The following is a 115,376-nucleotide window of genomic DNA, read 5'->3' on the forward strand; positions in this document are numbered from 1 at the left end:
AAAACCATTTGTAAGAAATGAAAGATGTAAAATAGAGTTGCTGAAGTGTGATTAACTTATTATATTATAAACTGAAATACATTTGCGTTTTTTAATATATATTTCTTTCAAGAAAATCAGGTGACGATGTATTCAACGAGACGAAATACTTACCCTTGACCTCGGCGAATGACACATCCGAGATGAATTTAATCGTTACGAGCGGGGACTTTAAATGTAGCCATTTATAAAACTTATCTCACAAAACTCTTTTTAGAACCAGACATCTAGATTTGAATATATACCTAAAAGAAATGTGATTCATATATACAATGTTGAAAATTATTATTAGATCTTTTTACATTAATTATTTACTCTAACAACACAGTACATGCATATAAAGCATCAATATTATACATAAGTCTCATTATTCCTAAATCACATAGAGATAGATTGCCATGAGTACGAACTCCTGACACACAAGTTAATTTTTTTACGTGAACGCTAACTTTAGGAACATCTTTTTCCCAAACCTTAATCCCGACCCAAGTCTTTTCTCTTGGGAATTCTCGGTCACTACGTAATTCAAAATGGAGACATGTGTAATTTTTTTACACTATAAATTAGACAGGCTTAAAAAATGAAAAGAAAACATTTTTCTTTTACAATTAAATATAATTTTTTTTGTCAATAGTTTCATAAAACTGATAAGCTAAAACATGTGTATTTAAAATATCATCAATCAATACATATTATAAAACAAACGGTCACTACATCGCGATAAACGGAAAAACTACTGCACCGATTATCAAACAGTTATCACCGCTCGATAGTTTGATCCTCAAGGAGGTTTTAGTATATAATTTGTTGTTTTTGTATTTACTTGTGTACATTAACAATATTTGTTGAAGATGTCGGGGAAACATGAGCCATCTGAGAGCTTTTAACGAAAACGCTACCTAAAGTCTTTGAAATATTACAAAATAATATACGTTGGAATTTTGTATCTTATTTATATACTTATAGGACTACAGAAAGTCCGCAGTGGCATATGTCTATACCTTAAGGATAACATACTATGTCCAATTTATGACTTTTAAAAATTGGCATTTCTAAAGCGTTTATTGGAGAGCTATGTATATATTTATATATTATTAAGTCTTATCAAAATAAATTTGATACTTCGTTTTCAAGCCTACATCAGTATCAGTAAATTACTTTTTAAATCTTTTAAATCGGGCGTACCATTTGAAAGCTATCATAATATAAGTTTAATAATTCTCAAAATTATTAAAAGGCTATGTAATATTTTTTGTAAAGGGTCCGTGCGATGCTGGGGCTTGTACCTAGTGTATTATAAATCTGTGGTAAACTTTGATAAAATATTTTATCTAAATCTCTGTTAATCATTAAAAATTTAAAAAGTTGACAAAAGATAATGGAAGCTTTTCCAAACACTGACGTTTTTTCTTCTATTTTAAATAATTAGTAGCTTTCTTCGTATACATCGTTTTATTTATAAAAAGGTATAAAAGATAAAATATGCTTATTCAGCAATAGCAACATTACGATGGTGTTGAATTTTATGATATTTAAGGTTTTATAAGTAATCATATGTGTCACGAAATTATCATTAACAAGTCACAAGGAAAACCACTACTTCTGGATAATTAAAATTACGCAATAATTGAAATTAATATAATATATAGACAAAAGTATATGAAACATAAACCTGATAAATATAATTCTTTTTGGTTTAAAGATTCACACTGATGCAACTTACATACTATTCAGAAAATGTATGTACCTGTATATATGTACCTGTATATACTGGTCTCGTTCATGAGATCTCTGTATTCTTACATAAAATAAGCTTACTTCTCAAGAATGAAACAAAGTAAAAATTGCTTAGCAGGATGCTTGCACAGCAAATTCATATTTAAAAAAATACCTAATACCTTCTTCAAAGAGCTTGAGCTTATACGAAGAAATGTCGACTTAATGATATCTAAGCTTTTCATTTAAACATTGACTTTACTCGACTAACTAAATTGACTCAGCGTTTAGAAAATTCTATTACACTTGTAAAGAATACCATTCCGAAGTTTTTTTGTTAGTAAGAAAATTTAGGGTATGGGTATTGAAATCTAAGATTTTCGCCAGTTTTATTCGTTTAAATGAAACTAATATATTTCGGATATTCTGGCGTACCAATGATAACCACTAGAGAAGATGGCTGGAATCTATCCAACACCTGGGACCACCTCTTTAAAAATATAAAATCCCATGTCCGTGACCACACCGCAGGACCTCGCGACACCGTAAGCGCATTCTGCCGGCATCCAGAGCGGTATGCCTGAAAATTAAGAAATCGATGACGGTAGATCATAAATAACAAGGACCGACTGACAGACATTCTCATCTCGTCTGCTCGTGATCACGGTTGTGAAAAGTAACCGAAACGTCGGGATTATGTAGTTTTAAAATAATAAAATCCGCGTAGTATATCCGAAATATATAAGTTTCATTTAAATATGGGTATTGACGCAAACAAAAATATTGGTTTTGCTGTCATGCTAAATCTATATGCCAATATTTGTATGTGTGTGTGTATAAAGCGTTTTAATTGCCACTTCCTTAGATTCCCATAAAATCGAGAGGGAAGCCCCTATAAAGAGGAATTTATAAAAAAACCGGAAAAAAATAAATTGTCATATTAAATACAATAATACCATATTTTTTTTACCTTGTGCAATTTATTAAAATAAGAACTCTCTACCACTTTAATATATAAATAAATAATACCGATATATATTCAGATTATTTGTTAAGACCTTAATTTATAAAACAAATTCAATTTACAAGTTACGGGAACTGTTCCAGCTGTGTCACATTTGATTCTGTTCTGATTAATGGATACCCTCAAGTTTTCCTAAAAGGTTAATGACAAATGGTATACATACTTCTCCCGCTCTTTTTAAATAAAGTAACCCTCTGGAAGTAATAAAAAGACAAGGAAAAAACGACTCAAATGTGTAAAGTAAAAAAATTGATATAAAATATTACATTTTATTTTTTGTGTTCGAAAACTCGGTTAAGTAAATATATTGAACAAAATAACACAACTTAATTAAAAACAATAGGGTTCGGACACAAGATCGATGGGTATACTTTTAACAATAACTGACAAAAGGAACAAAGAATGAGCCATTAAGAATTCCTTCTAAAGGAAACAGCGAATGTAGTTTGCAATGTTGCGCTTCAATATAAGACATTTAAAATGATTTGAAGGCATCTACATACATACGTACGTAGTAAACAAATTCAAACAATTTTTGTAAAGCAAATCAAATTTATTGGTAAATAAAATTTAATGTTTCTCAAAAACCTATTAAATGTATATATGAAACCTAAGAAGAATGAGTTAAAAATATATATAGGTTTGGTCAGACACCGTACCTATGTCAGGGATTCGGCAAATAATGAGGTCAGAACACTAAACATATATTGGGCAACCGGATATTTAACCCAAAATCAATCAAATTGCTTAAAAGATTAGATTTTTTAGATACCGTGAATCTCAACCAATCATACTGGTAAATTAATTTAAATCGATACCCGCAGTTGTCAAGTAAATTTTTCATTACCTGTCAGTATATAGGCTAGTTTTAGTCACTGGTCTAGTACGAAACAAAACGAAGTGGTCTCTTACAAACTGCTTCGGAAAATAAAATTAAACACAATTTGTTACCCGTTGTTTTTGGCTACAAAAAAAAAATAAAACACAAATATTTTTGGTCTTAATCGAATATCCTTTCATGTCTATTAAACGGACTATATTTTTACATTTATGAAGCTCTTTTGTTATGGGCCCATTAATATTTAGTAACTAAATTTGTTCGTAAAACCAATTACAGCATTAAAAGTTAACAACAACAATTTCTCTGTCACTAGTGAAAATATTTTATTTACATGAAATGTCCCTTTGTGAGTAAGTTATAAAATAGAATATAAACCATTAGCAAATTGGTATTTGTTTTTTTGCCGTTTTGGTTAACTGTTCTAAATCAAGGGAGTATTAATTATTAGATAATTGTACTTAAATTCAATTTCAGTTACAGGAAAGAATGGTATTTACAGAACGTACTTGAGGGTTGTTTTTGTCAACAACTTACAAAGAGTGGCCTCCACTAAGTTCGCTTAAATATACGCGCTGGCGCTGGCACTGGAAAGACAGCCGAGGGCAACGGCCTAGCAAGCCCGGCCCGGTATTTATAAAGCTAAAATTCCAATAAAGAAAAATACCCCTCGGACAGTCTGGGAGGGGAAGCGAAAGATCTGACAACCGGTCGATGTAAACGGCGAAAACGGCGCGAACACAGATTTGAAATGCCCTACGTGCAAGAAAAAATACAAGAGACGAGCCTGGTAATGAAACACCTAAAACACATAATAGTGTTGAAGCACGACAATCGTCGGTAATTTCTTCAACTTTCACTTCGGATAGAGTTGACCCTCATGTATCCCATTTTGAACCATTAACTGGAAACTACCAGGAGTCCATTGACATCCGGACACGTCTTAGCATTCCAAACTTGAAATAATCGAATTGGAAAGTTCACGACGACAATTTAGCGGTCCTGTTGGAGCATCCGGGCTCGAAGCAGGAATTGAACTCGCGAGTAGAAACTTTTCAAAATACTATTTACCACTACTTTAACGAACAATATCCATCTCGAAATCGTTACGTTCACAAAAACAAAGACAATTCTTTCAAGATAATAATAAGGAGGAAAAAATTTTAATTAATAAAAAATCTACGTATAGCCCAAAGCCTTAGGCGACAATCACCTTAGTCATCAACTAGCTAGGGCGTTAAGGTCAATCCTAAAATTAATTCAATTAATATCAGCGCAAACCGCAGAATATCACAATAATTTTGATCGGACAAAACAGGAAGTAGATTTTGATAAAAACCCTTTTGAGTATTCGAAAACCATTTTTAAGAAAGAAAGCAGACAACTTCTCTTGACAACTAACAAATTTAAGATAATTTTTAGTGCACATACGAAGTGCCTAAAATTGTAGGATTCTATACACATCACAACGAACCTGTAATTTTCCGTAATGATTTCCACGGCAATCCACCAAAGCTAGAGGAAATAAATAGTCAGGTACAGAAAAAATCATCTAAATCTGCACGGGGACCCGATTGTATTCCATATATAGTCTTTGAAAAATGACCTTCGGTTCGTAAACATCACATAAATATATACGATAAAATCTAGTCAAGGAAGAAAATCCCGAAGTGCTTCAAGAAAGCAATTTTTGTCCTCATTCCCAGAAAAGATCGAGTTACTAGCCTTAACAAATACTATATCGAAAATCTTTTTCTCAGTTCTACAAATGAGAATGACGCGATTCAATCTTAGCAACTTTCCACCCCTAGTTAGTGATATGATCGCGTCATATTACTCAAAATTAAAGTTTTCTATAACAACTAAAAAAGGCCCTTCAAGTGCTTTGAGTTACAATGTAGGACTATTTCAAGGTTGTTCTTTATCTCCAATAATATTTAATATTGTTATTAATATTTTAATAGATAAACTAATCAGCAATGAGAAAAAATGGGGGTATCGGTTCAAGTTCAATAATACACAGAATCCATTTTAGCCTTCGCTGACGATCTCGCAATACTGACACGTAACCTCAAACACTGTCAGGTACTTTGAGATGAAGTGAATAAATTCTGTAAGTGGACGGATGGATTGAGGACAAAACCAATTAAATGTCACTGTCTGCGTCTCGGTAGGTGGAATACAAGATATACCTCATACGATCCGAGATTATCGTTAGGCGGTCAATGCGTTTCTACGGTTACGGAAAATGCACCATTTAAATTTCTCGGTTGTAAGATTGATAATATAGGTCGTACTCTATCTTAAGAAGAAATAGTATTAAGCTTTTTAAACTATTTTAACAAGGTAGATAGGCAACAGATCAGTAACATCAAAAAAGCTTGGATCTATGACAATTACCTAAATTCACGTTTAAATTGCTCTTTCCTCGTCTATGATTTTAATAAAATACTTTTGTCAAAATTAGATGCAAGCGCCATAAAGATGTTGAAGTAGTGGCTCGGGCTCGCGCTGTCAGCTGATTTATCAGGTTCATTCAGGGATCACAATAGTTTTGGGATGAGTCTAAAAAGGCAATCGGAGCTCTATAAGCAAATTAGAGTTTCAAGAGATATATCCTGGGGAAATCCCATAACGACGTCGTTACATCGCTCCCAAAAGACAAAGATACCCCAGAGCTAGAGTCAAGACTTCAATTCCATAAGCAATTTATGATAGGAGCACAAAGTAACAGAGTAAGGTTAGGATTAAGTAAGAAGACCCAAGATATGGATATATTGAAGTGTTTTATTCGGCAAGACGAGAATGATAAATATAAGATTCATGCAATGAGTTTAGAGATGCAGAACAATTGGTTAGACATAGGAGATTTTTGCATGCCATGAGTACTAAAATGGCGCACCTTAATTCATGGTTGGTCGCCAGCATTGCTAAAATTTTATCTCAATGCTTTCCAAATCACTCTCCCGGATCAGAGTAATTTAGTAAGATGGGGTAAAGGTACCGAAAAAACTTGCTATATCTGTGGGAAGACAGTTGGAACTGCTGCAAACTGCATTTGCTGGTGGGATGTAGGGTACTCGTGGATAGCGGTCAATTCTCGCGTTATCACGATACGGTTCTGGAAATCATACTTGAAGCAGTTAGTCTTTCGGTAGCCAGAGTGCAAAGGGAAATAACCACAAACGAGCGATCAATAGGTTTTGTGTGAGAAGGCACTAGGGATACAAAATAAACGTCAAGCCTTACTCTATCCTTAAAGCGGCTTCGAATTGGACTATAATGATGGATACGTATGAGAAACAATACAAAATCCCAGAAAATATTTGTGCGTCGTCCTCCAGACCAGACATATTTATATATACGCGAATTTTAAAGCGCGTTGTGATAACAGAGCTTACAGTTCCTTGGGAAACCAATATCCCCAAAGACCATGCCATCAAAGTGAATAGATTACGAGCTTACAAACGAACTCACTCGAAATAATTTCGTCGTGGTTTTTATACGCGGTAGAAGTGGGAGCGAAAGGTATAACGGCAAAATCTGTTTACAACCTACTAAAAGACTTGAGCCTCTCCAGAAATAATATCAATTCATTCTTGGAACGTACTTTCAAGGCAGTCCTAATAGGTTCTTTTCAAATTTGATTAGGTAAAGAAAGAGCTTGGACGGCGTGGGTGAGCGCTTAACGCGAGTTAGATAAGCCCCTAAAACCTACACCTGAGTCGCAAGTCCTAGGCACTGTTGAAGCTCCTCTCCCTACAACGCGATGGACCCGGCACCCGCATGATGATACCATTGAATGCTAAGAGGTTTCGTCGTCAATAATATATAATATACAATATACATAAATAAATTTTTAGCCACGGCTTACAGTGACTTTTATTGTCTGTGGTATTTTACGGTCGTGTGTGTCACGTCGTACTTGAACTTGAACGAATATGTCCATCTCCTGGTTCTAAAAACACACAAGACAACACAAGACACAACCTCCCCACAGATTTACAACCAAATCGGTATAGGTGACTAACACGACATTATTATATATATATATATATATATATATATATATATATATATATATAGTAAAACCTCGTTAAGTTGGATCTGATTTTGTATCATTTATAGAGTTTTTTCATTTATTCAGTTTTCCAATTAGGTTTAATTTATAGTTCTCTCATTTTATAGAGGTTCTCTTTTAAACAGGTTTAAACAGGTCGATTTGTAATGTTATTGTTGTGATGTTAATTCAATTATAGAGGTGGAAATATCAATAAAAATGCATATTTTTGGTGGGTATTTGTTATGGTTCAAAAATAAATAATAATGTAAAGTTTAGGACTTAAAGTAATCCGTTATGTTCGTTTATATTTGATAGCTAGTTGCTGAAACCTGTTTTTCGATCGAAAAATTTTGATCAAAATTACTAGAATCCTGAATATTTGACATCTCAAAATACTTGTGTATAGTTTATAAAGCTTCCATTGCCACACCCTTTGAAATTTTTACAGAAGTCTCACAATTAACTCTCTTGTTTGTAAGTCAAAACTTGAGATAGTACTGAAAAATAAAACACGTGCGAAAGAAATTCAAATGTTTGCAAACAAACGAATCGAAATCTGATAAAATGTACCACTTAAACAGGTGATTGAGCTACACGTCCGAATTATAGAGGTAAAATTCGAAAAAATCCTAGAAATCACATCTCATTTGTCAAGAATCGAAAAGTCCTATTAACAGCAGTAACTCGATGAAAGAGTGCCGGGACCTCATCGGCCAATTCAATAATAAAGGTTCCCCACTTATCCAGGTCCACTTAACGAGGTTTCACTGTATATGGTGTTTGTTACAAATTCAAACAAACAAAAAAAAAAACGTGGACATAAAATTTCAATGCGAACCATTTAAATAGATTAGTCATGCAATGAGTAACTAAAATGTCACAACCACAATATTTTCATTATAATTTTAAATCGTAACTCTTCACATTTAACTCCTTCATTGACTCTACATCATCATTCCCATTTTGTATGGATTAATTTTTTAATCTCTTGAAAAGAATAATAGACCAAAAAATTTAAGTTAAATGTTTCATAGGAATCATAATAATAAGTATGACAGGAGTTAGAAAAAAAAACGCTGTACCGTATCACAATTTAATGGACAAAACTTATATAGTGTACATAATTTATTGAGACAAATTGATAGAGATATCGCTTTAGTAAGAATATAATTATTTAATAAATCTTGACATTCATAATGAAATCTTACACTCTAAAAGAGATATTGTGATCAAATTCAAAGAGTAAAGGCTAATTTCTAAGGTGAACGATTTAATTCATCCACCAATACACATTGGAATGATTAATATATTGAAATAGAAAGATATGTAAATCGTACCTACACACGTAGAAATGACTAGAAACTTTAAGTTTTATATAATAGGAAAATATTTATCTATAGATATAATTTCTACTAAATATTATGATAATTTTAATTTGTAAATTTATAAATTAAGCGTTCTTAAGGTTATATCATATTTCTCTTGTATTATTTGATAAAAATTATTTTTTATATTTCATATAGTGATATAAAATAGAAAGTGTTATTTGGCATTTGCTCCCATAACTTACATAGTAAATTTTATTATGTTTGAAAATATTTTTGGTGCTATTAAGTAATACATGTGGTTATTAAATTGGCACCAATTAATAATTTGACTTAAGTTGCAAAAACCTTTTTTTTTGCTTTTTTCATTGAATAGGCAAAATTAAAATAGCACAACTTTAAATGTACATATTTTACGCATACATCTTAGGCTCGATTCAAAATGCAATACAAAATATTTACATTTTAATTTTAATAGGAATTAAGACACATTTTAAATGGCGTGATATTGCGCTAAAGGGGGCTCGTTATATCTCTTGAGCCGCAAATAATGCTTAATTTAAAAATCTATCAGATAACAAAGTTTTGACAAACAGTTAACTTTTACAAGTATAGAATTGAAAAGCCCAATAAGAACATTAAAATTTTAGTTTAAATATCGCTCTCAAGCAAACCGGGTCGTTTTGGACGCTCATAATCCAACAATTCAATTTCCTCTACATCTCGAGATGAACCAGCCCCTTTAAAGCCATTATGTCTTTGGACTTTACGTCTTGTTTGTTGATCGTCAAGTCCATCCTTTCTTTGATCGTCGCGACGTGAATTCCTATCATCATCTAGTTTCAAGAGTTCTATATCAACACCAGTCTCATCAGCATCGACCGCTGTCTTGCTAGGACAGCGGTCTAGCTCATGTCAGGAGGCTTTCATTTCGGCCAATACATGCTCGTCCTCGTGTAAACTTTTCTCAGCCAAGCGGAAGCTCTCTAGGAACTCGTTAAGATCAACTAGGCCGTCTTTATTAATATCCATTAAACGACATATGTCGACCAGTTGTTCCTGGGTCATCGGATTTGGCATATATTTCCCAAGTAATTGACATGCCTCAGAAAATTCTTCCAATGTTATAAAGCCTGCAAAATATATTAAAAAAATATAGAAAGGAATTTAAAAACAAAATGTGCAATACTGATGTGTTCTGAAGTGTGACTAGCAATAAATATAACGATATCATATTTCTGGCAATAACATTTTTCCGTAATTTTATAAATATGCAACATACGCGACGGGGACTACGCAAAAAAACATTTTACGTTTTAACAAGATATACATGTTCAGAATTTAAAACTCGAGTGATAAAAATCGTGGATGTGTATTTGAATTGTTTTTATTATATTTATCCACGCCTTTTATTCAGATTTATGTTCTGAATATTTGTCAAGCAATCCACTATTTTCCAACGAAGCTATCACGATAAATGTAATATAAGTAAATAACCTCGCAATAATATTTATTAAATGAAAAAGGAATTAAATTTATGGACATTGCACCTGAGTTATCCTTGTCGAGTATTTTAAATATTGCTTCCAAGCTTCTTTTGTTCTTGTATAATGTTTCAACTACGGTCTGCGCGTCCGATTTCCTGCCAATTTTCTAAAAAAAAAAAATACTTGCACCAAAAGTTCATTGTTCTCCGCTTGTCAGACATGAAAATTGTAAAAATACCATAGGCAATATTGTGAATTGGGTATACACAACAAAAACAAATATAGGATGCGAACAGTTGCTTAATTTTTTGAGTACTATATAACAATTGTGCAAACAACTTTCGGATAATGACAAATAAGGTTTTTTCCTTTTAAATATAATTTTGTTTTCAATGAAACTCACATTAGCCAGTAACTCGAAGGTATCCATATAACGAACGCGGCGTGTGTCAGGGTCGGTGCGAACCAGCTTGTCTTTTAACATACGCCATGGCAAACCCAAGTGAGTAGTCTCCTCCATAGCGTAGCACCAGTCACTTATAGTAATAAATCCTAACACAAATGAGTCAGGTAAATATTAAATCGAAACATTTATTTTCGACGACCATTAATCAAACCAAGTTTCAAACAAATGTTTGCGGTTCTGTTATCTCTGATTCATAAACCGCATCCCTGACAGAAACCCTTGATTAATAGATGCACAAAAGTTTGTCTAAACCTAACGACAAATCAGAAATGGCTTGTAAACAATAAAATAATTCATCCTAATTTTATATGACATTACAGAATTAAAAGGAACTTTTTGCTTGGTTCTTATTGCATTCATATTTATTTAACACTTCATAATAAACTGAAAAAATAAGATAAAAATAAATATTTAAAGCTCTCTAAAAATGAAAAGGTGTTCAAACCGCTCTGATCCAAATCCATGCTTCTGAATGTAGCTTCCAAGGTTCTCCGAGCCGTCATGATGTGACTGTGCAGTTCCCTCATTGCTGATGACTCAACCAGTCCAACTCGCTGACGGAAGGTCAAACGGCGTGTGCGAGATACCGCTGCTGTGTACTGTACAAACTGACGGTCCAACGCATTACCGCAGAGTTTCAGATACGCGCCTTTATTGGAGCCGAGCTCGTAATAATTAGAAGCAGAAAATATTGTTATAACCTGAAATAAATACATCACGATTATATCGATATAAGCGTCTTAAAAAGAGGTATATGTTTTTGCTCACATTGCCGTTATGGAGTATCTCGTAACCACCGGGTTTGCATTCATGACTTCTGATTATGAAGCTGAGTTTGTTCTTATTTAGGAAAGAGCTAGTGACATCGGGGCCGAAATATGTGCCTGCACCTCGCAGCGCGTTTGCCACACATCCACCTGTACTTTGCGGATCGGACCAGAGGATGTCGAAAACCTACAGACAGAAATTGAAAGTATAAATTTTCAACTTAATAACTTTGTTCAAATAATTTAGTGCAACTTTATTTTAGTTAAAGTGATATACAAAAATTAGCATTTTATATTTCGTTCCCAAAAAATGATATATTCATACAATACAATAGTAATAAAAAGCGCCACATTCATTGTATGTGCGAAATGCGTTAAAAAAGTTCCCCTACACCGCCTAAAAGATTCCATACATTTGAGCCTGTCATTTCCATCACATACAATTCACGAGCACGTGATAAATGAAAATAATAAAAATATTTCTATTGTTGTTGTTGTTAAATTAATGTTGTGAATTTCGTTTTAAGTACATACATTGTTGTTGTATAAACCTGTTATTGTTGTCAAAACTTCAAGCACGATTTTTTGTAACTTAAATTAGAAATAACTTTTTTGTGACGCCTTAAATACTAAATTTGAATTATTGGGAGATTAGTATTATTTTAGTATTTTGATGGTTTGTGTTTATAAGAACTTAGTTGTTATTATTAATTTTATTTAAAAAGAACAGATGCTTAAAGAAAATTGTTTAAGCATTTATTAATATTAAATTGTAGGGTGAGGTACCTTTTATACATTAATTAACCTTTACAAATTGTATGATGCTGAATCTTCTTTATTTTCCACTTATATAGAATAATTGAAATAATCATCATAAAGAATGTACTTATTTTTAGAGAACAATGAAAGGAGCTGTTCAATATTTAATCATTCTCTTAGGAACAAAGTGTACATAACAATTAACGTTCCCTCACTTAAGAGACTTCCTTAGACGGTACAAGTTTAACTCTTTTTTATACATGTCATGAATTAAAACTCTTGGTTTTCATACGAACGACTGGATCAAGTCAGTAAAATACAGTTAAAATAATTGATTTCCATTTTTGAACTAAAAAATATGCAATAATTTTCAAAATTTTGTTAACAATTAATGAAAAGTTTACAAAAGATATAACATTTACATACCCATAGTAAAATCAAAATTACTTGTCTGATAAAACTTGAACGTTCTTAAAATGTATTGAATATTATGTTTACCTTATTTGAGCTAGAGGGTAGCATAAACTTAATATCTTCCTAATCACTTGATCCTTTTAGGTATAAAATAATAATAGGATTAATAACGAAGCTTATAGATAATTGTAAAAATAAGATATAAGAGGTTTAGTATAACAAAATATTATTTACAAACTCCTACCAATATTATATTTATGAAATTGAATTCATTTATCTATTTTTTTATGAACGAACGGTTGAACTTATTTTAATCATACTTATTAGAGAAGTTATAAGAATCTCGAGCAAAGACAAATCCTTCTTATTTAAGATAAAACTGACATCCACGCAAGCAAATCCCGGCGTAAAAACTAGAATGGTAAAAAGTGTTAGTATTAATTGTATTTTATTTATTAAATCTTCTCGCTTTCGCTACTCAAAAATTTTCCTTAGAATTTGATGAATAAATTACAAAAAGGAAAGTCATTTCATATATAAGAGAGAATGGTCCGCATAGTAGACATACATTTCTCACTAGCTTCTGCAAACCTAGCAATTTAATACCATACTAGAACTATTAAATATACCTAAATCAATAGAAAATTGATATCTATGGAAACTTTTATCTGTTTTATCACCAGAATGTCTTTTTAAATTATAATGCAGACTTAAATGTTCAAGTAAATACAATAATAAAATTGCGAGAGGAAATTAATAAACAGCCAAACTTTAAGGATTCCTTTAAAAACTCAACTTAATTTTAGTTGGATATAAATCAAATTCACGATATTAAGATATCTACCTATTAGGACCAGGTCATGTTTATAGATTATTGTCATATATGTATATAAGTGAGCTCGGAGAGCTCGTCTTGTTTCTCAAAATTTCATGGGTCTAGAGAGAAAATTAGATTTACTTCATCGTGTTCACGAGAGAAAGCTCTTATGCCTAACAATCAAGCATCAGAGTCAACCTAAGGGTAAGGATGTTTATTACATTCGCAGCGAACGTAATTATATGGCTACTGATTTATATAGAGTAAAAGGCTCTGTAGGCGTCTTCACTTGAGTGAGTTTATGTAACCATGTTTAATTTATCTTATCTACTCAACACAAAGTTTGATATATTAGAAACATTAATTATCGTTCCTGTCCCTTTCTTTTAAAACGTTCTCAATTTTACTATCTTAATTTCACTCTCAGTTGACTTATAGGGGTATATAAAGGTTAAAAAAATCCAATGGAATTATAGATAAGTATAAGTAACAATTATAACTTGTAAAAATAGATTGTATTATACTGCTTCAATAAGTTTTACATTTGATAATACAACTTCTACTAAGTTACCCAAATTTCCTGGACTCAGATGACGTATTTCCGAAGTTTACGCATAAAATATATTACAGAACCCAAATATGATGAATTCAGACTGAAGGCCGGCCAGTATGAATTTAAACTTAAACTCCTAACTGCATTTACGAGTTTCGTCGGCTTAGATAGTATTATCACAGAAACTATTAGAAAAGTTTGATCCCATCGCTTTGAAGAGCAAATAGTGTTTTTGAATGCAATAAGAAATTGTTTTAGATTATATTGAGTGATATTTTGAACAAATATAAAACCCTCTTCTACTACGTGACTTTTGTGAATTACTGGTTCTAGTCCAAAGTTCAGTTCCAATCTCGTGATCTCGTAGAATTCTTTATACAACAAATTGACTATTTTATTCCGGCAGTGAAGCCACGTCTACAAAAAACTACATAAAACGAGTTCTGCAGTGGTCGGCTGATTGAAAAAAGAATTATATACAAACTTTGACATACATAATTGAGTTCACAAACAACACGTACTATAGACTTGTTGAATATTTATGATGCAACCTCATTTCACGCTGCTTCAATGTAATGAAGCCTTTGTCACTGGGGCAATTAATTTAGTAGAGGCCATTCACACCACAACCACACCGCTCCATACAGAATCGACACCTAATACCAATATGTGTCCGCCCTTTGCAATGTTTATCAGGATCGATACCATCCCAACACCAACGCCAGAGTATACATATAATAATAAAAAAACTTGTTAAAACCCTTAATAACGTAACGTCATTTAAATATTATACACATATAATAATTAATTCTCTTTCACAAGAAATCTAACCATAACTAATGCATTTGTTTTGTACAATGTTTGATAACGATGTACGATAAAATCTTATCGTGAAATATAAATATTCTAATATAACTAATCGCATCGAAACTCAGTGACGTTTGAAACATTAATAAGGGCATCAATATGAATACTTGAATGCATTCATCTAAATTAAATAAAACAATAAACTTTGTATTGTAAGTATCGTAATTTATTCAACTATTTTAAATAAATAATTAAAATATAAATATATTTTAACAAGCATAAATTTTTAAAGATAAATCTATTATAAAGTAATCTACTAAATGTTATAAGCTTTTAAAATAATATAATTTCAACATTTTTTTTTTAAATTTTAATTAATGAATGTCGCTTAGCCTTAATATATTTTTCAGTAACCAGTAAGTAATAACAACTAAGTACGAGCAAAATATCGCTCCTTATTATAAACCAGTAACTGATATTCCACACGGTTTCTGGTAGAACAAATAAATCATAGCCAAGAACGATTGTTGCGTGATGTGAAGCAATCGCGATGTGGTAGTTACTACACGTACATGTAACTAGGTTTAGAATTCAAGACAGCAAATACATATTTATTGGGAGCATGCATTGGAGCAATTACTGGATCCTTATTATTTGTTGATTAAAGTTGACCTCTTTTCCGACCAAAGTTTTCATCAGCGCTAACACAGAAATATACAAAATCCGTTTTGAATGGAAATTTAATTGCCTAATTATGAAATTGGCAGTTACTTTAGAGATGCTTTCCGGGATAAGGTCTTTATTTCCAAGCTGAATATAAATAAGGTGACATTAAATTCTTAGCATCATGTAATTGACTGAACGAAATTTGATATATGATGTGAATAAAATGGAACGATAGTTTTAAAATAGTAACAATTTTTTTTTTTCTCATACAATAGAAACTATTACAATTAACGAATATATAGAGAGTGAAAATAATGAAGTGATAAATAATTTTTAAAATAAAATCCATATAATCATATGGCAAAGTAGTACCTAAAAAATCTTTAAAGTTCCGCACCTGGGTAACTAGACAAATGAACTTAACACAAACACAGGCCCATGTAAGATTATATTAATAATTGAAAAATTTACTTAAGTCAACTTTTATTTTTCTGAGTAACCAAAATCTATACCGCTAATGTCGTTAGCATCTCCATTGCATTTGCATATTTTAACCTTTGTAAGTGAATCAAAGCCCAAGGGGAGTTCACGTTACTCAAAGGTCATAAAATTTTGTAAAAAGCAATACTACGTGACAAGTAAAAAACCGAAGTTGGTAAATTTGTAGCTAATGAAATAAATAGAGCTATACTGATTAAAATCTATGGTTTCGGTTTTATTTAGAATAATTTTATTTACTCTTCATTTTACTCGGCGTTAAGATAAATTCGCGGTAACCGTGAACACAGCGAGACCTCCGTCTCGGAGTAAAAGTCCGTCAATTGGAGTTTTTTTTTTTATTACGTTCAGCCGACGATTGTATATTCTCGCGTGCTATTGTACTCGAAATACTATAATACTGTACTGGATGCACTCAGAACACACTAATTGCGTCTTGAGAACCATTAGTGTGCTCAAGGACATTTTATTTTATATTTTTGCTCGGGAATCCAGATGTTAGATAGGTATCGCGATATATAACAAAAATAAGACTAATCGAAAAACACTTTCATCTCGTGTGTTCGTCATCATGAATACTTTAAAAAAACAACTCAAGGTCGAGTAAAAAGTAGAACAAAAAAAGCATAAAGTAAACTCGAAAAACATATTATTTATATATAAGAGCAGTTTGATTTTATAAAGTCATTTTCAGTTATAAAACTAATGACGACATATGTACATCGATGTATAAAGCAAGGGTAGCAAGGGATCGACAAACTTAACTTTGTTCATGAGGAACATACAACTTATCTTCTTTTTGGCACATGTTTGATATCTTCTCTGACACGTTTTAATTTATTAAAATACAATTATTTTTAGATCGGCTTATAGATTGATTACATCTTAATTTTTTCTTTCTCTGAGAAACGTTATATTTACAAGTCAAGCTTATAAAATGAAGGGAAACAACGACGCGGTCTATCCGAATAACGAATAACATATACAGAACATATTCGATTTTTCATTCGTAAGTCTTGTTTTATCATCAACAATTGTATGAAGACGGCCATCTGGGAAAGATAATATTTGTGTCCATTTTGTTGGGAAGTTTATAATTGTCTCCGTTTGTCAAAACACATTAAGGAACTCAGCCGCAGACAGTATCCATAACGATAATATATTGAGTTATTTAGACGCTGCCTAACTTCTAGGCAGCTAGTATATTACAACATAGTTATTGGTTTTGCATGCCACGGTGGAATAATAATAGGACATTTTTGGTAATAAATAATATAAAATATTTTAATTTAAAAACTTAAATCTCATTAAGCAAATTTAAAAATGAAAGAACTTACCCTTAATACATAACTCGTTACGACTAATCATACGACCAATCATCCTTGCAAGTTGTATAAGTATGTTAGAAGATGATGGAAACGTAAACCGTCCTAATCGAATTATGCAAGGAGGGAGCCGCCGCGTATAAAAACAGCAAATAAAATCAATTTGACCAATTTCAGTCTCTTAGAATTTTAAATTATACGATGAATAATACATGACCGACATTTTAGATATTTCCAATTTTATTCTCTTCACTTACCTACTTATTGTCGGTCAACATTTCGAAAACAATTAATAATTTTATGTCTAACATTTATGTGCATATCATATATTTTTTGTTTTTTAAGATGATTTGAATACTTTAGGTGTTTTATTTCGCCTAGTTTCATAAATAATAATATTGTAAGACAAAGACAAATATAACTTCTAATACAAGTATCAACTCAGTTTGAAGAAGTTTATTTCAAAGGAATATGAAGTGACTTCGTGCTATAAATCTACATATTTCAACTAAGTTCAAGCAATTGTTAATGTCGAGTTCCATCGATTTTCGCCAATTGTTTTTCGATAAATAACTTAATATTAAAACAAAGAGGCTATACGCGGTCATATTGTCATATATAAAAAAAATAAGGTACTACTTTCAAGTAAAGCAAATGAAAATTTGAATTGCCATATAAAGTTTTGTTCATCGGAAGATTTGAATAACTAATCCCCGGAACCAATACATTGTTTGGTTTGACAACGTTGCGATTTACGATGTAACGAAATATAAATGTGATTCCAAACCAATAAAATCTAAATTTGAATCACTAAGGATTAAGAGTATTTAACACTTGCAGTACTTATTTAACACATCATATACTTGAACGAACCTACTTTTTAAACGACTTCAAAAAAGGAGGATATTTATTAATTCGTCCGCATGTATGTATTTGTGTTTTGTTAGGGAAGTTAAACTTCGGTCTTCATGAGCAGATCTGATTTTTTTTTGTTCGGGGGAAGATATCCCAAAGGTTACGTAATCAGGTCAAGATGTTAGTATAGTGAAAAATTTCAAAAATATTTGTAAATCGTAACTTATTCGTAACATACTGCTATTCAGGCGTAGTCCCTTTTCTCTAGATTTCGAACTATCTCCACAGGAAATAGTTAGAAAAAAAAGGAATAGGGAAGTCCATATTAGAGTTTTAATTACTTAATTATTCTCTGTAGACAAAGACAAAGTACTTCTATAAAAATGTATGTCACAGAAATACTTTTGGCTCGTCCTTAAATAGTCATGATTGCTGAAAACTAGTGAAAATGCCGAGTAAAAATTTAATAATGAATATAAGAGTCCAATCCGAAAAACATAGTTTTATTGAAGCTTAGATATCAAAAAAATGAATAATTCAAATAAAAATACGTCAACGAGACAATACAAGTCAGAATGATTGATTATACCTACTCATGCCTTTGTTATTGTTTTAGTTGGCACAGACTTCAAAATTATAAAATAATTTTTATTTTTTAAAATAATACACGTATTGTTTTTTATATGATTCAATATTAACTACAGGACATTATTCTAGGATTGTATAGAATTGTTATTGTAGAATCTGGTCCCTTTGCTCTTTCTTGTTGGCGTCACAAAATCAACAATATACCCTCCGGGCTACAAAGTTAGTAAGCTGTTACTACAGTTATGACACACTTGGTGCTTCGAAGAAATTGTGTTACATTGAAGTTAGAGCTCAAAATACCCAACCCAATAATAAAACTTTTGTTACTTTGAAGTCCACAGAAATCATCGCAATTAATAAATTAAAAACAAATGTTTTTCAAAGCTCTTTTATCATTTTTAATACACATTTAATGTATTCACTTCTATTTAAGTACATATAACATACTAGAGCTATGATTCATTCGTTAATTTACAACAAAAAATTCCCAATATTTTATTAACTAAAGTAGAAAATAAAAATAAAACGGAAATTTTCATAAAGTTATAAATTTGTAATTTTTGGTTAGTTTCATTTGTTAATACAATTAAATTTTCTTCATAAAATTATTTTCCTTAAAATAAAGGCTGTTGTTTAAAGAAAATAAAATGAAAAAATACATTTAATTTAAATATTATAAAGTAAAAAATTTGCTTTGATTACAATTTGCTGAGAATACATTACAATATTCTTATTAGGGTCATCGTGTCTAGAAAAAGTATTGACATAAAGTTCATAATTTGAATAAATTTCTCATCCATCTCTTTTTAACCTCCCTGTTGAATAAACCTCGATGATCAATTATAATAAACAAAGTTGAGAGGTTGATCAATCTCTTAAAGCCAAAATTAAGATTAAACTTTTAAAATCTTCCAATAATGTTTTCATTCTCTCCCGGTATAAGGTTATTATAAAAAAAGACAAATCAATTTCCCTTTCAGAAGTTAAACATATTCGATAAAGTATATTTATCGAGTTTTAAATTGAGTTAGTAAAAAAAGAAATTCTTTGACGCTTTAACTGTATTTGACAAACAATGAAAACGATCGATCACCCGAAACGAGCGAACGAATTATAATGAGCGATTGAATAAATGATTTATTCTTACCTGTTTCCACTCCACCTTATCAATTGCTTCAGCGCCCGGGGCAGCTCCTTCGTTTAACGGCGGTCGTAATAAAGATGCGTACTAAAAAAACATTATAAAATTTTCCATACCATTCATTCATCCAGTCCCTTGAGATACAAATAGGCTGAATAACCAACATTTTGATGTCTTAATGAATATTTTATGTTATATAAAAAGTAATTAGACGCACATTTCATATGAGCTGAATTTCAAATTCTATGAAGGTATTCTTTATTCATGCATTTCTAAAGATTGAATACTAATCAATATCAAATCGTCTTATTATATTTAGAAATACAAATGCCCATAAAAAATACGTAATTATATTATATACTATTTTAAGTGTACACTTCCAAACAGCCATAACTTTCGATATCCATTTTAGGCAGTTTTTTTTTCATATCGTTCACAAACTATCAGATGATTGTGTATCAAAGTGTCATTAGGATCAAATCAAAGCATTATTACACTTAATAATAGGTTGTTTCAACAAAAGATAAAAAAAAAACTTATAAAGTAACTTTTTATTATTGGACGCATGTTATACTGAATAAGGGGTTTCTATGTAAATATTTTAAATGCTTTGAACGTTTTTTTTTTGTTTTAAAACCTATTATAACCTCAAACTATTAATAGCACAATGAAGAAATTGTTAAAATATTAAGCTAAGAGATTTGCAATCAAACATTTCAATGAATAAATCATACTTCAGTAATTAATTATATTAATTATAATCGATTAAACAAAACTAACCATAACAGTTGTCAATATTGAAAATTACTAAAATATTGTACTTATATATGTATAAAGATCTATATATAATTGTTAAAGTTAATATTTGCTACAATATAATATTGGTATTACCTTATCTCTCTCCATACTTCTCAACATATCAAGGTCGGTAGTATCTGAAATGCCTCCGTGAACGACAAACACTCGGTTGTTGATTATTGTACCCAGCGGCAGCCAGCGATACACATTCTCTATCAGCTTTAGTAGTCGTTCTGCGTTATGCTGGATATAAAAATGCTTACGTGGTAGTTTTAGCTTATAAGTTATAGCTATAATACTGAACTATACCACATTTAATGTCAGCGTTGAGGTACAGTTGATAATTAACATCAATTCTATTAGAACATATCACAGTTATATAATACACGTACATTATAAACTTCTTATGCCCGAGTGGAGAATAATTGGACCTCTAAAATGTGGCCTTCAAAATTCTAATGGGACACGATGTTGTAATAAGCTATATTAAATTCAAGGGATCAAAATTCGTTTTGATGTAAGGCCCTTATACAATTACACATCTATGTAAATGAAGGAAATTATAATTAAAATCTAATACCTCTCAAATGAATGTCTCCATAGGAAATGTTTCGTATTAGTTTTTTACCAGGGCTCTGTTTTCGATCTCATTGAGAAAATATGTTATTTTTTATTTAATTTAAATTAAAGTCACCAATGATACAGCGTTTATAAAATAATAACATATAAAATATAATTTATCTCGATATTCTGTGTAGTTCTCATAGTTCAATATTTCTGATTAGGTTACGGAGAAATCATACCAAATATATAGAAAAAACACTTCAGTTACCTATCTCTTAACTATATCATTTCTTCGTATAAGATGGTATAGACACCTTTCACTTCATACAAAATTAGAACTTCTCATAAATATTAATAAATACAGGTACAACAAATTATAATTCTTGATAGAACGTGTCTCCTAAGCCACCTTATTTATCCACTTCATAACGTAACATAGCACCGTAAAATATGAGAACACGCTCAAAGTGGGAACACAAATCTAAATTGAAGTGAGATTTTGTATTTATTTGTAACATAACGCCTCCGCATTTGTATGGGATCGTTTGAGGTTTTTGTGAATTAAACTTCGAGTGCCCCAATATTTCGAGGTTTGAGAAATTTTAATTAAACGATGCCAGTGATTTAATATTTTCAATAATATGTCAAATAAATAATGTCAAAGAGGTTTTTACTTACCCGATACTTTTGGTGAACCTCCCTTATGAAGCCGTACCTGTAGATTGAAGTTAAATGAATTGTATCAGGAACAAAACTTATTTACATAAATATCGTTTGTTTCATTAATCTATTTCCATGTTCTTATAGTTCAAGGATTAACTCTAAGTTTTTTCAAGTTTCAAGATTTTTGAGAAATAAATACCACCCGTAGAATTAGGAAATTTTCAAATTTATAAGAAATTTTCTTGACACTGGCAGAATATAATGTGCACGGATAAAGGCCATATTATATTTAAAAAAAAAGAAACTTTCCTCGTTTTTGTTTAAATAGCTCTAGTAATGCTTTGGAAGACGATGGTGAACAGCCTTTTTGTTCCCATTTAATAATTATTAAATTTCACAAAGTATTTGCGTTGTACTAGTATACTAGAATCATCATCGGAACAATCAATCATGAATCAATCAGTCGAATCATCAATCAAAAATCAATCACTTCGTTCAACCATCGCGATCAAATCCAGTTACGTTGATTTTGATAGTAAAATATTATTAAACATTAATTTTAAACGGTAGCGGAGCTAAAACATATATTGTTATGATAAGCTGATTCGAATTGTTAGATGAATATAATTAAAATATAAAGAATTAGTTTTGTTGATTTATTAAAGGAGATAAATAAACATTAAAAAAAAATTACAATTCAAGAAAATCTTAACATTAAACATTATGAATTAAATCATTTATTTACTAACTTGATAATCACCTACAGCGGATTAAAATATAAGTATATTTTGAAATACTAAATTCAGTTCAAATTTACCCTACTCCACTGAAACAGTGATTATAAAGCAAGAAGACATTTTTATGAAGCAAATAAGCCGTTCTAGTTTTATTTTATATAAAAAAAAAACACAATATAATTAAGAGCTCTAAGATTTTCTCCTTAGATTATGTGTAAAGTATAAACAGCTTTAATAACTTATTATTTGACAATTTATATAGGAAGCTTAAAATATAAAAATCTATTCTATTATTCTTTATTTATTATAGTAATAAATTCATTTTAACGAATAATGTATGAATTTAAAATAACAAAAAGGGGTTATTTATAATTAGGTGAACCATTTTTGCAAGAGTATACAACATTTATTTTCCGTCTAAAGCCGGTCGTGTATTTAAAACGTTGTGAATTGGTCCCTTTTAAATAAAACAAAATCAACATGTTAATTATAAATGAGTTAATATCATTACTTTACCTGGTATTCATGATAAGGTCTTCGTGATTGCCTCGGTTCAAATAAACCCCTCCAGGGAAAGTTAGCATGCATGCCAATAACAGTAGGAGAACTTCCAATCCCTTCTTTCCGCGGTCTACAAAATCTCCATTGAATATATAAGGGTTCTCCGGCGACGGCAAACCGTTCTATGAACAAAATATTTAATGCTTAATTCCACAATGTGGTTATGCAAATGTAAAAGAAACACAAAGGATGCGACCCAAATTTTATATGAAATTATAACAATGTCGACACTGGATTATAATTAATCTTTATAAAATTGTACCCTTTATCATTATTTGAGCTCGCTTCGGATCGCTGGATGAAATATGGCGGTCTTGAACTTCAATAATGTTTATTTATGACGTACATAAAACTAGTTACAAGATGTTGTAGAAATGTATGAACATTTTGAAATTTGTATTAAATCTGAGATTATGGAGAGGATATTAAAAACTATGCAACTATGATTTTAATCCGCGAATCCTTAGACGTGCAACGATGACCGTGAAAATCTGACGCACTGCGTGCCCACAATCGATACTGAGTTACGCAATCATTATCCCTGTCTGAGTCGTTATCCGTGCTGAATCCGGGACAAATGGCTCTCCCGATTGCCGATATCTATCCCTTTTGGAAATGTATGGCCGTAAGTAAGACTATACATTTCCAAAATATATATAAGCACTGTATACGAGTAATATTTTCATCCTCATTCAGCCTTGAATGTGAAAAAAATGCTATCAAATTTGTTATGTATTTTATAACCATCTCAGAAAAAATAACAGGAAAACCATTACACATTCAAAATTTATAAATTAAATAAATACATTAATATTACTTTTTAATATCTGTTCTTTTTTTCGAAAGGTAAAAATCAAGAGCAAAATATTTTGACTTTTTTACCAGTTTTCTTTAATTGTATGCTCTATGGAAATGGGCAAAATTGTATTTTTGGTAACATTTTTAATTTTAATAAAAGAAAAAGCTTCATATTAAACCTTATAATTTAATAATCTGATAAATATAACCTTAATATTTAAACCTCAGATTCTTTTTTTATCAATGACCGTATTAGTTAAACATTTAAATTGTGGTTTACCCATTTTCATCTTAATTCCCTTGAGTATCATCTGATCATGTTTTTTTGGGAAAACGAAATTTGTTTTCAAAGCGTTCCTGACTAAATAGACACTAAAGAGAACAAACGATTATAAATGAGTCATGGAAAGCAGTAAAACCAATCTATAACATATAAACCAACATTACAAAGCTAACAATGTGACGGATGAGGTAATAGAAAAACAATATCAAGTTAAACGAGGTCGTTCGGTGTAAAAGACGACCTACCAATCATACTGTGGCAGTTGCTACAAATTGAATGACGCGTACGCCGCTCCTTAATTGTTAGGAGACCCTTTCTTATCGCCGTTGTGACGTCAGTCTGCCCTAGATGCTATGCGAAAATAGTTTGCATGTTTTGTTATGAATAATGCTCATACTTTCATTGTTAATTCTCGGCTGCATTAAAAAGATTTAGTACACGGTTTTTTATATTCCTGACTTTACTATAAAATTGAATATAAAATGTAATGACCTGAAAATTCTAATATAATATAAAAAGAAAACTAGCGTTCCAGTTTACCAGAAGTCGCAATTGCATTAACAAAAATCATCGACAAGGAACAGCTTGTCACTGAATTTGTCAATCTATATTAACCACTTGAATTTGAAATCAACTATTTGACATTGTTTTTACGTTTTAATAATCACTTATATAGAGCTTGTTTTAATTATTCTTTTAACACGAAAGCAATATGGACCTAATATTTGAAATTTAATCAAATAGAAAATATATAATGAAAATTTCATTGACATATGCAGGATTAGAACTTCAACCTGCGGAATATCGCGTTCCAGTTGCTTTACTGACTAAGCTATTGCGCCCTGTTTCGAGGCCGTGAATTAAACATTTCATATATGTAACCGAGACAGTGAATATGAGACAGATTATATAATTTAGCAGTTATTACTTCACAATAAATGTTACCAATATATCACAGACTGTTTATATTGTCTATGTATATTTATAAGTTAAGTAAATTAATAGGTTTTAGTGTGGAAATGCTTCAATGATGAGATTTAGCTATTAAGAGATAAAGAATCTTAACTGCCCCTATAATCAGATAGCGTCAAACTTCGTAAAGTTTAATCACAAGAATTTCATTAAACCATAAGGTCAATAGGTTAACAACTTCGTTCTAATTTTTAGGTTAAATTCTTAAGTATGGTGAAAGTGGCTCGACATATTCTATAGAGTTTCTCATTGTTGTTTCTTGGCTCCTCTGGACGTCTGCCAGACTTGAGCCATACATCAAATTCAAGGTTCACTAATGGCTCGTAATATTATCATATGTTATGATTGTAGCGTTATGCAATCATTGTAATGACATGATCACTCTAAATATGTAATATTTAACCTTAATCAAAAATTTCATTTAATAAAACAATTGTCTTACCCACGCGCTATATTCACGACAATCTTGTTAATGAGTATAAGACTTAAGCCTTATTGCTTCAAAACTAAATACGTTAAGTGTCGGTTCAACCGCTCTTTTGGATAACAAAAAAAAGTTTGGCTATTTTTAGCTAAGGAGATTTTTTAAGGGGAAAGCTAACAGATGTACAAAATGTTATACAATAAAAATGTATGATATACAGCATACATATGAATGAAACTGTTATTCGGATATACTACATGATTTATCATTTTGTTTTACATGTTATGAGACGTTTCGGTTACTTCATATCAACTATAATCAGAAGCAGACGAGATGAAAGTGTCTCGGATATCATTATACAGAATTTGTACATCACACTTAATGACTAGCTCAGCACGAAATTAGTTAACATACACGCAGTATAACTATACCTGCTAAACGTAACAAGATAATCATTAGATGTACTTGGGTGAAAAATGTAAAAATAAATTGTTTTGATAAAAAAATATATAATTAACAATATGTACATAACAAACTAATACTACCATCATTAACATATACTATTGTTATATTTTTAAGAGCACTTTGCCGTCTGATCTAATCGATAAAAATAAACTCGTTCTGCAACATTTATCAACTTATTTTATATTTTGAAATAAAACTGAAATATACGTAGAAAATATTTACTGTCCTACTAACCTAGGAGATCGAAAGAATATAATTTACTAAAGTACCAGAACTTTTCGATAAACTTCTTTCAATAAAACACGGACTTGCTTTAAAAGATAAATGTTAATGATGGTAATAAAACAAGAAAGGTAAAAGTTAGGTAAGATGTATCTTATAGCTGACCTTTTTATGTAAGTACTACAAATTATTTATGGATTCACTTGGGCTAATTACAAACTGTAATATTATGTTAAATGTTTTTATTTATTTAATGCAGTGGAACAAGACAATTTTCATTCTAACTAAATAATCACATATTTACAAATATACATCAAGCCAAATTCGATTCGTAATTCTCATATGTTTTATGCTTATCGAACACAATGAAAGGTTCATTTTAATAAAATTATTTAAATTTCAAGTAGTACATCTATCATCAGTGCATTTCATATAAATAATTATAATGGATTTTCTTTTCCCCTTTAAAGAAATCAGCATGTGTACCAATATAATCCAAGTTTAATCGATATTATTTATCGATTATTCTGCAAAACTTTCATGTCCTTTGGACTTCTTTGTCTTTCAAGCCTTGAAGTGACGTTACGATAACTATTTCTTTGAATAAGATACTCCTCAAATTCTGTCCAATAATGTGATTGTATTGATTGCCAGACAAGCCACTTCAAAAATAAATGACTAGTCATATTGTATCCACAACGTAACAAATGTTACGACCGATCTCTACAGGTAATAAAACCGTACAGTTGTCTGTATGTGAAACGAATTTTTGAAATAAACTGGGCCAATGAAAATAGGACAAAGCTGCCGTATTAATTCCTTTGTCCGTCTTTGTGTCCTTTGTTTGCAAATCTCCAAAACTGTTGAACTGATATTTTCCTGGTTTTGTGACAGACTTTTTCCTGACCACCATTACCTTTGTCGTTTGCTATTCTTTTCATCAAAATAAAAAAAAAAGTTACGATCGTTTTTAATTAGCATCAAATTATTATCTACTAAAAACAATTTTCATAAACTATGTTGTTTTGTTCAGCGACAAATATTTTGCACATTTAATGAAAATACAACATCGTAATTTCAAAAATAAACAATTTACTGCCTCATTATTTCCATACATGGCGTTTACTAACAACGTTTTCCGAATCAAAGCTGTAAATTTATCTATGCAAATCATGTCCTTGTATTAGATTAAATGTATGCAAGCGCAGTTGTAACCACAGTCCTCACTTCATTTAGACCAAATATATTTCGATACATCGCTACATCTATATATCTTTATATCTATACACAATAAAACATGAAAAGATTGATGAGAAATCAATAGAAAAGGCATTAAATTGGATTGACTGATAAACTAATAACATTGATTTTGATAAATTAAACTATTTTGTTATTTTCTTGTCACTTTATAATTCAATGTCAATTTTATAATTAATTCCCAACGAAATTTTCATTTATAAAAATGAAGACTAAAATATTTCAATGTTTATCTTAAGTAAAAGACTGTCAACACTTAGTTCTCAAGGTAGGAATGAAAGAATTAATTTTAACCTTAACATCTATTGTAAATGTTAATATCTTTCGTTGGAGACCTTCATCAATGGTGAATTCCGATTATCAGCTTATCCGATATATAATACTATTTTACGCATCAGAAACTTTTACTTACAGGGAGTCTAGAACGAGCGCTAATAATAAACGCCATATGTTGTATCGGACACAGTTACATTCAGCCAATGTGTGAAATACTTTATTGTGTCTACTTCAGTGTCTTCGAAATTAAAAAAAATATAATAATTACTCAAAAAATTGTATTGATAAGTATTAAAGTTAACTGCATGATTATTTCATAGATTAGACTCCTATTATTATGACTGCATCGTAATAAACTTTAAACGATGCGCAAACAAAGTAGCAGACAACAGCTAGTTATAAATTATTTCTCAAACTAATTCCTGTCATAGGTACTCAGCTCTGAGTATTAAAGGTCAAAATAATTAAACCAATTAATTAATCCCATTAGCTTGATTAACTGTCCATTACGATGTTTACTTCGATACATTTTCAATAAAGTGTTTTAGTAATGATTCAACGAAAATATATAAAATTACTATATTCTTTTTTGTGTTTGTACCACAGAAAAGGACATATAGTAAACGTGTTACATAATAGTAGATATAAGGACTCAACCTCAGAAAACTATTTTACGGATGAATCAGGATTTACCTTACCTTTTTGAATCATTGACCAAACACAATAGTAAATGAACATAGACGCATTAATATAGTTTAAAGCTACACTTAATATATATAAAATATATTTCTTTGTATAATTCTTCGGAGCAAATATTTACTGTTATTTCACTTGGTTAATTTGAGCAAAAAAGAAATTAAAATGTCGCCCAAGAAAATAGCTGATGATACCTAGTGCTAGATAAGTTAATTAATAGTGGAAATTACCTGATTGAAGCCATAGTATAAATAAAAATCTTACCTTATGGAATATAACAAGCAAATCGTCGAGCTTGCCGTGAAGGTCTCCGCATATGGTTATCTGGCTCGATATAGATGTAGTCGCCACATTGATATTCGGCAATCTTTTTAACATCTGCGAAGCCTCTTTCAATATCTGTGCTACTAGCTTTGGATGTAGACGATGCTGGAAAAATTTCAATGTAAATATTCCTCAACTTACTAAGAAATTTTACGCTTGTGGACCCCTTTTATATATTTTACGCTTTACGCTTTTGGGGTGCTTGATTAGAGAGAAGTTGCTTCTTGGTAAATGTCAATATGAATCTTTTTAAACTGAACAAAGAAAAATGCGACTTGTTGGATAACTCGGATAATTTTACACATGCAAGTAAAGAAAAACTATCCGTGTATAAAGTGGGTCATAACTGAGTGACTGCCTCGGTTAAAAACACCGTAAGTCATAACAAAAGACGTACGGGCGTTCCGTTAATCGGATTACAGCGGCGATTGGCATGTTTAGTCTACCGCTTCGGATTAAATGCACCACTTCACATTCTATATCGCATTACCGATATAAATTTATCATGTTTATTTTTGTATAAGCCTAATTTAATAGACACTCAAATATAGCTTTTAAATAGTACAGCTAATCATTTAGAATCTCATGTTAAAGAGTCCCAATTTCGATAGTTTTATTTAGTTAGTGATTGTTTGTTTGTTATTTTCTTTTTCAATAGATTAAATGCAATTAAAATTCTTGTAACCGTAAAGCAACATAAAGTTAAACACGCTTCTACTCTTCTATATATATTCTTCTTTAATTTATTATCCTCCATAGATATCACAAAATCAATACTTTTTTTTCCAATATTTAATTTAAATATAGGATTTTCTTTCATTAATTCATTCAATCAATTAATTAGTTACATGTGAGAGTTCTAACAATGACGATTCCTTTATACTATAATAATTTTAATGAACCTAAAAAAGGTATATTTATCTTTAAACTCTATGAAGCGAATTTAATAAGATGGCCATAACGATGCGAGTAATCAATATAAAATGTCACGTTCAATTTCGACTTACCTTTTTTTTCCTAAATGCCTCAATAAGTAGGTCTATATCTTTTCTTTGAAGGGGAAATTCAATATCAGGCTCTCGACAGTTTTTCGGTGGAGCTGTCTCATCCACGCCTCCGCCTTCATCTGACTCCTCAGAAAATATTTGTTCCACTATAAATAACAAAGCTTTGCTAAAAATTTGTCAGCATACAAGTATACACAGCAGCTTTACGTCCCTCGAAATCTCGGGGGTAATTTCATATTCAAAACTTCGTGGGGCTAGATATGAATTTTGGGTTATTCGATATTATTTTTGTCATGACACAACTATTACAATGTATCTAGATACGCCTGCGGTTTTTCTCTCTTGAAATATATTTTTAGTTCTCATTTGTAAATAATAATAATATTAAGATGATGTACTGTATAGTTAAAATAATTAATGTCATTTACGCATTCAAGATATTAATATTTTATTAGGCGATTTAATGTTAATTAAATTCTTACTATTCATTTAATCTGTTTGAAGAAATGATTAAGAATTTTCGTTAAATTTAATGTGACATATATTAATAGCATCGTAAGTTCGCATTAATTTAAGTTAATGTCAGTCATTTCAAAATTTTAAGGAGAATTCCTGACATTTGCTGAAATATAACGAAGGTTTAATGACCACTCGAAATCCCGGTGATGCTTCCCCGCAGACACAGCCAAAAATGTTGAGGAACGTGTCTTTTAATTAATTATTTTATGGCTTACAGCTACCCTTAAAAGTCATGTTATACGAAAAATGGTTTGAATTTCTTAATTATTTTAATTTAAATAAATAAAATATCATATCGTCGTAAGAAGAAACTAAAATTTCATAGTGCAGCCGAAAACAATAGCTCGATTCGCTGTCACCCGACAAATGTATACTATTTATAAATATAGATAGATATTGCTAAATACAAATACTTTTCCTACATTTTATCCGAGAACCCTTGAAACCAATATGATATGAAACACATTGAAGTGGAGGGACTCCGTAATTCTATGTGGTAATATTTTCTTAAATAACATGTTTAATGTTTATTTTGCTTTATGATAAGAATCTGATGTGAGCAAACTGCCTTAATATTGAACCTACATACAAACATTAGTGTACAAACATTTTGGTATATTTGCCTACATATATTTGCAGAACAAAATTTTTCATCACATATTAAGACAATGGAAGCCATGGTCAAAATTACAGTGCAGTTTTTTGGTGAAGTACAATACGTTCGAATTCTCGATTGCAATCTGCTCTCTACTTTATACATATAGGAAAATGTATATTTTCCTTTTTCTAGATAGAATGATTTTGTTAACAAAAATGGTGTAACCTTTTGATAATAGTGATATTTATAAAACTTACTGACAGAAGCCGTTCTTGATGTCCTTTCGGATGACGGTCTTCCGCTGGTCTCTCGCATATGACTCAGGAGGGCATTAAAAAAGTTGTAAAGCTGAAACAAATAAAATATAAAAATAGCAGCTATAAAATAAGCTTGAGGTATAGGTTCTTAGAAAAAATATTATTATATTATTGTTGCGGTTTGAAGCTACGGATTAAAAATATTCTAAAATAAATTTATATGTAAGGAGCTTTGATAAATTCCATATTTAGAATTAAAAATCCTTCACCACTTTTAATTTATAAGACATAATAATATTTAGCGATTATAATCAAACTGTAGGCAGATAATGAATACATTAATTTCTAATAACATAATGTAATGTCAAATTACTTTATAGAGAATGGCACGACATTTTGTTATAGACGATTATTGTAACATGTCAGTTCCATGCCGTGTATTTCAACAGTTACAAGGTCTTTTGAAAAGTATATATTTTTTTTAATAATAAACGTTGCAATGAAAAAATTTTATATGAAACATTTATAAATTTAATAAATATTAGATAGCATAGTTGAAAACTTTCTTAACACGCATTTAAAATTATTTGTTCATGTAATACCGTAATTGAAATACCGTTCTCTGGCCTACTTTACTTTTCTTAAAAGAACTTATTATAATATAAAGTAGACCACAAAAAGGTCGTAAGTATAATCACAAGTAAACGTTGAATGTACAATAGTAATGAATAAGTGATTTTCTCCATCACATGTAAAGCACCATTCAATGTACCATTACTAAAGGTGTAATGATCTGATAATGAAAACGCATATTTTCCCGACAGAAATAACAATTTTCTATGTAATTGCTATCATTCTAGTAATTACTCCCTGCAGAGGTGGCCTACTTTAAAATAAATAGTGCTCATAATTCACATTTAAAATATGTATATAATTTATATGTATGTTACAAGTTACTTTTTAATATTTTTATATAAAAAAAACCTGACAACAAATATGGAACAAGTGAACAATATTGTATAGAAAAGCCATTAACTATGTTATTTTCATTATAATCATAAATAAATGACTATAACGAAACCTCTTTATATGAAAACCGATAAATATCGTTATGATGAACTGTGACATTCTCGTGTCCATTATATTTATAGCAACACTGAATTCCAATGTTCAATATTGACTTCTGTAACGGTTACGTTAGTTAGTCTCGTTACTGAAACGAAGGTTGTTAGTAATGAATCATTCAAAGGAATCTGAGCTTCGTGTCGTTGTAGCAATGTGAATATTTAAATATCAACTATAATTTTAAAATGGCACCAGCTGCTAGTGACTTTTAGTATTATTTAATATATATGTATTTTAAAAGTTGTGAAATTTGTCCTTTGTGCTAATTAATAATCCTTTATAATTAAGTAAGTGAGGGTGAATATCTAAATGATTAATTTTTATTATAATTTTTACAACCGCTTTTAATCTGCTTCTTATCTTAATGTAGATTTAAAATTTAAAACAGATTTAAATAGATCTTTTTTGTCTATTTGTTTACATACGTATATTAAAAGTATTTTTAATAATTATTTATCATTCCTTATATTTTATGAAATATAATTGATTTAAGTAAATTATAACTGTCTTAAAGTACAATAATTTTTTATGAATTTTATGATCATGAAAGTTTTAATTTGGTGGTATTTATTTTTTCATTATTTTCTTTTGGAAATATAATGTATCTTTATAAAATTTTAATATGAAATCTTTTATATTTTGCGAAACTAAATTAACAGAATTAATATTCATAATTAACGATTTTATTCAAAAGTATTTATTATAAACAAAAACCTTATATTTTAATATTTTTTTTATTTGCAGAGATAAAAAAAAATCCTTTACAGCAACTTTAGTTTTGAGGGATTCCTTTAATCAATCAGGTGTAATTCTAACTATTAAGCTGGTTAAAGATAAAATAATCCCATGTTTTTTTTTTTGTATTAAATATTTTTAAAGTAAAATATAACGCGGATCAAACCTTTGGCAAAAAATATTGGTTTGCTACAAAGCATATATTCGAATTAAAAAAATGTAATGCTATTTTAAAAAGATTACATCATTTTAAATTGTTTGATCGGACTTATTTCATAAGCGATTTAAATTTAAAAATAATATTATTTTATCTATACAACGTTTTCGAAATAATTATATCAAATCTTTTTTGACATGTTTAGTTTTAAAAAGCCACAATTTTAATAATCACATACTTATCCACTTAAATAAATTAAAGTGATTAATTGTGCAATCGGTTCATTGATCAACAATGTGTCAGGTTGCTCAGCCGACTGTTAACTTACTTAATTTACTCGCAGTATTTATAAATTATGACATTTTTGAATATACGACTTAGGCCTAGGAATACCATCAAATACTCTGTTATAAACCAGATCTTACATATTTAGCTTAGAGAAAAACATTCTACGTAAAGTGAAAAAAAAGGAGTAAATTTTGTATAAGCTTTTTGCATATAATAAAGAAATATTAATAATTTATAGTTTTTTACAACTTTTTATTTAAAAACAGCATAATACTTTAACAACAAAATTTTCATTCGTGAAATTAAATAGCCCACCTTCACTAAAGCCTTTTGTTTGTTGAAAATTGCATGGTCGTTAAAATTTTGCACTGTCATTTGAGTCGTTTGCACAAAAAAGATTTTTTTTTTAATATCCTGATGAAATTCTATAATTCCTCTTATTTTAAACTGGCAATTTCATGGTTTATCATAACGTGTAATTGAGAATTATATTTTTATTAAAGATTTTTAATAGGTTCAATCCTTTTCATCATCGTTTATTTTCCATAAGCTATTAAATAGAAAAGTTTTAGTTAGTTAAATGGAACTTTTGTGTCGTTCAATTTCCAAATGAATTTTCCAGTAAAACTTAAAATAAAAGCATTGTTTCCTTTAAATCGATATTCTGACACGAATCTTCATTCAGAAAAATCAAATTAAATATTCAATGAACAAGAACGGGTCACAATGAAGCACTTTTCTGTAATAAAAAACCAGGAAAACCATTTCTTATAGTATATCGAGGAAAAATTAATTTATAATTATTATTTTTTAAATAACGATAAATTATAAAAAAAAATAAAATATTTTCTAAAAATCTGTTCCAATTGAATAAGATGACAAAACATCTAATAAAAATAAAATAAGGTAAAAGAAAATTTAAACTATTCATCAACGCGAGCAGGATTCTAATATCCAACCTACAAATTTAAATTCAAATTTAACTAATAACGATTTTTAAGGCTCAAAATTAGGTACATATTAGAAACAGGAGTTAGTTCTAATTCTTGTTATAAAAGTATTATTTGAAAGAAAATCAATACTTTAAATTAAAATATTAAATTTACAAATATTGGAAACAATATTTAACAAAAGTTTATTTCATTAACAAAATATCTTAAGCATTTTTTTGTAAAACAAATTTTCGAAAGTTCTAAGGATTTAAACTTCCAATATCTGAATGTATCTTAAAGTATTAAATTACTTCAAGCCATTATTAATTAAATGTACATCGGAGCTTAAACGACGAAGTTACAATGGCGTCCTAGATTCATACCATGAGAATCACGTTGATTAAATTTAACAATGACAAAGTTTAAACTTCGCCTATTTAGTTTAAAGAAGCATTTTAAAGGTCCGTTGAAATATTATTTAAAATTGATGTGGCCCTTGGGTATTTCATTTAAAGTACAAACTTAAAAGAGCTCAAATCCTGGTAAGTTCTTGATATGTCTCCTCCACTTTTGATGAATATCTAAGATAGATATAAAAATATAACTTGTCATAGAATATAAGGAAATAGACAGGCGAAGCTTACATATTGAGACAAATTTAAATATGACTAAAATTGTTTCAATTATATAAAGATATATATATATAGCTCCCTCCAATTTCCTCCGAAACCTACCAGCAGATAAAAATACAACGAAATATTTGTATATGTATACAATATACATCCATGAGGAAATAAGACTCAAAAAAATGCTGAAGCAGCAATTACGTTCATTAAGATTACACGATGAACACACAATCTCATTAAATTAGTCCTCTTTAAATAACAGTTATTTTAAATGAAACTAATTTTTCGAATTACTACGAGTATTTTCTTACTTTTAAAAACGAGATGTTTTCCAATGATCACTGTTGCTGCAAAGTAAACGAAACGTCGGGAGTACGTAGTTTTTAAAAATAAGAAAATAATATTAGTTACATTTAAAATAACTGTTATTTTAAGAGGACTAATTGGATGAGATTGTGTGTTCATCGTGTAATCTTAACGAAAGTAATTGCTGCTTCAGGATTTTTTGAAGTCTTATTTTCGTCGCGGATACTCGCGAAAGTCTTAGATCTCATCATCAGTTGATTTATTTTATTTATTCCCTGTTCTCACATCTCATTCGTCTCTTCATTATAATATTTTAAGACTTATTATTAAAACGAATAATTTAAACAAATTATTAAATTAATATTGTAATAATACGCACATTTCAATACGAAACATATCTTGCCCCTACTTTCTGACCCCAAGTTTTGACCGCCTAATATGATTATTAGTATCAGAACCGCAGTTCATTATTTCGAGATTTCATGAGAAAACCAAAGGTGAGTTATAAGATTGTACATATGTAGGATTGAATACGTAGAAAGCTTGTCCGTCCATACGAATAAGACGCCATATCTTAATTGGCAAAATAGAATTAGACACGGTATATCGAAAGTTTCAGGTTCGAACCTTACTCGTGTCGTATCAAATTTTGACGTCATAAATTAAATAATACATTTCAATTTAGACATTGTCCACAATATACTTCAGTATTTAAAAATAAAATATATTAATCTGTTTGAATTGTACGACATTTTCGACCTAAACATATCAGTTTCCTCTCGTATTCATTGAACTGTAAGAGGCCGGATTTCCTCCAAATGTCACATAAACCAAATATGATATCATTCATCATTCACATACCTTCGTTTCCTTTGTATGGAAAACTTGATAACATAAATGACGATACTGTTAAAATGAAAACAAAAAACATATCTAAAAAAGCATACGACCTGGAAACAAAAAAATCAACAAGCAATAAATTCAAACAGTACTTTCACTGTATATTGAAGTAAACAATGTATCACGCGTAGTGATAAATTTAAATGCAAAAAATTATAGTAGTATTTTAACCATTACCGCTGTTAGCCTTTCAATACGGTATCTGTGTAGTGATTATCACCTACATACAGTTCTTAGCAGTTTTGTAATCTCAGATCTCAAACATACAAAAAACAGTCAAAAAGTTTATTTTCCATTATAAAGATGTCCAAAACAACAGCGCACAATAACAACAAAACAATGAGACATATCTCTTAGGTTAATATTATTAATATTATTATTATTATTAATTGAAACTAAAAATTCTTTAATAAAATTGATATATTTATAATTAAATATAATTTATGTATAGAATAACAAGATACTGCAGTGAAAATTCAAAAGTAAAAGAAGTCGCTTTGCGGATGTGGTGAACTTTAACTGTGTTTCCTTGATTGAATTAACTACACCTGAACTTTAAAGAGCAGAAAGTCAAGGTAAATAGAGAATTTGTTCGATAAAAATCTATTTCTTTGGCATCAAAAATTCAACGGATGTTCCATTTCTATCCAAGTGCACAAAAATAATGTTATAATAGAGTTAAAAACGTTTTTATTAAACAACTCAATTAGAGTGTAAAATGGGATCACTGCATACATTATTCGAAAGGAGCTTAATGTATTCGATTTCTCATAAAGAATTGAAAATAATAGGTCTATATTTTCTTCTCTACCAAGACAAAAAAGTCGCTGTTCCCTCTACATTATATAATTCAAAGGCATTACAAATTAGATTTCCAGCTTCTTACTCCTATAATGTTATATTGACATTATATTCACTCAGCACTGAATCGCATTACTCTTATATTTCACCAATAAAAAGCAGAAAAAAATATTATTGACCTTTCGCACTTGATGTTTTTTATTGGTTTGATTGATGAGGTTCTGATCCCTGCCACAATAAAAGATGAGCGGATATTTTTATATCACTTCATATAAAAAATATTTTACAATGTTCTATGAAAGTAAAATAATTTTCATATTCAACAGAATTCTATATCATCTGTGATCTGGCATTTCTAACGATCATTGTAATAATTAAAACATTGGATTAACATGGAATTTTTAATTGCTATTTATCAATGACTGTTCAATTTCAGATTAATTACACGATGTACTTTCGGAGAGGGCAGGGTATACATTCAACATATTTCTTCAATAACAAAAGATCATGTACGCAAACTATGAATATCTAAGTAAGAAAAATATTAGATAACATGACTTCACGAGGGTTACTTTGATGAAAACTTTTCCATTTTAGCTTGGAAAATATGTTACAAAAATTTAATATGGAATGAAAAATAAAATTACTGCGTACATTTTTACAGGAACTAACTAGAACATATGTTTTTCATAAATGGTTTGTTTTCAAATCATAAAATTTTAAAAAAGGGCTTTGCAGAGGAAATCGTTACGTTCAAGGAAGCGTATTAAATTAGATGAAATTATTTCTCCTATTAGACACATTCTCGCTCGATTCGTTGCAGAGCTCGGACCTCTTTGAAAAAAAGGATTCGTAAATTTTTTTACGAGGTGTCAAGGCTTCAAAAGCTCAACAGACTGACGACATTATTACCATAGGCATTTGTGACCTCAGTAATGCTATCCTCATACTCTTTAAAAACTACGATGGGGATACTAAATCCGACATATTATTTTGATTCTTTTAGTTTTTATTACAATCACTAATAATGAATACTTCACAGTCCAATTTCGTTAATGAGATTTAAACTTCCACATTTGTAATTCTGATGAAGTAGATGACAATGTCACCAAATTACCCGTCAGCTAGTGAGTAACAAGGAACTTTATTATTTGCACTTACTTTGACTTGATCTTGCTCCCCTGCATATTCGATGCTTTGGAATATGGTCCACGTATAGCGCCTGCGAACTTCCATTCGAGCTAAATACCGACGATACCACTGCTGTATAAGTATAGCAGCTTTCATGGCTGTGAAAAAATAAAATAAATATTTTTTATAAATATCCATACGTATATTGAACGGTATATACGATATGTTTCTTCTCAAAGCCCAGTTTTCATTAAGATTATCAGATGAATTGTATTTATCTTTTTAACACATTAATCATCTCACTAATCTTAGATTAGTTTCTTCAAGAAAGTATCTCATTACTTTGCTAAATCCAAGTAATTAACCCAGACGTAAATAGCCGAGCTTTATAAGTCATCCGTAAATTTAATAACTGCAATTTATCTAATAATTTTTCACCGAACTGCTTTATGGGATCAATTTGATTTTCTTAAAATTGTTTGATTATGTTTCTTTGTGTTGAAATTTTTGATTCTGAATTTTTTACCAAAATTTTGTATTGGGATTGGGTTTTTTTTTTATATTCATATTTTTATCATCTGATGGCATAATTGAATATTGTGTATTCGATATCTGTGAGATAAAACAAAGCTGCTGGTCTTAAGAGGAAACACAGATCGCAATTAATCGTAGACAGAATAATTGCAACACGGAAAGGAAGTAGATATCCTGCACTCACATTTTATAAGGGCTTGAATGTTGATAATAACAAGTGTTTTATGTAATAACAGACGGCTTTCGGATGTTTACTTGCATTGCAAATTTTGTGCGATATGAAAAGTTGATAGTTATAATGTTTAATGTGTTCTTGTCTGCAAAGTTATGATCAGTACTGCCAGGGCTTTTATATAACATATTGCATTTGTTAGAGTATGTTATGCATCACTATTAAAAGATTGCTTACTTCAAAACCTGCTGATAGAACGAATGGTATGACAAGATTTCATAACACTGTAAAACAACGTACAATAAAATTAGACCGTCAAAATCAATACCATTCATTACAATATCTCCTTTAATTTAATATATTTTGCAATATGTTTACAATATTCTTGTGTTTTAGTATTGTTGTGTTACAACATTAGGATAATATTAAAATTTCAGTCTCCCCATTTTAAGTACGAGAATCCGTCTAATTGAGAAAGTTCTTACAACTTTCCCACAGTCGCCTAAAGATTTTGTTCCAATTGTGTCGTCGTCCTAGAGGTTAGGCAAATAGATAAGAAATTATGGGCTTTGTAATTTAGGCTTTGTTCTCTTATTCAACGCACGTTTTCTAGTAGCTAGTACCCAAATCAGCCCAGGAATAAACGAGAGCCAACTGCTACTGCCACGACTGTACTTCGGCTTCATTAATCTAATTTGTCTACCTAAAACTATGAATAATAATGGTTGTAATATTTTATTGTAATTAATTATTCATTTATTTTTCGCTTAAAAAGCAAAAGAATTTTCATATTGGAAAGCAACAAAATCTGACAGTGACAGCTGTTTTTATGACAGAAAATATCAAAGGAAATGTCTATAATTTAAAACGACTAACTACGGTTTATTCAAAACTTAGTTTTAGAAAATCGTTAAATATAACATTTTTGCAAAGGTATCAGCTATCATAAAACAATTTCTGGGAAAAAATTAAAATATTATTGGAAATGCTATCCAAAATTCGTATATGTATTGGAGGAACATCAATTTAAAGACTTTAGGGGGCGTACTACAATGATAATTTTTAAACATTTTTATTTTTCTTTCGTTTTTAAATTATAAATTATTTTTATGACTCATATTTAAATGATTAATTTTATTGTTGTTCAAATTTCTTAGCCAAAAAACTGTCCATACTTGCATTCAAATATTAATTTGGGTTTTCGGGACCTGAAAAATCTCTAGGGACCGTCCCTGGGTGTAGAAGGTCACAGTAAATTTGGTATAGGATATAATAATTTTAATATAAAATTTATATAAAATATAATATAACTGTACTAAATCATTTGTTAATGCTGAATAACATACAAGGACGGTAAACGTTCTGAGCCGTATTTTTTGTTTTTTCTAGCGTACTTTAATTTACTTATTACCTTACCTTTGAACCTTGAACTTTGAAGATCAGAGATAATTCGTTTTAACTGTTTGTCTTCCGCATAGAAATAACTTTATTAGCTGCAAAACTAGCACAACTGCCACAAACAACTTGGCTAGTTTTAAGTGTTATTTTATTTAATATATTCTTTCCAATATGGAATTGAAGTTAATTGTTTTAATCTACCGTAGTTATAATAAGAAGAGAGTATTCGAGTAATCTGAAGTCTAGGAATTTATATTGGATGCCGATGAAATTATACAACAAATTCAAATATCTTACCCGATTAATTATTCCTAAAACAATTCTATATTTAAATTATTATTTTTTTATTAACATTCACTGTATAGTTATTAATTAATTATAATTATAATCTGACTATTTTTCTACTTATATTGAACGCAACAGTTAGAGAGTTCAACAAAAAGCAATATTATTTAAAGCTTTCCATAAAACTCTTGCCATAAAAAATAAATGAAATTAACCTTCTAAATTACGGAGATATCAGTGATTCAGCTCGTTCTACTGAGTATAAAGAAAATTTATTAAAGCACATGCCAATAATCACTGATTGTATTACACCTACGTGGTGCAGCAGAGATAACGTTGTTGAGTTATAAATAGAAAATAGCAGAACCTAAAATTTCCGTCACCTATATGAGATAGAATGTTTTAATTAAATTATGTATTAAATTTCCTATTCATGGACAATCGATTAAGATTTCTATCAGTTAGCAATATGGGTGGAATTATTTTGAAAACATATGTATATTTAATTTACTATGACTTTAATATTATAATTTTAAAATCTGGACGTCTTATTGTATAAAGTTAGAAAAGTAAGTAAGAAAAACGATTGGTTTATCATATGCCTAAAATTTATTTTGTTTCTTAAGGTAAAAAAATAACCTCATGCAGCGATGTTTTAAAAATATATTTTAATTTATATTGTCAATGGCTTAAACGTATTCATTAAGTGTGTGAAATTCAAGAAGTCGTGTTTTTCTTAATAAGACTACAAAACACTTTTGTTACTTTAAGAAATATTGGAAGTGTAATAATGTAATATAATCATGAAATTAAATTGTATACCGAGTTTATCGAAAAATGTTTTTAATATTCCCATTGTTACAGTAATAAAGTCAAATGTATAAATCTCATACGTATTCCATATTCATAGGAAATCTATTCAAACAATAGCGGGCAGTTAACGGCTAAATTCAATAAAACTATAGAATTTGGAAACCTACCCAATCATATAATACTGTAGAAATATAAAGCAAATATAAAAAATAAAACGATGTCATTCATTAGATTATAACATAAAAAAAATAATGCAATATTTTTGAAAAGTTTTATACGTTCAAAGCGGCACAAGTTTAATAAAATCACAAAAATCAATTTACGTATACTCTGATATAATTCGCTCTAATAAACTCTTATCGATAAGGATAGCTCCACTAAACTTATTTGGTGACTGAATTCATTTAACAAAACTGATTCTCATATTGTGTTGAACGTCACATTTAACAGTTATTAATATCCATCAGTTTTATGTGCTGGACCACATGCTGGCAATTCTAAAAAAAGTGTGTGACACAACGGTAAGACTTATTTCAGTTTATTCAATGATATCTGTAGCGTATTATGTGTATACGAGTATACTAAACAAATATTCTTTTTATTACATACTTCTTTCAGCCTTGGTCATGCTGGCTTCATCCTTTTTCCAAAATTTCCAAAATGGTGCCAAAGCCTTCATGGTGCAATCACCATTAAGTATCCTCTTGCCAATCTTCTTCGGCACTTCTTGTTCTATTTCTGAACTCCGACACGAAGAAGAATCGTCTCCCAATGAACGTGCTCTCCGTCCTCCGCGAAAGCTGACACATCCGCAACCTTCCGTAAATGAAAACATCTTGGGACTTTTGTCCTGTCTATACTTCTTATCTCTTCGCTTTCGAGCACATTTTGGAGTTTTTTGACGTGTTTTAGGAATGGTGACAACTTGGCGATTCTATGATCAGAATAAAAATCATGACCAGTCGACTCGACCGGTACGATCTGAAAAAAATAAAAGTCATCGTCATAATTTAATTCGACTAAAGTTAAAGGAAAAGTTAACTTCAACCTAAACTATAACGCGGTACGGGCTCATGAAAACAGTTTGTTCCTTAGATTTAAAAATATTTTTCTAATACAAATTTTGTATGGCTATTTGTGGTTAAGTTTCGAATATGAAAGCTTTTAAAATTGATCTAAGAAAATATTATACTTTTGAAAAGAAAATATTTACACACTATTCATGACGTTGTGGATCATTTAAAACTTATATTTTTTTTTTATTCCAAGTAAATATGAGACAAAAAAATTTTTTTTTTAAAGAAATTTACTTTATTTTTCATTATATTTTTAAAGCAATTCCATCTTATTAGTATTTGTTTTACACAAAACAATGATTCTTCATAATGTACACATATAAAATCTATTCTAAATGAGATTTGTTCTTTTAAGCTAACATTGAAATTCATTGAAAGGACATCTTGCGAAAAGATAAAAAACATTCACACATATTTCTATTCACACTCAAGCTTTTGTATTAATAAACTTAGTAGAATAACTTTTTTCGTTTTAAAGAAAATGTTACGTAAATCATTAATAGTCAGCGTAATTACATTTCTTCTTTTATAAAAAACCGTCACGTGTCAAATGTTATCTGAATATTAGGTTAATATGTTTTAGTTTATAGATCGCTGACCACGCTAATTATAGGCAATTGGTACTGCAATGTAATACTAAATAAACGTACAGAAAATGTTCAAATTTAGTTTAAGGTAAAACCAGGATCGTTTTAGATAAAATAAGTACTAATTGATAAATATAATATAACTAAACCGTTATAGAAATTAAAATTCACCTCAATTTTGATTGATAAAAATATTAATTGAATATTTGTCAAGCTAAGTTAATAGGCAAGACCTCACAAAATAGGCCGTCATTACAGCTATTTCGGATTTTCTTTTGAAATCAAATCGAAATAAACGGATAATGTAAGAGTTTTCATTGTAACCTTTGCGACGTGTCAAAGTTGTTTGATCAATGAATGCGGTAAATATAAAAAGGGATTTGTATAACTTTCCTAAACTGGCTAAAATCCCAGACATCATACAACTCAGTACATTCTTTTCCAAAAGGTAACGACCTACTTAAGGCAGTTCTGACATTAAGTGGGCTTTGAGGAAGGACCTATTTCCGTTTGATCCTTGTAATAATTCATTCCTTTTCTCTGAATGTCCCAATTATTGTAAATGATTGTATTGAAGTTTTCTTTTTCAGATACAAGTAAATTAACTATGTTAACGTTAATGATACTAGTTTTTTTATATATAGTAAAATAGAACAGAAAATTATATTATTTTCGTGACATCCTTCAATGTTGAAAAAAGTGTATTATAAATATGGAAGTTGTTGATAATTGCATTAATTTTCCGTATAGATGGAGTACTATTTACCAGAGTATTTAATTGAATTATTCATAATATTATTTTCATTAAGGTTCCTTGAAATGCGACTACGTTTGTACTTATATACGTAGCGTAGGTAGACCGCCCACTGGACGTACGACCTGATCACGGTAAATTAATTCAAATTTGAATAAAATATTATCTCTTTATTTTTTTTATGCTAAAGGGGGAACGGAACAGACGGCCTCCTGATGGAGATAGTACCGTCGCCCATGGACATCAACAACATAGATTTGCGGATGTGTTATCACCCTGGATTAGGGAAGAAAAAGAGGGGTAGGAATGGGTGGGCAAATGGAAAGGGCAACTTTATAATATTTTTTAAACTTTATAAGAAATAAACATTTTAGCCGCCTGTTTGAAATATATATTGTTAATGTGGAAGTATTATTTAAAATTTACCTATCAAATATAGACAACAATACCGAAAGCATTTCGTTTCCTTTACAGAACAATCAAGTTAAACAATATCTGAAATATAGATAATTTATTTTAAAAAATTGTATATCACATGATCGTGAATTAGAGTAGAAAGTATATAATTATTGTGACTTTATATTTTGTCCGTTTCCTTTATGGTGTTTATTTTTTGTGATAGCTTAATGATATTGATTTTCTGTTGTATCAACATTTGACGAGTGCATATTTATTGCAAATACATAGTTTCATTAAAACAGAAAGAAACAACAGGCTTCGTTGATCATTTTGGGTCGCATAATGTCCAGTGAATGTCACAACTGAATAAAATATTGAATCTGTGATATTTTCCATCTCACGTGTTATGGCTATCGTAGCATCCGCTGATGATATTTTTACAATACAGCTTGATTTATATAACATCGGAGTGTATCAAAGATGTTGCCTCGCGTTGACCTATTTGGAATAAAAATTTTATATATAAATATTCCTATCTAGTTTTCCTTTTCAGCCTCAACGCTACAGACTACACCCGTATATTTCTTAAAGCTAATAATACAGCAGTATGATTAACGTTATATTGTAGGTAAGATTCTCCATTGTATAAAAATATTAAATAAAACCTTAATCAGAAGAACATGCAAATTGTTGTATTTTCATTTTGCTTCACTTCTTTCAATACGCCTAATGAACTTAGTATTGTAATCTTAAAAAAATTAAAAAATAACTTCATAATAAATATTCAAGACAAAGAATATTTTTTACTCATGGATTATAACGACGTTATTTGTTTAATTCGCTCTTAACGTAAGTTAATGTATTGATTTAGAAAAAAATCTTAAATTTAAAGACATTATCACATACCTACACATTATTATTTTTTGTATTTTCAAGTGAAGTTCTTAATTCTCTAGGGCATTCGATTTTTTTTACTGCCATTTACAATGAACAACTGTCATGACCAATAAAATTTGCTTTATAACAATTTCTGAGTTTATACCATTTTTAACATTCTTCTTTCACAATCACTATAATAATGCTAACCCATACAAGCCATTAGAAACTTTCTCTACCTCCAAAACTTACTGTACTTAGAGTAAAGTAAGTTGTAGGTACAAGAATACTTGCTTTTAAAACTTAGGGGTTTATAAATTGTAATAATTTAATATGTGTCTTTTCTCCACCACTCAATAATTCTGTTTGTAGAAGTTTCAATGAAGAAAATATATTCGTTCTTGGAGCGTATATCACATGGTTAGAATAGCTTTACGTACGGAAAGTCTGAAATATCGTCTGAGGAATGCTTAAACAGCTGAGTAAGAAGAATTCTCATGCAATTTAGTTTCCAGGAACTATTTTAAAAGTTTCAAAGTTTCGATAGACAGAATTGTTGAGATACTATTATCTATAAGCACAACATTAAACGAAAAAATATATCAGTATAGAACTATATACGTATCTATGTAAAGAATATACTATGATAGAATACCAAAAGCAATAATGAAGAATAGTAGCAGCCGAACAAATTAAAAAAAAAGTTGTATAATATAATTATGATTGTATTTTAAATGAGAAGAGTAAGTAGAAGAATTTGAGATTCTCCTATATATCGAAATAACAGCCAACACACCATTACTCCTAAAGTAGAATTGCTCCTCGTAAAAATATAAGATAAACAGCATTTACGACGTTTTGCGTTTGTATTTTATTTGCGTAATCAAAACTGTATAAGATATATGGTACAAGTATACACCCACGGTTTTATGTATTGACAATAATATAGATAAACTGTGATAGAAAGCAATTAAAACTCTAATAACTATCCTCACTTTGTTTACATGAGTTTAAAGTTTTGATCTAGTAATTAATGCAAGGTAAGTATGTTAAATATTCTAGTATAATTATAATTCTAATGACTTGCGTGTTACACTACCTGACACTTTTAATACATGCTGTTCGTTTTTTATATTTAATATCAAACATACGACACCATTATTGAAAAAATAAACAATGTATTGGGTTTTAAAAACCCCTTTTGCACTTTTAAGTCGGAGTTATCGTAATTCATAAAATTCATTTGGCTTATAACAACATTTCATGGACCGCAAAAACAGATTTATCTAAGCTAAGCCTTATCGACCTCCAAAAAATCCTCTTACTATTATGAAAAATGTTCATGTTACAATTTAAAATAATAATATGAATTTATTATCTATCAAAGTTCTATATTCAAAATTCCATTACAATGAGTGTCAGTAACCGAATATGTTTTGTATCGAACACCCCAAAACCCATGATAGACGCCGTGGATTTTACTAGTGTTTAATTAAAAGAAACATATCAATTAGGCTATTTACACTCGCACAATGAGCCTAAAATAAAAAATTTCTGAAATAGTTTTTTTTTTATACTATGCACATAAGAAATGTGTCCAAAAAAAGTATACTTGAGTTATTAGATATGTTTTTTTTATTAGGTCCATTAAAAACTACATAAATATTCAAAAAAACACATTTAAAACTAGATATAACTGATATAATATCTTTTCTAGGATTATAAAACTATATGAAAATAAATATTGAATAGAAGGAGGATGAAGGATCATATATATATATCCTTTTATTTAAGAAGTTACTAATTTACTGTTACTATTAAAGAAATTAAACCAATATATTAACGACAAGATATGGCTCAGAAAAATTACAGCTTCTTGGTAGGAATAGTGGAAAATTTTATGAGATCTCGGATTACTAGCTTCCATGCCTTTTCTAAGTGATCCAATTTGTTTAAAAACAATTTATAACATTTGCAATTTACAATTTACAACTATCCTAATATTTTTTCTTCGATATTCAAAAAAGTAATAAAAGATAAAACAGAAAAATATAATTAAAAAAAAAAATTTACTTGACATTTCTTTCAACACGAATAACTTTGGTGTTAACACTTCGCTCTCAACATTAAAACTTCACACTCGGCGTCTGATGTCCTCACTAGTAATGTTTTGAATTTTTTAAAATTCTCTCCTTTGCTCGAGACAAGTAATAGAGTATCTTAACTAATAAAATATTTTTAAGATTTAAGATTTTTTCAGGGCAAAATATTAAAAATCTTCTAAACTTTAAGACAAGACAATTTTTATTGAATACATCGTTTTCAGTCCGACTGTAATTTTATTATTTGGTAATAAATTATTACCGAATATTTAATACTGAGCACTTATAAGCCTCTTGATTTTTAATATAAAAAACTATTTATTATATGACATTTCCAACGGGGATATAAATTATTCATAATGCCTTTCATCAGAAATCAACTGAACGCTCATGATCTATAATGGTTCTCTCTATAATTAATTACCTATCCTATCTACAATATTTCATTGTACGCTTTCTTCATTCATAATTGTATACTGCCTTTATTTCTACTACAATTATTGTGTCAATATTAAATGCATTCCAGGTGAATAACACCAAAACCAAGCTGTTAATGCTGTAGAGAATAAAAAAAATAAGAATTATTAACTGAACCAGTTCGGCGCAACATTTCCGCTTGTATGACGTCTATTTTTTGGCGTCAACAACGTCAGTCAGACGGCATTCAAAAAACGAAAAATGACAGCTACTACTACTTGATAAACACAAACCATGAATTTTAATAAACCTTCTTTGCAAAGGAATCATTGGACAAGCAAAAAAGTTTAGTGTGTTTTTATGAACATTATGATATTTAGTTCTTTTTGAATCGTTTTCATTAGACAAATATTCGGTTTGAATTATCATAATTATGTCTTTATTTTTAATATAATAGTCAAAACATGGATCTTAGAAATAATGCTCGTTAAAAATTCAGAGCGGACAAAATATCCAGATGATAAAAATATTTTAAAAACTCATCACAGTATTTATTTAAATCGATGATGAAAACACGAATAACGCGCTGCACTTCAACGAATGAGTGACAGCATTAATGCTACAAGGTAAACTAATGTTACATATTAGATACAGATACTCAGTCGTGTTTTTCACTTTTTAACCAAACCCGGGTGTAATGCAACATGCGATAAATAAGTAAAAAATTAGGACGCGGTAATAAAAATATCAAATTTAAAACAGATAAATGTTTCAGTTTCAATTGTAGACAAGAGAATTTGTTACTTCATGCCCAAATAATTCACTTATCTCTCGTTCTCCTAAATTAAGATTATAAAACAATTTTTATGATTGTAATAAACGATTTTCATAATTTAATGTTACAGTCAAGTATGAATACAAAATTACGTAGACAAAAGACATCTAATCCTGGTAATATCTTTCTATTTAATTTAACTTAGTTAATTTAGTTGTAACATCTAACATTTGTAAAAATAAAATAGATTTAGCTTTATTAATAAACATTATGTAAGATACTTTATGCAACAACAAGATCTAATTATAAAGAATGTATATTTCGTATTTAAAGGTTATTCTAAGAATCTGATTCACATTCTTTGATTTGCACCCCTTTCAATCATACGTATAAATAGATAGGCACGCTAGAATTAGTCCTACTTGTGCCTTCAACTATTTGCGTCCACAGTTAGATTGTGTTCACAATTCAATCTAAGTTGCTGACATCTATATCTCCTAAACTCAATTAAACTTAATAATCTAATCGTAAACGGATTTGATAAGATAATTCATGAGATTTACTACTGACAAATTAAAATCGCCTGATGATTAGTTTATACAAATCAATTTGAACTTAACGTTTATTACGATTAACCAACAAATTTTATTTACTCTGTTGATGGTATTGCCGAAGAAATAAACATTGTCAGGAGCAAACATCATCGTTTTATTCTGGATAGTTTTAACGGTCTCAGAAGTGGAAGTTTATTTGATATATTTAATATCTATATTACATGTGTCTGAAAGTGATATAAATAATATATGACACGGTAATGAAATTAGGTCAAAGTTTCGTCGCGTTTTGAAGTTAAAGTGGATATTGAAATTGTGTTGATTTATTTAATAGCAAAACATACTTTGACGGAAGTTGAACTTGCGTGTAATGTTTTAGTGAACTAGAACCAATATTATCAAAACAAAGTGTTGCTTGCGATGAACATTGTATCACATGTGATCAAGTCGTACTTTGTCTTGTTTGTTACCAACGACAATTATCTATTAATAAAAATTATTTTTAATTTACTTAATTATATTTTATATAACTTGAATTAAATGTTTAAAATTAATTTGTTATAGTATGTTATTTAACAATATAATGCAAGACAAATAATAGATTAACCCATTTTTAAAAATGAGCTTAGGAAGTTTGTTCATAGTAGGTTTCCAACTACCATTTCATTACGAAACTTAAAATTCCCATAGTATAATTCATAATTAGGTAAATTTAAAATATTTTTCATTAATAAATAATTCTAGTTGGCAACAAACACCAAACAGCACTTTCAGATTTTGCGTCACGTTCACACAAAAATGTTACCTATTTCAATGTATACAAGTAACATTTTAATATATATTTCTAGATTCTTAAGTAAATTTGTATTATTTCTAGAACAAAATATTTGTAGGTGATATGTGATAATGTTATTTGGCAGACTTTTTTGAATGGGAAGTCAGTAAAACGTGCTATATACATAATTGTATGAAGTATATTGAGGTATCGATTTGATCTCTAGTTTACGGCAGTAACTTCTTGAAATACTTTCATACACAAAAACCTTTAGAGTGATTGATTCTGTAACAAATTCATCATCATCATCATCAGCCTATCGGAGCCCACTGTTGAGCAAAGGCCTCTTCTCACAGGGAGAAGGTTAGAGCATTAATCACCACGCTTGCTCAAGACGGGTTGGCGATTTCAATGTTATTATTTGAAATCATAAGACCAGGTTTTCTCACGATGTTTTCCTTCACCGTGCGTCAGTGGTGTCTAAATACTCTTAGAAAGTACATATGACTCGGAAGAGATCACATTGGTACTTGCCAGGATTCGAACCCGCGCCCTCACGTATGAGAGGCGGGCCTTTAACCGCCAGGCCACCACGACTTCAATAAACAAATATTATTAAAAATTACAAAACACTTCAATTGCAATTCACAAATTCAAAAATTTAGAATTAATGTAGTTAAAAGTCACACCAATTTCTTATATTTGCCAAACAAATGAGTACAATATTTTTCTACAAATATATATAGTAAAGTTTCACATTTTGTGTTTGACATTAAAGGCAATGAAAATATGCTTACGAATACATATATTGATAAGAAAAAAGTATGGTCGCATTCAATTTGTAATAAAAAGATTCCCGAAGTATTGGAAAAAGTATAAATATATATTTTTATCACGCCATCACGTCTAGAAACTAGTTATGCTTCATAACATTTAAAGGCCATTTACCAAATGATATGAAAACTATTTTAAGACATTTTTATTGTTAGTATCTTGAACGTATTTCGATATTATTACAAATATATTTAATTCTGCAAAAAAAAAATCCTTTATAACTTCATATTAAATACATATGCTCAATGTATCAGAGTTATAAAAACATAAAAAATATCAATAAGTATCGTGAGTATTACACTTATACGATTGTAGGACTTTTTATTGGTATATATATTCACATATACATAAGAAAAATATAATTTCAATCACCATAGCAAACATAATAAGGTATGATTATTTTATATTTGCCAATTATCTCTCTTTTCTATGTAATTTTAGAAATGAGTTGACTTGAAACACCTATATATATATATATATAAAACGTTATATATATATATATATATATATATATAACGTTTTATGAAAACAGTACTACTTTTATTGAAGTAAAAAAACAAAGTCAATATTAAATCCAGAATAAAAATACATAGCGTTTTTGAAATTTCAAAATTCATAGCACTTCCAGTTACAAATTTCTTGATGTAGGTACAAAAGTATGGCAAACATTTATTTTCGAACTTTCACTAAAGCGGAAAAGGGATAGACCTTAGAACATAAATTCCTTTTCTAAAGTCCCATAAACAAAACCTGCTGCAACAAGGTAGTGACTCACAAAGTAATTAATGCCACTAGAAGTTTACTTATTAATTAATATCGCGTATAGTCGACTTTAATTTGAAATAACAAAATAAAAATAGAGTTATTATAATGATCTAACCGACAACATGAAGTTGTAATCGTTGTATTGTTGTAATTCTATACTTTACAACAAAACTTTCTTAATTTATATTTTCAACTCCGCCTTGGATCTCAGCCCGTCATTATTAAATAAAGTTAAGCAATACTTTCACATTTTCTGTTCTCTTAAAGAAACAGATAAGAAAAAAAAGTTTGGATTCCATAATGAACAAAAAATCTCAATATTGCGAGACTCTTTCATAAAATAGAGATATCTAACTGAATTGTGTAGAAATGCATAAAAACTGTGTTAGAAAACAGCCTACACTAATCTTCGGTTCAATGCATAAAACATGAAAGAAGCCCGATGCTGACGAAGACGTCAGAATATATAAAATCCTTTCCAATCGTGTTATGATAATGAACGCAACCAAGCTAGTGCTGGCTCCAAGAAAATAGAAATGTTTTTATTGACCATAGACACAATTTGTTTAATCTCATGAGAATATTTAGCACAAACACGAAATCTTAATTCGGTATTTGCATACTGAAATATTAGTACTGGTTACATATATAAAAAAAATCTGTTAGTTAAAATAATCTTCGTTAATGACACGTACGTACGACTTAAAAGAATAGGACTATGATTAATTGTAACCAAATAAAAAACAGTTATATAATTAAGAAAATATATATATTTATCAATTCGATAATTTTAAAAAATAAACTATAAAAATAATCCCTCGTTTTTAATTTAACAACAAAATATCGAAAGCGCAGATAAAATGACGCTTTTCAACGGCTATAAATGACTGTGACAATTAAAAAGAATTATTCCATATAAATATATAATACAGCAAGAACAATTTGTATATATATATGAGCAAAATAAAAGCCGCATTGTACTTTTTAGAGGCAGGTAAGATCTGAAGATGTTACAAGTTTGGATCCAGTCCAAGGCACAGTACATTAATCAACTTCATACAGTTCGCTTAAACTAACCGGACTGAAATTAGACACCACTAACTTTGATTGAACGGAAACGTTCATCTTTCAATCTTATTTTCTTAAAATCTGTACTTCAGATATCACTCAATCATTTTAATTCTTCTGCGTATAAAAAGCAAAATTCATATAATGATTACAATCTATACAAATGTAAAATCGTGGTCTCCAATACATACATTTTGTGTAGATATTATCAACTAAATTTCAAGGATTGTTAATAGTTTAAAAGCACTTTAAATTGATGCTCAATTTCTAGGGTGTAGTGCATACATTTTCCTTACATGCTTTGAAGATTCTGTTTCTTTAAAGAAAAACAAATATTAAAGTTATAAAAGCTTATACTCGGGTCAAATCACAATGCTCTTAATCACAAGCGTAATTAATAATCTAATTGTTTTATTATTAATTGTTATTTAAGCATAATCTATTGAACATACGTGAGTTGAAAGAACTATTTTTATAAATCAATCAACATTGATGCGATGCATTACGCAAAACAATCGAGCAATTCGCCTGAAATCGCAGCCGAGGACCGAACATTTCCCCAATGATTTGGCAACTCGCACCCGCCTAAATTTAAAACGTAATCTGACTGAGTCAACGCTCCCTGCTCTGAGACCCGAAATAAACAGGCCCGAGAAGTCGACAATATTCTGGATTTTGAATTGCAAAATCAAACGTTTAATTAATCGAATTGACCCTATTTTGGCAAACGAATTTATACAATTAGATCAAAGTGTCCGAAATATAATGATGCAGCCACGGTCAAGACGAAAATATCTAAATTTTTCGGTATTTTTGTATCAACATTTTTATACTACAGTCATTACATTAAATTTTACATTTAAATCTGAAATTTAAATTTTAAGACATAAAATTATGGATAAACAGGAAAAAATACAATTTTCAACAAAAATGTCAAGATGATAAGAACCGAAATAAAATCATATAGAATTTTCAATATATCTATTTTAACGTTTTAAAAGTACAACAATTACAAAGTTAAATAGTTTAGAAAACAGTTTGTATAACATATATACTATTTACAATACGATATTCAAAAACAAAACAACTTCGAACGGAACATTAACTTTTATATAGGCTTTCTATTAATGGATTATGAAGGTTACATTATCACTGTGTTCCAATGGAAAATAACTATCACGAATACTTTTTAATACAGCTAAAAACTCAAACAGTATTTGCCTATAAAACAAAAGGAACAGATAATTGATTTTGAAACAAACTATGTGATTTATGGGCAATAATGATAGTAATTGACTTAGATAACTATTACTGATGTATTGTAGCTTCAATATTCTAGACATCAGCCGCTGCTTTGTGACTCGTTAGTCTTCCAACATTCCTTTTCTTTATATATATTATTATAAACCTTTATTTTGCCAAACTGGAAGCACGTACGAGATTATCCTGTTCGTCTTAAAGAGGGCATAACAAAGTTCCATCTCAAAGACGTAAAGATAAAAAAAATATTTTTAGTAGAATCTATTTTACTGTGAAAAATAATATAATTTAATAATATATATTTTTTAAATAAGATTCTTAATTACCTAACAAGGTTTTACACAAAACATTATTAGACCTCAATGGATATTTGTTAATCAAGTTTTTGTCAAAAAGAATTGGTGGTAAATAATGATTTATAATGTATCCACAGTCATGTAGGTCAAATTATAAATAGTAACTATAAAACAACGTTTATCTGTTTCATGGTTTACAATGAAGTGTATGCAATTGGCGAAGTGTGCAGACACTACATAACAAAATTGTCGTAAAACACGAAGGATGCGTGAATTATTCTAACGTAAAACAACTGGTCCTATGCCAACAATAAATCTTCATTCTTGGATTTATTAATGATTTAACAAAATTTATACAACATTTCAGATAGGCTCTAGCCAAAGCGTAGTCCATACAAGGTCAATTACGTGTTAAAAGGAAGATATAAGTGCAATTTCTTTTTTTTTTTCACGTAACCTATACAAAAGACACTTTATAGCGACAGTTAAAGAATGAACTCCACCACCTCTTTAGATTCATTTCAGAAATTTACATTAATTTTATTACTTTTATGACTCCAGTCTAAGAGACTTGTAAATTTCCATTTATGGAACATAATGAAATTTGTTAAAAAAAATTATTTATTATACTTTAATGAATTACAAAGCAAAGTATGCCATACAAATACTGCTACTATCTGAAAGCTTGAAATAAATTTACAAACATTAAGCAGCTATTTCTTTGATATTTATTATTTCCTTAATGTATTTAATGAAAATCCAACCTTTTTCTTACTAATTATTTAAGAGATCCAGTTTCCTTAATATAATTATAAAAATTACTCTTGCAATGAATATTGGTACATACGAATACGTTGGTATATAAATCAAATAAATTTACAAGGGAAAAAATTTATTGTGCAGAAGGACATCCATCTCTGCATTTTTGGGATGTGCATAGTTTAATAATTTTTCTTCATAGACCAAGTTGACGCTATAATGCAGTCGAATACTTTTAGCTAAAATCGGCTATTCGGTCCGGGGCTCGCGGAATATGCGGTATTTTGTCGAATATATGTACTATTACTTGCAACTTGCAAGCCTAATAAAAATGTAAACAGGGCCTTGTATTTTAATGTGATGAAAGGCTTCAAGGCTTACATTCACACACATACACATAAGTATATTAGTTTCTATGCATCCTAACACGTATTATAAAACAAATAATTTCAAACAAGAGCCAGGCCGATATTTATATCGCTTTCAAAACTATCAATATTTTAATCATTATTTAATAAAACAGACGAATTTCTAAAAGGTTGTAAGTTGTATATCTCGTATACGAAAAGAATATCAAATAATATCTATTTTCATCTATCGGCACTTAGAAGTTCCGAACTATTTGAAATATTTAAACGGATAATGTACTATTAATAGAATTCTAATTGGTATTAACAATTGATTTGTTCTGCCAAATACACGTCACAGTGCGTTAATATAAATGAGTTTTTAATGATTACATCACTCGTTTGAATCGAGTACATACAGAATGGTTGTATGAAAATAGTTTGGCGCAATGTAGATACATGACTACAATTTAGGACACGATGGCGCTTATATGAAATACTATTTGACTATTTGTATGATAAATTGATATATTTTATAATATGCTTGCATGCCAATATCACATAAAGATATATTCAACACAGTCGTTTCTTTTTTTATTTAAATTGCAATTAAAAAGGTTTTAAGTGAAATTAAGGATCTCAGCAACAGCTGTCAACGATATTTTCCTTAACCGTAAATGGTTCAGTCACCTAATTCCATTCATCGTTATAATGATGTCCATATACCGGCGTCATTGAAATCAGTACAAAAAGTAGATTGATTAAAAAATTTAAATAAATAGCAAAGATTTAAAATTGTTATGAAATAAATTCGGACAAATGCGTCTGAACTTGCCAACCCTAGTGCCATAATTATGATGATCTTTGATCTCCTTACAAATAGTTAGTTGACATATTATGATTTCCTTTTCTTCCAGTGAAAATGTATGGTTCTACGTCAACGAACAACAAATACGATATAAATCGAAATATTTATGCCAAGTAAAGTAATTTCATAGACACGTATTGACAAATGCCTGTATGAGGGTTTCTTCTTTCCTTTTAGCGTACGGAATTGTATAATCTAGCATAACCTTTTCCACTAACAAGTTCAAGAATATCTTACCACTTACATCTTCATGAAATTTAACTGCTTTTTCATTACTCATATTATTTTAAAATAAAAGGTAGTTACTTCCAGTGCCAGATAAGGCAATAACCATATTGCAATAATAGTAATTACCACTAAACCAGCGTAAAAAAGTCCCCCGAATATTTAAACCCGCTCGTTTTGGCTGAGCGAAAATTACTACTATGAAAAAGAAAATCATCAATGTATTCTATATTGAATTAGCTGGTTGTCACAAAAATGCGAAACTACGCATTGCTTCTATTTAAAGTCGCTCGCAAAAATATACTTAAGAACCACCAGAAGATCAAGGACCCTTCAAAATAATCTGATACAGGCCTCAAGTTTGCTTAATCCCTCTCTGGTTACTTTAGCATTAGCGCGAATCCTTATATCCTAATAGGGTTGTAATGAATTCCTGAATGTACTACAAATGAAAGCAGTCCTTACTATTCACGAAGAAACATAATTATAAAATCGATTAAACCTATAATATAAATTTGTTTATTTATTAAATTTTAAAAGCTTTAAATAATAAATTGACGATATAAAGGTTGACGTAATATATTTTATTTTAAATAACTAGTAGCATGTGCTAAGGACAGAGCAGACTTCAACTTTAAAAATATATTAACCATGAAAATACCACATTCAGCAAAATACATTAAATATCCTCATATTGAAGTCATGAATAATGCAATAAAACTTAAGAAATATTTTTACAGCGTGCCATTAAACTGTATTTTATTAAGACGACCATGAGAATAGAACAATCTTAATCTCAGGTCTTAATATTATTTTTAAGATATGAAAGTTATATCAGAAAAAGACTTTTATCTTAAACCATATTATAATTATATATATACGAAACAATAACTGTTTTTTAAATAAATTAAATATTTATAAATCAAATAATCACAAATATCGGTTTTATATTTATTATTAACAATCTTTTCCTATTTATAACGTAATATAGTTGAACTGTGACACCATTAATAAAAATAACGACGCTAACAAAGTTCTAACCGACCGTTTTATAAGTTGCATTAAAGTAACACCAATAATCTCTATTTTATGACATTTGTCAGAATATACTTACGTTTATGCAGCTCAAAATTTAACAGAATTATACGAATATTTTTTCAGCCGGCTCACAATAAAAGCACAATAAATATTGGATTATTACGACTATATCGAGTCGGATGACTACGAAGTTTTAACAGCGAACAAATTTTACGTATCGTCGCCAGAACCGACCGCGTACGACTAAGGTTTGTCCGCTGTTCTTAGGTCTAGCACACCTACATAAAAACGCTATGACCGTTGATTATAATGAAGGGTTTCAATACAACTACGGTTCTTTACTACAGTTTCACATTTTTACTTGTAAGTAATTGTCTGTTATCTATATTATTTTAAAGAAGGACTAAGTAATATATCAACGTCCTCAGATATAATAATTAATATGATTTTATATCATAATAAGAATTTTTGTGAACGTCTGTGTGTGTGAAATTAAAAAATCTTTGTTTTGGAGTAAATTAAAATTTCTTCATAATACCGACAACTTCTTTTAATCTAATTTAATTTATTTATTTTGACCATATCAACACTTTAAGGCAATTTAGATATTTTAATCGTGTTATAAAAATCTTATTTAATCATTGACTTATATATTAAATATCCTAAAATAATACTTGTTTAGTGAATATTTCATAATTTTTATATATGAAAAATAAAATTACTACTTTTAATTTCAATTTTATTATTCCAAGAATTAAGTTTATCCATCATTTGAAAAGATTACAAAAGGGTTTATTTTTTTTCGGTTTAAAATGTTAATAATGTGTCAAAACAAATATTAACCACCTTACAGCACACTGAGTTGTCCAGTTTGAATCAACTTTTCAAAATTACCGCCATTTTGTCATAAATCATAGGTGTTCAATGTTTAATGGTTTTACTGATATATTTCAAAGCTATAAAATTCCATCTTTAGACAATTCGTCATTGTACATATACAACTTTAGTAATTAATTGCTTTATATTTATTTTAGATAAGTAAAGTCAAATGGAAAAGGACATACAATTTAATACAGCCTACGTAAACTGTCATTTCCGTTTGTCATCTGTGACACATGACCTGTCACCATGGCATGTGTTGAGTTGAGTAACAATTCGTTGTTGTGATGTATTTTTTAATTTTTGGCTTACGTATTGCAAATTTAGTTCGACATTTACATTTACAAATTATCACAAAATAAATCTCTGTTAATTTGTATCACCAACACGCTACTTTTATCTTTGTTGTGCTCAAGGTGAAGTATTGTTTAGTTGACAATCATTTCTATACATAATTCTGACGACGCGCGACGGTGCATAAAATAAAGATGTTATATTGTTTATTGCTATTAAAACAGGTTGCATTTGGGACTAATATTTTAATTTAGTAGTATTAGGGTATTGTTACAAACTCAACACTTAATTTTATACAATCAAGTTGTAACAAAATACAAGCCACGGCGTCTCTAAAACCAGAAGAGTCGAAACGTTCTGAAACAGACAGTCGGTTCAAGGTGATTATTAATTTTTTCCTTCATATCATGTGACTGAAGTTTTAAGACCAAAAACCAACTTATTTATTACTTTTAATAACAGATGCCTGCAGCAAGCTTTGGTTCTCTTTCATTACCTGGAACTGGTGACTGTGGAATTAAAGATGTCTGGAATCACAACCTTCATGAAGAGTTTGCAATAATTAGACAAGTATGTTGTTGGAAATTTATAAACAAATTTTATAAATCTATCGGGATAACAGCTTATATAAAATTTTAAAGGTTGTTCAAAAGTATCATTGGGTTGCAATGGACACTGAGTTTCCTGGAGTAGTAGCCAGACCTATTGGGGAGTTTCGCTCTACTGCTGACTACCAATACCAACTTCTCAGGTAAATTTGTTTTTTAATCCTTTTTTTATCTATTTACAAAACAAACTTTTACATTTCTTTTTATTATTCATTAAATCATAATGCAATCATATATCATTGGCCTCTTTTTATGATTTGCTAATCTCATTGTATATTGTATATAGAATGATATCAAAAAGTATGGCAATACTTAATTTTTTTTTATCATTTTACAGGTGCAATGTTGATTTACTGAGGATAATTCAATTGGGTCTTACATTCATGGATGAAAATGGAAAAACACCCCCAGGTTATACAACATGGCAGTTCAATTTCAAATTTAACCTACAGTAAGTTTAATAGCGCACATTTTTACTATTAAATCGTGCTATTTAAGGCTATAGATAGCTCACCATCCATTAAATTTATTACAACAAAATAAAATTATTCTTTAATTTCTTAGAATTTGAATATCGTTACCAAAACAAAAGTTCAGTAAAGATTCAACATATGAAATTGCATTTAATAAACAAATCAATAGTAATTTTATTTCATTGCAAATTGTTCTGCTTTAAACTATTGTGTATCTCTCTTTCTTTCAGAGAAGACATGTACGCACAAGACTCCATTGATTTATTGCAAAATTCTGGATTACAATTTCGTAAACACGAAGAAGACGGTATTGAACCTTTAGAATTTGCCGAACTTCTTATGTCATCAGGTGAGTGTACAGTATTAAATAATAACAATTGAAATAAAATATTATTTATAATAAAAACAAATATATAAATTATTTAAAGTTATATAATATATTTTTTTTTTTATAGGTCTAGTGTTAATTGACAACATAAAGTGGTTAAGCTTTCACTCGGGATATGACTTTGGATATCTTCTGAAGTTGTTAACAGATCAAAATTTACCACAGGATGAAAACGTGTTCTTTGAAAATCTTCGACTCTATTTCCCAACAGTGTATGATGTCAAGGTGAGTTAGTCTATGAGTTTTTTAGCGGTTTATTGTGAAACTAACAAAATGAACAAATAGCCATAGTATTATTTATTACTTAATATCTGTTCATTCTTTCTTGGTATGTGATAATTAAAATACTGCATTTACAAACAAATTTTAGAATGCTTCACATTCTGTGTAGTATAAATTAATATGTACATGGCATAAGGATAATTGTGAAATACATAGAGCCATTACTATAATATTAAAATATTTACAGTACCTGATGAAGTTGTGCAAAAATCTTAAAGGTGGACTTCAAGAAGTAGCAGATCAGTTGGAACTGAGACGAGTGGGACCCCAACATCAGGCTGGTTCAGACTCACATCTGACTGGGATGGCTTTCTTCAAAATCAAAGAGGTTAATGCATAAAATATTCCTATTATATATATTATTTTAGTGCACTAAATTAGATTGGCCAATGATTACATAATACCAAAAGAGAATTGGTGAATAGTAGAATAGCAATCTCTGAAGTACAAGGAGGCATAAAGCATAACTGACTTGAAAAATGAAGTAGATACCCAAATTGCTGCAAATGTTTTGTACGAACATCTAAATAAGTCTTTAAATTATTTTCCTTGTTTATTCTAATATAATATAATATTACATGTAATAATCCTCTTGCAGATATTCTTTGATGATAATATTGAAAGTTCAAGTGGTCACCTCTATGGTTTAGGAGCACCATTCTCAGTGAATGCAAATAACTTTCAAGACAATGGTGAAAATGGGAATTCATCTTGATCGGGGGAATCTGTGTGTGTGACAGAACTCACACCACAGCCTAGAGTGTTCCACCTCACAGAATAAGCTAGTGACAATTTCATAAGAACATTTAAAAATCGACCACCCAAGCACCTGAATAAATAAATGGATTTATTATTTTTATTATTTAACATCTTCAATTGTGACAAATATGTAGACTAGAATGATGAAACAGTAGAATTATACATAGTCTAGTTTATAGGTCGCTCCCGATCTGCAGTAAATATTTTAGTAAGTTTTTTTTTATGTAATAATTGCATGCATCATCAAAATGTGTAATTTATATTATTAAGGCTATCAATTTATTTACACCTTACTGTATTTGTGATATGATAGATTCATTTTTTTTTTTATTTTTCTAATATTCAAAACAATGTAATTATAATAAAATAATTTTTTTAAGGTGTTTATATTAGTCACACGTTTTAAGTGAGATAAATGCTTGAAAGTATAAATAATAATAAGTCTTTTATATGTTGAGCCTTTAAATTATTTATCTCTCACCTTTTAACATCGTTTTAGTAATGAAAATACTGTGTGTCACCAATAAATAAAAAATCGAACACTTCAAACCAAGCACGAGTGTTTAATTAATATTTAATGTTATTAATTAAAAATGGGAAGTAGTAAATTATAATAATTTTTGCATATTTGAGGTTAGATCCTAATTAGTTTGTTGACAGCAACCCGTAAATGGGTTTATTTAATGAAAATCTTAAGGCGAGAATTCTGGTTCTAAGATGCTAGATATTTCACTCATCTCTGTCTATGTTAATGTTGCTTATCAAGTCAAATCAGTCTAATTCTTACTCGACGTCTGCTTTCTGACCAAACTTTATTAAAATCAATCTAGTCATGATACTTTAAAACTTATTTTCGTGTATGTACCTTTTTTTTAAATTGAACTAACAGACAAAATTGGTATACGAGTTACACCGGATTAATAAGGGTTAAATTTTGTCCCGTGTAGTCTATCGTTAGAAGAATTTGAAAATAAATGCATATAGGACATCTCTCTTAATAAAAATACTATCATGACTTAACTTATTTCTTTTTAGATATTCTGCCTTGATTTTCACGGCTAATTTCTTTTACTAAGCACTAGCATTTATTGTATCTAATCGCAATACTAAGTAGAGTACCTACTATGGAGGATCGGGTATCGAAAATTTAAATAAATTAACAGTTTGAATATTAGGAAATCAAGCGTTCTATTTTTTTATCATATTTTCCAACCCTAATCGTAAGAATCTATAAATAAATTCATAAAAGTAGTCGTAGTGACAACATATTTTCTAAAATAAAAAAATGTACCGTAAAAACTCTTTTTCAATGAAGGTAAACTTTTGAGTGTTACTTATGTATTGTAATAACATTTTGGATCCAACCTAGTTTTACGATTTTTGTTTTAGTACATATTTAAGTATTAATTTTTACTTTTAAAAAATTATAATTTCTTTTAGTAAAAATCATGATATAAAATGTTCAAATTACATGAAAAAAAGAGCAAAGACCATTTATGTCACCTTTGTCAACAAAATTGATAGGTAGGGATGGATATTTTCTCAATAAGAGATATTGTAGTAAAAATAATTCTATTCTTTTAAGTTTTTAAATGAATTACTAGTACCCACACTAAACAGTTCTTTATAAAATTATTTCTGTAAACTTGTATCTTCCATTACGATAAGTCGTTATAATAAAATGACTTTGCAAATGCCGGCTGTTAACTTTGATTTATTGAAGTCTAAAACCTATAGAGAAGAAAATCACTTTATTAAAAATGTTTGGAAGCATAACTTACACGAGGAGTTTCATCTTATTAGACAGGTAATAGTTATGGAAAATATCAAATATATGTGCACTTATTATCTTTTTCAAACCACGAAGATTCCAGAATTTTAAAAAGACCGAAATTGTTGTGTTAATCCAGATTGTACAGAAGTATCAATGGGTTGCAATGGACACAGAGTTTCCAGGAGTAGTTGCTAGGCCGATAGGTGAATTTCGTTCTACTGCGGACTACCAATATCAACTTTTGAGGTATCATTTTATTTTTTATAAATATTCTTCATGTGTTATGGACTCATATTATAACTATTTTTATTATACTCTGAATAATCTCAGATGCAATGTAGATCTCCTGCGAATAATACAATTAGGACTTACTTTTATGGATGAAAATGGTAAAACGCCTCCAGGTTGCACTACATGGCAATTTAATTTTAAATTCAATTTACAGTAAGTATTAAGCATATTTTTTAATACTTTAAACACTTCATACTTTCGCAATAAATCTATATATCCTTGTAAGATCTCTTAAAAACAGGGAAGATATGTATGCTCAAGATTCCATTGATCTGCTTCAAAATTCTGGATTACAATTTAGAGAGCATGAGGAACATGGGATAGAACCCATTGAATTTGCAGAACTATTGATTACCTCAGGTAATGAAATAAGGAATAGGAAATTAAAGTAAATTCTTTCTTTCTTTAAAGTTTCTTTAGTTTAGAAGTTTAAAAAATGAATATAACATTACAGGAATAGTATTAATGGATAACATAAATTGGTTAAGTTTTCATTCTGGGTATGACTTTGGCTATTTGCTAAAATTGCTCACTGATCAAAACTTACCCCAAGAGGAAAGTGACTTCTTTGAAAGTCTTAAACTATATTTTCCTACAGTTTATGATGTTAAAGTGAGTATAAATCACTCAGATAACAAATGAATGTGGAAGATTTCTTTCATTTGTAATTAATTTAAAATAAATCAACAGTACCTTATGAAATTATGTAAAAACCTAAAAGGTGGATTGCAAGAGGTAGCCGATCAATTGGAGTTGAGGAGGGTGGGACCACAACACCAGGCTGGTTCCGATTCCCATCTAACTGGGATGGCATTTTTCAAAATAAAAGAGGTATTTATTTAAAAAGTTTTTGCTAACTTATTGCCGCATACCAAAAGACCCAATCCTGTCTCACAAGCAATGTTCCAGTATATCTGTGCATATAAATGAAATTGAATTGCTTCAAGTTACTCTTATTTATATTCTTCTGTATGCCTATTTATTGGACACCAATACCTTCTCACAAAAAATTTCATTGTAAAAATAGTAGTTACTCAATATTTGAATATTTTAACAAATTACTTAGATACATTCATTATAGATTCAAATTAACTGAAAATATTCCGCCTTAAATACTTATTAAGAATGTGAATAAAGTACCATATACAGAAATAAACTAACGATGCAAAGTTAGCAAAATAATATTGTCTTGAAATAAATATATAATAATTTCGTTAGTATATATGACAACAGTAAAATAAAATATATGCTTAATAAATGTATTCGTTAATATACAAACAATATAAGGGATCAACTATACAGAAAAATATTAGCGTGAGTGATGAACAAGTCTGGTTTTATTTCAGATTTTCTTTGATGGCAAGATTGAGAGTACCAGTGGACACCTTTATGGTTTAGGAGCACCATCTTCCCCCATCAATAATATTGTTCAAGAATGTGTTGAAAACGGAAGCTCACCTTAATTAAAGATGCTACATGGTGCAACACCATGAGTGTTCAATTTAAACATTTATTATAATAAGTGTGGATATCTGTGATTATATTATGTACCTGAGAAGTGCAGGAATTAAGTTCTTTTTTGACATTTAAGGTTAATTATATTAAGAAAGAATTAATAGTTTCCTTTCTTTATTCTGTAGCGTTTAGTTAGTAACAAATGTTTCTTTAATGTTCAAGGGGGTGTGATAAATAAAATTACTATTATGATATTGTGTTTTAATTACGTCTTGACACAAAGCACATTTTCATAATTAAATATTGTAAAAAGGGAATGCTATCTGATTAAATTAACGAGTAATACTCAAGGTAAACATTTCTAGAAGACCAAAGCCTCCAATATCAGTATTTATGATTGTTACGATTGTCTATTTTTTTCCAGCAGCCGACCTCGTAACTCTTGTCTGGCTGAATGGAGCCGGACCTCATTTTTTCTTTTTCTTATTTTTCTGAGTCGTGTCAGGTGTGTTCTCAGCCTTACGTTTGCCTGAATTGGCACCTTTACCCGTAGCATTACCTCCTGGGGTATTTTGATTAGAGTTACCACTCTTCTTTTTCTTTTCAGCGCGTTCTTTTTCTTCCAATTCTTGATTTTCTCTCTCGATCAATGTTATAAGAGTATTGCATCTGAAATATTTTATATTTTTTTACATATGGGACCATAGACAAGGCAATCAATACACATACACATTGGAACATACCTTCGTTGTAATTCAACGGCTGTACGTGATTTAAGGAACCAATCGAAACGGAATTGAGGAGCCGCGTGTACAGCGGCTCTGAGTTCTTCATAGACATTTTCCTTATCGAAACCCAATTTATGCAGCATGCAAACGAGGAATCTGATGTGGCAGTTGATTTAAAATGAATTTAAAGGAAAACTTAACAACGATAAAGATTATAAAAAATAATATTATAAAGACAATTAATATATTTATTGTGCTGTCTCTTTCATTTATGAAATGACGCTTTAGTTTAAAGGCAGACATAAGGAAATTTAATGTTAGACACATTAATTATCTTTCCAACTATGTTAAAGTCAAAAATGGTTTATAAAATGATGATTCGAATAAGAAATTTTTTGAAATCTCCACATAAGACAGATTTTGATTGACCAAAAATATATTTTCAAATATAACTCTGGAAAAATTTAGTTGGCGACCTTTATTAAATTGATATTTATAACTGGAGATATATAAATAAGTTTTTTATGTAAAATTACCTGTCCTCTTCTTCTACATAATTTTTCCCCTTATTTGTTCCATATGATATTCTTAGTTGGTGGAAGGGCGCCCTATATCGCGCCATTTTGGCATCTAAAGCTTTTTTGATCGACGCCCTCCTCTGTATCTTAGCTTCGCCTCTTTCAATTTGACCCATAATTCTATCAATATCTTGAAGTTCGTGACATCTTTCCCAAAAAACTGCTGAGTATTCCATGACCTACATGAAATAAGCGTTTAATTAATATCTATTAAGAGTGAAACTAGTGAGTGTGATGTTAAGAACAGAAATCTACCTCTTCTGGCGTCTTCCCTTCAACATCCTTAGCGATATTTTCTATATCATCTCTTCCATATTTTTCATTAGCCTTTATAAATTGATTGAAGTCTCGTTTTGTCCAGTTTGTGAAACCTGAAAATTTACGATTAATTAACTATAACTGATTCTAAAACCAGTAATCGCCTTCAATTAGGGTCTTATTTCTTTTAGTATACCTTTTAAGTTAAATTAATTATAATTTAGGAAATGTTCAAGATAAACCTTGTTATTGCAACGAAATTGCTAAAAAAAACGAACCTCTTTTTAGCCACAGTTAATTTTTGGCATAATAATGTTATTGTGTGAATAAAATGTGATTATCGTCATGCAGTGAGTTCAATAAGATTTTCCGCTTTATATTGTTGACATTACCTTGTGTTAAAAGTTGTTCCTTTTCTTGCACTTCTTCTTCTGTGAGGGATTCAGCGTCATCGATTTTACGCTGTTCCTCCCTTTGAATCTTTGCCGCGTCAGGTCCCAATTCTGGATTTCGAGGTACTTTGTAACTAAAAAAAAATTTATAAAATAATGAGATTTAAGACTTCGCTAGTAGTCATTTAATTTCTCATCTCGTCAGCCCGTGATCACGGTTGCTGCAAAGTAACGGAAACGTCGGAAGTATGTAGATTTAAAAATAATAAAATAATGCTTAAATATTACAAATATATAAAGTAATAATTTTTTCCACTATATTCATACCCAAGTGTCTTTCTGTAGTGATATATTTCTTGATCCAACAGTTCAAAAAGTCGTGGAGGGAAAAACTGAAAGTCCTGAACTATCGGCTGCTTCGGAGGTCTCGGTGCCTAGAGAGGAAAAATATGTATATAATAAATCACAACTTAATATTACCCTCAGCGTCTACTTAAAGCAAACTACGAGATAAAAATACCAATACAACACTACTACGAGATACGATACGATACATTATTTCGACACTGATGAAAAGCGCTACAATAAAGCGTAGTTTACACATACATATAATGTTAGCGAACAACGTATACAGAGATTCGAGCATAAAGAGCTAATGTAATATAATATAGGATGCATAAATTTAAGAACCAACACCAGAACGGGGCTCCGTATTTAGCTCTTTACACTTTATTTACCTGTACCTTTGGCGCCTTCGGTTCAGAGACGCGAAGTGCCTCTCTGAAGTACGCGTCAACCGCGTAGTTAGCTTTACGTTCTCTTTTAGGTGGTTCTATCCAATTACCGATCGGAACTATCTTCTGTTTTTCTCTGTAATCCTCACCTGTATGACGTATTATGAATATTTAGAATTATATCAATAATACCACAATAGTCACTGCAATATATATATATAAATATACTGCTGACCTTCAAATTGATATACAGAATCAGTTGCTCCGGGTGTGTCCATGGAAAATGATCGTAACGAGGATTCTTCGAGACTCTCCAACTTCTGTTTCAGTTCCTCAGTCTGAAATATTTAATAAACACATTTTGATATAATTAATAGTGTATATTCTGTAAAACGAGTTTTGGAATCCAATTCAGCCACACAAAGTATATATTAATAGCTCATGGCCCCTGCGCAAGGATGACACGCAAAATCGTGAAGCGTTCCACATTTTTGGGATTATGTAGTTTTTAAATAATAAAATCCGCGTAGTAAATCCGAATAACACTAGTTTCATTTAAATGAATACTCGCGAAAATCTTAGATCTCATTATCTTGTTCAAATAGGTATTCTTGTATACAAGACATATATATATATTTATAATTGCATTATTCACCTTAGATTCTCCCTTGGCGAGAATACTATCAATGTCTTCGTCGGTGATCTCAGAGTCCTTAGATGAAAAGACGTGGTTGGCGCCATGTCTGATCATGTTTAACATTTCGTCTTTATTAAGTTGGTTTTTAATATCAACCAGACGACCTGACTGTATAACCAGCTTGTCCAGACGCAGTTTGACCTCTGCCCTTTCAACTATTTTCTCCTCGACCGTGTTCTCAGTTATAAGACGGAATACACGTACCTACATGAACATACGAATTAGATATATATATTTTTTAATAAATTCAGTTTTGTATCTTATGACAATCCTTATGATCTAGTATAGTTATATTAAATATATTAATGTATACAATAAACAACGTAAGTAATTAATAAAAAAGTAATAATAAGCAAACTGACATCTAATATATTCGAAAATAAACATTTTAATAAAAACAGGTTTTTCTGATATACTAGTCGAGAAATTTTCATCTCATTTTTTGTGATCAGGTTCATACTTATTTCTTGTAAAAGCATAGTTTTATTGTACTATTAACTGGATAAGAATTATTCAAGTATATCACACCAAGTATCACTAAATATTAGACAAAACAAATACTTGTTTCATTTGCCCTATACGGTGAGCTCTGTCCATGGCTTGCAAGTCCATCTGTGGGTTCCAATCCGAGTCATATATAATGACCACATCAGCTGTTGTCAAATTAATACCCAGACCTCCAGCACGAGTTGACAACATGAATATAAATTTCTCACTGCCTTCAGCATTGTATTCCTCAATTTGCCTGTTCCTATCTTCATGAGGTGTTTGGCCGTCTAGACGGCAGTACTGTTGGAAAGAAAATATGAAGTTATTTTACATTTACTAATATAAATTATATATATATATATATTAATAATGTATAATAGGGATATGAAACTGTTTACAAGTGTGATAGAAAATAAAAAATCATCCATAGGCTTTAGAAAAAAAAATAGAATTAAAAGAAATTATATCCATGACTGAACTGAACCATATTTATTATTAAGAAGTTAAAAAAGCTCACTTTATATTGCCTCCAAAGACAATAATCCTCCAAGATATCCAACATTCTCGTCATTTGTGAGAATATGAGCACTCTCGATTCTTGTTCTTGTAATTTAGGCAATAGCTTATCCAATATCGCTAGTTTTCCACAGTTGTATACTAGATGCTCATCTGTGGTGTACGGGGGGCCGGGTTCCGCGCCATCGAACAAGTAAGGGTGGTTGCAACACTTACGCAGCTGCATAAGAATATTTTGTAACCTCATCTTCTCTACTTTACCAGCGCCGTTTACTGTGAATAGAAATATTTTCTGTGATATTTTAATTAGATCTTATCATTATAAAATAAATACAAATTATTTAGTAACCTAACCTATACATTTATAGCATACTCGTTTAATCATATAACGAATAGTTTGTTAATCAAATAAATGTTCATTCTCACAACCGAGTAACAATATACGGTAATAGATGTACAATTAGTTACTTGGCGTCATATTATCTAACCAAAGCCTGTTTGCATCAGTAAGATATCTATAACAAAAGCAACACTATTTTTTACTAACCAACATCTATATCCTTCATCAACACTTTAGTGTACCATTCCCTTTGCATTTTACTCAAACCTATGTACACTTTAAGTTCTTTCTTAGGTTTCAGCTTCTTTTCCACTTCGGCCTTGAGACGTCTCAATAGAAACGGTCTCAGCACGGCATGCAATCGAGACACGAGCTGATTGTCACCCAGTGCGGCATTTGTATTGAACCATGCATCGAAATCCTTTAAAAGGTTAAATATATTAAAAATTTTATATTACAATACATAACATTCCTTTGTTTCGTGTACAAGAAGTTAATAAGATTATTTTAATACTTACATCAGAACTATTAAACACATCGGGCAACAAAAAGTTGAGTAAAGCCCAGAGCTCATGAAGATTATTCTGTAATGGTGTTCCAGTTAACAGCAGTCTGTTCATGCTCTTGAACTCACGTAGCAGTTCTGACAGTTTAGATTTTTCGTTCTTGATACGATGAGCTTCATCTATGACCATGTACCTCCAGTTAAATTTCTTGAAGACGGATTTCTCACGTATGATCATTTCGTATGATGTGATGCAAACATCCCAATTTCCAGGCATTAGTGTCTCCCTTATAAATATATTCTGGAATTTAAGCAATTACTTAATAAAAAAATACATATTAAAAATTAATAAGTCTCATAATATGTGTACTTTTTTGATTCACTAATATTTACTTCCGACATAGTACGCGTGGATTTTGGAATAGATATCAAATTTAAATGAATTGGTAGCATGCATAAAAAATATATATATATAAACAAAAATGAAACCAATATATTCCGCCATTATTATTGGAGAGAAAAATTACAACTTTTAACCTGGTCCTTGCGGGAACTATATTGAATTTCAGGATAAATTATAGCCTATATGTGACATCAGAAATTTTAGCTATATTATTGGAAATCTCATCAAAATAACCTCATTACTTTCAGTGTTAAAGTGTAACAACCACCTATACATAACCATAAGCTTCCTATCCAAGGTCTTATGTATATTTTAACCTACCCATAAAGAATAATTAAATTTATTTAATGAAAACTAAAGATATAAAACTGCATATTGTAATTTGGTGCATTAATATGGTTTTGAGAAAAGATTCAAATATTACAAAACCAGCTCACGCCAATGGAATTATTGTAATATAATATTCATATGAATTTTAGTTAATGTTTTAGCTCATTTAGCTTTATTGTTGAAAACCTATGTTATTATATACAAAATCTTCCTTTCTAGTATAGCTTTGAGATTTAATATTCAGTGAATATTACCCTGGTCTCTTGATCTCCAATGAGACACACAGCTCGGAGCGATGGACACCACTTCTTGAACTCATTCATCCAATTGGTCAATGTAGATTTTGGAACAATAACTATGTGAGGCCCAGGAACATTTCTGAAATGATAAGTTTTCTATGTTATATTACTAAATATAAAAAAAAAAGATAACTTAAGACAGATAAAAACCCGAAATAAATACTTCTCAATTGAAAAACTCTTTTTAAGTAATTATTTACTGAACGCACTTCACTACAAGATAAAAATGTTTTACATAAAAAATCATGGACTGAGATCTTATTGGTTTTGCGAAGTGACTAAATATAGGCCAGATAAAAAAGACACAAAAATATATTTAGGTAGCGGTGAAACAATAATTAACAAAAAATATAGTCAATTAATATGCTATGATATTATAATGGTTAAATATCAATAGATATAAACTAATCATGAAAAGAAGGGAATGTCAAAACAACATGTTGTTAAATGCAGAACCAGGAGGTAAAAATTTTCAACAAATTTCCGTCTGCTGTTTGGACACAGAATATTTACATTACATTTATACTAACTGTACTACTATACTATAAGTTTATACTAATTTTACTTACTACACTCTATCAAGTGTGTAGTAAGTAAAACATCAAAGTTAACCGATCAGTTCACTAAATCATTTGGCACGGCCAAAATTAAGAATTGTAATGGATCTGTTAATAATTTACTTACTTGAAATTTTTCATATATCCTAAGAGTGATATAGTCTGTAATGTCTTTCCCAAACCCATCTCATCGGCTAGGATACCATTGATACCATTTTCATAGAGAGATATCATCCAATTCAAGCCTCTAACTTGGTAATCTCTCATTTCACCATTCTTTATATATGGAGGTGATGATTCAAATCGGAAAATGGTTTTCTGTTTTGTATTTGTTTCGGCAAGAAGCTCTTCATCTTCCTCTTGTTCTGTTTTGCGATGTCGGTGGCTGGAAATTTTTTATTTATTTTTTAACTGTATGCACAATATTAACATGTACCTATTTTCTATTTAATTTGGTGTTTATAACATTTTCTACACATTAAGATTATGTTTTAATTACAACTTTTTGCCCTTAACAATTAAAAATGGAACGCAAGCGAAAAACTAGTTAGATATTTGAGAACAAGATGTTTAAAACTGTATTCTTTAAATAAATAACAAATGCACAGCATATGTAATTCCAAAAATACTTACTCTCCAGCTTCAGGCTCTGGTTCTTTAATCTTTCTTGGTCTTCCAGCTTTGGGTTTAGGAGGACTACTTCCAGATTTGGGAGTGTTTGTCATGAAATGTGAGAAAATTTCCGTTTGTTTTAACAAAAAATCGAATCTCTTCGCACGATCAGTTTCAATTTTGCTTTCAAAATCGCCTTCTTTGCCTCTAGATGACGGTGTATCACTTGAAGAGCCATTCTGTAATCATCACGAACAAATCTATAGTATCTACGAAAAAGTTGCAAAAAAATAGTCTCCCGTTTAGCAAATTTATTCTTACAGAATTATCGCCAGCATCTGCTGCTTCCATAGGTTCTTCAGCTTGAGACATTGTATTGAATCTTATTCAATACACTATAAATGATACCGATATTCAGTTACACATAAAAGACATACAATGGCTTTTCGACAGATGATGGCTCTCCACAGAAAAGCTGCTATGCACCAACGCCGGGCGCGAAAAGTAATTTAATAAACGAAGTGAGGCACACTTAAATGTGGGATAATCGATAAATGTTATCGAGTTCCTCTTCTCGATCTTTGCTATAATAGATAACTGTAAAAAATATATATATAATATTTATATACTCACAATATCAAAAAAATTTACATTATAGAGGGTTTAATAAAAGAAAAACTGATGATTATTCACTTTCTGATTGAAATTTCAGGTAACTCTTATATTCAATACATCTGAAAAAGTCCTAATGTTTTGAGATTATTATTATTAATAATATTTAATTAAATTTTATCGTCCTTTGTTATGGTCTGTTATTTCCTAAGGTTTTAAATAAAATATGTAAGTGATGAGTGGGTAAGTACAACGAGAATGTTTTTATTAATATCGATGGAAATGGAGATCATTCGATCAGATACACAAATTTTGTGGACATCCCTATTATTCACAGATAATGTAAAAGTAGATTAAAAAATACATTATTCATCTATTTTTTTTAACATCATCATTTATATGAAAAAAGAGATTATTTTTTTAATTATACATTACTTTTATTATTCATAAAGTTAATTTATATAAAAATATATATTATTAATTTTCTTAAAAAAAACACTGTTCTGTTTGTCAAATTTATTGACGTTTGACTCTCGAATTTGAAGTGTCAAAAACATATGATGTTTATTTAAAGTTATAAAGTATCAATTATTGAAGCATAAACAAAAATCGATAATATGATGATAATTGATAAATTATTAATCGAAGACTGCCACAGAGGGAGAAGTATTATATATGGAATTTATTTACTAGTTTCAAATGAAGGATAGATATTTTAAAATAAAAAAAATATATTGTAAAACTTAAGGTTTTTAAATTATTACAAATTTGCATATAGTTCAAATATCAGGACGTATAAAAGAAAAAAATGTTCAATCTGTTTTATATGTCATAGCAGGGATTCAGTACCTATCATAATTTTAAACTTAAATGGTTTCATGGCTCTGTCATGACCACAAAACCACTTGAAAGTACTTTTTTTTTAAATAAGCCAACATTTTAAAGACATAGGATTATTGGTTGAAAATTGTTTTAGAATGAATTGAATTGTGTCATTTTGTTCTATTGATTTTCTATACTTTGTTTTTACAAAGCCTATTTTATTAGAAAATTTAAGCACCTATTTTTAAGCATATTTTTATTTAAGCTTAACAGAAGTTAGAAACATTTTGAACTTTAGCCCATCCTTGGTTGTTTGGTAACAGCTTTCTGATAACAAACAAAAATCTATACTCAGGCAAATGTTTTATAATGTGTTCTCCTATTCTTAATTGTTACCAGATTCATGCTGGATTATAAAAAATATTAAAATTAGTTGAGATCGTTAACCATCAATATTACATTACTTATTACTACACTAACCACTACCTATTACTAAGATAGTTCCTCGGCCTTCACCAGCTGTAGGTGACAACTTCATTTCGACTCTCCCATTAGTCGAATGACAGTCAAGCACTATGCATTCTTAATTTAAGAAAACCTATTCTCTCTCCCAATGTAATGATTTGACAAGTTGAAAAAAAAATTGATATTCGATATTTTTTTTATGACTTTTTTTACATTTTAATTCAATTTATGGATTTCATTAGTTGAATATTTTTTTTGGTTTTGATTTAGGGTAATATTTTGATTTAGGGTAATAAACGTCAGTTCATTGTATGCATTTAATTATCTTAAAATATCATAGTGTCAAGTAAGGTTCATTTTATGTAGAGTTATAAGGAATACTAAGTGCACTACCGATAAACTTATGGACATACTTTTACATTACAAACGCTTATCTTTACAATTAAAACGTCGCATTCAGACGAAAATGAAATATGTACCTACCTTTAGTCAGTAATTTTTTCTAAAACAATATAATTAAGCTATCTAGAATTATTTATTAGGAATTTTAAAGTTTACAAATAATTAATATATAATATGTTAACAGGTTAAATATGTATTTTATTGCAAGTTGTCCTGCTAACTCTTTTAGGTTTGTGTTTGACATTGAAGACGATAAGAATATCTTAAATAATATATAAAGAAGTTAAATTCAAATGCACCTATTTAAGTCATCGTTTCATGAAAATTCAGATTCGATTGAGGACGATCTTAACAATAAAAACCGACTGTAGTGCAGATATAATTTTAGGAGTATAGAAGTTAGTTATTCGGATCCTGATCGTTTAGATAGTTTTTTATTTTACATTAGGTATTGACCGTATTGTATCTATTCAAGTCATCCATTAAGCTTTGCTTAAAACTTAAGTAAAGTGGCTGAATAATCGCGTGTATAATAGCAGTTGATGATTTATTAATTTATTTATATTACAGGCATTGGGTACATAAAGAAATATAAAGTTCTTCTCCATGAGTTTTTAGGTATTGATGTGTTTTTATGTAATTAAACGATAAACGAGCTGACAATCAACCTTTTCATTAATCAATCAACCTGACATTCTTAATGGCTATCGTCACATGTATTCAAAACTTAGAAATATAAGTAACTATAGAAATTATCTACGTATTGAGTAGGAAAAGAAGAAATACGTTTTATTCTAAGAGCAAAACTCCGCTGTAATGACTGATTTATATAAGTTGTTGTCTCTGGTTGAACTCGCTCAAACTCGTTTTGTAAGTCCACATTAACAGAATAGGTAACTGCCCGTTGAAACAAAGCTACTTTGAAATTTTAATCGATTATCGATATACCTACCTAAAATTTGTATTTTCATCACTATTTACTCTTACTGCTGACTGACTTTATTTATCGTACAAATATGTTACTATTTAGTAAATACGCGCCTTATGATTTTCTGTGAATATTATATCGATAAATATAGGTAGGTAGATACCTAATCAATAGGAAGACATTGAAAAGCATCGACATTGATATATTGAGTAAAATGGTGACATAGGAGTCCACAAAAGGAATGTGTAAGTGAGGCAACTTCTCAGCATTCCATGGATTCACAGTACGAGTACCGAGTTCAACTCGTTACAGGGAAGGAAGCTTTAACAGAGCCTGGGACTTGCGACCCAGGTGCATCTACTATCTAATGGACGTTACACGCTCACCTCCACCGTCCAAACTCCTCTCTCTACCTAACCAATACCGGTGTCACTAATTTTCCTATAATTATATAAAAAAGGTAGGTATTATAATAAGAGGGGTTTTGTTCATAGCACAGATAAACAATTAGGGTAGGTACAACGAACAAATAAATTTAGAGTTTAATCTGTCTCCATATAAATATATATAGGTACCTACACGATACACTTTCAGGTCTTTGGAGTTTAGAGGGCTTCCTCAAGATATTCTATGAGGTTCTCTTACAGATGACACACGGAACATTTTCCTAATTATGATTCATCATAGAGTTAACAATTTAGACGTAGGTAGGTACCTTAGTAGGTAATCATGATTGGCATTATGAGATTTATATTTATATTGTTATCAAAAGTTATGTGGACTTAGGTACCTATATTTTATACTTACATGGATAAAACAATGTATGTACCTATATCCCTTATTGGAAGATATAGGTACCTCTTGGATATAATTGGATTTTTGATAAAAAGTGACTCACTGAATAAAAGACAATAAAAAACCTTTATTGTTTTTGTCCAGAAAGAATAGAATTGAGGTAAATATAGTTTTATTAATTAATAATTATATTTATATAACAATACATAAGAAAATAAATTAATATACTTATATATAGTATTTCTATAATATAAATAATATTATCAATATATTTTAAAGTTATAGTAAAATTTTTGGTCATAAAAAATTATTCCCATTCATGTTTTATATAAAGCCTGGAACTTTTAAAGCTACCTATATCTAGGTAAATAGTACACACCTATAGGTAATATAAACAATTTGTTTCACACTACAGTTTTACATATATATTCTACATATACGGTAAGTATATCCTGAGCAAGATGTTACACATTCAGCTGTCGAGGAATTCCCCGCTAAACGTAGTTTGTTTATTAAGTTTTTATACTTTATGGTCCAACCCAAAACAAGAGCTTAAACGCCGCCAATTGTTTAACGGCCGTTTCAAAGATATAGTAATAATAACTTCAAATGTAGTTCAATAGCAGGTAATGCGCTTTTAGAAATAAAACAATAGTTTTACTGTGGAAGATAAGGAACGTCGTTGTACGGTTTTTCTCGTTCATGAATACAAAACAATACCGAGTTTTATGGAAATATCCTGAAATTTCGTTTTTAGCGCCGCGTCGGCAGCTTTAGTAGCTTAATGCCGTATTTTGCATGATTTAAACCGTACCTACCTTTATAATAAGAAATAAATATAGCAAAAAATATATATCAATTTATTTCATATTAACTTCTGGTTTGAGCCGTTGTTAAGTATTTTAATATTATTTATTATTAATTATTTTAATACTACGTAGGTTTAAAATACATTTCTTTCTCAATTATTTTTCTAAATATTTCTATATCTGTTTATCTCAATGAATATAAATTTTGTAAGCAGGTACCTACAACCATATATATATATATTAAATATTTCAAATCAACTTGCTAGGTTCGTATAGGTTAAAATATATGCAATATTATATAGGTCTAAAAAAGTAGCTATAGTGTAGGAACATCGCGCAATGCGGCTAGATTATCTAGATATTATTGTCAACATTAACAAGAAAATATACCGTTTCCATAGTATACAAACACATACTAGTTCTCCAAAATTAAAAAATATTTACTACCCTTGTATATGATAATATATTTATGTATATAGGTAGATACCTATTTAATTAGTTTGCAATCTAGACACTCAATGATCCTACTGATATAAGAAAGTACCTATTCATTTATTAAATTTATTTTGACACAACTTATTTGTCTACAGTCATTATTTATAGCAAAAAAATTCGAAAAATCTTCGTTTTATAGACTTAAGAAATAATAAAATATGTATATTATATATAACGCGTTATATATAATATTTTATTAACTATAAGCTATTTAGTCTAAACTACCTACCTACCAGACCCGGCTTCGCACGGGCTCTTTACAAAAATTATAAAATAGCCTATTTAATTTTGAGAATTATTAAACTTATATTATGATAACTTTCGAATGGTGTTCCCGATTTAAATGATTTAAAAAGTAATTTACAGATACAGATGTCTGATGTAGTCTTGGAAACGATGTTATTTATTTTGATAAGACTTAATACCGTATTTATGTGAACAGCTTTCCAATAAACGCTTTAGGAATACCAATTTTTTAATGTTGTAAAATGAACATAGTATGTTATCCTTAAAGTATAGACATATGCCACCGCGGACTTTTCTGTAGACCTATATAAAATACACAATTTCACCATATTGATTTGTTATATCTCAAAGAATTTAGGCAGTCTTTTCGTTAAAAGCTCTCAGACGGCTCATGTTTTCCCGACATCTGCAACAAATATAGTTAATGTACACGCAAGTAAATACAAAAACTTAACATCTTATATTTTAAAACCTTCCTCGAGAATCACGCTATCGAGTGGTGATAACTGTTTGATAATCGGAGCAGTAGTTTTCCGTTTATCGCGAACAGACAGACAGACAGACGCGGCGAGGGACTTTGTTTTATAATATGTATCGATTGATTGAAAGTTAAATAAAAGTACTTATCTATGTCTGTTTCAATTTTTTTTTATAGAAAAGAAAAATTATTACTTACCTTATACCTTCCTATAAATTATCATGTCAGAACTATATCTCTATTTTATAATGTAACATGAAAAATAATTAAGACACAATTTTTTTAAATTATTACTTGTAAATTAAAATTGAATTTATATATCCAATGAAATCACATAACTTATCTGTACTTTAAATTTAAAATATTAGGTAGGCACAAATGTGAACGCAAATGAAGTAAATCTTGTAGGTTGTTTTGCTAACATCCACTCAGACTTACCTAGCAATCAAAATTAAGGAACGCTGTTCAGGTATAAGGTGTAAAATAAATAAGTTATTTATTTATTAAGAAATATATCATTTGATATAATATAGTTAAGTATGCATTATACATATTAGTGCTTAGTACGAGGGACAAAATCAATGTCAAGCATTTCAATTCACGAACGTTTACAATAAATACCTAAATAAAACACTGACAATGCCAAGATATTTATAAGGTACTAAAATAAAACGTATTTCAGAAATATTCAGTCCGACTTCATTACGGTACGGCGGTGTCCATTATTTTTGTTTTAATTAGGCAAATTAAATGATAGCGCAGGGCGCGGCGGCATGTTGATGCCGGGGCGGGTTTACCGAGCTCGTCTTCCATTGGCAAGTCGACGGCCGCCCTCCGCCCCTCACGCTGCCCGCGCTCCGCAACCCGAGATACCTCGCCGCAGACCACACTAGCTCAGTCGAGACACATCCCGCGTTGTGTATATAACGTATAGCCAGTAGTGTTGTGACTGCGAGTGTATGTGAAATGCTCGGACGGTGTTTGTAACATGGTGAATTACGTCAATCCGCTCGCCATGTACCAGGGCAAGGGCGGACAGTACGGCGCGGGGGGTTGGTACGGATGGCAGCATCAGAACTTTGAGGAACAGCAGTGGTGTGCGTGGAATGGAGCGCCGACGGCTGGCGAATGGCCATCGGATCCTCATCACTTTAAGCGCGAGCCGGGCGAGAGAGATGTCGGGGAAATGCCGTCTCCAGCGCGAGGTGACCTGGCTAGCCCAGGAGAAGGGTCTCCAGGCTCCAGGTCAGCGCAGCCGCCGGTGCCGCCGCGCTCGCCATATGAATGGATGAAGAAACCCAGCTACCAGTCACAGCCAAATCCAGGTTTTTATTTACAACTACCTTCTATTTTACTTAGAAATGTAATTATTTGACATAACTCCGTACTCCGTTCACTGATAAGTTGACTTAAGATAGTAACAACAGTGTTAGTTACTCTATAGTTCTATGTCTTATATCCTTTGATATTAAATTGTTATGTGTAAATATATAAAATGCCATATAAAGTAATGCTACATACACTGTTTGTTGGTTTAAATATCTCTTAATTTTTGATTGAGTTTTCTTTATAACTATTGAAATTTGTATTAAATGTTGTTAACAACTTTAACCAAAGCCTTCCGTGTAACATCTAGTTGATGTAACATGTACATATAACATTATAAACGTGGAGATAAACTATGTTGCTCTCCGTAGAACATCATATAGTTTGAATTCCGTTGTTAACTCAATGAATGCGTCGGGAGTATGAATGTAATTTTAATTGTGCATATTTAATACTCAATTATTTCTTATATTCATGTGCAATCTACTGTCTATATTTTATAATATAACGAACGAGAGTTTTTATGTGAACACAAGTAAATCTCTTCAAATCATTAGTCTAAGTTCCATCCTCCGTATAAGAAATCACTTGAAAAAAAAACTTCAACTATTGTAAGATAGCTAATAAGTAAGAATATTCTAGAACCGTGATGATATTATAATTATACCTAAAATGTTTAATTTTTATTCCATTAAAAATAGTATGAACATGTTTCAATTACACTAACAAAAAAAAAAAAAAACCAAAAGAATGCTTACATATGCAGGTATTTTTGTTATTAAAATATAATGTCTCCAAATTAGTATACACTAAGAAGCTTTTTATATACACATGTTCTTAAGGAATCACAAAGCTCTAATCTACTTATATGTACAGTTATATATATCCTTAATGCCATAGGTACATGAAATCTTACTAACACTTAATAAAAACTATATTAAACTGCAAATATTTATGTTATACACATATAGAGAATGATCCAAAACTGGTAATATAATTGGTTGTAGGCGGTATTTTGTCTAAATAGCTTTTTTAAATTCACAATATGATCCATGAATATTTTAACAAAATCGAAGCGGACCGTCTTGAGGAAGGTCAATTGATTGTGCGGTGCCAATTGTGATTTTTCGGTCTTTGTCTAGACAGATATTAAGATATTGTTGATTTACATGCAATTTACATGTATATAATTCGGAGTTGATTTAAGTAACAAGTCTTGGGAAAATTGGTGTAAATAAAACTAATATTTTCGTATTTACTACGAGTTTCTGATTGTTTTAACTTCGTACTTCCGACGTTTCGGTTACTTTGCAGCAACTGTGATCATGGGCAGACGAGACGAAAAAAAAAACATACAAAAACGAGTAGTTAATCCCAAAAATATTAGTTTTGCTTAAATGAATACACGCCAAAGTCTTAGATCTTTTTAACTTCAGTATAATATTTACAAAAGTAAATAAAAATTGTTTACTCTATTCAAATTCTAGTTATGCACTATGTGTTGAAATTAACTAATACCATTGACACCTAAGTGGTAAAAAAAAAGTCATTAATATCACAAGTAGGAGTTTGTAAATCTTTCATTTTGCGGGACTATTACTGAATCCTAGAAAAAAACTCGATATGAAAATATCAAACCGTCTTGGATAAGACATACTTCTTTTTGCGTTTATACCGTAAAAATTCTAAGCGCAGTCATTAAAAAAAAAATTAATAACCCGAAACTATGAATGGGTGTCTGTGATGTATTCTTACATACATAGATAAAGACAAAAAACCACTTAAAAAATAATAATATTATTGTGAACATTAAAAAAGCAAGAAAAATTTATGGTTTTGCGTATTTAATTTTTGTTGTACACGGAAGAAGTCGTGGGTCAGAACAAGTTCCTTATAACGTTATATTATACGTATGTAAGTACCTGTGTGCAATTAATATTGAAATATTTTCATGCAATTAATTTTGTAGAGTATTTAAAAGACAAGACAATAATTTTTGAGAAGTTATTATAAATCATTCTGATATCAAAAATATTATTAAATAATTGATTAGAAATAAATAAAGCCTAAAACACATTATACACAAGACACATTAGTATAGGAACATAGTTATGAGGAAAATAAGGCTGTGAATATAACTACTTCAACGATGTATACAAACTGCTGTATGGGATTTTATTTTACAATTACATAGTACATGAACTCCAAGCTTTATGTCACAGTTTTGACTGATAAGTTTGATTGCTTTTTGTTTCATATCATAATAATTAAACAATTTTAAGTTTGGAAGTTCTGAGGCTACCGCTTACCTCTAACTCACTACTGCTTGTACTTTCTGTTACGAGTAGTATTAAGAATAGATTTCAACATTTTCTTTGTTATTTTTATCATTGTTAATACTAAAATTTTATTAATGTATATTCTATATTAATGGTTAGGTTTGCATCAAGTGTGTTACATCGATTCGTCGCGCATGCAGATTGCAATAATTTATTACATCAACAAAAATAAATTGACGCGAATTATTTCGTGTTTTATATATATAATTGTCTTATTGAAGGTAAAAATAAATCGCTCGCTAATTAACGATTTGGTATTAGTTAATTCTGTTGAATATATTCCATATCCGCCTTCGTTCTTCAGTGTTTTGATTATAAATTGTGTCTAAAAATATATTTAAGGATCATTATTTTAGTTGTCTATCTATCTAGACGGGTTTTCGTGAGATTATTAATTAATTTTCACGCAGATATTCATACCTATACGGTGACAGTAGGTTCTAGCTTTAATATTATTATATTCTCGGTATAAACGAAGATCATGGAAACGTAATGGGCAATTAATTTATTATAAAAAATATTTATAATATAAATCAATTTTAAAACAATTATTCATCAACACTGAATACACTATGGTTATATTTAAATAACGAATATAGCTAATTCAAATTTATGAAAAAGTTCTCTGTAAAATGTATTACTTGTTGAACAGTTTCTCTTGTTTATGTTTTAATTCCATCAAAATTATGTAAAACCTCTTTTGAGTTATACATTGAATATAATTCAATAGAAAAAATGGCGGTTAGTTTTTTTTTTTTGCTTTTGTTGATATAGTAACAATAAAAACAAGTAAAAACTGAATTCAGTTTAAAAAATTACTTCTATTACTGGAAGCTGAAGAATTTTCTCATATAAGTTTTGAACAGATTGTCATTCTCATTTTTAAAGACTTCGTTTAGTTGAAACAAAATTTTGCATAAATTATGGTTGAGGCTAAAGTATATCGAAACCAAATATAATTATTTAAAATGGTTTTTTAGATGAAAATTCAATCAAATCACGAACTTTCAATATTGGTTATCCATTAAAAATCTCATTACCGTTAACGTGTTCTCGCTTGTTTTTAGCTGGTTATACTATACTTCCTTATTCGAAATATTTCAACACAGTTCTAATTATTTATATTTTCTAATAAAGTATTTCGGAAAAGTCTCATATTTTCGCCAAGAGCAAAATTTATTTCACCTTAAGAATGCTGAGTGGCAAAGTAGTGTGATAATAATATAACACAAAAAAAATATTATTAAAAAATAGTATTAAAGTAAGGTTTCGGATACTACGTGTTTATTTTTATTTTTTAACTACATATTCCTAACTATCGGTTCCTTTATAGCAACAGTGATCACGGGCAGACGAGATGAAAGGAGACTGTCTGTATATAGTAGGTATATAGTTATAAAATAATAAAAAAAGTTGTAGTGCCTTTCCGGAAACCTCAGTTTTATTTACAATATAACATGAGAAATTCTTAACTATCGTTTTAGAATAGTAGGTATGTTATTAATTTTAGCAATGTAATTGCATACCCTTATGCATTAACACAAAGTAAGTACCAATTACGAAATAGCGTTGCCTTCATTTTAACATTCCTCTGTAGTTCTTCACACAAAGGCAAGCCTTTTAACGACAGTTTTAAATTTAAAATTAAATTCAAATTAACTTAAAATCCAGCAGTTCTTTTAAGATTTCTCCTTTTATTAATTATTTGAGTTTTTTTTTTATTTATGTACTTACCTAGCACGTAATACCTAACTAGAATACATATAGGTACCTGTCACGTTTGAATTTGTAACTTACTTAGACTGTTAATACGTTTCAAAAAGAATGAAGCTAAAAGTTAATTACATTTTGAATGAGAATTCAATATTAACAGTAACGGATCTCTTATTTATCCTCATTTAATTCTTAAATGTAGATTTTAAAACTGAACTTTTAACTTTTACGCCGGTAGATGAAGTCCATCAAAAACATTTGTATGAGTCGGTAGAATAATCATAATTGAAGTCAATAACATCTGATCTTATTATTCAATAATTATTAAGTATTTCACATATAACAATATTTGTAATAAAAACTAAAAATGTACTCTATCGAATTGATATTATGATGATAATAAAGTTTCTTTGTAAATTAATATACTATTTAAAATGATTGTTTAAGTGTGGCCCCAATTATAATGTTACAATATCCAAAAATCAGATTTACTAGATTCCATTGTTTCGTCTTATTTTTAAAATAGCAACATTAAATTAGATAAGAAAAACTAGCGTTTATTGTATGGTTGAAGTTATTTTTTATACAGTACAGTTGCGTGTATATAGTATAGGAAAAGTGTGCTTTTTTTCATTAGGTACTTTTGTATTTACTTATTAAAGCTTTTCATATAAAACAAAACATTTTTAAGTTTTTACATAAAGTGGTAATATCGTACATTGTCTTTTTTTTAAATAGCTGACTTCGAAAGGAAGGAAATTCTCTATTTCAATAAAGTTTGTATTGACAGGTTATTATTAGTTTGTATTGACATTAAAGTTTATATACAGGAATAGTGCTCTCAAAAATATTACTTTGATGAATGCTATAGGTACGCTTAAACATAAGCTTTTTGACAAACCCAAAGTCATTGTATCACGTCACAATTTTAATAGCTCTGAAATACCACAATAGTTTTACGCTCTGAATTTCAATGCAATGGTTATGAGTACTAGATTACTTATTTTTTTTAAAGGTAATAACATTCTTTTATTCAGGATACTATGAAGATAGTATTTAGTTTCATAAACTAATTATTTAAATAATGGATATAATATATAAACATTTAAAATATCAATTCAAGAATAAAATAATTTTAATACCAATAGATTATTTAGCCTCTATATGTCGGTATTAAATTTACATAATGCATCGAAATACACACACAAAAGGAAGTATGTAATAATATGATGTTGATTAAGTCATTAAAGTCTTTGAAGTTACTAAAATAATATATTATAAGGTGTATAAAATTTCATATAACAGCTATATAGATTGTACCTCTGTGTGAATTAACATGGAGAGTTTTATTTTAAAAACATATATTACAATATATTTTTCAAATAAAATATCAAGTTCTCCTACGTCTGGTGCCAAAACCAGAATCTGCCAAAGTTCCTCAATATCTAAATATCTTTGTCTATATATCACTAATATATTTTATTAAGATATTTTATAAATTTGACATGCATTTATTAGAATAATTGCCCAAAGACACAACAACTTTATAATAATAACAGCCAAACCGGTATGAAACCTGATTTTTGTTTTTATGACTCAATAAAATTAATTTCAATTTGAATCGTATAAACAATAACAGATACCTATTTACCTACTGGTCATAGAAAATAGGTTGGTTTTACAGTAATTTCATATGTTATAACATTTTTTTTTCCGTTTTTATGGTATATTTATTAAGCCTCGCCTATTGTTAAGCGATTAAAAAAAAAACGTGAACATTATAGACGAAATATTCAAATGTGTTTACCTAAACGTGAAGAGATCTGAGATTGTATCTTCAATAAAATATCTGTTTTATGCTGTCGTTAATGTAATATAAAGTCGGTTTTTTATGTTAATAATTTTTATAAAAGCGGTAATATGATTTATCTTATTATAGCTTATGAACAGCTTCATGTATTATTACCGACAAAACTATTATTATGCGGCGAAATTATCATTTGGCATAACATTACTTGATGTTATTTTGCGCTTACTGGAACGTTCTGTTTTAACGGGAGCCGAGGGAGCGAGTGCATTGTGAGAGCAATTAATCCCGGATTCCCGGGACCAGAAAGCGGGGCTGCTCCCGGCGACAATCACAGACAACGGCGCCCACGGGACCGAGCAACTTAAATCTTTGCCAACTTCGCGCTCACTTCATTGTAATTGTACTTAGCTATTGTCTTTATTTGCTGCAGTCTTAGAAGTTTGTCGTAATTTCAAAAATTTAAAGCAGAGTGTCAAATTAAAATAAAATATATATTTTTTTGTAAACTCGAAATATTAAAAAAAATTGTGATATTTTCAGACCTCCTTTTTATTTTTACTCAATGTCAGAAGTGAATAATTTAAATGCATTTAAACACACATTGTGTTCTGTGCACTATTTAAGTAAATGTTTTTATCTATTTTGATAATAACTATCTACTTGTATATTATCTCCTCATCAATATACACAAGTACGTTGAAATGCATAATTTTACTTTGAATAATGGTATCACGCCAGCACACGTTCCATTACATCGGTATAAAAATACATTCCTACCCATATCTGCGTACACAAAGACTAACCTTCAAACAAATATACATGTTTCGTTTTGTTTGCACAATCGTAGGAGCGTTATGGAAATAATTCTTTATTTATTGTCATTCATTCACCAATCCCATCAGTAGACCTCTGTCCGGGATATCGAATTGACGGGGGTCCGACCAGATACAGCAGAATCGACGCCTTCTTTGTAAACAGACCATTATAACTTTACGCATTAAGCTAAACTGGAAAGCTCGTTGAAGGCTTTCTTTTGTGTGGAAGTATCAGCATTGTGGGGAGTCTTATGGATCGAAATACATCAGCAGCAAACAGTAGGAGGTGTTTTTTTTAGATAAAAGTGTTATTGTTTAAGTTTGTATGTAACTAATCGAGTATTTAACGCCTGTTTTGTCTCGTGCCACAACTGGCACCGACCTGTCAACTGCCATCAATCTTTCGCTGACTAATTATTTGCTTTTGCTCTGTCACGTGAAACTTAGCCGTGTTTTGAGGTTTGACGTCTATATGAATAAAATATACATGATATAAGTGATGATCGATCTTAATGGTTTGAGGCTTTTGACGTCAAGTCTTAGCAAAAATATTTAATTTCAGTACAAACTACAGTTTCTAACGTGAACTGCATCGGAGAGGTTATGTCATCTTAAAGCCGAATAAAATAGGTGATTATATTCTTTGCTTCCCCTTCGGATTGGATAGAAGTCCTAAACAGACGTAAATGGGTACGTAAAGTTGGTGGAGCGTCGCTTTACGACCCGCCCTACGACCGAGTTATAAGGTACGGCCCTTCGGCATTGAGGATATTATCAGCAACATACGTCTAAAAAATTAATATCACGTATTTGAAGTAAAGCAAAACCAGCAATCATCTTATAGCTCCTGTCAAAATAGAATCAGTATCACTTGAAAGTACAAGTTGTCTTGAGGTTATCGGTGTATTAGTTGATAGCCGCTCCCTCGTCTATCAAAAACACATTACAATCGTTTACAAGAAGGTAACTGGTGATAGTCCGATAGGCCGTGCTGTTTGATAAACACGTTCAAAGGCACCGCTATCGCGAGCTTGTCGCGCATTAATATAAGCGGGATTTCGGCGGTCCGACAAAGCACCTAGCATAACATTACATTACATTCAGATTAATTGTTTTCTCTTCATAAATCGCTCTAACATCGTGTTCGACATGCAATCATATTAGCTGATATGAAGTTTCACTACACGAGTAATCCGGACTGATAATTGTATTAGCTGTCTTCATTATTTACCGATATTGGACTTTATTCCGTGTTAGTGACATTTTCGACTGTATCAAGTTATCGCAAATAATTCCGTATCTAATGACGTATAGATTTATAATATGAGCACAATAGTTTGTATATATATATATATATATATATAGATTTTTTTGTTAGCTGGTTCGAATAAATTTAGAATATAATGCTGTTACGAAGACCGTACCGAGCCGGTTTATCTGGCAGTGTATTTGTCTTTGATAGCAGCTGACTAAAAGTGCTATCCGCCCTCGGCCGCCGTGCCCGCCCGCGCTGTTTGTCTTCCACAAACAACTAACTTTTTTCCTAAAACCCACCACGATAACAGTCTACACGACGTTTCGCTATTTAGTTTATTAGTTAGCGAGTGGCCATCATAAGTCATAAATTAGCGTATTATATTCATCGTAATATATTTTAAAGTTTAATATGTCCTGTAATAAAGGAACACTTAAATATGTGGTTGCAACTCAATAAGACGGCGAATTTCAATCTCTTTTTTCTGTTCAAAAACTTGTTGTTATTATAATATCGCAATCGTAAAATTATTTCTTTACTGCAACTCGCTTATTTTGATAGTTATATTATAGTTACAATAAGATAAATAAGTGTTGCGAAACTCTAAATCAGCTACAAATTGCGCAATAGCGATCGACTGAGGCTGAGAAAACTTAAGTTATACAAATAAAATTGTTGTTATCTGTGCTATATTACAAAAGAATACCGCATGTGTGAGGGCAGACGATACAAGATGCCCTGCCGGCCACTGTTTGTCTTGTAAATTAACGACTCCTATCAAACACCGCATCGCCTATAGATAGAGCATATTTGTTTACCTGACTAGTTCCCTTTTGTTTGCCCCTTTAACAGGAAATTTATTTAAGTTATAATTTTCTGTCATTCGAGCACTCCAAAGAGTTTATCTTACATCTATATACATAATATTGTTACAGATTTTCGAACTCGTGTAAGAAAACATGTCACAGTGTTGACTTTTGACCCAGCACGATAGCGTTTTTGTGTTCCTTTGCATAGCATTTGGTAAAATTATAGTATATTCGCCTCTTTGAATTCTTTTGGATACAGAAGATTAACTTTTATATACTGTTGTAAATATTAATGCGGTCGTATAAAATTGCTTTATTTGTAAGATGTATTTTTATTACGCTGCTGTATTAGACGTTGTTATGTAAAAAAGAAAACCAAGAAATATCTCTAACCCACTGACATAAAAATATATCTAATATAGATTATATCAATGAATTTCGTCCATTTTTCGTTTAATATGGTTAATAAAATTACTAGACTCATTTTCTCTCATGTGACAAACATAATTTATGAAGTCCCTAATACCGAGATAAGGTATATTTACACAATGTGTATACAAGCAGACATCTCAGCTCTGTCTTAGTGTTGTGTCAACAGATCTACGTATCTTGGTAATTTTACTCGTTGAGAAATCTACACAACAGATAAAAAAAAAATGTAAATAGAAATTACCATTTTCGACAGAATTGTTAAAATATCCCGAGTGTTTGATATAATCACTACAAACATCATAAAGTGATGGATTATAAAGCAAATTGAGCACTCAAAGATACATAACACATTCGATATTGAAGTCATGATATAAAAAATATTATGGTATTACTTACAATGTAAAATTTTGCAGAATTACCAAGTCTTATCTTTCCACCGGAAACCGCTATCGGAAAAGATTTTTCTGTATGCTTTTGTCTCATTTAAAAACCTTATAAAATAACACTTGTAAATCACAACACTAAAGTATTATTAGTCATCCAAAAAGCATTACAATCTTACCGAAAACTGATTTTCAGGGTGATGGATTGCACGTTACGCTATTTGCATTAATAAAAAGTATAGGCATACTAACATATATGATAGAGTAGTTCTACCATAGTATAACTGAAACGTTTAACAAAATGATAGAACGTATCTGCTGGTATGTACTGTCCCGTACTGTGTGGTCTCTCAGATAATCTCATAGCTAAGCCTTCATGTGCGGCGTCTGTGTTCCCCGCCGCCTGGATTAACGTTATCGAGCCAGAGAGGTCCTGGCTTATGTAAACACTTCAACCTCTTTATAATATACATAGACACTATTTTAAAAATGAATTCACATATTTTTTTATATCTTCTCTTTATACAGAACTTTCATAGAGTTTTATAATTATTGAAAATTTCTATTGCTGCAGGGAAAACACGCACGAAAGATAAATATCGGGTAGTGTATACTGACCACCAACGATTGGAGCTGGAGAAAGAATTCCATTATAGTCGATACATCACCATCAGACGGAAAGCCGAGCTCGCTGTTAGCTTGGGACTCTCCGAAAGACAGGTATATCGAATTGGATACTTATTATACATACTTATATTTGATAATTATTTATTGAATTAATAATCAGTGTCTGAATATACGTTAAATACAATTAGTACAAAAAGTATTAAAGTTTAAGCGTCAAGGTTAGACATTAAATATTCATTTTAACTTCAGGTAAAAATATGGTTTCAAAATCGACGCGCCAAAGAAAGGAAACAGGTAAAGAAACGCGAAGAAGTGGTGATGAAAGAAAAGGGTGATCATGCATCCCTTCAGCACGCGCAGCTTCATCACGCGACAATGCTGCACCACCAACACATGATGAACGGTATGATGCATCATCATCACTACCATCAAGGCGTTTTGCAAGGCGTGCCAGAGCCATTAGCCCCAGGGGTGGCACCAGTTCCTCTCCTGTGACCCGAACAAGACTTCTGTGCTCCTATATATAGTGACAACCCAGTGATTTAGACTTCTTACCTATGGTAAAGGCTTATGCAATTTCTATTATAGACTTGTGATATATGTGCAATATTCTTACGAGAATATTTGGTGCAGTTTTGGTACCTTTATAGTGTAATAGTTAACATCGGAACTCCTATAGGAGAACACTTCAGGGTCTAGGCTTTTTTCATTGACGTCTTTCTATATTATTTGAAGATGTTATGTTCTTGCTTAATGACAAAAGTCTCGACCCGGGAGTCGTGAACGCACTTCATCGCCTTCTTTAGTGCTATTACTTAAGTTTTAGGTGCCTCTAAGCGGTCATGCCTTACGGCCCATCTGGCCTTACATCGCTGAATACTGTAGTTACAATTTTAATTTAAACTTTGTCGTTTGTAAATATAGATTACTATATTTTTATATTATTATAATTATGAAACATTTTAAATTTGATTGTTTTTAATATTTCTTTTGATATTTCTCGACGCTCCGATAAACTTTGATGAGATTATTTTAAATCTGATTTTATGTAACTATACAGTATCTTTATACGTTTTCTATTTATTTGCTTAATTTCGGTCGTTTATTAATGATCGGCAAATTATAATAGAATATTCATGAAATTATTAATCGGTTAAGAATCTCATTTAAAATGTGTACAATCATAGAGCGTGACCATTTTTATGGCGGATTTATTGCATCGGTAGCGACGAGAAATAATATTATTTTTTACTATGAATGAGATTATTTCTAGTTTTAATGTTCTGTAAATAAAATTTGTAGATTAAAATAGACATAAAGTTATCTCAGTTTTAACGACTATTACACAGAATTGATCACTGAACACCTAATTATTATGACTACGAATTTCCGCAATTTAATTACGTTTCTTACATTCATTATGCTTTTGATTACTTTGTTGAAATAATGTAACGGTATATTATTTATTGAACAATATATGTAATAACAGAATTATTGTTTGTCGTTTTGTTTTGTGATGCGAACGTGCGATTATGGTGCTAACTGATTTGTGACTGAATCATTTTATTTTACATTAAATATTGATGGAATTTCAAGGGGATCTAATGATATTGTGCTTGTAATATATGAATGTTGTTTTAAGGATTGTTTGTGGACACCGTGTTATTAGTATTGTACGCACTATCACGAAACACATTTGATAAACTCAATAAATTCATGTTAATCTATGTTGGATTTTTATTTAATTTTTTTGCCAACCTCTCCCCTATTTATAAATTTTTTGACGACGACTTTTTATTCTTACCTCGATATAAAACCATTCTTTTACCTCGATATAAAACAAATTTCAAATACATTCGCTCAAAACTAGATTAATTAATGATAATTTGAAAAGATATTGATTTAATGTTCCGTTTAATTTATATTAATATATTTCCCAATATCTTAACCTGAAAGGTTAACTTAAAGAAAAATTTAAGACCTTTATTGATGTTACGAAGTAATTAATATAAGATTCGTATGTGGATGAAACATCAAAATAGCCTCATACTTGGACTTATGTGTAGCCATTTGTAGACTAAAAACTAAGTAAGTGGAGAATATACTTGAGTTTCTACGGTTGTAACTGTTTAGTCACACGAATACCTTCATCAATAATATATCTTTACATCCCAATTTTCACTATCTTGTTGAAAATTTCCTTCCCATTAATTTGAAAGTGTAAGTCTTCATGAATAATTAACTAATTCTTTCTGAATTATTCTGAGCATTCATGAGCTTGGCATCCCTAAACTGAGTACAAAGTAAAATCCAAGAAATACATTTAGTGTCTGTGTTTTAATTAAAATGACGTATTATGTAATAGAATGATGTGATTTGCGAACAAGGATATAATTTTTATTATAATACCGGCTTTTCAGGTAAATGACAGTTTGTCTAAAAATCCCTTTGATTCCCCGAACAAATAAGTGAATTATTTAAGATTGATCACATTCTTAGTATACGAAGACTGAATTGACAGCTGACATTGTAATAGGTACTATAGCAACAACTTTGTTTTATAACTAGCAATACCCAGCAACTTTGTCCCAGAGACATAAGATTATTTTTGTTTTTTTATATATGTTTGAATTTTATGTTTATCTATGGGAACTGAAATTAGATATAGTCCTGATATTCACAGTATCGCTACGAATGTGATTGTGAATAGAATAGACTGGATTAATATAATATCATGTTAGTAAGTACTGTCCAGTACCAAATATTTTCTTCAGAAAAACTCCATTCAATTTAATATTGAGATATTTATTCTTCTGGCTACTACTGAGATAGTGTGATCACCACCTACGACTTCATTTCCATCGTTCAACGGGTGGAATGTCAGTCGAGCACTATCCAGACGAAGTTTTTAAAAAAAATGTTCCCTTATATCTATAGTTAAATACAAAACCTATCGTATTATGCCTATTATCATTATTGTTTCGTATAACAATAAATTCTTAACATCCGAAGTTTCTAAATTTTAATTTAATAAAGACTAATAAAAAGTTTATACGTAGATGTAATAAACTCAAAGAAAATTAATGTAGTATTTTCAGAGACTAATGTCAACAAAGGAATATATTATGTTTCTCTTGTTCCAAAGGGATTTTATAATCAACATATACATATGTATCCTTTTAATAAAAAGTCTCGATTTTTATAGATGCATTATAATTATAATTTAAAAAAAAATATTCAAGCATAAACAATTTTTTCTCAACTTATGGTGTCAGCTGTTTCAGCTTCAGTACTTCTTTCACTTGTAGGTTAAAAATAAGTCAATTTTATAAACATTACGAGTTTTATCTGACTTATTATTAAAATGTCAAAATGGACTAAGCATTATCGTTGAAACGGTATCTTTTATAAAATTCTAGTTAATACAAATATTAGTTTCGGTTTTTAAAGCTATTTCTTTGGCACATATGTAATACCGAATTTTTGTATATATCATATACATCAAAGGCGTAAATTTATTTTGTACTGAGTATGTTTTGACGCAATTTTTTTTCTAAGTTAGTTACAAATTACCAATTGTAGTACTAATTTAGCGTCAAATTTAACATTACATTTAATTATTTTGCGGTTCAAATGTAAAAAAAATTAAACAGTAAGCTATAAACACCAAGACTTTTAAATTTTTTGTGGATACTCTTATATTTATGTGTATAATACTGCGCACATAGCTGGAAAACTAAACTAGTTCTCACTAGTCTAAAATAATTATCTCTAATCTAAAATAATCAATATTTTCAGTTTGTGTCAGCCCTCAATCAATAGGAAGTAAGGCGCTAACGGCCAAGCAATACCGCTAAATGTTGTGTAAACCGATACTTATTGAAGGCATTTTTAAAGATCTTCAAAGTACGTGCCGCCTAAACAATTGTAGCGTCCCGAATCAAAAAAATATAAAGCTTGCGCATTCAGAAATTGCGCTACTAATTAAAAATAATTATTTATTACAATTATAAATAACTCACACTCCATTAAATGATGATATACCGAAAGAAAACGAAAATGGAACGGACGAATAATGCAAACTAAAATGGCGGATAAGCCTTTGCACAAATTATTGGGAACTATTAATGTCCCCCAAGAGTAGGTGCCTATAACTTACACTCTCTTATATTATTCTATATGGCATATAAATGAAACTAGTATTATTCGGATTTACTACGCGGATTTTATTATTTAAAAAACTACATAACCCCGACGTTTCGGTTACGTTGCAGCAACCGTGATCACACCTCGTCTGCCCGTGATCACGGTTGCTGCAACGTAACCGAAACGTCGGGATTATGTAGTTTTTTAAATAATAAAATCCGCGTAGTAAATCCGAATAATACTAGTTTCATTTAAATGAATACTCGCGAAAATCTTAGATCTCATTATATGGCATATATATGGAGGCTGCGAGATATTTTCACTACCTGAATATATATACAATATAAGTACATATATGTATTCTATATTATGAAACAGGGATATGCTTGGTATGTGACTCTTAAGTATTGAATTATTGTCTGTTATTTTTTATTTATATTATATTTTTTAACACAATTACTAATACTAATAGTAATTCAGTCCAATTTTGTTTGATATGTCCTCACTTGCACATATAAAACCAAAAAAAAAATTATACAAAATTTCATAAAAATAGTTGTTATTCAGTTTTTCGGAAAAAATCGATAGTATTTTATAAGTACTGAAAAGTCCAGGATAATTTTTTTACAAAAAATACAAGGCAATAAAATTATGTTACATAACCCACATTCGGATGCATATATTAAGGAGTAGATACGGATAAATTAAGAGTTTGTGAATAGCGTTGGGGTAAGGCAAAGAAAATATTTTTTTATCTTATTCTTCCTTCTTTCTATGTTCATTCTTTTTCTTACAATAAAACGAATTGATGGGATTTAATATGCATTGTTCTAATATTTAATTTAAAATTTTGTATCTCTTGGGTTGCAAATACTAACAGATGACGGGACGGTAGCGATTCACCATTGGACCGTCTTCTAGTTTGCCGTCTGTGGCATTTAAAAAGAATTGTTTATCCAATTGATAAAAAGAAAAGTGATGTTGAATGTTATAACGATTTGTATGTACTTTTTATGCGACCACCACGTCGCTCAACAATCCTCTGGACCGAGCCTATAGAAGTTTGCTTTATTATGTTTGCTGTTGACAGCAGTCTTACAGATCGTTAGCATGTCACGCCTAACTGGCGTGGAATGTCAACAGAGCTGTAACCCTTCACCTAATTAAATCACGAGGCGAGTCATTACGGATGCAAACAGTTGTATAGTAGAAATGCGCCGGATATTTGTTCTGTGATGCATTCACGTTTCTATGATTCTCTTGTTATATGAGTCATGATCAAAACATTTCCTAAATTTGTGTTATCCTCTTTGTATTGGATTGATATGTTATTAACATGTTTACATGTATGAAAACTCTTACTATTTTTTCCCTGTTTTTAGTATTTTACGTGTACGTGTAACCATGATTTCCTAAATGTTAATAGAGATTTGATAATGAGCGATCAATAGGTATTGTGAGAGAAGGCACAAGGGCAAATAAAATCAAACGTTAAACCTTGCTCTATCCTGAAAGCGGCTTCGTATTGGACTATAATGATGGATATGTATGAGAAACAGTATGAAATGCCTGAGGATATTTGTCCATGGGCCTCCAAACCGAATTCCCGAATTTTAAAGAGCGTTGTGTTAATATAACTTATTGTTCTTGGGAAACCAACATCCCCAAAGACCAGGCCATCAAGGTCAATAAGTATTACGAGCTCACTAACGAACTCACCAGTAATAGGTTCGTCGTAGATTTGTACGCGGTAGAAGTGGGAGCGAGTTGTCTAACAGCTGAATCTCGCTATAACCTACTAAAAGATTTGGCCCGTCCAGAACTAACATCAATTCAATCTTGGAACGTACTTCGAGGTTCGTTTCAAATTTGGTTAGGTAGAGAGAGGAGCTTGGACAGTGGAGGTGAGCGTTTAACGCCCCTTAAACCTACACCTTGGTCGCAGGTTCCAAGTACTGTTGAAGCTAGTCTACCTGAAACGCCATGGACTCGATACCTGGACGTTGAATCTACGGACTGCTCTAAAGTTACGTCACTTTAGTAAGATTTGCACAGTTAGGGCGATATAATGTAATTCCTTGCAAATACAGTGTTTTTATGCATTTAATAGTATAATTTTGACATTACCAACAGATTATATGTAAAGATAAAATATATCTCATTAAAATCTTTTTATAAGTTAACAATTTACAGCCACAATTTACACTAGAATATCATATACGGAATTGTATTTGTAGAATGTTTTTTATCATTCCTTCCCAAAACACATTTTAAGTGTAATTAACTTTAAGAATTCATATTGTTAATTAAATTTCTCTACTTATACGGTAAAACATAAAAAGATATAAATGTGTAGGTTACGTAATCCAAAATAATTAATTTATGTCACACTATTTCAGTAAGTATTTAAGTAATACTTAATTTCCACTAATTAATAGTTGTATTTCGGTATTCATGAGAGAGCTAACATGAACCAGTTGGTTAGACTAATCAATCTGTCATTTTCACTATAATTATACTAATATTCCTTATATTTTAGAAAGAATTAATTTGTTTTCATAAAATAATCGTAAAAAACTACTATCGCATGCATTTTATTTGAAGTTTTAATCCTCACGATTTGATATCTTGATAAAGTAAGGATTACCGGCGAACATAAAAGCGGCAAAATGAATTTTTAATCCCACTTACCCTTCCTCAGGGCATATCTGTGTTGCGTGGTCACAAGGCGATATAAGTGATATATACACTTGGCTTGTTATAAAATCAAGAAAATCCTAAAATGTTATTATATTTATTTTAGATGATAAGGAAGCTACGTTGATCATTCTGAGATGATATACTTTTTTACTAACTATAGCTGAAAAGTTTTACAGGAAAATAATCATTACTGTTTTTGTTTTTATTTAGACATAAATTGAAAAGAGAATTTTCTTTTCTCAGAATAAGTAAAAAACATTTGATTTATGTATTAATAAATAATGCTTTATGAATTTTTGTATGTTGCATTGTAAGCTTATAAGTAAACATATATTATAACTTTACTATTTAAGAGGTTATTAGTTATAAAGATACACATACTTGTATATAGTTATATATTTTATGTAGGTCGAGTTATTTGTTTAATTACTACTACTATTACTCTGACAAAACTTTTTTTAACACGCGTATTAAATTATGTGTTCTTAATTTTTGTAATTAAAATAATTATAAAAAGATACCTAATATAAAAGATGTTTCGATGTAAGTATAAAGAATCAACCTGGTTGGTGAAACCGTAATTGAATAATTTAATTTAAATTGGAGGTTGGGAATAATAATTATCAATAGAAGACAAGATACGAAATTAAAAAAAAATATTTCTGTGTATCAGAGTACTTATGGAATATGTACTAAATAAAAACTTTTTGATTTAATGCGTTTTAGCATCTTAAAAATTAATAACCAGATGAAACTTATTGGGTCCTTGACACCGCCACTATTACTATAGCTGTTTTACTGAGAGCCCCTCTCTTCTATGGCATGGGGAATCGTAATGCGACATCCAATAGATAGACGGAATGATTATTAAAACGTAACTCTTATTGAAGAAACTATAATACATTCATCATTAAAGTATGTGTAAGAAGTAAATTATACCTTAGATTAAATTAAAAATCATTACTGTTCCCAAGAAGCCCAAAACCTTGATTGTGGATGATTTCTGTAAAATATTCTAGAATATATGATTAGCTTAGCGCAGTTAGTTTTGCAACCGACAATAAGCGAGTATTAATGGTGACATCGTAAGATTTTAGCAAATCTTTAACTGGATTGCTTATAATATACTTACCATTGATATAATAATTATTACTTTGTTTAAATATATTTTCTATGGTGCTAGACTGATGTCGAAATTAACTTAATTGACGTCGAAAACGCATACGTCATACGGAAGTGTGTTTTTTCTTTATAATCTTTACAATTTTATTTAATCTATATATCTACCATTTGTATGCTGGTGATTTTTAAATATATGTATGTATAAATGATTTATAAAAAATCCATTAGTTTTATATAACAAATGAACAATCTTATAGAATAAACATGTTTCTTTTTCTTTTCTGTTATACAGTTCTGAAACAAGTTCTATCTCAACTACTTAATTGATATTTGATATAAAATTCCTTCGCGTATGATTAATTAATGTTTAAGTTATTATTTTAAAGAACGTCATCGATAACGTTCTTTAAAATTAATAACAAAAACTCGTATCAAATCAGATATCAATAATTTCTTGTTTGTCCGTCATTTCCTGTCGAAAATTGCTAACTTCGCTGTACACGTAATATTTATTATCTTAGCGTTATCCATCATTATTGTTATTATTCACTGATAAGCTGTACCGAATATGACCAATGTATTTTAATTAAAACGTATAAAGTGGTTTATTTCATTGGCAGTCGATGTTTATTTTGCTTGGAAGAAAAATCTCAAAATGTCAAAGTCCATACAGAATTGTATATTATATTTATATAAAAAAACATCACAGACAATTTACTTTTAGAAGATATGATACCTTAAAGTTTGAAAAAGGAATATAATTGTTTTATTAAAAAAATGGTTAATATGAGGACTTTTTCTTCTTTTTCTAGTTTATATCCTTTAAAAATAAAGTTATTTCTTTAATAAAGCCTTAACCGAATGCACTTTTCACGGTCTTATAACCTATAGTCTTTGAGTTTTAAAAACATGTCAAAATTATATCCACACGAGGCCGAGTGACGATTCAAGTTTATTACATTTTTAATTATATTCTATTACAGTAGTAAGTATTAAAAGTATTTATGTTCCTATGCAATTTTATTTTGAATAATAGTATAGGATATTATTATATGTACTTTGACAAAATCAGCCTTTAAACATGAAGAGATATGCGACTTCTCTGTAGAATTAGTCGTATATATGAAGATTTCAATAGTAACTTAAAATTGTTTTAACCAAAAAAGGTACTTTTAACTTCTTGCAAAAAGTTAAGACAACGAGTGTCTATAAAAATTTTCAGCAGTCAAAAGCCGAGTACCCACATTTTAATATTTACATATAATTGGTCAGAGACTATTTATTCAAATATAGAATTGAATTTAAAGCTTTATCTATAGCTCTATAGTACAAATATTTTTCACACATATTAAATAGAATTGTCAAATTGTTAATATTATGCAATAATTTGTTTTTATACGTAACGGAACGACAGTATTGGAGTCGGGTGGCTGGTTCTTATCGACCAAGTTTATTTTGAAACTATCGAAGCCAAGGCACTATTCTGATGTGGTGTGACGTGAAGATTTATGTTTATTGCATTTTTAGTGTGCTATAAACTACGTCAAAGACGATATACAAGTACATATATAACGTAAATTAAAAAATGTTTTCGAGAATATATTAATTCTTAATAGATTTTGTTGTATAAATTAATTATTATCATGTTACATTGTCCCACCTTTAATTTTCACCGACTTTAATATTTAGCGGTTCTAAATTAATTGAAACCTTATCATGTTTTTGATACAATATTTTTTATGAAAAACTGTTATATATTCAATATATATTGTTCTCTTATATAAAGTAGAAATCGACGAGTAAGAAACTTCATCAAATACTTTAACACGAAAGTCTTTTTTATTTTTCTTGTTTTTAAATTCCTTCTACGTCCGTCATTACTTTCTATCTCAAAAAAGATTTGCGCGGATTTACGTAGTATTCTGCTAATCGTGTAAGGCTTATATTTGAGAAGACTAAATAAGACTTGGTTTTGATAAAAAAAAATCATGCAGCAAAATATTGTTAATATTCAGAAATAAACTGACGTGTCGTAATAATTGTTTTAGTCATATCGTTACATTTTCATATTGATTCGAATAATCGAAACAAACAGAAAACAGTGAAACAGATTTTCAGAGAATTCTTCACCTGTGTGTTTTTACCTTCACCATAAGTGCAGATCCGAAATTATAATTGATCGGTGACAAAAAAAGCTCATCAAAACAAAAAAGAAACAGACAGACAAGAGAAGAAAGTAAATACAATTTTTATAATATTATAAATGTTACTTATATAAAGTTGTTTGAAGGCAGTGGATGTATATATATATATATATATATATATATATAACTGACAATAGTTCTGGAGCTATCTAAAAGGTTGACTACACATTCGTTACATCAATTCTGTATAGAAGAAATTTTGATAGTTAAAACTAAGTCATCTGAAATATGCTTTAAAAAATATATATATTTTATGGTATTATTGTGCTTGAATTTAGCTTCATTCAATTCATAAACTCATTCAAATTCATCGATAAATTTATATATATATAGATTGCTAATCGCTGGCTGGAACAGCACTCTAGCAAGGCTCGGAAAAACCATTTTAAATTGGGAAAAATAAAGTTTTTACCATTTTTTCATGCAACTTTTTAAATTCTTTGCAAATATTTAAACTAAATGGTAAATTAAAATTTACATACGTTTGGTTATGCCTGTTAAAAAGCCCTCTTAAAAATTTCTTAATAGATACCATCTCTTTAAGAGAGTTAGTTATGTTTGAAAGTTAATAGTACATATAATATGCTTTATTGCACATGATAGACTTTTATTTAAAAAGATTATAATTAAATTAAATAAATTCATATTTAAAAGGTTTCTATTATAGTGTAATTCAATTTGAGCTCTGCTTGTGAGCATATTTCCATTATGGACTGTAGTGTGGAACAATTTTGTTACAATTACGTCTACTGCAGTATTGCTTAAATGTAAGAATGAATTGAATAACGCGAGCTGTTGGTTAATACTATAAAATTAATATACCCGGAAAGGGATGAATGGAAATTAGAATCTTATAGTGATGTAATGCTATATATAGTTACATACCTAACTATTGTTTTTTTTTATGATATTTAATATATAATGAAGTATAGTACTGTTTGTGTTTCACACATATTGTTAATAAATGTATGTTGGCACTGTTGTATTGCATAATAGAAGCAAGAAGTAACATGTACATTTTATAAAATTTCATTTATGTGAATGATGAATTAAATGCTTATTTGAATATAGTTAAAAAAAACATATTTCAAAATGAGGCAGGTATTGCAATGGTTAGCACGTGATCATTCGCAAACAGCAAAAAATAAGGCGGTGGAAATCAAAGATACGTTTCTGAAAAGACGTGCAAGTCAAAATATATACAAATGCTGACCGTAATGGGGTAAACAATAAAAAAGTGGATATCTTATTTAAGTCTTAACAATAAGCGGTGCATTTCGTGCCGGGCTGCTTCGTACAATAGTAACTTTTATAGTGTCATAAAAACAGAGTCTTTGTCCACGGCTCGGCCAATAAAGTTACTCCGTCTTCTCACAGATCCCTGAACTGTCTACGATTCCGATACAACGGTTCGTTCGGCCATAACACCATTAATATTAATTATATAAATATTTTATAATGTGTTAACTTATTATAATCAAATTATAAAGCGTACAGAAAATAGTGGAACGAAGTTATAACCTCCTACTTTTATCAGTTTTCGTAGAACAATATTTTATTAATATAAAATATGAAATATGATAAAATTTATTTTAAATACAATTAGTGATTTTACTTACATCTCTATTCAAATGTATATTCCTTTTCATAGAGTTTAAAGATCATTTATGGATGCAAAATTTGTTATATCAATAATGAAAAATAGATTTCCATTAATGTAAGCTTTCAGACAATTTTAAACTTTATCGCAAAATAATTAACATCTTTATTATAGAGAAAACAATTAATAATAACATGGTTCTACTTCACGTTACAACATGTTCAATACCAGAAGGAACTACCCAGTAAATAAGGAGTATTAATGAATGGAAATAGTAAAAAAAAAGACAAAACAAAGGAAGCAAAAGAAATTCTGAAGATGCCGACATCGAGCTATGCAAATCCATTATCGCATCCACTCTTTGTATGTTCTTTAAAACTTTAAAACCATTTGTATGACAATAGACACCTAGCGTTATCCTGTAAACTTTAAGAGATAAATATTAGTCTCCTAGCTTTGTTATATATTACACCGAAGTTATAAACAGAATTAAGGGACTAACTATTTATGTTCTGCAAGTAAAATATTTCGTATATCTTCTTTATATTTACCATAACCTACCGTTAACCACACATCTACAGCTACTTTTAATACCCATTTTATTCACATTAACGTAATCTACCAAAGAGTTTATTTAATAGTGCAATAAAAATATTTTCTTCACTCTCATTATTTTCTATTGTTGACAAAAGCATTGCGTGATCAATAAATACGAATAGCGGGCCCTCTAATTGCATACGAAAGTGTTGGGAATCTATTGTTATTATAAACCTGTATGATTCAATTACTCCAGACGTCACATATGGCATATAAACGACCTTACACTTGACCGAGCATAAAGGTTAATACGATCATAAAAATACCACAAAAAAAAATATTACTCTTTGCCGAAATATTGTGCGTGACCATGTAAGAAGTATTTATTGCCTACAATTATCTTTAGAAAAAGAAGGTCTGATTATTCATTTCTTAACTGCCATGCAAATTGCCTTTCCAATCACAAAGAATAAATTATATCTTATATAACATCTTTGCTCGAGATATATACATATAAAAATATAAAGTATTGTGAATCCATTTGTAAACTTATATATAGATTTGTGAAGCCTGTCCTTATATTTAAGGTTTTGGAGGGTTTCTAAAATATTACTGTAAATTTTAATTCCGAAAGGGGTATTTATTAGCGTAAGGAAAGGAACGACTTAAATTTTAATATGAGCAGCTATTAAGTGCCATAAAGAGTTGTAAATGTTTAGTTAGTCGGGCTCCCTTACGGTAGGTAATTTGCGAGAACTGGTTGCTTGTAAAGCTAATATACATATATTACATCAGTGAAGGTTCCATAATTTCTTAGTGTAATTATAGTTCCGCAATCGTGATTGATATTCGTGTTCTACAAAGACAAATAAGACGACCACACATTGCAAGTGGCTAGTTACCATTTTTGAGGCACCAATTATGAATAACTTGAAAGTGGTTATGGGGTGGTATATCTACAAAATTTTATGTGGAACTTAAGTACGGAATAATAATAAGTTTACCAACTTGGGCCCTGCTTAAAAAGACGCGACATAAAAGTAAATTTTTAAAGAGTAGAATCATTAAATTTAATAGTACCTTCACTTATATTGTGCTTATTTAAATACTATAATTAAGGCTATGCTTTATTTTGAGTTTCTTCAAAAGTTTTGTATACCTATAGCTTTTTGGGTACACCAATTAAGTTACAAAAATAAAACTTATTAAAAACGGTAATACGTACTTGATTGGCGTTTTCACAATTGAATATATTTTATAAAGTATCCATTTCATAGGCAACTTAGATTTATAAAAAAATATTTAAACTAACGTTAAAACAACGTGGAAAAACCAAAAAAAAAAACACTTAAAAGGGGCAAATGATTTATAAGTGCAATCGAAAGTTGGTTAAATGTAACGCAGATTACTAGGACTAACCAACTATCGTTCAACTACCTCTGTCTTTTCTGTATCTTTACTTAAGATAAATACGAATTCTATAGGCTATAACTTTATTTCATCGAACTTGTTCCGCATTCAAATTTTTTTATATTTAAATAGAAGCGGAAATGTTCATCTTGTTATTAAATACGATCAACAAGATTGACACAAATACAAGAACACCATAATCATACTAGAACAAAAACAGCGGAGTTTTATATCAAAATACATCAAAACTTTTGCATTATATCCAATAAGTTTGTATATTTTTTGTCTGGTTATTTGTGGTATCCTAACAAAAATTTGGCAACATCTTCGAATGTTAGCCAAGGTTGAAGGTCCTTATTTGGTACTGCTTATTGTTCTATCCAATTTCATCTGTTCATTATAGATTTCATTTAAGTTTTATTGAATTTCCCTTATTATTCTATCAGATACTTTGGATATCTTTATATAAATGTTGAATAAAAAATAGCGCGTGGTATCTCTCCTCTCGGAAGAAGTGTCACTTCGTGATGTGAAATCGGAAATAAATTATATGTGCATCAAATCAGACTAAAAAATAATGGATATTATAAATAAAAGTTCATATTCCGGGCCAATTTCACGACGTTCCCACTGTTTACTTAATAACTGTATTTCTTTCTACATTTGTGTATCTTTCTTTCTCTCTCCCTCCGCGTAAAACGTTCAACGCAACTTTGTTGGATGTTGCATGGGAAGTTTCACTTCAAAAATATATTTTTCTTTGGCTAATATCATGACCTGTTCCTTTCGGTATGGAGTTCACGTTATAGTGGAAGTAAAACATCAACACAAAAAATGTAATAGAAAAAATGCATTTTTTTATGGTGATCTACTGTTAAGCATTCATACTGATTTCTAAGCTAATTTCCTATTCAGCATAATGAAAGTGGTTGAATTGTCTTCTTTTTGAGACTCTACTTAGACAAGGAAATCATCCAGATTGGTGTTTTTATTATTAAATACAATATTTTTTTAAACATAAGGTGTTAGTAATTCTTTCAGAAGCTTGGATACAAAAATATGACGCTTACTAAAACAATCCAAGTAGTTTTTATTGTTTGTTTAGGGTTGTAAAAAAACGGAAAATATAAGTGAGATTAGTATTGTAGAAAGTACTAGTAACGATACGATTGCTTGTTTTATGATTGCTCTCCATTGTATAGCTTAACAATATTATTACTAACTTTTATATAATTATACTAAAACTAGACGGGAAGGAATAATACGGATGCGGAGAGAACAAAATATATCGCTTACCTAATAAAATCTGTAATTTAATTGTTTTGTCTTCGGTAAACAATGGAGCAAAATCTTAAAATACATAAACAGATCAAGTTCAACTGACTACTCCCTTATATTACTTATAATTTATTATAATCCAGTCCAGTCCATAATTACATGGTCTAGTAGAATATTGTCTTCTTCTATATATCAAATAAAAGCTATTTTTGGATCTGTTTTTATATCCATATTTTCAGCTTATTTTAGGTTAAATGGAATGGTCAACATGGAGTTTTACGAGATGTAACAAGATTTCTTTACTATTAAATAATATCTTAAGAAGAACTTTTTTCTTCAGCCATCGTTTGTGGTTTTATTTTAAATGGTATGGTTATGCACTGTGTTTTAAATTAATAATCTGTTAAAAGGTTTATTAAAGAAAAAACAAAAAGACTGTATAAATTGAAGAGGTGACAAACTGGTCATGAACGTATTTATTTGTGGTTACAATGTTCGTGTATAATGTGCTTTCAAAATTATGTTGCCATAAGTTTCTTAATCGCGTCCTTGTGTTTCTGCAATCAATATTAGTCAACTACATAGATCATGATATTTTACACATTTACTTTTTTTTTGGAGATATTTCAAGTCTAAATTCTAAGCGAACTGCAATAATCTGTACATTATAGGGGTAAATTAAATTTAAGCCATGAAATTCAGCCATATTTATGCAAAATGATCATGTAGAATTTGATAAAAGAGTGTGTATGTGCGAGACAAGCCGTGGAAGCCATTTTGCTCGTTTACGTGTTCCGTAAAAATATATTATATGATAAATTGAAAAAAAGAAAATGCGGCGTAATATAATTTCAAATATAAAAATAATTCTAAATATTTTTCACCAAAAAGTAATGTCTTATTAATTTCAAAACTATGAAAAAAGATTCTTAAATAGCTATAGAATATTTTGGCGTACCTACTTATGTCAAAAAGTGAGCTTCTGTCAAGCGCGAAGGTACTGGTACATCGTTTTCTTTAAAATTGCATATTTGTGATATTTATTTGTCTACCGAGATATTATTATAAAGATGAATCTTCTTATCAAGTTAATTTTTTTTATAAAAACTAGGACCACAGCTATATTAATATTCACATTACGAACGGATTGATTCCTTAAAATGTTCACAGTAAATGGTGAAAAAATTCGTAATCCATTGATAAATATCAAAAATTACTTCTACTAATTACTTCATGAACCTAATATTTTATTTTAGTTAAGCAGAAAAAAAAATTAAATACTCAATAAAGCGATTATAGTTACCATTAGACAGACTGTACGTGCAAATAGTTAAATAAAAAGATGCCACTACAACTGTAACTTACGTGAAAAGTTAGAGTGATTACTTGAAGTGTTCAATTCAAATTATGAAGGAATTCAAGTGTAAAATATAGAATTCCAGTTGCTTTCAGCGATATACCGAAAGTTACAAGTTCAACTTCTGCTCGTGTATTTCTTGAATTTGTATATTTTATTTAAATTGTAATAAGGTTTAAGCTTAACATTGTTTTATGTATATAGTAGATGGTCTGAAATTAATTTTGAAAAGTCCACATATATATTTTATTTTTTTAAGGGAAATCTTGGCTTAGATTTAGCGTAAGCATTATATGGAAAAAAAACTGGCCTAAATAATGGACTATGGGCAATAAATGTTCTTGTTTTTCTTTTCTATGAAACACTATTAAAAACGAAATGAAGGAGAAAAGTAAGTTAATAGGAATTTAATGATATAAATTTTGTTGTCTGTTCAGGAGATATTACTTTTTGGACAACTTGAAACCATGAGTATACATATGTATGTACACACATTTGTTCATATGAAATGATACGGAGTTTCTCATTTGATGTTTTTCTATATTATAAAAAAATATATTCCTGTGTGTAAAAAATCGGGTTAATGAAAAAGGACATTATGAAAATTTAGACGAATCACGACTAAGTATTAGTAAGTATGTCAATAACAAACAGATTTAAAATTCAGCTGGCTTAAATTTACCTGAGGTGAAATAAAAAACCTATATGGAAATAATCAATATAGAGGCAAAGGTCATATGTATGATGAATTTGCATATTAAGAAATCGGTGCCTTAGTAGGTTCAATCGTTATCTAAAGGCTTACAAATTAGAGACTGGAATTACTAAAGAAAAATTATACTTTTGGATTGAAAAAACATTTGAAAATATATGAAGAAGTGTGTCCTTGTTTATTCCAAATGTTTATAAAAAACTAGTGATTTCAATAAAATCTTTATATAAAAACTATATAAAGTTTTTAGTATGGTTAATTTATTTTCACTAGAAAACCGCTGATTTCTTCAAAGCAAATAACATTTGTGTTCCCTAATAATAATTGATGAAGGGTCGCTGTTATTGATTTTTTCTTTAAAGCGAATTAAGTGGCAGGTCATAATAGAGTTAAATATAACTTTCAAAAAATTTATTAAAAAAGTTTAGTTAGGTACTTCACATGAAATGTTATCTAAATAACTAATTAACACATACATAGCAGATTAAATAAATTTTATTTGCTATCACGGTGTGATATATAGCTGGCATTATTAGCGCGCGCACAATCAAACGGTTTGATAGCGGATTTGGCGGCACGTTTTATGTCCCTTTGTCCATTGTAATCCGCCGCCCGCGTGCTTTCAAAGCCTGGCCCCGCCTCCGTTATCTGGACAAAATCTCATGTAAACTTATCACTCTTGGCGTGAAATGTGACGTAATGATGTCCTTATATATGATAATGTATTTACTTTGGTAATTGCTTCTCAAATAGCGATTATATAATTTTTCCTTATTCTTTCTATAAAACGCTTACTAGCTGATAGATGGCCCAGACGAATAATCCAAGTTCAAAGCAGCTTAGAAGCATTCCTCATTTCACACTTCTTTATGCCTAGTAGTGTCTTTTGTTACAGGCTGTATCTGTGTATTAAATGGGAAAGGCAAGCTGAGCTTTGAGCTGTTCTACTAATTGAGAGGAATGTAGCTACAATATGGAAGTCGTATTACACATACAGAGCTCTAAGATCTTTTTCGGATTAACTCGTTTACAATTATTTTTAACAACAACTCGACGTTTCGTTTACTTTGCAGCAACCGTAATCACGGGCAGAAGAAATGCTCTATTGTTGTTAAAAATAATTATAAATGTGTAGCAAATCCGAAAAATACTATCTCTAAGATCTTAGCTCTTAAGAACCGCAATCGGGTGAATAAAGCTACATTAAAACTTATATATATTGTATATTAAATATATCTTAACATTCTTCTGTGAACTGTTCGATTCAGATAGCTTTTTGTTGTTGTATAAACACAAAACAATTTTAATTCCATGCAATGGTTTTTTTTGTAATTAAAATTATTTCATTCATTACATTATTTTAAAGCATATTAAGAAAACAAAGACAAGCACCTTAAGCTATTAATTTAAAATCAAATTATTTTATGGCCATCAAATTATCGTGGTATTTTGCCATCACTTATGTATTAGTGTTAATTATTTTATTGTCGTCTTTTTTATTGTTGCTAGCATTAAATAAATGTACTTTAACTGGTCACATTTAATTAATGTCATAATAGAATCACCAATAAATATAACGAGACGTAAATCCAATGGAAGCGATCTATTAATGTCAAGGTGAATTCCGTTTACCACTGACCAAATTATTAACTAAGATGTCGAGTCGCTTATTCTTAAAACGCTGGTTATCCGTCAATTTCACGGCAATCAACTCCGAGTCGCCGTTATACAAAGGTAAGAACAATAGTCGCGTAGTACGTAAGGCAGTTTATAAAACAAGTTGACGCCATTTTGTTCCGAGCACCATTTTTATTGTGCACTATATAAATTTATGGAATAATCATCGAGTTGTATTGACTACTTTCGTACGCAGCGGGTCTATAACCATTACGGATTGTATTTAGATAAAAGCTTATAAAACCGTGTTTGCATGTCTAATTATAAGTTCTTGAGTAATACAATTTTTAATTACATGGTTCATATAATGAGATCTAAGACTTTCGCGAGTTTTATTCATTTAAATGAAACTAATATTAATAGTTTCATTTACATGGTTTACAATTTCATTTTCATTGTATCATCTTTCTCGTCCTCTTTCTTTCATAAAAATGAATTTTAATATAACGGGGTAGGATTTAGACGAAAAATTTTATAAGTAAATATATAAATTAATCATCTCCCGTTATAGTAGACAGTGAGCAAACTTTCAAAATTTTTTTTATTTAAAATCTTCAATACCTTTTTAAAACCATAATAATTAAAATCTTATAAATGTAATATTATTAGAATGTAAGATGAAACACTTATTTAAAAACAAATTAAATGACACTTTGAGCTCTTAAAAATATTAGAGTAATTAAAAATGTAAATATTTTAGAGCTATAAAACGGACCAACACCCGGCATAAATAAATAGAATTCGTGTGTATAGTATATACCAAGCTGCGAGCGTTGGCTCGTTATTTTCTGGTCAATTGCCGCTTTACTGCGCCCGCGCATCCTCGCTTCCAATTACAACCCAGCCGCCAACGTTATAAAATGTTTCTATCATGATAAGTTGTAAATAAAGCCGTCTTTAAGCAAATTCGATCCCTATTTATTAGTAAATTAAGTTTAGAATTTACTTTTGTGTTTCGTGACAATACGTCGCAGCATCGATGTAAATGCAAATTATACTTAGGCAGGCCGTGTTTGTTGTCTGTCGTGTATTTTTTTAATTTTATTGGGTCGGATACTTGGAAATGCATTCAAAGGCATCGTACTCGGTATGGTGATATTTAATAGGGTTAGATTAGAATTTAAAAGCCAGGCCGAGCTCATAATGGAATGTTTCGCCGTGGATTCCAGTACCTGTTAATCATGTTTTTATTTTTAAGAAATATAGATATAAAGTATGAGCATATATAATACATTATTAAAAATTAAACCTTTCTTAAGATTAAGTAGGTAAAACAGATATTCCATATAAGTTAGATGGTCGAGGAGAAATTTGCAAAGCTACAATTTTAAAGAAACCGTTGGTCTATGAATTTCATTGTTTTAGGCAATATATTTTATAACGGTGATATAAACAATCAGTTTTGCGAGAGCAATTAGACTGCAGTGCCGACAAAGGGCTCCACGTCTTTGAAGTAGCCGATGACAGCATCCGCTTTCTCCTAGTAGATAATGCCGGATATGACGTGGCCTTGCGGAGCTTTTCACAATTACTTGATAAATTCCAGCTTTTAGGGTAAAAAAGCAACCATCTGTTTACGTAACCACCCAAAAGAATGAATCAGACATTTTTAAAAGTTAATATTTTTGCCACGATTTTAACATACAAATAAGTAGGTACAAATTTTACATAACTATACAATACACTATACTTCTTATTTTAAGTACTTGATTAATTTATATTTTTCAGTACCAATTCGCTGGCTAGTAATAAAAATGTTACATAATCAGCGACTGATTTTACGGCTTGCATGCAGATAATATAGTTTTACAGCCAGACCTCTATCAGATAATTTAATGCGGTTTTAATAGCGATGCATTTCACGATTTATTTTCCGAAACAAGGGAGGCTATGGAAGTGGGGACTAAGGGCGGGGAGCTGGTTCGTAGCGGGCCAATAAAGGCGCGCCGTAAATCCACGTAATTTAGAGCGATCGTAAATTAAAGTTCCGCTATAAACGTGGCTGTACCTGCCTCTTCGGCGTCGCGTCGCCTTCGTGCCGCCAGCTCACGTAATACGTAAATCAAACTCTACCTCCGAACTTACATGACCCGCAGAGCCTTATCTCTATGATATTTATAGTTTTAGGAAAATTTTGACTATTATTTTATTGTCATTGTTCAATATTTAAATATTTAGGTTTTGTTGTTTAGATTGCCTAACTCAAGTATCAAAAAATAGATTGTTCTGTGTTCAATACATTTTTGATAATATAATTAATGTATTTCATGGATGGATTTCAAGTATTTCTTCTAAACATATAACTGAGTTTAATTTACTGTGAAGATTGTAATATATAATGCAATTTGATAGGAAACTTAAAGGGTATACCATTAGTCCCTTAAAAATTACTGATTATCGCCATTTTAATCATTTTAGCCAGTCCATACAAAACTTAGCATTTCTTTATTTCTTAAGTAACATATTCGTTGATGGGTGTCTATTATGCATATATAGGAAAACAAGAAAGGATGTAAAGTGAGCTTATAATTACTCTTGACCCCTTCGTTCACGGGAACTTTACGCTAACAGCTATTATGCCAATGTAATGTTACTCGCAATTTACCCTTTCAACCTATTTTAAAACCAGGCGCAGCACATTCCATAGTCTTGTTGCTAAAACATGTATAACGTTCGGTTAAGTAATGTAAATAATAACAGATAATTATTATGACAATGAAAAAAATTACGTCATCGCAAATTTATTCCTATTACTTTTTTTTACAATGTGTTAATTGCTTTTATGGTTGAGATCGGTGATGATAATTTTGAATTGTTTTAAAGCGAAACGGTTTAAATAATATATTTATTATTAAAACATATGTGGAAAGGCGGCCATTTTTTAATGAACATAGATCTTTAATACTTAATGTATCGTATCGTATATGTTTATTTTCAAGCAGTTATATTAAGCTATAGTAAAATTTTTCTTCTGTTATTTATCTATTTTTAAATGTAAATTTTTATAAAAACTTTTTGTAGATTTTTGAATTAATTAAAAAAAATTAGAAACCACTAGAAAATACAAACGTCATTTCTGTATCAATTTCTTATAAATTTAAAATCCTTGCTTAATATTTATAATTATTTTATTTTCACCTTAAAATAGCTACACAGCAGGATTTATATCATTAAACCCTACAAATTGTTATATTATTGCCATCTTAAATATCATTCTTTAAATTTTCCCGTTCTACGTTTATTGACATAAACTATTTTGCGTATTTCAATATTTTTCATATTGTAAGTTCCTTTTAAACAAATCCAAAAAGTGACGAAGAATGCAGTACACTTAATAATATACCTACTGTTCAGGTTTAGTCACGTTCATGTCTTTTTGACTTATTTATACTTTACTTTACATAATTAATACAAATTTGTTTATTCCTTTTGCATTCTATAGATTTTGTTTTCGCATTAGTCACATACGAATCATGTTAAGATTAGATTACGTAATTAAATGTGGAGAACAAAAATCTCAACAACAACAACTAACACGAGGACTACGGTATACATCATATTTCATCTAAATCTTTACATATTTTCTCAATTTTGAGTTATTAAGAAATATTTATGTTGAGATGAGTAAGGACGAAGTTTCATAACTCGGTGTGAATTTTATTTTAAATACACTTGTATCAATTATTTTTCTACTATATATGTATATTGTGTACTATGTACTCGTATATATTTTTTTTATAAATACCGTGAATAAAACTTAATGTCTTTAAACGTGATAATATGTTTAATTATATTTGTCATTCAATTCTACTTTCCAATATTAAGTAGGTATAATTTAAAGAAGGAGCAATCAAAATAATATTTTATTGTTTTTCTAAGTCAGTTTTTTAATAAATTATAAGGCTAAAATGTATTTATATTTTCACATTATCTAACAAACGTAAATATGAGTTTCTGTAGGACTTATTCTTCTTTCTTTATATGGAATAATAAAATATCCCTTCTTTTAAAAACGAATACGATAAATAAACTTTTAAAACGATGTTGAGGATTTTTATTCTTATACTAATATAGGAACTATTTACATTTTCAATCAATTCAATACACACGACAATTGCAAGTGATAATTTTGCATTTTTTATATTTGCTATTATTAACTATATTTTTAACGTGCAAGTAAAAAAAAAAATATCCTGTCCATGTATTTTACAAAGTCTATTTTACTGAGAATTTAGACTTAAGAATACATGACGTATTAGATACATTAGTATACCTATCTAACAAAAAAAGTCAGAAAATAAATTAGTCCACTTTTCTTCGAATACAACTACCTAAGTACCCAGATATTGTATCACTCTAGATTTTTTGTAACACTCCTATGCAATAAATTTAAGTAACATTTCAAATCTGTATGTAGATGTCGAGTTATAAAATCCTTTTCCTAACACGTGAAGCCGAGTGATTTACTACGCGATTGGGACACAGTACTCAAATTTACTTTAGACAATCCGAACGAACGACATACAATAGTTTGAATAATTTATTTACACACGTAAACTAGGAATCCTTTATCTCTTTGTTGGGCTTAAGGTTAGATAAAATAGATAATGTGTTTCTTTATGGGTAAAATCGTAAAATTGAATGCAAGGGTTGTGTCGTGGCTTATTTTGTGTTTAGGAGTTTGTATACATCAATGTTTGTATCCATTAGGGAAGGGGAGGAAATTAAGTAAATTTTATACAGCGGAATGTACCTAGTAAATAACGACTGAACGTTACTTCGCAAGCCAAATGAAAGATAGAAAGCATATAAAAAAATTTCAATTTTAATTAAACTGGCCACAGATGTATGTATCAATTAAGACTAATAACGATTTATCTTCGGTATTTTAGCACCTCATTAAAAAAGATATAAGAAAAGAAGGATTGAATTATTAATGTGTAAAATCCCAGAAAGGTCATGCATCAAAGAGCCGTCGAAACGTGCAACGCCTTTCAATATCTCAACAAAAAAGATATTAGGTAAAAAATATAGGTGGATAAGGCAGGTAGAAGGCGGCGGGTGCAGGCTGAATGTCGATATACTGAGCTTTGCGTTATCTGTGGCAGGCCCCGCCCTGACGGAGACTCAGTCGCATGACACTCCAATATGGCCGACGCCCGACGGCCGACGTTTATGGACCTAATGAAAACCACTTTTAATTAATTCACAGCAATCACATGCGTCGTGTACAACGCATTTTATGTTTATTGTTTCCATATCATTTTAAAGCTTCACATTTGATTTCTCTAGAGTGTCACTGTTATAATGTTTTGTTCACCAAATTATGTTATGTTTACGCGCCGTTATTCTACTATTACAGACTATATTGCATAATATTATCGTAAAACTAATGTTCTCTACTATATTTTTGTTCACGAAACGTCATAAAACTTGAATAATAAGTACGAAGTAAGGAAAGAATTCATTTCCATATACATATATATTTTTAAAAAAGGTACCTTACACAACTATGAGAAAATATTATTACTCGATATTTCTTGGTGCTCTGGAATTATAACTTATTTTAATAAAAATATTTTTTGTGCATTATTTTTTCTATTATATAAATTCTCTTCAATAGTGGCTTATATATTTGAATTTCTGAATAAAAATATAGGTTTATAAAGAAGATAACATTTAGTCATAAATTAATTATTATAAAACAGAACTACAATAGAGTCTACTTATGGAAAAACAGGTTAAGACGACTGAGGTATAGAATAAATATTCGTATGTAGAAATAAGAATACATGGTAACTTTTAAAAGTATTTCCCCTTGTCAAAATGTATTTTTATTATAGTGCAATACTGAATTAATCATATACTAAATAAAATGTAGAAGCGTGAAAAGATTTAAGAGGGTTAAATTTTAGTCGATATATTGATTAAATATATATATATATATATATATATATCGTGTTCGAGATTAAATATGATTTCTAACTAAATCAAATCACTCTATATGTTAAAATACAGATAGCAACATATGAAAGCATATATAAATATATTTAAATTATCGATATTTTAAACTCCTGTCGCCATTTTACTTTCGATAACTGTCGTTTAAGATTAGTTTTTAACAATATATGCAGCTTGTTTTGTAATTTTCAAAAGTTTTGCTATGAATGAAAAGTATTTAATGTCTATTTAGTAGGTAACCTTTAAATATTTCTGTTTATAATTTGTTACATAGTTTAAAATAGTTTATCTAAATTAGCCCATTACTGTGTCTGTCTCCATGACATTACTTATACTGATAAAGTTTAAATTTCATAAAAATTTCTTTACCTACTACTCAGACGGTTAAACACATTACAAACTGTATATAATGTGATTTTATTAATAAGCATTTATTACCATTTCGTATTTTAAGCCTGAATTTTTTTTTAACTTCATTTATATAATATAATCTATCAAACAAAAAATTTAAAGAAAGAAAAATTAAACCGTTTATTTAACAAATCTATAATCACTATAACTACGTACCTATATATTTTGTCATTTGAAAGAGGTAGGTATTATAAACATAATTATGACTGGTAGAATATTAGCGTATCAAATTTCAAACGTTATCAAATTTGTTTTGCAGTCATATCGCGATCCTCCCTCGCGGCCATTTGTCGCGCATCCCTGTGGAGCCGTTAGCGCCATCTCGCGTTAGCAACTTGATTTATTCGCCAGCCGCGGCACGACTGACACATAAATGTCGCTTTTGTTTCTCTTTACCGGGTGATTTGGAACTGTGTGGGGACGAAAATGAGTGTGCTATCAAATAACATTATAAGAAACATTTTCTTTTGTATAACTGTTAGGTTTATGCATGTTGTTTAGCTAGTAAAGCA

At 29.8% G+C, this 115,376-nt stretch overlaps 5 protein-coding genes and 1 pseudogene across 7 annotated transcripts; 4 read left to right on the forward strand and 2 right to left on the reverse strand.

Annotated features, from left to right (window-relative positions):
- Nucleotides 1–8,759: 8,759 nt before the first annotated feature.
- LOC116766188 (serine/threonine-protein phosphatase rdgC) lies at nt 8,760–57,804 on the reverse strand. The gene is made up of 15 exons (XM_061522779.1): nt 57,624–57,804; nt 42,382–42,753; nt 38,601–38,728; nt 31,570–31,660; nt 30,196–30,341; nt 29,129–29,293; nt 23,427–23,593; nt 22,189–22,225; nt 21,040–21,189; nt 20,155–20,235; nt 11,727–11,912; nt 11,404–11,659; nt 10,896–11,044; nt 10,556–10,658; nt 8,760–10,138 (listed from the first exon to the last, which is right to left on the reverse strand). The coding sequence occupies exons 2-15, from the start codon at nt 42,605–42,607 to the stop codon at nt 9,921–9,923; spliced, it is 2,103 nt and encodes a 700-aa protein (XP_061378763.1). The 5' UTR covers nt 42,608–42,753; nt 57,624–57,804; the 3' UTR covers nt 8,760–9,920.
- An 859-nt stretch (nt 57,805–58,663) lies between these two features.
- Nucleotides 58,664–61,681, forward strand: LOC116766093 (CCR4-NOT transcription complex subunit 7-like). The gene is made up of 9 exons (XM_032655749.2): nt 58,664–58,842; nt 58,945–59,100; nt 59,183–59,290; nt 59,362–59,471; nt 59,666–59,779; nt 60,032–60,150; nt 60,257–60,414; nt 60,659–60,799; nt 61,070–61,681. Exons 3-9 carry the CDS (start codon nt 59,183–59,185, stop codon nt 61,184–61,186), a joined length of 867 nt encoding a protein of 288 aa, XP_032511640.1. The 5' UTR covers nt 58,664–58,842; nt 58,945–59,100; the 3' UTR covers nt 61,187–61,681.
- A 137-nt stretch (nt 61,682–61,818) lies between these two features.
- Nucleotides 61,819–65,002, forward strand: LOC116766092 (CCR4-NOT transcription complex subunit 7-like). Of its 2 annotated transcripts, none has more exons than XM_032655747.2 (7): nt 61,819–63,037; nt 63,141–63,250; nt 63,335–63,448; nt 63,522–63,655; nt 63,750–63,907; nt 63,986–64,126; nt 64,642–65,002. In XM_032655747.2, exons 1-7 carry the CDS (start codon nt 62,912–62,914, stop codon nt 64,756–64,758), a joined length of 900 nt encoding a protein of 299 aa, XP_032511638.1. In that variant the 5' UTR covers nt 61,819–62,911; the 3' UTR covers nt 64,759–65,002. The 2 variants fall into 2 exon arrangements, with proteins under 2 accessions (XP_032511638.1, XP_032511639.1); XM_032655748.2 differs by having other exon boundaries at nt 63,537–63,655.
- Nucleotides 64,997–72,703, reverse strand: LOC116766091 (chromatin-remodeling complex ATPase chain Iswi). 2 transcript variants are annotated; one of them, XM_061522755.1, is made up of 17 exons: nt 72,510–72,703; nt 72,210–72,427; nt 71,704–71,961; nt 70,975–71,098; nt 70,001–70,288; nt 69,690–69,903; nt 69,144–69,415; nt 68,699–68,926; nt 68,096–68,341; nt 67,676–67,778; nt 67,450–67,589; nt 67,034–67,140; nt 66,707–66,840; nt 66,312–66,427; nt 66,015–66,235; nt 65,494–65,634; nt 64,997–65,419 (listed from the first exon to the last, which is right to left on the reverse strand). In XM_061522755.1, exons 1-17 carry the CDS (start codon nt 72,558–72,560, stop codon nt 65,218–65,220), a joined length of 3,063 nt encoding a protein of 1,020 aa, XP_061378739.1. In that variant the 5' UTR covers nt 72,561–72,703; the 3' UTR covers nt 64,997–65,217. The 2 variants fall into 2 exon arrangements, with proteins under 2 accessions (XP_061378739.1, XP_061378738.1); XM_061522754.1 differs by having other exon boundaries at nt 67,444–67,589.
- On the forward strand, nt 67,880–67,933 carry LOC133319264 (U6 spliceosomal RNA; annotated as a pseudogene).
- Nucleotides 72,704–79,111: 6,408 nt separating the features above from the next.
- Nucleotides 79,112–91,476, forward strand: LOC116766569 (homeobox protein CDX-1). Its single transcript, XM_061522952.1, has 3 exons — nt 79,112–79,565; nt 89,697–89,842; nt 89,999–91,476. Exons 1-3 carry the CDS (start codon nt 79,229–79,231, stop codon nt 90,242–90,244), a joined length of 729 nt encoding a protein of 242 aa, XP_061378936.1. The 5' UTR covers nt 79,112–79,228; the 3' UTR covers nt 90,245–91,476.
- The last annotated feature ends 23,900 nt before the right edge of the window (nt 91,477–115,376 follow it).

This window comes from Danaus plexippus, chromosome 15 (genome assembly GCF_018135715.1).
Source record: "Danaus plexippus chromosome 15, MEX_DaPlex, whole genome shotgun sequence".
In the NCBI taxonomy this organism is placed as follows: Eukaryota; Metazoa; Arthropoda; class Insecta; order Lepidoptera; family Nymphalidae; genus Danaus; species Danaus plexippus.

Bases quoted from the DNA above. Each gene is read 5' to 3' on its own strand.
- LOC116766188 (XM_061522779.1), bottom strand. From the start codon at position 42,607: ATGTTTTCATTTACGGAAGGTTGCGGATGTGTCAGCTTTCGCGGAGGA. The intron at 20,236-21,039 runs GTAATACCAATA...ATGTTTTTTTAG, and splicing joins GAAGTATGGAGAGAGATAAG to TACGCATCTTTATTACGACC. The intron at 11,045-11,403 runs GTTTGAACACCT...CATTTGTGTTAG, and splicing joins CATGGATTTGGATCAGAGCG to GATTTATTACTATAAGTGAC.
- LOC116766093 (XM_032655749.2), top strand. From the start codon at position 59,183: ATGCCTGCAGCAAGCTTTGGTTCTCTTTCATTACCTGGAACTGGTGAC. The intron at 59,780-60,031 runs GTAAGTTTAATA...TCTTTCTTTCAG, and splicing joins AATTTCAAATTTAACCTACA to AGAAGACATGTACGCACAAG. The intron at 60,800-61,069 runs GTTAATGCATAA...ATCCTCTTGCAG, and splicing joins CTTTCTTCAAAATCAAAGAG to ATATTCTTTGATGATAATAT.
- LOC116766092 (XM_032655747.2), top strand. From the start codon at position 62,912: ATGACTTTGCAAATGCCGGCTGTTAACTTTGATTTATTGAAGTCTAAA. The intron at 63,038-63,140 runs GTAATAGTTATG...GTGTTAATCCAG, and splicing joins AGTTTCATCTTATTAGACAG to ATTGTACAGAAGTATCAATG. The intron at 64,127-64,641 runs GTATTTATTTAA...GTTTTATTTCAG, and splicing joins CATTTTTCAAAATAAAAGAG to ATTTTCTTTGATGGCAAGAT.
- LOC116766091 (XM_061522754.1), bottom strand. From the start codon at position 72,560: ATGTCTCAAGCTGAAGAACCTATGGAAGCAGCAGATGCTGGCGATAAT. The intron at 68,342-68,698 runs GTATTTGTTTTG...ATGTTCATGTAG, and splicing joins GTATAGGGCAAATGAAACAA to GTACGTGTATTCCGTCTTAT. The intron at 66,841-67,033 runs GTATGAATATAG...ATTTTTTTTTAG, and splicing joins CACTACAGAAAGACACTTGG to TTACAAAGTACCTCGAAATC.
- LOC116766569 (XM_061522952.1), top strand. From the start codon at position 79,229: ATGGTGAATTACGTCAATCCGCTCGCCATGTACCAGGGCAAGGGCGGA. The intron at 79,566-89,696 runs GTTTTTATTTAC...CTATTGCTGCAG, and splicing joins CCAGTCACAGCCAAATCCAG to GGAAAACACGCACGAAAGAT. The intron at 89,843-89,998 runs GTATATCGAATT...TTTTAACTTCAG, and splicing joins TGGGACTCTCCGAAAGACAG to GTAAAAATATGGTTTCAAAA.